General features: G+C 39.8%; 3 protein-coding genes, 1 long non-coding RNA gene and 1 pseudogene across 9 annotated transcripts; 3 read left to right on the top strand and 2 right to left on the bottom strand.

Moving 5' to 3' along the window:
• Positions 1-35782: 35782 nt before the first annotated feature.
• On the bottom strand, positions 35783-38394 carry RPP21 (ribonuclease P/MRP subunit p21). Its single transcript, XM_016120687.2, has 5 exons — positions 37341-38394; positions 37164-37264; positions 36994-37076; positions 36076-36201; positions 35783-35926 (listed from the first exon to the last, which is right to left on the bottom strand). Exons 1-5 carry the CDS (start codon positions 37395-37397, stop codon positions 35829-35831), a joined length of 465 nt encoding a protein of 154 aa, XP_015976173.1. The 5' UTR covers positions 37398-38394; the 3' UTR covers positions 35783-35828.
• Positions 38395-38532: 138 nt separating this feature from the next.
• On the bottom strand, positions 38533-51669 carry LOC107498078 (E3 ubiquitin-protein ligase TRIM39). 5 transcript variants are annotated; one of them, XM_036237758.1, is made up of 8 exons: positions 50554-50638; positions 48021-48480; positions 46960-47055; positions 43202-43432; positions 41990-42012; positions 41271-41386; positions 40265-40545; positions 38533-40062 (listed from the first exon to the last, which is right to left on the bottom strand). In XM_036237758.1, exons 2-8 carry the CDS (start codon positions 48471-48473, stop codon positions 40021-40023), a joined length of 1242 nt encoding a protein of 413 aa, XP_036093651.1. In that variant the 5' UTR covers positions 48474-48480; positions 50554-50638; the 3' UTR covers positions 38533-40020. The 5 variants fall into 5 exon arrangements, with proteins under 5 accessions (XP_036093651.1, XP_015976171.1, XP_015976168.1 ...); XM_016120685.2 differs by lacking the exon at positions 50554-50638 and adding an exon at positions 51354-51669 and having other exon boundaries at positions 38533-40545; XM_016120682.2 differs by lacking the exon at positions 50554-50638 and adding an exon at positions 50662-50770 and having other exon boundaries at positions 38533-40545.
• On the top strand, positions 50712-92213 carry LOC118613844. The gene is made up of 3 exons (XR_004955959.1): positions 50712-50842; positions 78464-78566; positions 84752-92213. It is a non-coding gene; the product is annotated as an uncharacterized LOC118613844 (long non-coding RNA).
• A 276-nt stretch (positions 92214-92489) lies between these two features.
• Positions 92490-92608, top strand: LOC118606703 (annotated as a pseudogene).
• Positions 92609-116373: 23765 nt separating this feature from the next.
• TRIM26 (tripartite motif containing 26) lies at positions 116374-143336 on the top strand. 2 transcript variants are annotated; one of them, XM_016120698.2, is made up of 9 exons: positions 116374-117034; positions 117210-117492; positions 129414-129908; positions 130093-130188; positions 131470-131700; positions 135979-136001; positions 136474-136589; positions 136826-136858; positions 137425-143336. In XM_016120698.2, the coding sequence occupies exons 3-9, from the start codon at positions 129471-129473 to the stop codon at positions 138105-138107; spliced, it is 1620 nt and encodes a 539-aa protein (XP_015976184.1). In that variant the 5' UTR covers positions 116374-117034; positions 117210-117492; positions 129414-129470; the 3' UTR covers positions 138108-143336. The 2 variants fall into 2 exon arrangements, with proteins under 2 accessions (XP_015976184.1, XP_015976183.1); XM_016120697.2 differs by lacking the exon at positions 116374-117034 and having other exon boundaries at positions 117155-117492.
• The last annotated feature ends 843 nt before the right edge of the window (positions 143337-144179 follow it).

Here is a 144179-nt window from a genome sequence, read left to right as displayed (position 1 = left end):
GGGCAGTGGGTACAAGGGATAAGTGGGGAAAGGTGAAGCTAGAGGAGTACTTAGGCCAGCTCTTATTGGGCCTTGTCAGCCATGTGAAAGATGTAGGCTTTACCCAGAGAAACAGTGAAGAACCTTAAGCCTAAGACAGAGAAGAGGTCCATGCCTTAGATCACTCATTGCAGTGTGGAGACTAGTTTGCAGCAACCCCAGAGAAGGAATAGAAACCAAAATTAAAGTAGCACCAAATAGAAAGAAAAAAATAGTTTTGTGAGGTACTTAAGAGGTACAGTTGACTAATCTTGGGAATTGTTTTGTTGTGTGTGTGGTAGGGAGAGGGAAGAGTCAACAGTGCACCCCACGTTTCTGATTTAGCAACTGGGTGTGTGGTGGGGCCATTTCCTGAGACAGGAAATGGAGCTTGAGGGAAGAGAGGTGGTGGCTGCAGAGATTTGTAGGTGGCAGGAGAGTAACAAGTTCTTCACAGAAAGCACAAGGAGAGAGTTGAGGAAGAAATGGGGAACAAAGAGGAGGGCAGGGAAAGAGGAACTAGCGGACAGGATAAAACATAGCGAAGTGTGCAATGAGAGCCAAGGGAAGAATGCTGCTGAGGAGTGATGACATAAAGGATGAAGAGTTCATTAGATTTGGCAACAATGAGCCTTCATGATCTTGGTGGGAGCTGTTCCATTGGACAAGTGAGATCAGAAACCCCAGATGTGAGGAAATTGAGGAATAATTTAGAGGAAGAAAGTGGAGGAAATGGAGGAAATGTTATAATCTTCAAGAAGTTTGGCTGTGTTTGCAACAAAAAAATAGAAGGGGCGGGATATATGGAATTGAACTTTTTTTTTTTTTTTGAGCATTTTAACAAACTCCCAACAACAACAACAACAAAAAGCTCAGGACCAGACAGATTCACAGGTGAATTCTACCTAATATTAAAGAATTAGTACCTATCCTCAAAGTATTCCAAATAATACTTTGAAGAGGAAGGAATGCTTCCAAATTCATTTAGTGAGGCCAGCACTATCCTTATACCAAAACTAGACAAAGAAACTACAAACAAAGAACTACAGGAAAACATCCCTGATGAGCATAGATGCCAAAATTCTCATCAAAATACTAGCAAAATGAATTCAACAGTACATTAAAATGATTATACACCATGATCAAGTGGGATTTATACCAGGGATCAAAGGTGGTTCAACATTTACAAAACAATGTGATTCATCACATCAACAAGACCAAGGGTAAAATTGTGATTATCTCAATAGATAGAGAAAGAGCATTTTACAAAATTCAATATCCATGTCTGGTAAAAACTCTAAACAAAGTGGGTTTAGGAGGAACTTACCTCAACTTGACAAAGGCTATATATAATAAGCCCACAGCTAATGTACTCAATGGTGAAAAGGTGAAAGCTTTTCCTCTAAGATTGAGAACAAGGCAAGGATGCCCATTCTTATTGCTATGATTCAATATAGCACTGGAATCCTACCCACAGCAATCAGACAAGAAAAAGAAAAGGCATCTGAATTGGAAAAGAAGAAGTAAAACTTACTACTTGCGGATGACATGATAATATATATGGAAGACACTAAAGAATACACCAAAAAATTAATAGAATTAGTAGAATAATTTAGTCAAGTAACAGGATACAAAATTAATATTCAAAAATCAGTTGCAGTTTTATACACCAACAATGAAGTATCAGAAAGAGAAAATCCCATTTACAATTGCATCAAGAATAATAAAATACCTAGGAATAAATTTAACCGAGTTAAAAGAGCTGCACTATGAAAACTATAAGACTTTGAAAAAAAATTGAAGAGAATACAAATAAATGGAAGGATATACTATATTCATGGATTGGAAGGATTAATATTGTTAAAATGACCACACTACTCAAAGCAATCTATAGATTCAATGCAATTTTCATCAAAATAACAATGTCATTTTTCTTAAACAAGAACAAATAATTTTAAAATTTATATGGAAGCACAAAAAACCTCAAATAGCCAAAGCATTATTGAGAAGGAAGAAAGTTATGCTACCTGAACTCAAAACTATACTACAAGGCTATGGTAATCAAAACAGGGTGGTAATGACACAAAAACAGACACATAGCTCACTGGAACAAAATAGCCCGGAAACAAATCCTTGCTTATATGGCCAACTAATTTATGACAAAGTAGGTAAAAATATACAATAGATATGCAATCTCATTAAATGGCGTTGGGAAAACTGGACACTCTCTTACACCATATACAAAAAGAAACTCAAAATGGACTAAAGACTTAAATGTAAGGCCTGAAACAAGACTTCTAGAAGGAAACATAAGAAGTAAACTATTTGACATCAGTCCGAGTAGTATTTTTTTGGATATGTCTACCCGAGCAAGGGGAACAAACAAAAATAAACAAATGGACTTTGTGAAAAGAAAAAGCTTCTGTACAGTGAAGGAAACCTTTGACAAAATGAAAAGACAACCTACTGAATGGGAGACTATATTCACAAGTGATATATCTGATAAAGGATCGATATCCAAAAAGTGTAATAAATTCATACAACTCAATAACAAAAAAATAAGCAATCCGATAAAAATATGGGCAAAGGAGATGAAAAGACATTTCTCTAAAGAAGCCATACAAATGACCAACAGATATATGAAAACCAAAACCATAATGAGATACCACCTCACTCTATTCATAATGGGTATTATCAAAAATCAACAAATGACATGTGTTGGTGAGGATATGGATAAAAGGGAATCCTTTTCTAGTGCAGCCCCTATGGAAAACAGTATGGAAATTCCTTTAAAAATAAAAAATATACCATACAACTCAGAAATTCCACTTCTGGGTATTTATCTGAAGAAAATAAAAACACTAATATGAAAAGATATATGCACTCCTATTTCATTGCATCACTATTTACAAGGGCCAAGATATAGAAGCAACCTAAGCATCCATTGATAGAAAATGAAAAGTATGTGATATTGGTGTATACATACACACACACATATACATATACGTATGTATATACACATATACATACATAATGGAATATTACACAATGATAAAAAAGAATGAGGCTGAACAGAGAATCATGGCAGAGTGAGAGATGTCCCCATCTCACTGCTTAAAACAATAAGCCAACATCTAAAATTCAACAAACAACACCCAACTTGCACACAAGCACATCTGAGCAAGGGATCTGTGAATAAGAGCTACTATACATAAGAACCACGAATATCTGGTGGTAGACTGGGAGAAACAAAGAAGCTGCCTCTCACAGCTGAAGCTCCCCACAGGAGGAAAGGGAGGGGAGAAGGTATAACAGGTTACCTGAACAGCCCTGCCTGAGAGAGCTTTGAGCTCCATGCAGTGGCAGTGCCCAGGGATCAGGGCAGAAAGCAGAGAAGCAACAGTTGATTATTACCAGCCATGGCTAAAAAATGCAAGGCTGAGCTGTATTCCCCATCCACCAACCCAGAAGGCACCTCATCCCATACCCTCCAAGACTGAACATCACAGACCCCCAGGGGAATCTGAACAAATGCTACCAAAACTGTCACTAACACTGACAGGACTGAGACTGAGGGTAGCGAGAGTGATTAAATATTTATAAGGGGAAAAGAAGGCATTATTAAGACTTTATATAAAGGAATGATCCAAGAGGCTTAGACACCACCTACTAGAAAACCAAAAGAAAATGTCTTCTTAGCAATAGGCTAAAGAGACCTTTATGTAATAAATCTTTCTGGGGAAAAATGCAGAATACACCTCTATTAATGCCAGGCAGAGATATAGTCCATTAAGCACCATGAACAACCAAAGTGACAAGGCAACTCAGAAAGAAAGAGAAAAATCTCCAGAAAATAAGCTTAAATGACAGAATTCAGGATGGTACTTCTGCAAAAACTCAATGAGATGGAAAACAAATCATATCGACAATTACAGGAATTGAAAAAACAACCAAATGAGCAGAATGAGTTTTTAGCAAGGAGATTGAAACCCTTAAAAAGAATCAAATAGAACTTCTGAAGATGAAGAACACACTAAAAGGTTGAAGAATGAAATAGCAAGCTTGCGACATACAGTTAATCAAATGGAGGAAATGATCAGTGAGATCAAAACTAGAAATTTAGAGATAAATTAGAAGAAGAGAAAAACCAAAGAATGAAAAATGAAAGAGAAATACAAGAACTAGCTGATACCATTAAGAAAGGGAACATAAGAATAATGGGTGTTCTCAAAGGGGAGGAAAAGGAGCAGGAATTAGAAAGCATTTTCAGACAAATAGTCGATGAGAATTTCCCAAATCTAAGGAATGAACTGGAGCTTGGAATTCAAGAAATTAACAGCACACCCAATTATCTCAACCCGAAAGGCCTTCTCCAAGACACATATTAAAATTATCAAAAATCAATAACAAAGACAGAATTCTCAAGGCAGCCAGGGAAAAGAAGACAGTAACTATAAAGGAAAAACCATTAGGTTTTTGTTGGACTTCTCAGCACAAATCTTACAATCAAGAAAGGAGCAGAATCAAATATTCAAACTATTAAGTGAAAGGAAATACCAGCCTAGAATAATGTATCCAGCAAAGCTGTCCCTTAGATATTAAGAAGAAATAAAGACCTTTCCAAACATATAAAACTTCTCCACTATGAGGCCTGCATTACGGGAAATACTGAAAGGGGTCAGCTCACCTAAAACAAAATGACAAAGAAATGCATAACTATGAGTAAGGCAACTAGCAGGCAGATATAAGCAGAGCAGTGCAACCTTTATTAAGAACAGGGCATTATAAGATAATAATGAATGTTCAGCATACATAGGGGCAAATTGAGATAACAATAACAGAAAAGGGGGATTAAAAGATCCAAATTTGCAAAGAGTAATGAGATAAGGCACACATAGAAGAAAATGGATTACTATATATATTTATAACTATCCTCTACATATTTGTAATGGTAACCACATGCCAAAGATTCAGAACTGAAATATGTAACATAAAACAAGAAGGAACAGAGGGAGAATCCACAAAACCCACTCCCTCCCCCCAAAAAAAAACACCCAAAAAACAGAAACACAGGACAAGGAAGCAACAGAAACACCAAACTACCAGAAAGCAAAAGATAAAGTGGCTATAAGGCCTCATATTTCAATAATCACCCTAAATGTAAATGAACTAAATCACCATTAAAAAGGCAAAGAATTTCAGATTGTTTCAAAAAACAAAACCCAACCATATGCTGCCTCCAGGAGACACATCTCAGCTCCAAAGACAAGTACAGACTCAAAGTGTAAGGAAAAATGATATTTCAAGCAAATGGCATCCCTCTGGTGACAAAATCAAAGTTGTGATGGAAACAAGGATCAGTAGCAAGGGAAAATTGCCTGGGATCTAGATGAACAAGCCATACAACTATGGAGAAATCTAAGAAAGCATCCTGCAATGGCAGAAGGTAGGACGGGGCGAGGACGTGGGACTGCCCGATCCTGAACGGTTGAGTGAGACGGAGGCTGCGGTAGTGGCAGCGGCAGACACCTCTTAAAGGGGCCATGTCCATGAGTGGATTTTTGTGGTGATGGACCTGCTCACTCTGAGCACCAGTGCTGATTTGGCTGCATGCAGGGGGCACCAGGTACTGACAGGGAGACACTGTCAGAGTGAGGGCCGAGGCGAGACTCACTCTGTACAGACGTGCTCATGCTATCCATGGTTCCCTGTTGAGCCCTTTCTGCTACAGTGCACTGGACCCAGTGTCACCATAGCTGTGATGTCATCAAACTGGATAACAGAGGTCGGTCTGCCCAGAGGATTTCCTGAAGCCCCACCTCCCCCAACTTGCGGCCCCATCCAAGCCACAACCAGGTGTATCCTCAGCGGACCAGATGCTCCTTGCTGAGACTCACACTGGTGGAGGCAGCTAGCCTCAGTTTTTAGCGTGGCCTTTTGAGGCAACTATAAGCACAGCAGCTGTGGACTGCTTGCTGAATCATAACAGGTGGCCCCAGAGGGGTAGAGGCTTGGGCTAAATTTGGCCTGCAGTTGAATTCCTCTTAGGATTGTGCCCCTGGACACCTACTTCACAAATCTGCACTCATAAGACCAGGAGACTTAGGAGCTTTGCCTAGTATATAGAAACGGACACGGAAAGGCAGCTAAAATGGGAAGACAAAGAAGCAGAAACCATATGAGAGAACAGAAAAGAGATCCAGATATAATGGAATCCAGTAATCTAACAGATGCGGAGTTCACAACACTAGTTGTAAAGATGCTCAATGAACTTTTGGGAAGTGTAGAGAACTCCAACAAAGAGATAAAAATGGAAATGGAAATTATAAAAGGGAACCAGTCCGAAATGGGGAATACATTATCTGAGATAAGAAGTACATTAAATGGAATAAATGAAGTGAATAAAGAAGAGGATCACATGCCCTATCTAGAGGGCAGGAAAGCCAATCAAGACACTCGATCAGAATGGCAAGAAAAAAGAAGCCAAGACTATAAAAATAATTTAAGGAGCATATGGAGCACTATTAAGGGCCCAAATATTTGTCTGATCAATGTAACTGAAGAAAATCAAGATGCTGAACAGCTGTTTAAAGAAATAATATTGGAAAATTTCTGTCACCTGATGAAGGAAATGGACATAAAACCCCAGGAAGCTCAGAGAATTCAAAAAATCAGGGATCCAAAGAGGCCCACACCAAGACACATCATAATTAAAATGCCAAAGTTTAAATACAAAAAAAAATATTAAAAGCAGCAAGAGAAATAAGAATAATTACACATAAGGGAACACACATACGAATGAAAGCTCATTTCTCAAAAGAAACTATGCAGAACAGAAGGGCTTGGAAAAAAAATATTTGACAGGATGAAGACTCAGGATCTACAACCAGAATACTTTATCCAGCAAAGCTATCATTTAGAATTGAAGGACAGATAAAGAGCCTTCCAGACAAAAATAAACTAAAGGAATTTATCACCACCAAGCCCATATTATAGGAAATGTTGGAGGGACTTCTATAAGAAGAAAAAAGATGTATGAAAAACAGGAATAAAGAATGGTAACAACTACATTCCTATCAATAAGTACCTCAAATGGAAAAGAATTAAGTGCCCCAAACAAAAGACAAAGTGTCTGAAAGGATAAGAAAACAAGACCCCTACATATGAAAAGGAAGGGAATGGAAAAAGATATTGCTGTGATGACCCTAGAAGGTATTTAAGTCAGACAGAAAAAGATAAAGTATATGATATCACTTATATGCAGAATTTAAGGAATAAAAAAGAACAAACTAATTAAAAACAGACTCACAAATATAGTGGACAACTTGGTGATAGACAGAGAGGATGGGTGTTTGGGGGGCTGGGAGAATGGAGTGAAGGGTTAAAGAAGTACAAATTAGAAGCTGATGTATGGACACAGAGATGGGAAGCATAGCATAGGGAATGCAATTAGCATTAATACATTGGCTAGGTGGAGGGTCATGGGAGGGAGGGAGCAATTGGAATCATTTTACTAACTATATATATGTGTAACCAATGTACTGTATACTTGACACCAATTAAAATTTAAAAAATAAAAATAAATGAAAAATAAAAGAACTTTTGGGATATGGCAAAAGCACTCATAAGAGGAAAGTTCATATTATTACAGGCCTATCTCAAAAAACAAGAACAATCTCAAATAAACAACTTAATGCTTGTTGTGAGAAACGCCTGCAGTCCTGGCAAGATGCCTTGTGCTTGGGGCAACAAGGTCATCAGAAGCAGATGTGGACTTGCACACAAGGACACGTTGCAGGGAGGGTGCACTTGCCTGACTTATTCTGGGACTTCTTGCTCTAGGGATGAGGATGGGGAAAAGATACCTGAGAAGAAATAGCTGAAAACACAGGGGTGGCCTTGAGGGTGAGTCTGGGAATTGGCCGTACTTTATAACTGCTAACCTGATAGTATCTAATAATAAATTACAAGGCAAGCTTTGTGAGAGAGAATAAAAAGCCATGGAAACAGGGATAGGGGGTGCTATCATTGCCATTCCTTGCCATTCCGCCTCTCCCTTATCCATGTTAGTAAAAGCATTTCCAGACTCCGACTCTTCTTCCTAATTGTCTCCACAACAATGCTTCATCTTAAAAAACTAGAAAAGGAAGAATAAATGAGGCCTGAAATCAGAAGAAGGAAAGAAATAATCAAGATTAGAGTAGAGTTAAATGAAATTGAAAACAAAAAACAATTTGAGTTGAAAAAGTAAATACAATAAAGAGCTGCTTCTTTATGAAGTTTAATAAAATTGGCAACCCCCTGGCTAGACTCACTTAAGAAAAAAAAAAAAAGGACACAAATAAACAAAATCAGGAATGAAGGAGGAGAAATTATGACAGACACTGCAGAAATATAAAGGATCATTCAAGAATATTATGAAAAAGCATATAACACCAAATATAATAACCTAGATGAAATGGACAAGTACTTAGAAAGACCTTCTTAGATTGAATCAAGGAGAACTGGAAAATCTAAATAGAACAATCAGCAGTATGGAAATTTAAACAATCATCAAAAACCTACCAAAAATTAAAAGTCCAGGACCAAATGGCTTCACCAGAGAATTCTACCAGTCAAAGATTTAATATCTCTTCTTTGCAAACTCTACCAAAAAAATTGATGGGAAGGCAATACTTCCTAATTCATTTTATGATGCCAATTTTATGATGCCAATATTACCCTGTTATCAAAACCTGGCAGAGAAAACACAAAAAAAGAAGACTACAGACCAATATCTCTCATAAACACAAATGCAAAAATCCTAAATAAGATACTAGTGAACCAAATACAGCAATATTTTTAAAAGATTATACACTATGATCTCGTGGGCTTCATCCCAGGGGTACAGGGATGCATCAACATATGCAAATCAATTAATGTGATACAGTACATAAACAAATTGAAAAATAAGAGTCATGTGATCATATCAATGAAAAAGCCTTTGGCAAGATACAGTACCCATTTAGGATCAAAACGCTTAACAAAATCGGTTTAGAAGAAAAGTACCTTAACATAATGAAGGCCACATACAACCAATCCTCCGTCAACATCATACTTAATGGTGAAAAACTAAAATCCTTCCCTCTAAGATCAGGAACAAGGCAAGGCTGTCCACTATTGCCACCATTATTTAATATAACATTGGAGGTCCTAGTGAGTGCAAACAGGCAAGAGAAAGATATAAAAGGCATCCAAATAGGAAATGAAGAAGTCAAATTGTCACTATTTTTGGATGACATGATTCTCTATAGAAAATCCTAAAGACTCCACAAGAACACTACTAGAAACAATAAGCAAATACAGTAAAGTTTCTGGATACAAAATCAATGTTCAAAAATCCATAGCTTTCCTTTACTCTAATAATGAAGTGTCAGAAAAAGAAGTGGAAAATATAATTCCTTTTGCAATTGCAACAAAAGGAATAAAATAGTTAGAAATAAATCTACAAAATGTGAAGGACCTATATAATGAAAACTATAAGACCCTATTAAAAGAAATTGAAGTAGATACAAAGAAATGGAAAGATATTCTGTGTTCTTGGATTGGAAAATCAACATAGTTAAAATGACCACTCTGCTACCTAAAGCAGTATGTAGATTTAATGCAATCTCCATCAAAATCCCAATGGCATTTTTAAAATAAATATAACAAAAAAATCATCAGATTTGTATGGAAGCCTGAAATATCCCGAATTTCCAAAGCCATCCTGAGAAAAAAAGAACAAGACTGGAGGCATCACTGCCTGACTTCAAATTATACTGCAAAGTGACAATAATCAAAACAGCATAGTGTTGGCAGAGAAACAGACACAAAGACCAGTGGAACAGAATCTAGGGTGCAGAAGTAAACCTATGTTTATATGGGCAAATAATTTTTGACAAAAGAGCCAAAAACATACAATGAAGAAAGAAAAGTTTCTTCACTAAATGGCACTGGAAAACTGGAAAGACACCTGCAAAAGAATGAAACTAGACTGTTATCTATCACCGCACACTAAAATTAACTCAAAATGGATTAAAGACCTGAAAATAAGACCTGAAACAATGAATCGTATAGAAGAAAACATAAGAACTAAACTCAGAGACCTTGGACTTAAAGAGGATTTTATGAATTTGACCTCAAAGGCAAGAGAAGTAAAAGCTAAAATCAATGAATGGGACTACATCAAACTAAAAAAGTTTCTGTACAGCAAAAGAAACTGTCAACTAAGTAAAGATACAACTATCTGAATGGGAGAATATATTTGCAAGCAACATGTCCAATAAGGGCCTAATATCCAAAATATATAAATAATTCATACCACTCAATAATAATAAAAATACAAAGAATCCCATTGAAAAATGGGCAAAGGATCTGAACAGACACTTCTCCCAAGACATACAATTGGCCAACAGATATATGAAAAGATGCTCAATATTGCTAGCTATTAGGGAAATGCAAATCAAAACCACAATGAGATACCATCTCACACCTGATGGAATAACTGTTATTAACGGGACAAGTAATAACAAATGTTGTAGAGGATGCGGAGGAAAAGGAACCCTCATACTGCTGGTGGGACTGCAAATTGGTACAGCTGTTATGGAAAACAGTATGGAGTTTCCTCAAAAAACTAAGAATTGATCTACCATATGATCCAGCAATTCCTCTACTGGGTATTTACTGCAAAGACTTGAAAACTCATATCCTTAAAGATATTTGCACACTGATGTTAATAGCAGCATTATTCATGGTGGCCAGGACATGGAAGCAACTGAAGTGTCCTATGATAGGTGATTGGCTAAAGCAGCTGTGGTACATATGTACGATGGAATATTACTCAGCCGTAAGAAGAGATTAAATACTGCCATTTGCAACAACATGGATAGACCTCAAGATAATCATGCTAAGTGAAATCAGCCAGCAGAAAAAGTTGAAAACCACATGCTATCACTTATATGTGGGATATAAACCTAAAAGCAACAAACAATACAAAGAAACAGAGACTCATGGACATGGACGATAGACTAGTGGTTACCAGAGAATGGGGAGGAGAGGTGAGGGAGCAGTTAGATGGGGTTGAAGGGGTTGAATATGAGATGATAGAAAAAAATCAAACTATGGGCGGTGAACACACAGAGCATTACTGTTGAGTGATACACCTGAAACTTACTGGATTTCATTAACTAATGTCACCTTAAAAAAAAAAAGAGAATGAAATCTTGCTATTTGCAACAACATGGATGGATCTAGAGGGTACTATGCTAAATAAAATAAGTCAGGCAGAGAAAGACAAATATCATATGGTTTCACTTGTACGTGGAATCTGAAAAAAAAAAAAGAAAGAAAGAAATGAACAAAGAAAACGAAAAAGGACTCATAGAAACAGTTACTAAAGGGATGGCTACCAGATGGGAGGAGGTGGGGGATGGCTGAAAAGGGGAAGGGAATGTAGTCAATAATAGTGTGATAAGTTTGCATTGTGACAGAACTAGTGGGATAATCACATTGTAAGACACAAAAATGTTGAATCACTATACACCTCAAATATTGAATATCAAGTATATTTACAGAAAAATATTTTAAAATAATGGATAATGTGTGAGTCAAATTGAACAAAGATTATGGACAAAAACAAATATTTAGTGAGGTTAAAAAAGGTAGTATATAAATTGGGAGGGGATGGAGTTAATTGAAATGTAGATTCTTTCTTTCCTCCACTGTAATGCTGTATTTCTTTATATTGTAATAAAAAATTTGAAAATAAACTTATTTATTTTCTATTTTTGTTCTGTACATTACAGTATAGGGCATATATTTTGTGGGTCTTTCTAATGTCATCTTTCTGACTTATTATTGGATTGTTCAGTAACTCAGATACACTAAACTTATAAATATTGAATGTAAAAATTCAACTGTAGAGTTTTTATTAGTGAGCAGTTTTCCACAATAAGAATGCCATTCACAAAGTTAGTGGAAACCTGCCAGTTTTAATCTTTCAGAACCATGGACAGATCTACACATCCTTGTTTATAGGGAGCAGGCGTTCTCTTTCAGGTGGGTACAATGGGATGCCAGAGAAGAGAGTTTAAGATAAACCCCAATAGTCATGAAATTGTGACTTTAAATGCAGTCATTAATCACAGTCTCAAGTATTGCATCTACCCACTTCCAATACTACATTAGTCATAATGTCACTATAATAGAAGGGTCTTGTCAGGCAGAAGAGAAAGTGAATCACAGAGGCAAGAAGTCAGCTGAGCCTCTCTTCTGCCAGCCTACCTCAATGTAATAGCATTCAGGCCAAGGTAAGAAGGAGGACTGTACCCTGGAAAAACCTCTAGAGAGGTTGAGGGAAATGAAGATGGGAAAGTCCTTTAAATTTGAAACTGGAGGTCATTGCTGACCCTAGTTGAGAATGAGCAGAGGTGCAGAAACAGAGAGAATTATGGCATGAGTAGGAGAAATGAGGAGACTGGACTGGCAAGTGGGAGACAGTTTGGATTTGCAGATTGTGAGGAGCCCAGAAATTTAAGTAATCACTTAAATCTTTAAGTAGGACCAATGTATGAAAAAATGTTATGATGATATACACAAATATGTTTTCAGTCCAGTTTGAATGAGCTATGGGAATATTCGATAACTAGATGTGAAGTAAATGGAGATAAATTCATTACTTAACCTTCTCTAGGTTACATAGCAAGTGGTACAACTAGGACTAGAGGACAAACTAGCCCATTTCTTGGACTGAGTGGAGTACAAGGGTGGTTTCAGGGACAGAGAAGTTTAGAGGCAAATAGGGAATCTCTGAGACTGGGAAAGATTAAGCGTGGCCGGGCCTGGAAAGTCTGAGTTCCAAATGTAGTTATTGTTTTTAAATTATATATAGCAGAAATGGGATTATAGTCAGTTAGTCAGTCCATCCAGCTTAGTCATTCATACCATCAGTTCAATACCATGGTCTAGTGTTATGTGAAATCAGAAGATTTTGGGATGGCTGTGTAAAAATATATATACAGGGCATTCACTATAGTTATAAATAAAGGAAATCATCTAAATATCATTAGGGAAGTAGTAGCATACATAATGCTAAAAAGTAGTATTTAAAACATGATGAGTTAAAGCTTGCTTATCTTGTGAAACTGTCATAAAACAGCAAATAACTAGACAGTTTGAACAGAATAATTTCACTTTTGAAAAGCTACATTGAGCACAAAAATGAAATAAAAACTATCCATATTTGAAAGAAGTAATATTATATGTGAAGGTGATATGATCTTATACATAGAAATCATAGAAATACACTTAATTCAGACAATTAGCAGGATACAAGATCAACTTATAAAACTCTATTGTATTTCTATGTAGTATCAGTGAATAAACCAGAAATGATATTAAGAAAACAATTTGATTTATAATAGCACCAAAAAGAATTAAATAGTAATATAATTGAGAGTCCAAAAATAACTCTCACACTTATGATCAACGGATCTTTGAAGAGGGTGCTAAGACTCTCCTCCAAAGGACTCTCTGCTCTAGGTATAGGGCTTGGTCTCTCCCCGACTCAGGGAAATTTGCCTTGTCCTGCATCAGTTTCAGAAGTCTGTTTCAGTAATTAATTTGGACACTCTGAAACATAATCTTTTAAATTGATTAAGACTATTTTTATGTTCTTTACTAAAACCACCTTAATTGTCACAAGGAAGTGTACCCATGTGTAAAACATGTGACTGCCCATTTTTCCTAAATAATATGCATTAAAATAATAACTCTGTCAGGTGTTTGCTGTTTAATGCAGTATCAAGGTATTTGTTTTGTTGGTGATTGTTTTGATTGTCTGAATCCTTTGTTTTGAATCAGAATTCATTGCCCCAGAGTTGTAATTGTTTGTGTGTGTTTTCCATTTCTTTCCCTGAGAGAACTGAAGGTATTTCTGTGATAAGCTCAACAATGAATGGCTTTTTTTTTGTCATTCAATTTCCCTAATTTTTTTAGTAATTTTAAAAATGTATTTTAATTAATTTCAAGTATACAGAACATTGGTTAGACATCTATATAGTTTGTAAAATGATCCTCCCCCCAGTTGCTCCCTCCCTCCCCTGACCATCCACTTAGCCAGTATGTAAGCTGACAAGGTCCTTACAGTCTGTGAGGGAAACCAAGGGTTACCTCGCCTCAGCAAATTCATTCTGAGAAAAAGAAAGTACAAATGTACCCACTGGCAGGCAAACAAGCTGAAGGTCATGATAAGATATGGTTTGGGAAAAGTAGAAGAAACAGTGTTGTTATGCCTAAGAGAAACTGCTTATGCCAATTAGTATGTTCTTGTATAAAAGCAGCTTGCAAAAATAAAACTGTTCCATTGTCCACCATCAGTGGGCAGTGGACCTCCTGATCCCAGCTTTCTGTCTTCTTTCTTTTCTCAATCTCTCACCTTTCCCATTCTGGTATATTTTCCAGGGCCACGCTGGATGTGGCAGGATTTACCATTTACTGGATGGTGTACCAATGAATTCATTCTAACTGCATTCCTTATGCTGCGCTCCCTATCCCTGTCCATCCATCAGCTACTAATTTGTACTTCTTTAACCCTTCACCTCATTCTCCCAGCCTCCTAAAATCCCCCCCTGACCATCGCCAAATTGTCCCCTATATCTGTGAGTCTGTTTTTGATTAGTTTGTTCTTTTTATTCTTTATATTTCGCATATAAGTGAAATCATATAGTTTACCTTTGTCTGACTTAAATACCTTCTGGGTTCATGAAAGCAATATGTTTTTCCACCCCCTTCCTTTCAGTCTGTGTCTTTTAATCTGAAGTGAGTCTCTTATAGGAAACATGTAGGGGTCTTGTTTTTCCTTTCTATTTATCCACTCTTTTGGTTGGAGCACCTAATTCTTTTCCATTTGAGGTACTTATTGATAGGAATGTAGTTGTTACCATTCTTTATTCCTGTTCATATATCTTTTTTCTTCTTAAAGAAGTTCCTCCAACATTTCCTGTAATATGGGCTTGGTGGTAAATTCCTTCAGCTTATTTTTGTCTGGAAAGCTCTTTATCTGTCCTTCAACTCTAAATGATAGCTTTGCTGGATAAATTATTCTTGGTTGTAGATCCTGGGTCTTCATCCTGTCAAATATTTTTTTTCTAAGCCCTTCTGTTCTGCATAGTTTCTTTTGAGAAATGAGCTTTCATTCGTATGTGTGTTCCCTTATGTGTAATTATTCTTATTTCTCTTGCTGCTTTTAATGTTTTTTTTTTTTTTGTATTTAAACTTTGGGACTTTAATTATGATGTGTCTTGATGTGGAGCTCTTTGGAGCCCTGACTTTTTGAATTCTCTGAGCTTCCTGGGGTGTTATGTCCATTTCCTTCATTGGGTGAGGGAAGTTTTCCATCATTATTTCTTCAAACAGCTGTTCAACATCTTGATTTTCTTCAGTTACGCCAATCAGACGAATATTTGGACCTTAATAGTGTCCCATATGCTCCTTAAATTATTTTTATAGTCTTGGCATCTTTTTCTTGCCATTCTGATTGAGTGTCCTTGGCTTTCCCATCCTCTAGATAGGGCATTTGATCCTTTTCTTTATTCGCTCTGTTTATTACATTGAATATACTTCTCATCTCAGATAATGTATTCTCCATTTCAGATTGGTTCCTTCTTATAATCTTCATCTCCATTTTTATCTCTTTGTTGGAGTTCTCTACATTTCCCAAAAGTTTATTGAGCATCTTTATAACCAGTGTTTTGCACTCTGCATCTGTTAGATTACTTGATTCCATTACTTCTGGATCTCTTTTCTGTTCTCTCATATGGTTTCTGCTTCTTTATCTTCCCATTTTGGCTGCCTTTCCGTGTCTGTTTCTGTGTATTAAGCAAAGCTCCTAAGTCTCCTGGTCTTATGAGTGTGGATTTGTGAAGTAAGTGTCCAGTGGCACAGTCCTGAAAGGCGCTTAGCTACAGGCCAAATTTAGCTCAAGCCTCTGCCCCTCTAGGACTACTTGTTAAGATTCCTCAAGCAATCCACAGCTGCTATGCTTATAGTTGTCTCAAAAGGTCACACCACAAACTGAGGCCAGCTGCCTCCAGTGTGAGTCTTAGCAAGAAGCACCTGACTCACTGAGGATAAACCTGTATATGGCTTGGATGGAGCCACGAGTTTGGCTTGGGGGAGGCAGAGTTTCAGGAAATCCTCTGGGTGGAGCGACCTCTGTTACCCAGTCTGATGACCTTACGCCAGTGGCAGTGGCGGCGCGTGTCTGTGCACCGGGAGGGGGGAGTGCTCAACTGAACAATGCATACTGCTGGTACTTCTGTACTGCCTCAGCCTTCACTCAGACAATATCTTCCTGTAAGTCCCTGGTGCCCCCTGCGCGCTACCTAATGGGCACTTGTGCTCAGAGTGAGCAGGTCTGTCACTGCGAAAATCCACTTATGGATGTTGGACTTTTAAGAGGCTTCTGCTGCTGCTGCTGCTGCTGCTGCTGTTGCAGCCTCCATCTCACTCGGCAGCTCGGGACCGGGCAGTCCTGCATTCTCTACCTGTCCTACCTTCTGCCATTGCATGGTGCTCTCTTGGATTTATCCCTAGTTGTATGGCTTGTTCATCAAGATCCCAGGTGATTTTTCCTTGCTGCTTGCTGCTCGTTTCCGTCATGACTTTGATTTGTTCGCCAGAGGGATGAGCAGAACCTCTATCATCTACGCCATTTTGGTTGCCCCTTGAATGACTTTAATATAAAAATCAGATAAACTAACCATCTGATAACTGTTACTTTGGGCTTTTTAAAAATATAGTATTGTGTGAGAAGAGTTCTCTGTAAATTCTACTACCTCCAAAAGTATGGAGTGTTTATAGAAGGTCTTGCAGTTATGTTCTAACAGTTGAGTCTAGTTTTAAAGATTCATTTTCAGATACTCAAATGCTTGAGCATTAAAATTGTATTCCATATCTCTGAAGACTGCCAGAGTCACAGTAACAGGGGAAGTGTGGCTAGAGACATGCTCTAAAAAAACAAAGAAGAAAGCCCAGAAATAAAAGAAAGAAAGAAAAATAAATAAATCAAAAAGAAAAAAAAAGACAAAAGAAAAAGATTTTAAAAAGAAGAAAAAGCAAAACAAAATAAAAGAAAGCAAAAAGACAATCCACAGAAATATATATATATATTGCAAATCTTACATCTGGTAAGGGAGGGACTTGTATCCAAATTATATAAGAAACTGTTATAACTCAATAACAAAAAGACAACCCAATTAAAAATGGTCAAAAGAGCTGCATTTATAGTTCTTTAAAGAAAACATATGAGAGAATGGGAGAGATTGGATTAAACATGGCGGCATTAGAGATGTCTCCAGATCTCTCCCCTTGAAACAACACTAAGCTGAACACCTAAAGCTCAATGAAAAACACCCAAACTGCACACCAGCATGCATGAGCATGGAATCTGTGCATAAGAGCTCCCACAGGTCAGAATCCTGGGTATGTGGTGGTGGACTGGGAAAAACAAAGAAGCTGCCTCTGGCAGCTGGAGCTCCCTGTAGGAGGAGGGGGAAGGGAGAGGGTGCAGAAAGTTCCCTGAACAGCCCTGCCTTAGCGTGCTGTGAGCTCCACACAGCCAGTGGCAGTGCCCAATCATCAGGGCAGAAGGCAAAGAAACAGGGTCGTCAGAAAAGCGGGAATAGCAGAGAAACAACAGTTAATTTTTACCAGAGGCAGCCTCCAACTCCCAATTTAGAGGGCCCTTCCCTCCATACTCTGCGAGACAGACTGCCACGGAGTCCCAGGGGGAATTTGAGGAAACACTATTGAAAGTGTCACTAACACTGACAGGAACTGAGATTGAGGGTAGTGAGCATGATTAAACATCTATAAGGAAAAAAAATTTAACATTTTATAAAAAGCGGAGATCCAAGAGGCTTACACGCCACCTACTGGAAACCAAAAGAAAAACACCTTATTTGCAATAGTCTAGAGACCATTAAATAATAAATTTTCCTCGGTGTGGGGGGCGGTGCAGGGACGGGGCAGCGCAGGGGTTGCGGGGGGGGGGGGGGGGGGGGGGGGGGGGGGGGGGGGGGGGGGGGGGGGGGGGGGGGGGGGGGGCGTGCCCGCGGGCGGAAACGGAACACACTTCCGTTAATGCCCAGGCGGAGAAACAGTTCATTAAACACCATGAACAACCAAGGCGACAAGGCAGCTCAGAAAGAAAGAGAAAAATCTCCAGAAAATAAGCTTACAGACACAGAAATATGCGACTTAAATGACAGAGAATTTAGGATTGTACTTCTGAAAAAATTCAATGAGATCCAAAACAAAGCATATCAACAATTTCAGGAATTAAAAAAAAAAAAAAAAACTAGATGAGCAGAACAAGGAGATTGAAACCCTTAAAAAGAACCAAATAGAATTTCTGGAGATGAAGAATACATTGCAAATGTTCAAAAATGAAATAGCAAGCTTGGGAAATAGCTTCTGACCAAATAGAAGAAAGGATCAGTGATATCAAAGACAGAAATCTAGAAATAAATCAAAAGGAAGAAGAGAGAAACTGAAGAATGAAAAAATAATAAAAGAGAAATTCAAGAACTAGCTGATACCATCAGGAGAGGAAATATAATAATAATGGGCATTATCAAAGGCAAGGAAAAGGAACAGGGATTAGAGAGTATTTTTAGACAAATAGTTGATGAGAATTTCCTAAAGCTAAGGAATGAGCTGTAGCTTGGAATTAAAGAAGTCAACAGAACACCCAATAGTCTCAACCCGAAAAGGCCTTCACCAAGACACATTATATTAAAGTTATCAAAAATCAACAACAAAGACAGAATTCTCAAGGCAGCCAGGGAGAAAAAAAACGGCAACATTAGATTAGATTATCCTTGGACTTCTCAGCGCAAACCTTACAAGCCAGAAAGGAATGGAATCAAATATTTAAACTATTAAATGAAAGGAGCTACCAGCCTAGAATAATGTATCCAGCTAATCTCTCCTTTAGATATGAAGGAGAAATTAAGACTTTTCCAGACATACAAAAATCGAGGGAATTCTCCACTATGAGGGCTGCATTATAGGAAATACTGAAAGGGTCAGCTCACCTAAAACAAAATAACAACAAAAATTACATAATTAAGAGTAAGGTGACTACAGGCAAATAGAAGCAGAGGAGTACAACCCTTACTAAGGACAGGGCATTATAAGCTTAAATAATAAAGAGAATTGTTATAACTGAGACAACAATGACTGAAAAGGGAGGGACTCAAAGATCCAGATTCGCAAAGGGGAATGGAGAAAAGACATGTGCAGAAGAGAATGGACGACTGTATATATAACTGTTCTTTACATATTCATAATGGTAACCACATACCAAAGATTCTGAACCATTGAATATAACATAAAACAGGAAGGACCAACAAAAGCCAACCAAAATAAAGAAAACAGAAACACAAGGACAAGGAGACCTCATATTTCAATAATCACCCTAAATGTAAATGGATCGAATTCACCAATAAAAAGGCACAGAGTTTCAGAATGGATCAAAAAACAAAACCCAACCATATGCTGCTTCCAGGAAACATATCTCAGCTCCAAACACAAATATAGATTCAGAGTGAAAAGGTGGAAAATGATATTTTAAGCAAATGGCATTCAGAGAAAAGCAGGAGTAGTGGTACTAATATCAGACGAAATAGACTTCGAAATAAAAAAAGTACAGAAACATACTGAGGGACACTTCGTAATGATAAAGGGAATCATACACCAAGAGGACATAACACTTATTAATATCTATGCTCCCAATGAGGGAGCCCCAAAATATGTAAAACAATTACTAATAGAACTAAAGGGAGAAACATACCAAAATACTATTGTAGTAGGGGTCTAAATACTCCACTGTCAGATATGGACAGATCATCCAAACAGAAAATCAATAAGGAGATAACATCCTTAAATGGCACATGAGACCAACTGGACATAATTCACATTTACAGAGCCTTCCATCCAAAAATAGCTGCTTATACATTCTTCTCTAGTGCACATGGAATATTCTCAAGGATTGACCACATACTGGGACACAGAGATAGCCTCAACAAATATAAGAGAGTTAAAATCATACCAACCATATTCTCTGATCATAATGCTTTCAAACTAGTGATCAACTGCAGAAAGAAATCAGGAAGAAACACAAATAAATGGAGATTTAACAACATGCTACTGAAGAATAACTGGGTCAGAGAAGAAATCAAAAGAGGATCAAGAGATACAGAGGAATGAATGATAATGAAAGTACAACATATCAAAACTTTTGGGACATGGAAAAAGTGGTCATAAGAGGAAAGTTCATATCATTACAGGCCTACCTCCAAAAAGAAGAACAAGTCCAAATAAACTACCTAACGCTTCATCTTTAAAAACTACAAAAGGAGCAACAAATGAACCCTAAAGTCAGCAGAAGGAAAGAAATCATCAAAATTAAAGCAGAAATAAATGAAATTGAAAACAAAAAAATGATAGAAAAAATAAATGCAACAAGGAGCTGGTTCTTTGAGAAGGTTAATAAAATTGACAAAACCATGGCTAGACTCACTAAAGAAAAAAGAGAAAGGACACAAATAAATGTAATCAGGGATGAAAGAGGGGAAATTATGACTGATATCACAGAAATACAAATGATCATGCAAGAACATTATGAAAAAGTATGTAACACTAAATTGAATAACCTGGAAGAAATGGACCAGTACTGATAAAAATACAGTCTTCCTAGACTGAATCAAGAAAAACTGGAAAATCTAAATAGACCAATCAGCAGTATGGACATTGAAAGAATCATCAAAACCTACCCTGACCAGATGAATTCACCAATGAATTCTGCCAAACATTCAAAGAATATTTAATATCTATTCTCCTCAAACTCTTCCCAAACATCGAAGAGGAGGCAATACTTCCCAACTCATTTTATGAGGCCAATATTACTTTGATACCAAAACCTGGTAAAGGTTTTGGTAAAGATAACACACAAAAAAGAAAACTACAGACCATTATCTCTCATGAACACAGATGCAAAAATCCTGACTAAGGTACTAGCGAACCAAATACAGCAACATATTTAAAAAATGATCAAATGGGCTTCATTCCAGAGGCACAGGGATGGGTCAACATATGCAAATCGATTAATGTGATATACAACATAAACAAATTAAAAAGTAAGAATCATATGATCATATCAATAGATGCAGTAAAACCCTTCGACAAGATACAGCACCCACTTATGATCAAAACACTTAACAAAATCGGTATAGAAGGAAAGTGCCTTAACATAATAAAGGCCATCTATGACAAGCCCTCAGCCAGCATTATACTTAATGGTGAAAAACTAAAAACCTTCCCTCTAAGATCAGGAACAAGGCGAGGCTGTCCACTATCGCCACTGTTATTCAATATAACATTGGAGGTCCTAGTGAGTGCAATCAGGCAAGAGAAAGAAATAAAAGGCGTCCAAATAGGAAATGAAGAAGTCAAACTGTCCCTATTTGCAGATGACATGATTCTCTATATAGAAAACCCTAAAGATTCCACAAGAACCCTACTAGAAACAATAAGCAAATACAGTAAAGTCTCTGGTTACAAAGTTGATGTTCAAAAATCCATAGTTTTCCTATACTCTAATAATGAAGTGTCAGAAAAAGAAGTGGAAGATATAATTCCTTTTGCGATTGCAACAACAACAGCAAAAATGCCTAGGAATAAATTTAATGAAACAAGTGAAGGACCTATATAATGAAAACTACAAGATCCTATTAAGAGAAATTGAAGAAGATACAAAGAAATGGAAAGATGTTCTGTGTTCCTGGATTGGAAGAATCAATATAGTTAAAATGACCTTATTACCTAGAGTATTATACAGATTTAATGTAATCCCCATCAAAATCCTAATAGCATTTTTTAAATAAATAGAACAAAAAATCATCAGATTTGTATGGAAGCACAAAAGACCCTGAATTGCCAAAGCCATTCTGAGAAAAAAGAATGAGGCTGGAGGCATCATGCTGCCTGACTTCAAATTATACTACAAAGCGACAGTAATCAAAATGTCATGGTACTGGTAGCAAAACAGATACATGGACCAGTGGAACAGAATTTAGAGTCCAGAAGTAAACCCATATTTATATGGGCAAATAATTTTCAACAAAAGAACCCAAAACATATAGTGGACAGCTTGCCTCTTCAATAAATGGTAGCAGGAGAACTGGAAAGCTGCCTGCAAAAGAATGAAACTAGGCTGTTGTCTATCACCACACACCAAAATCAACTCAAAATGGATTAAGGACCTAAATAGAAGACTTGAAACAATAAAATGCATAGAAGAAAACACAGGAACTAAACTTAAGGACCTTGGACTTAAAGGGGATTTTATGAATTTGACCTCAAATTCAAAAATAAATGAATGGGACTATGTAGAACTAAAAAGCTTCTGCTCAGCAAAAGAAATTATCAACAAGGTAAAGAGACAACCATTCTAATGGGAAAATACATTTGCAAGCAGCATGTCTGATAAGGGCCTAATATACAAAATATACAAAGAACTCATACAACTCAGTAACAACAAAAAAACAAATGATCCAAACAAAAAATGGGCCGAGGTCCTGAACACACACTTCTCTCTAGAGGGCATACAAATGGACACAAATATTTGAAAAGATGCTCAACATTGCTAGCTATTAGGGAAATGCAAATCAAAACCACAATTAGATACCATCTCACACCTTTAGAACAGCTGTAATCAATAAGACAAGTAATAACAAATGCTGGAGAGGATGTGGGGAAAAAGCAACCCTTATATACTGCTTTTGGGACTGCAAATTGGTACGGCCACTATGGAAAACAGTATGGAGTTTCCTTAAAAAACTAAGAATTGATCTACCATATGATCCAGACTTGAAAACTCATAACTTTAAAGATATTTGCACATCAGTGTTCATAGCAGCATTATTCACAGTGACCAGCAAATAGAAGCAACCAAAGTGTCCTACAATAGATGATTGGCTAAAGCAGCTGTGGTACATATACACAATGGAATGTTACTCAGCCATAAGAAGAGATGAAATATTGCCATTTGTGACAACATGGATAGACCTTCAGAATATCATGCTAAATGAAATAAGCCAGACAGAAAAAGTTGAAAATCACATGATATCACTTATATTTGGGATATAAACGTAAAAGCAACAAATAAGCAGGACAAACAAAGAGAGACTCACGGACTTGGACTACAGACTAGTGGTTACTAGAGGGGTGGGGAAGGAGGGGGGAGGTAGATGGGGCAAAGGGGGCCAAATATAGTGTTTAGGGGGAGGGTGAAGTGGGTAAAGGGGATCAAATATATGGTAACTGAGGGAAACTGGACTTTGGATGTTAAACACAATAGAATATACAGATGTCAAATGATAATATACATCTGAAAATTATACAATTGTATTAACCAATGTTACCCTAATAAACTTAATTAAAAAATTTTTTTTAAAAAAGAATTACATTCATTAAAAATTACTATCAAACTCATCAGATAAATTTGTAAGTACTTTGAAACTGTTGAGCTCACTGCTGCAGTATGGTAGGCAGAATAATGCCTTCCACCCTCCCTGCCCCCAGGGATGTCCATATCCTAATTCCTGGAAATTGTATGCTACCTTACATGGCAAAAGGATCTTTGCATTGTAATTAAGGTAAAGATGAAGTTATACCGGATTATCTGGTGGGCCCAATGTAATCTCAAGTGTCCTCATGAGAGAGAGAGAGGGAGAGAGGGAGAGAGGGAGAGAGGAAGCAAGGGAGAGGGAGCCAGGGAGCAAGCGGGCTGGCTTTGAAGATGGAGTAAGGGAGCTCAGGCCAGGGAATATAGGTGATCTTTAGAATTTGGAGAAGGTAAGGAAATGGATTCTCCCCTAGAATCTCCAAAATAAATGCAGCCCCACTGACACCTTGATTTTAGCCCAGTAAGACCCATCTTGGCATTCAGACCTCCAGAACTATAAGATAACATATTTGTATTGTTTTGAGCTACTAAGTTTGTGGCATTTATTAGAGTAGCAATAAGAAACTAACATGGGCAATCACAACTTTTTAAAATTATAATTTTCCTGTAAAAGCTTAAATTTTATCAGTGGCAATGAACACTTGCCGGTTGTTTTCTCTGAAGAGACAGGCTCACTTCATTCATTATTTCAGTAAATGTAGGCCCAAAATCAAGCCAGAATAACCATAGTTTATAGTTGTTTTGGCCATTCTTTCAAGTACATAGAGTATTCCATGAAAAAAGCCACTAGTTCAGCGTACAACTCAAACAGTTGCATAAGTGCTCCTCCTGGAGACAATACTTTCCCCACATTATACTTGAGCATGCTGCACAGGTGCTTTATGCACACTTCCAGATGTGTCACGCAGAATGTCAAAATGCTCGGGGGTCAAGTCTTAACACAATTCAGAATTTTTACTGCTTTATAGAGGACATTCTTAAGTGGAACTGGCTCTCCAACCCATGCCCTGTGTGTGACAGTGAAAAATACAGATTGGTGCCACTGCCATGATTCATCATAAGACTGAGGAGCAGATTACCCACCATGGCTTTTGCACTGTCAGTGCGCATGCCAACAGAGGGAAAAAGGCAACAAGAAAAACCTTGGTATAATTACGAAAATAAGATTTGCTGGACTTTAGAATTTCAGGACTATACAAAAACTGCTGGTATATGATATATGACAGGCTTTGTAGCTGCCCAATATCTACATGATTAGTCTTTTTATTTTGGGGGAATTTTCCATATTATGAATCTTATCTCCCCTTCCTTCAGCAGAAGCCAGAACTTACTTTTCAAACTTTCCTGACACTAGAGGTCAGACATAGGACCTGGGGTCTGCCCATCAGTCACACTTGTGCTAGGCCTAGAATCAGAAAGCAATGCTGTGAGGCAGAGATCTGCTGGAACTCTTCATTTGGCAAAGGAGTCAGTGGCAGTGCTCAGCTTCTCTAGGCCACTGCTAGTGGAGCTGCAGACGCACCGTGCCCAGCATCAGTGGTGTGGTCTGTTATGTCTGGGTGCATAGTGATGGCTGTGGAGGTGCTCTTTGGGACAGTACAACAGTGTGGTTTGGTCATTGCTCCTAGTGGCGTGGCCTCCACATTTGAATCTTTGGCTGTCCTAGGCCTCTCTGAGGTACCTAATGTGTGTATATATCATTTCTCTGTTTCAAGTCCCTATCATGAGCCTTGCTGTTTTCACTGAGGAGCTTGGGTACTACCAGTGCCTGTGGATCATGTTGGGCAGAAGATTTTGATGCTCTGGTTGCATGGGCCTGGATCACTTACCCACTTCTAGAATCAGGTTTGGAGTAAGTCCAAGTGAAAGACACTGATTGCAAGTGAGGGAAAAGAAAAATGAAGATAATATTACCAATAGGTAGTATATGCTAGGGAGAGGAAAACAATAAATTTTACTATAGGGTATTTGCTCTGAAACTAGGCAATCAGAAAACACTGGATTATGTTGTCTTCTTTTAAAGAAAATTTTCTTCTGGCAGGTAGTTACTCCCTGGTAGCTGAACTTGACCCTGTTGAACCTTGATTTTCAGTTCTTACTCTAGGACATGTTCCTTACTCAAAGGTGGAGAATCTCTGGTGTCTTAGCTGAAAGGCTGGGGTTTTTTAGCAAGGAGTTCACTTTGCTTGGCTGGAGCTCCAGGGTCTCCCACCAGTGTGACCCCTGATAACTGTCGCTTGCAGTCCAGGAGCAGCACTCTCTGCTGAGCCCTGGGCCACTGCTGCCCAGTGCTTGGTCTAGGATCCAGGGGTAACTCCTACACAGCCTTCTGCCATCCCTGCACCTGCACCGCTCTTTTCTCTGTATCCTGAAAGTTCCAGCCACTTCAGCAGCCTTGAATTCTGGTTTCTGCCTTCTCAGCTCAGCAGAACTAGCATATATACTGTTCTCCCACCCTGCACCATGGGTAGGAAATTGTCCTAAGGCAGAGGGCTGGAGCACAAGTGAGGCCCATCTCATGCATTCTTTCTCTTAAGGATTGTAGTCCCTAGCAGTCTGTTGTTCAAAGTCTGATAACAACTGCCTCAGACATTTTGCCCAGTTTCACATTTTGCCCAATTTCATAATTATTTAAGGTGCAAAGATCATAAATGTAGGTCTTTTTATAAAGCTTATGACTGCAGCTTGATGGGGGTCACTGGTGTGCTGTCTGATCTTTCAGCTCTGCAAGGGTATCAGGTATCTGGGGGTCATCAGACTCTGGAAAATTCAATCACATCACCTAGACTCTCACGAAGTTAAACATGTACCTGTAACTGACTAGCAAAAATGAGTTGCTGGTGCCATAGCCAGCAACAATGGGAGAGTTTGAAATCGTGTGTCTAAAAAGACTATATTAGGAAAATGTCCATCAGATAAATGAATGCACATTACCCTGTTCAGTTACTATGATTGATATATAAGAGTTGTTTATATCTCTGAATAAAGCCACAGTGCATACTGTCTGTGGTAGACCACTGGTCAGCCCTCTTGTGAAAAGCCCCAGTGATATAAAGAAATTCCAGGTATCACTGCATGGGGGTTGGGAGTGTCAGAGATTGGCAGTGCTGGCACCTCAAGAAAGTTAAGGCACAGAGCCTGCACAGTAGACCAAGGTAGCCCTGCCGGTGGGGTAACAGATTATTCCCTCATGTGGCTATGAGCTGTTTTGCGTCTTTGACTTTAGTAAAGGCAGTAAGGTTGCCCACAATTCCAAGTCCCTCTGAACTTGTGGTCATCTCACCAATGAGGCTGGGGCTCCCATCTTTGCTTCTTTATCTCAGGGATAGCCTTTGCAATGTTTGTTTGCTGCTTCAGAAGAGAGAGTAAAAGCTACCCTAAATCTTTATTATGGGCTCTTCTCAAACCAGGAACAGAGTCTTTGGTCTGGCCTAGCTTGTGCCACTGCTGGAAATGGCTGAAACATCAGAGCAGTGGCGTTAGGCTGACTCATTGAAAAGCCAAGGTGGGGCTGCTGTGCTGAGTGGATAAGATGCAGAAAAACCTCTCATCCAGAAAGCCAGAAACTGTGGGGTAGTCTGTAGCAGTGGGAAGTCTGTCCCTTATGGCCAGATGGGATAACTGTCTTGAAAATATCTCCTTGATCCTGAGTAGACAGCTTGGGACCCAGGCAGATCAGTAAGATAGCATGTTTCCTGAGAAGAGGCAGGAAGCTGATGGTGGCCAAGAATCTGCAAGCACCAACTCACCAGTAGAGTTAAACTTGAGTAAACTGCTGCCTTCCTAAGAACTACTAAGAATATTGCTCTATACTCTTTCACGTTTGTTACAGTTCAATTGTGCTCTTCTCTCCTCTCACCCCAAACCCATTATGTTGAAGTCCTAACCCCAAATACCTCAGAATATGAACTTATTTGGAGATGGGTTCTTTATAAAGGTAATCAAGTTAAAAGGAGCTCATTAGGTTGGGCCCTAATCCGATAGCACTGATATCCTTATAAAAAAGGGGAATTTGGACACAGACACATACAGAGAGATGACAATGTGAAGTTACAGGGATAACAGTTATCTATAAGCCAAGGAGAAAGACCTGGAATAGATCCTTCATTCATTGTCCTCAGAAGGAACTGACCAAACTGACACCTCGATTATGGACTTCTAGCCTCCAGACTATGAGACAATAAATTTCTGTTGTTTAAGTCACCCAAATTATGGTATTTGGTTACAGTAGCTCTAGCAACTAATACAGCACTTAATTCTTAATTTCTTTGTAAGCTAGAATAGCATCTCCCAATTCAGTTTATTAATTTGTGAGGTCTGAGCCTAATCTGCCAGGGTTCCACCTTCCTGGGAATAGGACCACTGAATAGAACAAATAATAGATAAGATATCCTGGTTAACATGAAGAAATCTATAAACTAGGTTGTTTTATTTATTAGTTTTGAAATTAGCAAAGAGGATCTTACCTCTTTTCAGCCAATGTGAACATGGAAAGAATATTTCTTAGAGTAAGAAAGCTTGGGTTCTGCAAAAGACCCCAAATACCCAAAGCAATCCTGAAAAAAAAAAGGAACAAAAAAGAATATTATAATATTAAATGACAATAATCAAAACAACATGATATTGGCAGAAAAACAGACACACAGACCTGTGGAAAAGCATTCAGAACCCAGAAATAAACCCACATATATATGGGCAAATAATTTTCAACAAAGGAGCCAAAAACATACAATGGACAAAAGAAAGTCTCTATAATAAATGGTGCTGAGAAAATTGGAAAGCCATATGTGAAAGAAAGAAATTAGACTATAATTTGTCACTATCCACAAAAATTAACTCAAAATGGATCAAAGACTTGAATATAAGACCTAAAACAATAAAATGTATAGAAGAAAACATAAAGACCTTGGTCTTAGAAAGGATTTTATGAATTTAATATCAAAAGCAAGGCAAGTAAAAGCAAAAATAAATGAATGGAACTAAAACGTTTCTGAATAGCAAAAGAAAATATTAACAAAGCAAAGAGACAACCAACTGAATGGGAGAAGATGTTTGCAAACAACACCTCTGATAAGGGGCTAATATTCAAAATATATAAAGAACTCATATAACTCAACAATAAAAAAAAAAAAACCAAACAATCCAATTAAAAACTGGGCAGAGGACCTGAACAGACACTTCTGAGAAGACATACAAATGACCAACAGACATATTGGAGAGGTTGTGGGGAAAAAGGAACCCTTATACATTGCTGGTGGGAATGTAAATTGGTATATCAGCTATAGAAAACAGTATAGAGCTTCTTTAAAAAATTAAGAATAGAATTACCATATGATCCAGCAAATCTTCTTCTGGGTATCTACCTCCAAAATTTGAAAACATGTAGTTGTAAAGATATATGTATCCCTATGTTCACTGCAGCATTATTCATGGTGTCCAAGACCTGGAAACAACCAAAGTGTCCTTTGATAGGTGATTGACTAAAGATGTTGCACATATATACAATGGAATATTACTCAGCCATAAGAAAAGATAAAATACTGTCATTTGCAACAACATGGATAGATCTTGAGAATATCATGCTAATATATGTAGCACATGCATGAGAGAGAGAGAGAGAGAGAGAGAGAGAGAGAGAGAGAGAGAGAGGATAGGATACATGAGGAACCCTTATGGAATTAACATTATAGACAGAAAGTTTCACAGAGAGTTACAGAAGTTACAGAATGTCTATTCAGCCTAAATAATCCTACAGTATGCTTTCCATAAGCCCTGGGAATGACTGGATTGAACATAAAACCCAACTTTCACCCTGGACTGAGTTGAACAGTGTCCCTCAAAACTCATGTCTACTCAGAATCTGTGAATGTGACCTTATTTGAAAATAGAGTTTTTGTAGCTGCAATTGTTAAAATGAGGTCATACTGGAGCAGAGTGGGCTGTATTCAATGACTGATGTCCTTATAAAAGATAAATTTGGACAGAGACAGAGACATACAGGGAGAATGCCATATGATGATGGTGGCAGAGACTGGAGTGATGTGTTGACAAACCAAGGATTGCTGGCAGCCACCAGAAGCTAGGTAGAGGGAAGGAAGGGTCCTCCCTTAAAGCTTTCAGAAGAAGCATGGCTCTGCTAATGGCTTGATTTCTAGCCTCCAGAGCTGAGAGAGAGTACATTTCTATTGTTTTGAGCCATCCATTTTGTGGTACTTTGTTATGGCAACCCTAGGAAACTAACAACCACTTCCTTCGCACATTGAGGCTGAAGATACGCTGAACTCTCTATATTCCGATTGAACAGAAATTTAAAAAACGTCCTTTAAAAAGGATATTTTCAAAGTACAGATCAATATCTTGTTCTGAATAGGAGACCCTTTAAGCTTTAGTTGTGAAATTGTTTATCCTTTTTTCCCTCATATCACACTGCTAGTATATCAGGAAATTTATGGACTCAAACTAAAAACTAAGACTAAAACCTGAACACTTCTCTCAATCTTTACTGCTAACATCCTGGTTCAAGCAACTATCATCTCTCACAGGGGCAACTGCCACAGCCTCCTGTTTTCTCTTCTTTCAATCTTACTCTTCTAGTCTACTGTTAAAAGAATAGATTTGATAAAACCTGACATCCATTTATGATAAAAGCTTAGCAAAGTGGGAATAGAGGGAACATACCTCAACATAATAAAGGCTATATATGACAAACCCATAGCTAACCTCATATTTAATGATGAAGCTAAAAGCATTTTCTTTAAGATCCGTACCAAGGATTTCTTTAACATGGTATTGGAAGTCTTAGCTATTGTAATCAAACAAGAAAAAGAAATAAAAGACATCCAAATTGGAAAAAAAACCCCAAAACTGTCATTATTTGCAGATGACATGATATTATATACAGAGAACCCTAAAGATTCCACCAAAAAACTATTAGAACTATAAATAAATTCAGCAAACAGAAGACTTGAATAGACATTTCTCTAAAGAGGACATACAGATGGTCAATAGACATATGAAAAGATGCTCAGCATCACTGTCATCAGAGAAATGCAAATTAAAATCACAAGGAGATTATCACTTCATATCTGTCAGAATGGCTATCATCAATAAATCATAAAACAAGTATTGGAGAGGATGTGGAGGAAAGGGAACCCTCGTGCACTATTGGTGGGATTGCAAATTGGTACAGCCACAGGGAAAATAGTATGAAGGTTTTTCGAAAAATTAAAAATAGAACTTATGACTCAGGATTGCACTTCTGGATATTTAGCCAAAGAAATCCAAAACACTAATTCAAAAAGATATACACACCCCTATGTTCACTGCAGCGCTATTTAGATAGTCAAAATATGAAAGCAACCTAGGTGGCCATCAATGAATGACTAGATAAAGATGTTGTGGTATATATACATAGACAATGGTATATCACTCAGCTGTAAAAAGGAACGAAATCTTACACTTTGTGACAACATGGATGGCCCTAAAGGGTATTATGCTAAGTGAAATAAATCAGACAGAGAAAAACAAATACCATATGATTTCACTTATATATGGACTATAAAGAAAAAAGAAATGAACAAAACCAAAATAGACTCATAGATGCAGAGAGCAAGATGATGGTTGCCAAATGGGGGGCTGGGTGAAAACGTGAAGGGATTAAGAAGTACAATTGGCAGTTACAAAATAGTCATAAGGATGTTAAGTGTAGCATAGGGAATATAGTCAATAATATTATCATAACAACGTATGCTAACAGATGGGTACTAGTCTTATTGAAGGAATTGCTTTGTAAATTATGTAAACGCCTAACCGCTATGTTGTTACCTAAACCTAATAAATAATATAAACTGTTATGAACTAATAAAATCTCAATTGTAATTGAAAAAATATTTTAAAAAAAAGAATAGGGTGATCCTTCAAAAATGTTAAGCCATCATTTATTGCTAAAAATTTCCAGTAGCTTCTCAATGAACAATTTTCTTACAATGGCCTAAAGATCCTTGGCCTCCATTACTTCTTTGGCCACAGTGAACTACTCTGCACCTTGTTCACTCTGTTCCACTCACCCTGGCCTCCTTTCTGACCCTGGAATCCCCTGGGCAGGCTCCTACTTCAGGACCTTTGCTCTTGCTGTTCGCTCTGCCCAGAAGTTTCTCCTTGATCTACGTGGCCAGATCCTTTACCTCCTTCAAGTCTTTTTTCAAATGTCCCTCTGTTTGTTTTCCTTAAAGCAAACTCAGAGACAAGGACTTGGGTGCAGGTAGTTTACCTGGAAGATCATCCCAGGAATTATGGTATGAGTGGGGAGCGAAACAAGGGAGGAAGGGAAATGCATAAAGGGCATGTCTAAGCACACTGTTGTCACCAGGGCTCAATCCAGCTGGAGACTCTAGGGGGTTATGAAGAATATTTATCCACCCATTCTTTACTGTTTGGATTCACTCCCAGGGACATTATTCCTTGGCACATTTGTCCCATCCTGCCTGGCTCCTGCTTCCAGATAACATCCTTGGGTAGAGAGATAGAAGCTATTGTCATGTATGGGAAGTATCTGAAGGAAGTAACCTTTTTTGGGGTTGTCTGAAGAAGAAGCACCTCAGAGTCTGCCGTGGTCACCTTCTCCATGCCGCTTACCTAGACTGTTCTAAAACTGGAAACTGTTACACACAGCTTTCTTACCTTGCTGGTTTTTCCCATTGCACATTATTCCCTTATGATTTATAATTCATCGAATATTGTTTTTTGCTCATTTTCCTTCCAACTCTATTGCTCACTGATGTATATCCCAAGTCCTGAGCAATGCCCTCCCACAGAGTAGGCCCTCAGTAAATAATAAATGCTTGATAAATCTAGAAGAAACCCTGGCTTTTTGATAAGTAGTGGGAAAATTGGATAACTTCATGTTAGTCTCCTAAGTTAGAAGGAACTATAGGAAAAAAAATTGTCAGACTGTCTCATTTTACAAATACGTATTGTGGGGATAATAACTCAGGTTCCTTGATGTCCAGGACCTGTCTTTTCTAGTATATTTGCTACTTATTATTTCCAAAGTATTATGATTACTATTTACACTTTATTAAAATGCCTTATAATACCTAGATTTCAAGGTGCCTCCATGTACATGATCTCTATTGATAGTTACAGTAACTATGTGATGTAGACAAAAAAGGATTGTTTGTTGAAAATCTATTTTTTTTTTTACGTTTATTAGCATTTATTTGATGCTGAATTTACTCCCAGGCCATAAGTTTTTGTTTCTTCAGTTTCTTCTTAAGTGTATTTTTCTTCTGTGCAACCTCCTCTCTGGTTTAGGAACAGTCTGCTCCTTTGCAGGAAGGATCATCTCACTGCGGCAGGGAGAGCTCAGGAAGGGCATAACCCGCCCACGAGCTCTGTAAGCTCTGTGCTGCATCCTGGGACCAGAGAGTCCACATCTAAACCCTTAAGCTCAGCATCATCTCTGCATTTTTAAGCATGTGCAGCAAAAAGCACTCTTTTTGGGCCACCGGCCATGCATCCAGCCCCACTCTTTGGCCTGGGTACACATACCAACTCTACCATTGTAATGACAGAATGGCACACATTGCTTCTGTGAAGTGACATCCTTCTGATACTTGGTGGCTTTTTGGATATGCATACCCTTGATGGCCTGGGCAGTTTCATAAACGTTCTTAAAGTGAACGAGAAGATTTGAGCCTCTTGATTTTGCGGGGTTTTCTGGGTCAAGTGAATAGTAAACCATTTTCAGAGATCTCTTCAGGCTGCTTCAGGAAGAGCAGTAATTTTTAAATTCCCTTCTGAATTCAGAAAGATGGTCTCTCAACCCATTTTTCTCTTGTCCATTCCCTGACAATAATGATATTCATTTTTACCAGTTTTAAAAAGTGCTGAATGTACCTAAGGTTTGGGGAATAATTAAGTCTTGGTTTCTATGGCTATTCGAAGACCACTCTTTCTTGATTCAATTGGAATGACCTAAGTTTCTTCTCTGTCTTGTTTAATTTTATTTAAAAAGAGTCCCCAAAAGGCACAAATTTTGAATTACTAAATTGTTTAGAAACATTAAAGAAAGGTGAGCATTGCACAGTAGAGATTTAATTTCCTGTTATAGAAAATCCCATTTTGCATATATTGCCAACTATTATGTCATAAGTAAACATGAAAAAAGGCAGAACTTTTCTTATTATTTATGCCTACAGCACGTGGTCTTCTTAGGTGGTCTCCCATCCAAGTACTAATCAGGCCCGACCCTGCTTAGCTTCCGAGATAAGACATCTGGCTTGTTTAAGGTGGCATGGCCATAGATAATGGACTGTGGCTCCACTGAGGCATGAACCCAGGACCTTCTGCGTGCAAAGCAGACATGCTAACTGCTACACTATGGAACTACGTCCAAAAAAAAAGAGTTTTGAAAGGAGGAAGAGGGCTATGATTTCTAGAGGAATGTATACTGATATAAACATTAAACAAATCAACAAGCCATGAAGACTCATAAGTGAACCATATTCCACATTGTTTCATCTCCCGCCCAACTCGGACCTACCTCCTATGGTCTCCCACACACATCACTTAATGACTCAGCCATGAAATCGAAACTGAGTTCCCCTACTGCTATCCTACTGTGGGCATGTTCAGTCACGTGCAATCAAAATCACAATCAAAACAAACTTGTCCAAGAATCAGATTTAGTGTGCCAAGAGCCAATGAGCTCAGAAATGAGAGCAGGTAGGTGCAGCTAGGGAAGGTAAGCTGAAGATGAAAAGGGTCCAGGTCTGCACAGGACGTACTTGTAGGCTACACGTTTCTGTTGGTTGTTGCAGTTGGCCCAAGTAGATATAATCTCCAGAAATAAACTGTCAAAGGATAACTCAGAAACATTGTTACTTGTACACAGTTTTTGTATTTTCCATGTGAAAATTTATGGACATGGAGTAAGTGGAGACACTGGGTCAGTGACGAAAGCAAAACAAGGACATGGTAGATTACTATATTGGTGGTCTCCAGAGAACCGACAAACCTCCCAATATTCACATCCCAGTGTAGGCCCTTTCACGTTGAATCTGGGCTTGGCCATGTGACTTGCTTTGGTCAAGGGGACAATAGAGTAGCACTTGTACTTTGGAGCTTGTCCTCTTGGAAAGAAGTCCAATCACCCTGAGATAGTCATGTTGTGAGGATCTAAAAGCCAGCTGTATAGCATGGCCATGTGGAAAAGCAATGAAGTACCATACACACACAATGAAATTTCTTGGGTCTTCCAGACCAGGTAACAGCCACCAGCTAATTGCAGCGGAGTATCTCCAGGTGGTGCTCCTTGGAACAAAACACCTAGCCAAGCCCTCAGAAAGCCTAGCCCACAGAATCAGGGAAAATAATAAATCGTGAAGTGATTTTTATGAAGTGATTTTTTTGCAGCAATAAGTAAGTGCAATGCAGGATTTATTTTGCAATAACAGAAAAGGAAAAGAGGAAACTGCATTCTGGGAATAGTAAATCGTGTTTGTATACTTTTGGGGCAAATCGATTAGGTGGCACCTAGCAAAGAAGTCAGACTGAAATTCTGTCCTTGAATAAGTTCTCTAAGAATATCGAAAAATAACTTGTTTACTCATTCTCAAGACAACCTTGAGGATTTACCTATGGAACATACTTGTACAATGTCTGCCAGTGTCCTTTTGATAACCCCCTTTGCCTTTGTTAGCTCAGGTTTGTTCAATTTCCCTTTATTAGAATTTTATAGAAGAAAACCCAGAGATTGGAAAAGACCAGCTCTGGACTAGGCCTAGAGGATCTAAAGGTTCTCCTCCTCCACTCCAACTTTTTTTCTCATTTCAAAACAGCACCTGTGGCATCAGCAGTCTGCCTAGCCCTTTAGCCAACAGTCAGGGCTACCTAAATATGGAATGCCCAAGGAAGGCTCAGGTCATTGCAGACAACCCTAGAGCCTGAGTTCCAAATGTGGCATTCAGGAATGAAGGGCCACTAGAGTCAGGGTCCTGGATATGGGAGCTGCTTAGTGAGGCCAAGTGGTCTATGAAAAATGAATCACCCTGAATGATGGGAGTAGGAGGATAATAAAGACAAAGGAGAGGTTAGCCAGTAACCAAAAAAAAAAAAAAAAAAAAAAAAACAGGAAAAAAAATATATATAGAGAGAGAAAGAAACAGGAAAATGAAATTAAGAGCTGAAATACTCACAAAACAGAACCACCACCAAAGTGAAACACAGTTAACTTTATTTGGAAGATAGGGTGAATCCGTCACTGGTGACTGGAGCTCAGAGGCTGCATTTTTTCCTCAGGAAGGTGGGCTGGAATGGGTTGGGCTTTGTCTGACAGGGGCTGTGGTGGTTTCGGATCTGGATGGATGAGCAGAGTTAGAGTTTTCTAAGATTGTTGTACCTCTCACACCAGTTCAGAACTCACCTAATATGTCCTCTTCAGCTCTATGTTTCCCATCATCCCTATCCCCCTGGGATATCCCACATTTTTGTCCACCACCTCTCACCTGCTTGGATCCTTAGCAGGGCCTCAGGCCGGTCTCCCCAGAGCACATGCTCAGGATCATTGAGGAACCGTTGGCTGCGCTGGCATGTTAGGCAGGTCTGTACTGTCCAGCGCTGTCCCTTGCAGCCTGAAGTGAAAGTGGGAAAAAGGAAGAGAATGCCTCAGGTTAGGGCAAAAAAAGGTCTTCTGCACCATTTTATATTCACTTTTTTCTAGTAGGAATTCCAACCTCTCATCACTTTGAATTCAAGTTTTGATAAATGTCAGGCCTCTGCATAAACTATGAATTTCTTGGTACTCTTTAAGATAAAGGCCAAACTCCTTAACTCTTCAACATCTGCCATTTCCTTCACTAGCTACATGTCTTGTGCACCTCAAACTCCAGCGCCGAAACTCTCATTTTCTTGATAGCATCACAGCTCTCATCTGAGTCAACACATATCCCTAAATTTCCATCTCCCACTCCCTTTTCTTATCATGAATCTCACCACCACCGGCATAAGTAACTTAGCATTCTACTCCCCTAATTATTTTTTTCTACACTATTTTAATTGTTTCTTCGTCTGTCCCATCAGACTATAATTTCAACGAGAATAATGAATCTAGCACAATACTCGTCACGTCTTAATTAATATTTGCTGTATAACTGAACAAATGGTGATGGGAACCATGTCTTCCATGATGCCAAATAACATCTATTATTACGCATGGGCGAGACTGCCTCTTAAGGCAACATTTCTCTACTGAGCAGATCTTAGTTTGACCAAATGCAGTTAACACCATAACTCAGAGCTAGAGAAAGCCGGCTCCTGCAAATCCCACGCCCAACCTACTCCTGTAAAGGGAGGACGCGGTCACTTGCTCTCCCCCTCCCCCCACCAATGCGCCTCAATTATCCCACCTCCACAGGAACACTCACGTCTCTGGCGCTGTGTGCAGGTCAGGCCTGGAATGAGGAGGGAAGAGCAGCCACGACAGAGGGTTCTCTTCACCGAGGGGTCCCTGGGGGTAGAGGGAGAAGGTGGTCCGAGTGCCCGCTTTTATTTTCCTGTTCTTCCCGCCCTCCGCCAGGCTTTGTGCCAGTCTCACCGCCGCAAGACGAGCCGCTTTGCAATGGTTCTCTCCGTGTGGCAGTAGAACCTCGCTAGCGCCTGGTTCTCGGGGTCCTGCGCAAGGACGCAATGGGCGGCCTAGGGAGGGGGGGGCGGTCACTCCGGGCCCGGCAACAGCCAAACCCCTCTCCGTGCTCCCTCTACGCAGACTTACCTGGTACAGGAAGCTGAGCCTCTGGAAAGCCTCACGGTCCTTCACCTGCCCCGCCATCTAGTCTTGGGAGATCCCCAAACACGTGGACCCTCAGACTCCGCCCCTCACACAGCCCCGCCCCGGCATCAGGACAAGGCCTCCTGGGAAGTGTAGTTTCTGGGCCCGTAAGGCGTTCCCCCGTGGCCTTTACTTTGGCGCCTCGCTGTAGCCTCACAGACACGTTTGTACACCCATCCCCCAACCCCTGCTGCAATTCAAGCCCAGGGTTCCTTTATGAGTTTTGGCTTCCTTCTAGTCTTCCTCAAGCCCATGATCATGTATATTAGGTCGAGACTGGAGAGGCTAGTGGAACAGGAGAGGACCTTAAACTGCTGAACATTATCAGGACAGAAAACTGGTCTCTTTATGCCGATAGGTTGGGGAGATGGTTCTGTGCAATTTATTTCCAGTTAGGCTGTCTGCCCTACTCTCCTGAAGCCAAATGCGGATACCTGGAAGATTTACAGATAAGAGGAGAGGTTATACATTCAAAAAAAGTACTGGTGCCAGTGGGAATGAATTGGAAAGGATCATGAGGCTGGTAGAGGGAAGGGCTCTCAGAAAGCATGGCTCTTTTCCACTTAAAGAAGCACATTTCCTGTTATGTAGTGGTAAACATAGAGTAGGTGATCCTCACTAATTCCTAGTCTTAGGTACTGGAGTACAGAAACCTGTCAACAGCATCTTCTGCCTCTGAAGCAACCCTCCTCCCCCAACGCAGACATATAGATCACAATCCCTCCCCCTGACCTTTCATTTGTTCTGTTTGGCATCCTGTGTTTACCTCGGCCTCACAGTTAATGACCACCAGTTCCTAAGGTCAGAAGTAGAGAGATGTGAGCTGGAGGGGGAAGACCATGAATGAACCCTGGGACAGGGAGAGGGAAGCCTAAGTGAGGAGAGGATGAGGCCTCTCTCCCCTCTCAAACCTTGCCAGACTAGACAGGGAACCAGGCTTCCAGCTCAGAAGAAGTGGCTGAAACCTCTTCCAGGATGAGTTTCACAAGTGTCCCCAGACTCAAATTAAAGGTATATGCTTAAACTGTAGATGCTCAGGCCCACCACAGACCTTGATCAATCACTAAGGGCAAGCCCTGGAAACATACTTATACGTCAACGCAGGCCGCTGTCAAATTAACACACAATGCAGAGATCACTTTAGTGGATCCTTTGTTCCATACTGTTTTACCAACCAAAGCATCTTGCCACAAAGAACCACAGTCAAGGCACAAAGGTAAGAGGAGAGTCTGGACAAAGTCCTGTTGAGGTGGTAGGAGGTACTGAAATGCCCTCAATAAACTGCAGTTTCTTGTCCCGATCTTTTGTAAACCCGATTATCCAAGCGGCAGATAGTCCAAGTCATTTTAGTGTGGTTTGGCATGCATTGCTTTACCTTTTTTGACAACATATATACTCTACAAGTTGTATATTTTGGCCTAACATTAAATGATTTACATTCTCTGATAGGGGAAACGAACGGCAAATGGTGAAGGATGGAAGCAAACAAGCAAAAGACTGGCGCTTGAGAACACCAGTTTCAGGCCAGGTATACACAGGCAAAAGGAAGTTGCCTATCTGGCCCTTCCCTTTACATACCACCCTCTTCTACCCTGTCCTCAGATTGAAGACAATTCCATTTCCTTTCTCCCTTTCTGGCTTAGAAACCTTAGCCAGAGAACAAGGATGACAATTTGGGAATAACTACTTAGTAACATTCTTTAAGGCCAGAGCTTTGGATAGAAATACTTTTCTCTTTCTGTTAATACCTGACTCTCCTTTCCAAGTTCCTTTGGGAAAGTAGTGAAAGGGTAGAGTGTCTTGAAGTGTCCCTGGCACCTTGCCTCAGAAGAGCAAGGAAACTGACTTGGATACAATCAACTATAAGGAGGCAGGCAATAAGCTAGCTCTGCTGAAGGCTGAGACAGGGACCTGGGTTCTCCTCTTCCTTCCTTCTCACGCTTCTCCTCCCCACATTCCTACCTCTGGCCAATCCCACTCTGGCAACCTTATTCTTGAAATAGACCAAAGAAACCCCTCTCCATTAGTATCTAGGAGTCTGTTCCTTAGCCCCCTTCGCTGACCTTCTAATTTTCCTGATGCCCAATCTCCGCCCTCAGAAAAACTTCTCAACTTCTAGACCCATGAGAGCAACTGTCATTCACTTTTATTTCAGTCTAGAGGTACACATACCCCTGTGCTCTTCGTCAAGAAACAAGACTATTCTGGGTCAAAGAACCCCCTAAAAGGATGTACTGGGGTTTCTGTTTCCTCCTCTGGTTTGAGCACGTCAGACCCTCCCAGACTTTGTTTCTGGAAAAGCCTCTCCTTCCTTCCCAACCCAAGCTTGTACAGTAGAAAACCTGATGGACTTCAGGGGAGATAATCCCCTGGGAACCAGCTTCCCACTCTGACAGTTAGGAGGGAGACATAGCTGTGTTCTCATCCCAGCCCAGTCCCACCAACTCAGCCACATAAACCATTCTAGAAACCAAAGTGTTTCTCCCAGATGGTTCAGGACTGGAACCAGGCAGACATGAAGATGTTCCAGCAGGTCACAGGAAGGAAGGCCCATAGCTCTTGACCCTGCCTCGTCCCAATTATTTCCACATCCCTACCTGTCATTCCCAATCTGTTGGGGGCCTTATGGTAAGTGGTGCAGCATTCTTCCGACCAGCCCGGATGCCTGGGTAGAAGAGGGGCCAAAGTTTCTCAGTAAACGTATCAGTGAAGGTGTAGATATGAGAGCGGTCTGTGACGTTGTAAAAAGACAGTGTGCCGGCCTCATAGTCTAGGAATATGCCCACCCGCTTGGGTTTCACCTTGATGTGCAAAGGAGTAAAAGGCGTGGTTGTGGCTGCGTATTTGTCCCCATTCCATAGCCGTACCCGCCAGTAGCCAGTCTCAGGTAATGGAGTCAGCTCGCCCTTTCGGCTCACAGAGTCCCGGCACACACCCACTGCCCAGTGGGTCTTGTCGCCCACCTCCACTTCCCAGTAGTGTCGACCTGAGGTGAAACCCTCAGTAGCCAGGACGCAAGGGTAAAAGGTGAACCGCCGTGGTGTATCAGGGAGATCCCGGAGTCTCGTCTCCACGAACTTGACACTCTTACGATCTTCTGACAGGACTAGGTTAGGATGAGCGGTCTCAGGGTCCAGGGTCACATCCGCTGGCGGGAGAAGCCACAGTGGGGAGCTAGATGAGGATGGGAATAGCTAAATGCCCTGCCTCACTCTTCCAGCCTGTATTACAGAGCCTGTTCCCTTAAAGTTCCCCAGAACATCATGGTTTGGTTAATTTTCTCAATCCATGGTGTCACCTAAGGGAGGGGAGGGAACACTGGCTTCACTTCTCACCTAGCCCTAAAGGCAGATAATGCTCTCTTGACTTTGCAAGGGTTGGTGGTTTAGGCTCCTGCCTGGTCCTTCCTCCATAGCCCCAGACATCGTTATGTATCTCACTGTGTAGAGAAGCATCAGGCACAGCCCAAGGGCCAGAAAGAACAGAAAATGTTAAGATGGATACCAAGAGGACATCATCGGAATCTATGGATTGCCTGACCAGGTTTCTGTTTTCCTGGAACAGTTCTGGGTTATGATTATTTTCTCTGAGTAAATAATAATGACATTCTCTTTCACTCTCAAAAGGGGATAGGTTTAGGCAAATTACTTAGCTTTTTTGGGTCCTTATTCAGAAAAGTTAGGGCCTAAGAGTAGATGACACCTTCAAGGGGCTTCTCACTTTGAGTTCTATGACTCAGAATGATCGAAAGCCATGTAAAGGGGTAGGTGTGGGTATGGGCCTGGAAAGTGACAGATGGGATAACTGAAGCCCAATAAAGTAGGACTTAAAGCCTTTTTTCTCTCTGCTACTTTCCTTTTGGGAATAACTCACCAATTAGCTGTTTAAGGATTTTCCTTAGGGCAAAGTACTGTCGGGGGAAATTGCTGAAGTTCTTTTCCAGCTCTATGGATACTGAAGTCACCTCCATGGTCTTCACTTTTTCACATCTAGGAGGGATAGGGAGATACGGGAAGAAAGGGCAGGGTCAGGGGAAGCTCAAGCTGAGTGTGTATTTAGATGCTGTCATCTTTAGGGAGAAACTATAATTCTCCATCCTCCCGCTTTCTCCCTCTACCTTGAGGATAAATACTTGTGTACTGCTTTTTTTTTTTCTTTTGCCAATTATGGAGTGCCATATGGTCCCCCTGACAGATCCTTAAGAATGAGTCCCAGAACTTTTTGGAAATATTGTTATATTTCATGCAAATGGGTAATCATCCTTCCCCCTCTTTCAACCCCTTCTTCCTCCATCTCATTTGGATACAAGTCCACATACTGGGACAAGTAGAATCTGGTCCTACGTTATCTTGGTATCTTCCTCAACAAGGAAGTCCTGATGCTCAGAGGGAAATTGGATTTAGAGGAGCAGAAAAGGATGGTTAGTCCTGATGATTTACTGTCTAACTGGCTTCGTGGATACAATGAACCTTCTCCCATATCCTATCCAGAAGCTGTATGACTTTTGCATCCTTACTCCCCAAACTCCTGCTGTATCCCTAAGTCTCTAAGCCAAGACCTAACTCACTCAAAGAGATGCAAGAATCACTTACTTTTCCAGGGTACTTTTGACATCCTAGAGGGAAGGAGAAAAGAAAGCAATATTGGTCCTGGTAGTCAAGGGTCCTGCAGGCAAAAGGTTCCCCCTCCTCCCAAAAATCCTAGATCTCTAAAATAGAAATAGGGCAAATTGACTGAGGGTCATGATGCAAGAGGAAGAGTTCTAGAGGGATCTGAGTACATTTCTCCCAACTTCATCCCCACTTTCAACTTCTGGTCATCATGAAGTTTGGTAATTTATATCACTTCCAAATGGTTTCTTGTGTGTTTGTCTTTGTTCCTCAAGCACACTGGGAGCTCAAAGCAAGGTACAGGGATTGTGTCTGCTCTTTACTCTGTCCCCCAAGTACCAACCACACACCTGTCTTCTTGAGGATCAGTACAGATAGTTCCAGACTGGTGGCATTGGAACGAATCACACTTTCCTGTTACCGTTTGGTATCCCCCGTCTGGTATTGGTTAGTAAACATTAATAACTGTGTGCCAATCCTGATTTGCGAATACTTGGGGTCCAGAAGACAAAGAAGACAAATCTCTGCCCCCCAAGGATTTCCCAGTTTAATGTGGAAGGCAGAACACACATACATGAAAGGACATAAGAATAAATACCAAGGAATACATTAACATGCAGGTAAATGTACAGCGAAGCCTCACTGATTCAAATGCTGGCAATTTGATCTCTAATGTAAGAAATATGTTTCCTACAATCTTGCTAACACCATTCATCTGCTTAAGAGAACAAATTATTTCAAACATTTTAGAGGCACCATTTACATATCAAAAACAATATATTATTTATACATAATTTCAATTGTCCTTCAAACTAAGTTTCTGTTCTTTTCTTAGCACTAGGTAAATCAAGTTCCAGGACTTAAAAGTAATAGTAACTGCATTTACACAATTTTTAATGCATAGGTTTTTTTCACGAATTCAGACTACACTTCACTGCTTTCAAAAGAGTGGATTTTTTCTTTGGTACAAATTAAGCACATAATTGTTGACAAGACATAAGAACATAGAAATGATTAGAAGGGGATGGGAGAAATCAGAGAAGCCTTTTGGTAGATAGATTCTTTGAGTATGTCTAGAAGAAAGAATTGGATTTAGAGGAGCAGAGCAGAGTGAGTATTCTGGGCTGACAGAACAGCCTGTGCAAAGCTATACTGCGCTCGACCTGAGGGGCTATGCAGGGGCAAAGGTCGAACCTTAAGCATCTCGAAGCCTGACTGTAAGCACTTGCCCTCCACCTCGGCAGCTAAGTGGGCCAGGTCCCGGCGCTTGTCTCCAAGGTGAGCAGCATTTTCTCGGAGGCGCTGCAGAATGTCCTGTTCCTCTTCCTCCAGTCGTGAAAGCAACATCTGCTGTTCTTCATCCAGCCGCCTATGAAGTTCTTCAAATTCCTTTAAGATCTGCTGTCGGCGACTCTCCACCAGTCTCTGAGAAAAGAGGGAGGGTGTTATGTTTAGCAGGGCCAGTGCCTCTCCATACCCGCTATGTGTATTAATTAACAAAGATTCCAGTGCCATTGGAAATAGTTTAACAGGACACTCATGTTTCTCTCAATTGCAGTTTCCTTCTGTAAAAATTGGCTCCATTCTCATTGTTACCCCACTAATGTTTAAAAAAGTTTTAATTTTCTTTAATTATGTTAACTGCTAAAGAAGCTGTACTTTCATGGATTAGTAAAAAAAAAAATGTATATATATATATATACACACACACACACATACACACACACACACACACACACATATAAAGAACTCAATAATGACAAACTATTTCAGATATCAAAAATATCTGACATATCTGATGATAAACTTCTGGCTAATACAATTCGTCAAGAAAAGGAAAGTACAAAATACCAGAAAGTTAAGATATGATTGTCATCATTTGTATATTGTAAGACATCTACCTGATAAAAACATCTACCAGATAGAACCAACTGGAAAAGCATCAGTCAGTAAGATTTTGGTAAGGGGCTTTTGCAAAACATACATGTGAACTTTAGGGTTGAACCTGTTAAGCAGTTTCAAGTCACTTCAGGGAATTGACAGTTGCCATCCCAGGAACAGGTTTCTTAGTAAGTTTCTTGAAATTTGAAACATGCTTTTTCTCAGCCAGCAAATAGACTTGAATCTAACTTTTCTGAAATTTGATAATATAGGACTCAAACACCAGCCTTAACCCTTTCTGAGGTTATCAGCAAGCACATCCTCCTTCTGTATTTCTAATGCAAAAAGAATTGATCTCCTCAAAGAAAGATTCTCTGAGTGTCATGTGGCTGATAGGGAAGAATCAACCCAAGAAGGGAGCACAGTGAGCAGCAGAGATTCTGGAAAGAGTAAGTAGATAGGGACTGAAAGGTAGGGCTGAGGGTTAATAGAGAGTGGGGCCCCAAAGCCAGAGCGTGTCTTACAAGCCTGGTGTTTCCAGATTTTAAGCTAGTTGCCAGGAGAGGTTGATCAGTTCCAGTTCTAGAGCTGCTATTGCTTCCCATTCCACTCACTGCTGTCCTCTTAGGCCCACTTTAGAACAAAATATATTCCCACAACATTTTACCCTGAAGTAAAGCATAGTGTACGTGTGTTTAGGGGTGATGAATGGTGGAATTTAGGATTCCTAATTGTGGTAAATAGGAAGCAAAAGGGCTCTCCCTCACATAATCCCATAATTCATTCTTTTTTTTTTTTCACTTTATATTTGTAGGGCATATTTTGGAAATGTGGACCATTTTTATTTATTTTTTGCCATGATTGGGGGTACTCCTGTAAAGTATGCTAGCACTCCTCCAATGTGTGAGACAAATGTGCAAGATAAACTGTCCAGCACCATTTTCTCATGTTCTGCTGGATATTCAAAAATACAGGCCTGAACTTGAGTATCATTTTATATATAAACACAGAGTAATTCTTATACAGTTGAACTATACCTAATTTTTTTTCAGAAATGAGTGAATAAGACTATATTTTGTTTTTCTTAGAATTTTACCAAAAGTTATTTATCATTTTGAAAAATCACATCACCAACAGCAAAGCTGCTTGTGGTATTTCAGTCAACATTACTACACAATTTCTTCTGTCTGAATTTGTATTTGTTGCATTGTTGATAATGTCACATGACGGTGCAAGGATAAAACTACACTGTAGTGTTTTTCACAGTAGTCACGTCCAAATATTACACAGATTTATTATAAATTACTTTTTAATGTTATATTATACTATATTTGGGCATGACATTATCTTTTTAAAATTATGTAGATACTTTTATCAATAATTTTCATTTTAGCATGGTTAATTACAAATTATTTTTAAAAGGGTCTGATTCTGGAGGTGGAGATGAGGGAGAAGAATTCAAATGGTCACAAAAAGGTTGGTGGTAGTTTCTAGGACCACTAAAATGACAACTTATATTTTTAAAAACACCGCCATTCTTTTTAAGTATTTAGGCGTCTAAAAAAATTTTATTCCCCTCTATCCTTTACCTTTTAGAGGTGATCAACAGGAAGAAGAAAGTTAATGAATGAGAAAAAGCTTTGTTTTCACATATTCTAAGTTTCTCAGGAGCCCTCCGAAAGATAAAAAATTTTTATTTAAAGTTCACTTTTGCAATCAAAATTAGTTCAGATTTTAAAAAATCCAAATGCTTGCTTTGTTAAAATGTATAAAGAACTAAGTTAATAATACTTGCTTTCTGTTGAAATATCATTGTTAAAAAATTAGTGTTTCTACTATTTTCATATCTATGTTTAATTTCTGGTGATCTCTAAATCTTAACACCAAAAGCTCATTAATTCTTCTGGAATTCTTTAATGAGGTCAAATTTCTATGTTGTCTTCTTATGAACTTGCAATTGTTTTTTGTTCCATGTCATTACTTATTTTTTCTACTTGTCTGTAAGCCCAAGGAGGGTAGGGACTGTGTTTTTCCTCATTATGCTCCCCAGTGTTGAATAGAGGTTTGGCTTACACTGGAAGGTTAATAAATTTTATTGGTTCATGCAGAATGAGTATCCCTGGTTTTACCACAAACTGGCTATATGATCTTGGACTAGACTTGGACTATCCAAATTCTGTTTCCTCCTGTATAAACTAGAGGTAATAACACCTACCTTACAAGGTTTCTAAGTTCACCCTTGACAAAGATGACCTCCAGAACACTCTTCCCTTTGTCTTGTAGCTTCTCTGTGTCCCTCTTGTACCAAGTTTAGCCTGAACTCAGAAGTCCAACCTGGGCAGAACCCTAAGACCTAATATAATGCTGTAAATTTGGAATGCCAATGGACATCCAAAGAATTAAGTGCACAGAATTCAATAAATACTATTTATTATTACTGTTACTTTTAATGCTTGTTCACTGTCCCAATAGCAAAAATAAGGCCAATACCAGAATGCCATGCTACAAATATGGTAATGTTATGAAAGAGATGCAAAACTGAATGATAATTAAGAAAGCTAATTTCTGAAAGGTCAGGAAAAGCTGCAAGGAAGTGGCTTTTACCCTGCCTGAAGAATAGGATGAGGAGGGGAAGAACATTCTAGGAACATCATCTGGCATGTCTTATGTTATTGGGCAGTTCTTCTGGGAGCTCTTGGTCATCTCCTCCCTTCCTTCCCAGTGAACCTGCCCAATTCTCCTTTCCTCAGTCTCTCTAAGAAACTCCTATTTCTGCATTCTCAGTAGCCTCCTTCCCTGCTATACAAAGAAAAGGAGACCAATGGGCATGAACTCCCCTAACTTGCCAGGTGTAAAACTTTGTCTGTCCTTCACCTCTTATATCCCTCTCCTCAATACTTAATTCATGACAAGTAATTTAAGTATAATGTTTAGTGACAATCAAGCCTAAGAAAATGTCATTTTTGAGAGAATAGTATTTTTCTAATAAGTTAAAACAGGATTAAATAATGTGTGGTTATTGTTTGGTTAACTGCCTGCAGTGCAGGCCAAATGGGATCACCTGCCTTTACCTTCAGCTCTCCAGGCTTCTTCTCCTCAGAGGACTTACAACGAGTGATCTCCTGCAGCTTCTGCTCCAGGGGCTCCAGGCACTTCTGCAGTTTTTCCTGAAGGGTGGGAAGTGGGAGAGGTGGCATTTGGGGTTGGCTGACATATTCTACATTCAGAGGTGATTTGTTATAAACCAGTTGTTTGCACCCTATCCACCTCACCACCTCTTGATCCAACTCCCTTCCTTGCTTGTCATTTGGGGGTGTAAACTTCTTACAGATCCCTCCTCCTGCCACCAGCCTTTCCTCTCACTGAATCTCAGTGGTACAGCTGTCACCAATCCTATCCATTTTCTATGTTAAGTAACTGCCTATTACTGTCAGTGACCTTCTATACCCTGATATTCTTCCTTACACTTGTCCTCCCATCCAACTCCGACCACTCAAAAATAAAATCTTAATTACTTATAAACTACCTTAAATCTTGTTTCCAAGATTTTATTAACATAATTAAGCAAAGTACTTGATAAAGTGCTGAGAGATTAAAATCTCTAGTTTCTGTTACTCATTTATCGTGTCTCAGCAATAAGTTAAACCAGATGTCATGTTATCCATTATCTGGGGAAGAAGCAAACAACAGGCTGGTTCAGCTTCTGGTGGCAATCAGTCTAATGTGATGTTCCCCTATTCTCAATACCAATAGGAAGAAAAGGCACGTTCTGAGCAGGGGGACAGGATGAGGAAACCAGACCACTTTTCAGTTTTTCCGAAGTTTGATCTTCTTCATGTGGTTTCATTCATTTATGAAAAATATGATATGTTTCAAGACCACACATACTCAAATATGTTAGAAAAGTCAGAGAGAAGTTTTGGGGTACTCCTTACTACTGCTCTTCTTCATGCTTGAGGATAACTGATCGGATGTACTATGTGTATACTCTGTGTATACAGCTCTGAGACTACAGAGTGAGGACCAGATACAGTCTTGCCCTCAGGAGTTTATGATCCTCTACCTGGGGAGCCCCCCTCTTCTGTGTTCCTCCCTTTTGCCCCAAGTTGACATCATGTATCTAGTTCCCCACCTTGTACTCTTGTGTGGCATCGTCCAGTGGCGCGACGTTGTGGGCCCGGTGGGTGTGGGAAATTGCACATATCAAACATACAGCCTCCTGGTCCTCATAGCAGAAGAGGCTGAGGGCCTCATGATGCTGGGGGCAGAGGCTCTCATCCCTGATCTTCCGCTTCACAGCCTGGAGCTGCTTGGCAATTTCCACCATACTGCCTAGTTGACGATTAGGCCGGAGACTGCGGTAGCGGGATGTCTTTCGACAGACAGGACAAGGGAAGTCCCTCTCTAGGTCTTCCCACCAACGGGTGATACAAGCTTTGCAGAAGTTGTGTCCGCACTCAATGATGACAGGCTCCTTCAGATACTCCAGGCACACAGAGCAACTTGCCTCTACCTGTAAGTTCTCCAGAGCTGCAGCTGTGGAGGCTGCAGAGGCTCCAGCCTCCAAGAGACTTGTTTCTGCCATTATTTAACTTGGGGATAAAAAGAGGGCAGAGAAAAATGTTAGTTGGAGGTTTATTTTTTTTGCATTCCTGCCCTGACATTTACCCCCCTGTAAAGTCCTATGCAGATTTAGCCCTATCTTGGTATTTTACATCTTCTCTTCCACTAGATTCAATCTCTCTGTTGTTTCTGCATTTCTAAAACTTGCGACTCCCAGCCACCAATCTAATTTTCTTTCCTCTTCATAAAACTGACACACAACCCTCAATCTCTTCTGTCTTTATTTCTGCTTTCTCTTATTAGAAACAGAAGCTTCCTTCAAGTCCAGCCCAACATACTTCTCCTGACCCAGGCTTACCCCGTCTGTATCTTAAAACCAACAGTTTCAGACCAATGTATCCCCAGTTTGACATATTTTTCTAATAGATGAGAAAGGAGTTTAGGAAACTGAAAAATGCCATAAAAGTCAAAATATTAAGATTTCTTAAAGTATGTATATTTTAAAACTTAATGTTACAGAAGAGTTTTATTTCAATAGTCCATTGGAGCCTAAGCTTAATTCTCTGCCACTGTTCTCTCATTCTTTCAAATGGTAATAAATGAAATTAGGCAAGGGTAAAACCTATTCTTTTCAGGAAAGTTTGAAATTATTCTTCCTTTTGTTGGACTAGCTTAGAAGAAGTGTGCCTTCTTCTTGGAATAAAATGATTCACACAACATTTCATTTCTATTTGTGTGTATTTGGACATTTGGAACTGCTAAAAAGTGATAAATTCATGACAACTATACTGAAGAGTGTATTACTGAGCCCAGGCTAATAATTTCTTGAAAATAAGGCTAAAAAAAAAAATCCATTTAAAATATTTAGCAGGAACTAGAGTCTCAAAAAATAGTTATCAACAATCAATTCCTTGGATGTACTGTGCCTCCAACTAATAGGTTTTGGAGTGGTTGTGAATTAAAAGGAAGGCAATCAAAATCTCCCTCAAGTGAAGCCTGAAAAGAATTGGAAATGCATCAAAGAGATTTATAAAGCAGAAAGTTGGTCCTATACTCCATCCTTAAAATGTCACCACTTTATCCATGAAATGGTTTATTTCTCTATCTCCATAACACCGCCTGTTTCTCCTCCCTTCCCTCTAAGGAACCCAACAGAAAGGAAGAAATTTAGTAGGTCTATATGCTGAGAGAGAAGTAGCCATATAATCAGTTGGGTTAACATTGATTATTCCTGTATACACTGATGACACATATGAAAAGTGTTTAATTTGTAGTAGTAACTTATTTGGACCTCAATTTCTTCCCTCATCCAGGACAGATTGTTCAGTTAGATGATTTTTCTCCACTTATGGGACTCCAACTTTTAGTGATCCCGCTCTTTCCCCAATCTTCTAGAAATCAGGTGGCCCCCTCACCTGGGGTGAGTTGAATTGTATGCAGAGTTAGGGACCAACGGGGATCTAGACTGGCCAAGAAGTAGTGAGAAAGAAATGGGGAAAAGGTTAGGGAAGTATGGAGAGGACTTGGAGCTACAGCCATAGTGAGGCCTTGGGCGCCTCTGGGTTGGTCATTTCTTCCCCTTTATTTCTCGTGTCTCTGTAGAAGGGCCAACTTCAGGCACGTCCTCATTTTGTTTCTACCACTGTCTGGGTTCCCACCTTGAGACCCTCTCCAGAGCGTGGTCCATAACTCGGTCCCACCCCCATCTCCATCTTCTCCCATCAGATCTGGCGCAGGGGAATTGGAGAGGAGGGAGGTTGGGAGGGAGGGAGGGATGCGTGTCCAGGTAAGGAAGGCTGTGACGTGAAGGTAGGATGCCCGTTGCTATGACGCAGCCGAGACCCGCGGTGACGGCGTCAGAGTTTCACCGGGGGAGGCGAGTGGCAGCGGGACGGGGGAACGGCGGGGTAGCCAAGCAACGCCGGACGCGCTGACGTCGCCCGGGCGGCAAAACGTCCGCCCGGGCCCGAGGCGGGCGGAGGCAGCTGTGGTTACGTGCTGGGGGCTGGTGACGCAGTCGCGGGGCGCTGGGACGCGGCGTGCGGAGCCGGCCGGCGGGGGCAGACCCCGGAGCTAGGGCACGGCGGCGGGACAGCACCTACCTTCCCGGCTTCGGGTCCGGTAGTGCGGGGCGCGGAGCCGCCGGAGCGCTGCCTCCCTCCTTCCTCCTCCCCCCGCCCCCGCCCCACAGCGCGACACACAATACTCGCCGGAAGCGGAAGCCACGCCGTGAGGCTTGTATCAGTGGAAGCCGGGGAGTCGGCGGGTGGCTGCGGGAGGGCCTATCGGTGCCTGCTGAAGAAGGCGGGCAGCCGGAGGCGAGAACCTGCATGAAGAATCAAGGACGAGAAGGGACCTGGAGGGGCAGGTGGCTGAAACGTGGTCGTCCAGGTGACTTGAGGAATCCCCTGGAGAAAGAGGGCGGCGCATGCGCGTGACTGATTGCTGAAGCCCATTGCCGGCAGGGTGCAGACGGGAGCGGGCAGACTGGAGCGGGCAGGCGAGGCTGTTTTGTCCCGGCTGCGGCTCGGGTTCTGCCTAGGCTCGGCTTGTTCCGGTGGCGCTGGGAGCCGCCGGGGGCGGGAAGGGGCGGGAAGGGGCGGTTGGCGGACTTTGAGCTACACTTATCCTCTGCAGGCCAGTTTGAGAAGGTGGATCGCTGAGGCGGCCGTCAGTTACGTGGAGGACCTGCAAGGTCTCACTTGCCACGTCACTTCCGACTAGTTTAGAGTTAGCCTTTTACCGTTCAAGGATTAAGTAAGTTATCTCAGCGTGGGCTTCAAATGCTCCTTGCCCTACCCCTGCTATGAGGGCCTTAATGAAATGCTCTACCGGCTCCCCTTCCCCCGCGCGGTGGACTAGGAACCCCCGAGAGAGCTGGTACTGCAATTCTGCTGCTCACCTTTGCCATCCTCAGCTCCTTGCTCGGGCCCGACCGCAGGCGTGCCCTAAACGCCCATTAACTGGGTGCGAGCCAAGGCTCATTCTTCCCATTTTGGGCCTGTGACTTGAGTTTCTCCGCAAGAGCAGATGGTGCTTGTATGGGGACTCCAGGTTTTTGCAATACAGCCTCCCTGCTTTTCTGCTGTTGGAAGCTTCACAGCCTGTGACTTTGGAGGAAGAGGGTGAAGAGAGGAGGCTGGGGAAGCATCTGCGGAAAAGAGATACGATGAGACTGGGGAGGAGCTAGTGCTGAGTAGAGGGGGGATGGGGTAGGGGAGGAGTAGGTGCTGGGGTAGAGGTGTGAAGGGGGTGGAGAGAAGTTAGTGCTAGGATTGTATGACACTGCTGGTAGAGAAGGCAGCTTGCCCCGCCTTCTCTCCCTCAGTGCTTGGCATGCAGAATGCTGACTGAAAGAGATGAGCAAATTTAGGTGTACCGCCCCTCCCTCCCCCCCCCCCCCAAAGTAAATGGCCAGTGGCCTAACTCGTTCCTGTGTAAGTTGTGATGCTGGTTACATTGTGCAGTGTTTAACCTCTTATCATGGGAGCCAGAAACTACTTACTTGCAGAAAGTATTCAGATGTGCGAATTATAAAGGTTTTTGATCACACTAAATATAATTAGTCTACTTATTTATTTATTTTTTTACTGTTTGCTTTTTGTTCACTTTTCATTTTTCGGTAGCCAATGGCTAAGGGGATTAAAATTGAGAAAATTACACTTAACTTTTTTTCCTCATTGCTGTTTGGCCATTAGGAATTTTAGCAGCGGTACTTGTTACTAGTTCACAAAACGTCTCAATTCTAAGGTAGGGTAGTTTGAAAGCCCCTAGCCTCTTAAGCCTTGCATTGTCAGGAGAGTGATGAGTTTTGTAATGTTGCTTTATACCATGGGATTTCCAGCACAGGAATATGCAAAATGAATTGTAATGATGAGATGAATATTTATAAATACACATTTGTAGTATCACTTTTATATTAGAAATGGAGAACAGAAGATAGCTTAAAATTACTGAGTCATGTAGAGGAAATGGCTCTATTTGCAGTGCACGTAAAAAACCGAGGTTATGTATGGTAGGTGGGAATGGAGAGGGTTCAACTGTTCATTCATACTTCTGAGATTCTTAGAAAAAGGCAAAGCATCTAATTCCCCCCCCTTTTTTTTCATTTTTTAAATTGTGAAAAACTTCAAACATAGTCTTCAGTTTGCTTTTTATACTTTATACCGACTATCTTATGTTTTTAGTTCAGTAACATAGCTACGTCATTCTTTTTCAAGTCTGTTATTCATTGTGTAGACACATAATTTATTAAGCTGTTTTATTTAGAGTACATGTTTAAATTCTAAATTTTATTAAAAGCTGTAGTGATCATCTTTGCACATTTATATTTTTCCCCCAATTTTATTGAGCTATAATTGACATACAACATTGTGTTAGTTAAGGTGGGCAACATGATATATCGGCACATGTAATGCCATATGTTATTGGGACAGATGCCTGGAAGTTGGGCTGTTGGGCCAAAAGGCATGGAAATTTAAATGCCTAATTAAGTCTTTAGTATCCTTCCCATAAGGTTGTACCTTATTATACCCACACCAACATATTATGAGATAGTCTATTTCCCTGCAGTGAAGCCAGTACTGATATTTTCAAATATAAAAAACTTCTGTAACATTTTTCGTTTAACATTTTTAATGATTGCATACAGGTCTTGTTCTGCACCTTCTATACATTTTTCAGCAGATGGGTATTTACTTAGTTTCTAGTTGTTGTTGCTACTGCATAAACAGTGTTACAATAAAGTTTCTCTAAGCATATGTCCTTATGAGAAAGGTTCCTGGGTTGAAGGGTATTGTGTAGTTCTAATCTTAATGGATATTGCCATATCGATTTTTCAGAAGCCTGTTATTCTTTGCATTTTCCTAGGCAGCAGTGCATGAGCTTGTCCCTTTCTCAAATCCCCATTCAGAGATATCTATTATTTATGTTTTTATTTTTTTCCAGCCTGTAAGGAGATGTCTTAGTTACCCAAATTGCATTTTTCTCTTCCTTAGCAATTTAGAGTATCTTTTTGTTGCTATTTGTTTGTCATGGGGATTTGTTTTTCTATTTTCAATTCTGTTCTTTGCCTGTTTTCCCTGTTGGGTTGTCTGTCTTATATTCTACATACATACATGGGTACATGCAATACATTGTTTTCCTTAAATCCATCCTGACCCTCAGGTTTAATTTACTTTCCTAGGTTTTCTTACAGTATTAACAATATTTTTAATTTGTCTATATCTTTATTTTTAAAGAGATGTAAAAGGAAGATCTATTTTTTCTCTAGAGCAGTCCTTTTCACTAGAAATATAATGCAAATTACTTATGCAATTTTAAGTTTTCTAGTCATGGCTGCATTAAAAAAAGTAAAAAATTGAAATTTAATTTTACTAACAACTCACGTCAAAAATATTTATAAATGTAACCAATTTTAAACAATTATTAATGAGATGTTTTATATGCTTTTGTTCATACTAAGTCTTTGAAATCTGATATATATTTTACTTACATCATATTTCAATTCAGACTAGCCATATTTTAGGTGCTGAGTGGCCACACGTGGCTAGTTGTTACTGTATCGAACAGTGTGCATTAGATGGGTAAGATGAATGGATAGTTGTGCTAACTCCATTTATTAGATACACTTTTTTCATTGAATTGAACTACCACAATTGCCATGTGAAATTCTTTCATAGTGAAATCTATTTCTGGAGTTTTGATTTTGTATTCTAATCCTTTCATCTAGTTATCTCTTCTTACAGCAATGCTGCAGATTTTATTTCATTTACTTTTTAGTATTTTCTGAAATCTAGAGAGGCAAGTCTTTCCTTACTGTAATTTTTATACTTTTTCTTAGATGGTCTTGGGTGTATAAGCTCTGAAATATTTTTCCATTCTTTTTCAAAGAAAAAGAAAAACATGATTCTAAATGGAAAAGCATTAACTATATAACTTAATTTGGGTAGAGTTAGCATTTTTTAATATTGTCTTCCCAATCCAAGAATGTGGTTTGCTTTACATTTGTTCAGGTCTTGTTTGCTTTTCTGTTTAAATATTCAGGTCTTGTTTTATTCAATGAGATTCTGCAATTGTCTTTGTATAGATTCTTTTATCTTATTGTTATTACAAATGGAGATTCCACCCCCTTCCCCATTTCTGATAAGCAAATCAGGTGCTTCATTGCTTATTGAATTAAGAATAAATAATTGATATTTGACTATCTCATATCTCAACCCCATCATAATCTCTTATTAATTATAGTAATTTTTTTTTAAACTATAGAATTTATTGAAGTGTTGCTGACACTCCATGGTTTCAATAAGTTTCCCCAGATAATTTTTATATATTTGGCCAGAGAATCACATTTGAGATCCACTAATCTGTATGCTGAAGATTCTCAAAATTTATTTCCAGCTTATATCTCTGTCCTGAAACTTGGACATCTGCAGCTCAACATGTGCAAAATTGAACACGTTATCTTCTTACAGAACAAAAGAGATTACTTTTGTTTTCGTATTCTGGCAGAGTTCTGGTCTACTCAGCCTCAAAGGACAAAACCTGGGATTTTTCCTGCTAACCTCTCACAACTAATTTGTTACTGAATTCTAAGAATTCTTTCAACTGCTCTTTTCTCTCTGACCCTTTTTTTACTTTCCAGTTCAAGTTCAGATGTACTTTTTTAAATTGTAAAATTAACACAATCAGAAAAGTCATAAAACTAAAAGAGTGTGGGATGAAATTTCTGTTTTCTTCCTCCGGTGAACGTAGGTCTTTAGTACCTTAGCATTGCCCATATAGCACAGTATACACAATTTGGTCCCTCCACTCACTTCCGCATATCACATATACCTACCATTCTGAGCTCTACATAGTTCCCCAGTGTTTTAGTTCTTATCTCTTAAAACTTTACACGGGTGTCATTTCTCTAATTTCTAGCTGGTTATCTAAACTTCTCTTCTGGCTCTCATAGCACCCATACATGCATCCCCTCCCCTAACTTTGTTTTTCTTTATTTGTCTCTTTAGGCTGAGCACATGAAGGATACAAATGGTCTTTTATCCTATCCCTAGTAACCTAATACATTTTATGACACATGTATTTAATAAATACGGAATAAATTCCCCAAGTTCATGATCCCTCTTTCCCATAGTAATTAGCAATAAAATGTTTAAAATGAGAAGCACGGTGCTTGCTTTCAGGAGTGGTAAGGCGTTGGAGAAGGAATTTTCTTTTGACCTTAGTTTCTTGGCTAGGAAACCCTGAGGAATACAGGTGTTACAGCTCTTTTGGGTAAAGCAGACCATCTCAGCTAGCAAGGCCTGTGGTTTTCCTGCTGAGCATTACATTGCTTTTCTTTGTATGGATTTTTTGGCTTCATTCCAGAACTTCTGCCTTTATATTATACTTTTAAGCATGGGATTTTAGTACCTTGTAATATTTTGAATTATTCCTTTGCCTCCCCACTCCCTCATCTACTACAATTCTTTACTTAACTCATTAAGATTGTAAATTACTAACTTAAAAAAAAATCTTCATAGTATTTATGATTCTGAATATAGATAATATAGATCTTCATTGCACATTTTGCTGCTTTATGATTAAGAGTTGAATTCTAGTTTATGTAGGAGATTATTCCATGCTTGTCAGTGGTAGTGAAAGGAAAATAGTGAATTTTTATGCTAGAAAAAATCATTTGTTCTTTTTTGTGATTTTAGGGCTACAGTAAATAACATCTTTTCTCCCTGCCAGTTTTAAAACAAGAGGGAGAGACTAAAATACCACCTTTATTAGTTTATATGAAACTCCAGTTGGAGGGATAGTTCAGAAATAGCTAGTTCATCTGCTTACCCTCCCTTGAATTGAACTTGCCTCCCAGCATTTGGGGTCTACTCTCCCCAACTGCTTCTCTTCCTCACACCCACCATGAGAACTTAAAGCTAGCTAAGATTCTCTGTGGCTAGGAGCAGATGAGAATCATCCCCTCTGTGGAAGGTTTGAAGAGGAAAAGGGCAAGGAGTTGGGCCAGGCATGCTCAGCTCCTCCAAACCCCACTGGTTAGGTCAGTCCTCACAAGGCCAGGGGGTGAGGATGGAGGGCAGTTTGGGAGAATTCTCAAGGAAACTATGAGAATGAAGAATAATTGTTACTCCTAATAACTTTAAAACTAGGTAGATGGGTAGGTAGATATAGATGTACTTTTTTAAATTGTAAAATACACACAATCAGAAAAGTCATAAAACTAAAGAGTGTGGCATGATATTTCTATTTAAAAAAATCACTGTGTAGCTACCACCTAGCTCAAATAGAACATTGCTGGACCTTCAGAATCCTCCTCCCACAAGCCAGCTAGCTCTTCATCACAATCCCTCCTGATAGGACTGCCCTACCCCTCTGGTTATTTATGTCCATGCTTTTCTTTATAGCTTTATTTCCACCTAAGTATTTGTCCCTGAATGCTACGTAATAGTTTAGTTTTGCCTGATCTATCTTTATGTAAAAAAAGAATCACATTTTGCATTCCTTTGTATGTCATGCTTCTTTTGCTGATTTTATGTTTCTTATTTTCCTGTTGTTGCTTGTAGCTGTAATTCATTTGTTTTCACTGCTGTGCAGTATTCCATTTTATGAATATGCCAAATTTATTCATGCTATTGTTGATAGATTCTGGGGTTCTTTGCCAGTTTTTGGCCGCTGTGAATAGTCATGTATGTATTTTACATGTGCATGCTTACAATGTGAATAATTCTAGGAGGAGAATTGGTAGATAACTGGTTAAGCATATATTCAGCTTTAGTAGATAATTCTGCACCATTTCTCAGAGAGGTTTATTAGTTCACAGCAGCCCTACCATTAGTGTAGAGTCCCTATTTGTTTCACATTCTCATCAACACTTAATATTTTCAGACTTTGGAATTTTAACCATTTTTACTGAGTATTGTTATGGTGTCACTTTAAAATCGTTTATTTTCCATAATTGCACATGATATTGAATACTTTTTTCTGTGTTTGTAGACCATTTTATATTCTCTGTTTTTGAAATGTCTGTGCTGTCCATTTTTTTCTCTTGAGTTATTGGCCTTTTTCTTATGGAGTTCTTTCCCCCCACCCCTCTGGTTTTATTGAGATACATTGATGTACAACACTGTATAAGTTCAAGGTGTACAGCATAATGACTTACATATATTGTAAAGTGATCATCACAGTAAGTTTAGTTGACATCCATCTCCTGTAGGTTCAAAAAAAAAAAAAAAAAAGAAAAGATTTTTTTTGTGTGTGATTAAAACTCTTAGTATTTACTCTGTTAACAGCTTTGAATCATACCACACATAATATTAGCTATAGTCCTCAGGTTGTACATTATATCCCCAGTACTTAGTTATAATTTGAAGTTTGTACCTGAGGCCACCTTTATCTAGTTCCCATAGCCCTGGCCCCTGTGTCTGGTAACCACAATCTGATATATTTTCTATGAGTTTGTGTGTTTTTTTTAAGGTTCCATATATAAGTGATATCATGCAGTATTTGTCTTCCTCATTTTTGACTTATTTCACTTAGTTTAATGCCCTCAGATTTCATCCATGTTGTTGTAGATGGCAAGATTTCCTCTTCTATGGCTGAATTAATAGTCTGTTGTATTATGTACCATATCATCTTTATCCATTTGTCTGTAACTGAACACTTAGGTTGTTTCCATTATCTTGACTTTTGTAAATAATGGTGCTATGAACATGGGGGTGCAGATTTCTCTTCAACTTAATGTTTTTCTTTGCATATATTCCCAGAAGTGGAATTGCTGGATCAGTTCTAATTTTAATTTTTTTGTTTTTTGATGAACCCTTTCACTCTTTTCCTTAGTGGCTGGACCAATTTACATCCCTACCAACAATGTATAAAGGTTCATTTTTCTCCATATCGTCATCAATACTTGTTATTTCTCGTCTTTTTGATAATAGCCATTCTCACAAGGATGAGGTGATATCTGTTGAGGTTTTGATTTGCATTTTCCCAAAGGTTAGTGATTTCAGGCACCTTTTCATGTACCTGGTGACCATTTATGTGCCTTCTTTGGAAATATGTCCATTCAGGTCCTTTGCCCCTTTTTTAATTGGTTTATTATTATTATTATTATTATTATTATTATTTATTATTGCTGTTATATGAGTTCTTTATATATTTTTTGATATTAACCCTTTATCAGATATATGGTTTGCAAATGTTCTTCCCCATTCCATAGGTTGTCATTTCTTTTACTGTGCAGAAGCTTTTTAGTTTGATGTAGTCCCACATGTATATTTTTTATTTTGTTGCTTGAGCCTTAGGTGTCATATCCAAAAAAATACTGCCCTAACCAATGTCAAGGAGCTTTTCTCCTGTGTTTTCTTCTGGGGTTTTATGGTTTTCGGACTTACATTTAAGTCTTTAATTATTTTCAAGTTAATTTTTGTTAATGATGTAAGATAGGGGTCTAGTTTTATTTTTTTACATGTGACTATCCAATTTTCCCAGCACTGTTTATTGAAGAGATTTTTTCTCCATTGAGTATTCTCAGCTTCCTTGTCAAATATTAGTTGACTAAAGATGCGTGGATTTATTTCTGGCTCATCATTTGGTTTTATTGGTTTATGTGTCTCTTTTTATGCCAGTACCACACTGTTTTGATTACCATAGCTTTATAAGATAGTTTGAAATCAGGAAATGTGATGCTTTCTGCTTTGTTCTTTCTCCCAGCTACTCTGTGGCATCATAATTGTCAACAATCACTTATCTATATTTCCCTGCATCTGCTTTTGTGCCAATACCACACTGTCTTGATAACTGTAACCATACTGTAATTCTTGATAGCTAATAAGAAAAAGTCTTTCCACCTTCTTCTTCAGGGATTACTGTGCGCTCTTGGAATATGTTATAAAGGAGCAGTGCATATTAAGAAGAGAGCGTGGTGTTAACTTTGTAGAGAAAAGGCAGTATTAGTCTTCATTGGAGAGAGAGAGAGAGAGCCTTTTCATGTGATGGTGAACATGGAGCTTGGATGTTGCTACCTTCTTTTGGCCAGTAGAACAGTTCATTCCCCTAACACATTACTCAGGTGAAAACCCAGGAATTTTCTAGGGTAGACAATCTGATATGTGTTTCATCAAGCTTGGATCTTCCACCCTCCGAGGATGATTTGTTAAATCTCTGGCTCCATATATATGTTGATGGAAGATATCTGACAAAGTCAGAGAAGCCTGTTACAAGTTCTGTCTTCAAATCCAAGGATTGGCAAATCCAGATTGGACTGTTTATGTTTGAAAAAAAAGAAGGAGAGGAAGTTGGGGAAGAGATTGCTGGTAATCTCCTAATATCTGTCATCTTTTTGTCTTAAAAGTACTTTTAAATGAACACATGGCTGACTGAAATAAAAATGACCTTTTCAGCATCTCCTGCAACCAGGTATGACCATGTGATTGGTCAGTGAGATATGAGCAGAAATGATGAGTACAGTTTCTGGTTCAAGCCCCCTTCTTTCCCACTGTTCAGAATGCATGTGTGTGATAAGCCATCTTGGAGCATGTGGATGCGAACAATTCCTTAGAGCAATAATTCTAAAACTTTGCTGCACATTAGAATCACCTAGGGAGCTTTTAAAAATCCCAATGCCCGGGTTATACCATGGGCCAATCAAATAAGAATGTCTGGGGGTGGGAGCCAGACATCATTGTTTTTAAAAATCAAGTGGTTCCCATGTGCAGCAGAGTTTGGGAACTGCTGCCTTAGAGATTCCGGAGCAGAATGGTGAAGGAGCCTATGTTGCTGACTACCTCCAACAGAACCTTCACATGTCATAGAACTGGACATCTAGCTTATATAAAAACCTCTTATTTGGAGTCTCAGTAATAGCCACAGAAGTTACATACTAACAAATAAAGATGGGTCACTTATTAAAACTGATTGACTGTATTTCACAGAATAATCTTGTTTGCATTTTGTTCTGCTTATTTCACATAGGGAAACATTGTTTTTTGAGACCCCCATGCAATATCTACTTAGCATAATGCATTTGAAGTTCATCAACATTGTGCATGTATAATTAGTTTATTCCTTTTTAGTGCTGAGTGATATTCCATTGTACGATTTTACCACAATGTTTATCTATTCACCAGTCGAAGGACGTTATTTCCAGTTTGGGGCTATTATGAATAAAGTCATTATTAGCATTGGGTTACAGGTTTTGGGGTGAATATAAGTTTTTAGTTCTCTTGGGTAAATGCCTAGGGGTGGGATTGCTGGGTTATAGGATAAGTGTATACTTAGTTTTTTTTTTAGGCGAGGTAACCCTTGGTTGACCTCACAGATTGCAAGGACCTTGCCAGTTTACAATCCCTTATTTTTTTTACGCCTACAGCACCTGGTCTTCGTAGGTGGTCTCCCATCCAAGTATTAACCAGGCCCGACTCTGCTTATTAGATTGGGCTTGTTCAGGGAGGCATGGCTGTAGACTATACTTAGCTTTTTAAGAAACTGCTAAACTTACAAAGTGTCTATAACATTTTGCATTCCTACCCATAATGTGTCACAGTTCTAGTTGTTTTATATCTTCGCCAGTACTTGGTGTTGTCAGTTTTCTTATTTTTTGTTATTTTGTTTCATTTTATTGGTGTGTAGTGTGCTTATTTACGATTCATATGTCTTCTTTGATGAAATGTCAGTTCAGATCTTTTGACTTATTTTTTTTTAATGAGAGTTTTCTTTATTGAGTTTTCAGAGTGTTCTGGTATGAGTCCTTCAATCAGATAAGTATTTTGCAAGTATTTTCTCCCAGGCAGCAACTTATCCTTTTATTCTTTTGATGGTATCTTATGAAGAGCAGAAGGTTTTAATTTTTTAAAAATTTACTTAAATTAGTTTCAAATATACAGTACATTGGTTAGACATCTATATAGTTCATAAAATGACCCCCCCAATTGCTCCCTCCCCCTCTACTTAGCTGTCATATTAATGCTAACTGCATTCCCTCTGCTGTGCTCTTCATCCTTGTGACCAGCTATCAACTACTGATTTGTTCTTCTTTAACCCTCACCCCATTCTCTCAGCCCTACATCCCTCCACCCCTCTGTCCATCACCAAATTGTCCACTCTATTTGTGAGTCTGTTTTTGATTGGTTTGTTCTTTTTGTTCCTTAGATTCCGCATGTAAGTGAAATCATTTGGTATTTATTTTTCTCTGACTTACTTCACTCAACATATTACTTCGAGATCCATCCATGTCATTGCAAATGGTATGATTTCATTTTTTTTAATGACCGAGTAATATTCTATTGTATATATGAACCATAATTTCTTTATCCAATTGTCTGTTGATGGGCATTTAGGTTGCTTCCATATCTTGGCTATTGTAAATTGTGCTGACATGAATATTGGAGTGCATAGATCTTTACAAATTATTGTTTTGATTTTCTTTGGGTAAATACCCAGAAGTGCAATTGCTGGGTCAAAAGGTATATTCGTTTTTAATTTTTTGAGAAACCTCCATACTGTTTTCTATAGTGGCTGTACCAGTTTGCAATGCCACCAACACTTGTTGTTTTTTGATTTATCGATGATAGCCATTCTGACAGGTGTCAGGTGATATCTCATTGTTGTTTTAATTTGCATTTCTTGAGCATCTTTTCATATGTCTGTTAGCCATCTGTATTTCCTCTTTGGAGAAGTATCTGTTCAGATCTTCTACCCATTTTTTAATTGGATTGTTTGTTTTTTTGTTGTTGTTGAGTTGTATAAGTTCTTTATATATTGGATATTAACCCCTTATCAGATGTATCTTTAGCAAATACCTTCTCCCAAGCAGTCGGTTGTCCTTTTGTTTTCTTAATGGTTCCCTTTGCTGTACAAAAACTTTTTAGTTTGATGTAGTCCCAGTTGTTTATTTTTTCTTTTGTTTCCCTTGCCCAAGGAGATATATCTGAAAAGAAATTCCTGTTAGTAATATCAGAGAGTTTACTGCCTATGTTTTCTTCTAGAAGTTTTATGGTTTCAGGTCTTATGTTTAAGTCTTTAATCCATTTTGAGTCTATTCTTGTATACGGTGTAAGAAGATGGTCCAGTTTCTTTCTTCTGCATCTATCTGTCCAGTTTTCACAATACCATTTATTGAAGAGACTGTCTTTACCCCATTGTATAGTCTTGCCTCCTTTGTCATATATTATGTGAGCGTATAGGCGTGGATTTATTTCTGGGCTCTATTCTGTTCCATTGATCAATGTATCTGTTTTTATGCCAGTACCATGCTGTTTCAATTACTGTAGCCTTGTAGTATAGTTTGATATCAGGTAGTGTGATACCTCCAACTTTATTCTTCTTTCTCAAGATTGCTGGGGCTATTCAGGGTTTTTTATGGCTCCATATAAATTTTAGGATTATTTGTTCTAGCTCTCTGAAAAATGCCATTGTTATTTTGATAGGGATTGCTTTGAATCTATAGATTGCTTTGGGAGAAGGTTTTAATTTGATGAAATACAATTTGTAATTTTTTTTTTCTTTTATGGATAATGCTTTAGATATAGTACCTAAGAAATCTTTATACAATCTTCAATTATGAAGATTTTCTTCTCTCTTTTTTTCTAGAAGTTTCATAAGTTTAGTTTTACATTTTAGTCTGTATTGTTTAAGTTGTGAAGTATTGAGGGTTTTTTGTTTTTGTTTTTGTTTTTTGCATATGTATAATTGTTTCAGCACCATGTGTTCAAAAGACATCCTTTCTCCTTAATCATTTGCCTGTATATGCTTGGGTAATTTTTGGAATCTTTGTTCTTTTCCATTGATATCTATGTGTCATTTTGCCAGTAGCACACTATCTGGATTATTGTAACTTCATAGTAAATTTTGAAATTAGGTAGTGTGAATTCTTTTTTTTTTTCCAAAATTGTTTTACCTATCCTAATTCCACTGCCTTTCCATATAAACTTTAGAATCAGTTTTTTTATTTCTGAAAAATCGTGCTGGGAATCTATGGGTCAATTTGGAGAGAAGTGATAGCTAATATTAAGCCTTCCAATCTATGAACATAGTATATCTTGCCATTTATTTAGGCTTTCTTTGATTTCTTCATCATATTTTGATAGTTTTACTCTACAGATCCGGCACATATTTTGTTAACTTTTTCATGAGTATTCATGTTTTCAGTGCTATTATAAAAAGTATTTAAAAAATGTTTTCTGACTGTTTAGTGTGAGGATATAGAAAGGCAGTTGAGTTTTGTACATTAGGACTTTAGTGCTGCAGCCTTGGTAAACTCACTCACTAGTATTAGTAGAGTTTTTAGTAGATTTTTTTGAGATTTTTCTATGATGAATTATGCTCTTTGCAAATAGAGACAAGTCTTCTATATTCTTTCCCAATCTAGATGCCTTTAGTTTCTTTTTTTCATCCCTTTTTTCTCTGGCTAGTTCTTCAATACAGAGTTAAATAGAGGTAATGAGAGCAGACATCCTTGCCTTGTTCCAGTTATTGGGGGAGAAGCTTAGACTTTCACTGTTATATAAGATGTAGATTTTTTTTTTTTTTTTTTTGTAGAAGCCTTTATCAGATTTAGAAAGTTCTCTTCTGTTTCTATTTTGGTGAGAGTTTTTTATCATGAATGAATGATGATTTTTTTCAGATGCTTTTTAACGTATCATTTAATATGAACATTTTTTCTTTTGTAGGCTATTAATTTTGAATTGTATTGTTTGATTTTTGAATATTGAACCACCTCTGCTTTTGGAGGATAAACCCCACTTGTAATTGCTAGGCCCTACTTGGCAGGTTTTTTTTTTTTTTTTTTTTTTTTTTAATGAACTAAAGTCCATACTTTATTCAGATTTGTTTAATTTTTTAAAAAACATAATAGACAATTAGTTGCTTGTATTTACATTGTGCAAGTCAATTTTTTTTTAAAAAAATTATAGTTGGCATACAATAATATACCAGTTTCAGTTGTATAGCATACTGATCAGAAATCCACATAATTCACAAAGTAATCATCTCACTAAATCTAGTGAGATGTACTTCTCTTCCCCCTTACATATTTATTACATCATTATTAAACATCTTCCCCATGCTACACTCTACATCTCCATGTCTGTTCTACAACTATCTATCTGTACCTCTTAATCTCTTTGCCTTTTTTTTGTCCCCCCCCAACCTCCTTCCCATCTAGTGGCCCTTAAAATATTCTTTATATCTATGAATTTATTTCTGCTTTTGTTGTTGATTTTGTTCTTTAGATTCCACATGTACATGAAATCATGCGATATTTGTCTTTCTCTATCAGACCCATTTCATCAGTGCAGTACACTATAGGTCCGTCAAAGCAATATCTTTTTCCATCCCCTACCCTTTAGTTTGTGTGTGTCTTTTAATCTGAAGTGAATTTCTTGTAGGTAGCATATGTAGAGTCTTGTTTTCTTACCCATTCAGCCACCATGTCTTTTGGTGGGAGCACTTAATCCTTTTCCATTTGAGGTACTTGTTGATAGGAATGTAGATATTACCATTTTTATTTCTGTTTTTGATACATGTTTTTTTCTTCTTCTTAAAGAAGTCCCTCCAACATTTTCTGTAATAATGGCTTGGTGTTGATAAATTCCCTTAGCTTGTTTTTGTCTGGGAAGCTCTTTATCTGTCCGTCAACTCTAAATGATAACTTTGCTGGATAAAGTATTCTTGGTTGTAGATCCTAGGTTTTTATCCTGTTGAATATTTTGTGCCAAGCCCTTCTGTCCTGCATAGCTTCTTTTGAGAAATCAGCTGCCAGCCTTAGGAGTGCGCCCTTGTAGGTAACCATCTGGTTTTCTCCTGCTGCTTTTAAGATTCTCTCTTTGTATTTAACCTTTGGCATTTTTATTATGATGTGTCTTGGTATGGCTCTCTTTGGGTTCCTGGTTTTTGGGACTCAGAGCTTCTTGGGGTTTTATGTCTATTTTCTTCACCAGGTTAGGGAAATTTTCCATCATTATTTCTTCAAATAGCTCTTCAATGTCTAGTTCTTTGTTTTGTTTTTTTTTTTTTCCTGGTACCCCTATGAGATAGATATTTTCACATTTGCTAGTATCCCATAGGCTCCTTAAATCATTATTATAGTCTTGGCTTCTTTTTTCTTGTTATTCTGATTGCGTATCCTTGACTTTCTCATCCTCTGTATTGGTGGTTTGATCCTCTTCTTCAGCCACTCTGTTAATTTCCTCTAATATACTCTTCACCTCAGATAATATATTCTTCATTTCTGACTGGTTCCCTTTTATAATTTCCTTTTCCATTTTAACATTTTTTTATTTCTTTGTTAAAGTTCTCACTGAATTCATCTTCACTTCCCCTAAGTTCATTGAGCATTTTTATAACCAGTGTTTCGAACTCTGTATCTGTTAGATTGTTTGACCCCATTATCCCTGGATCTCTGTTCTGTTCTCTCATATGGTTTCTCTTTCCTTGTCTTCTCATTTTGGCTGCCTTTCTGTGCCTGTACTAAACAAAGCTCCTAAGTCTCCCGGTCTTATTAATAAGACTTTGTGTAGTATGTGTCCAGCAGCACAATCCTGAGAGGGGCCCAGCTGCAGGCCAAATTTAGTGCCAGCCTGTGCCCCTCTGGGGCCACTCTCAATATTCAGCAAGCAATCCACAGATGCTGTACTTAAAGTTGCCTCAAAAAGCCACACTATAAACTGAGGCCAGCTGCCACTAGTGTGAGTCTTTGCACTGCTCAGCAAGGAGCACCTGACTCGTGGAGAACACCTGGATGTGGCTTGCATGGGGCTGCAAGTTGGGGGAGTTGAGGAAGTTTCGAGAGGTGTTGTTTCAGGGAATCCTCTGGGCAGAGCGATGTCTGTTTTCCAGTTTGATGATGTCTCAAATATGGCAGTGCTGCTTCTGCACACTGGGAGTGGGGCGGGTTCAACAGAGGAACAATGGATACCACCAATACTTCTGTCCAAGAGAGAGCCTTGCTTCTGGCCCTCACTCTAACACCTCATTATTCCCCTGTAAGTTCCTGGTGCCCCTAATGCAGCTTATCTGGTGTTGGTGCTTAGAGCGAGCCAGTCTGTTATCACAAAACTCCACTTGTGGTCATGGCCACTTTAAAAAGCATCTGCAGCTGCCAGCTTCCTCTGCGGTAGCCTCTGTCCCACTCAACTGCTCCAACCAGGCAGCCTCATGTCTTTGCCCCCTCCTGCCTCCTACTATTGCAGGTTGCTTAATTATTTCTCTCCCTAGTGTAGTACTTCTGTTCATCTAGATCCCAAGTGACTTTCCTTGCCGTTTGCTCCATGTTTCTGTCACAACTTTGATTTAATTGCAAGAGGGATGAACAAAGCCTCTATTATCTATGCCATTTTTTCCTTTCTCCCATGCTGTTTTGATTAGTGACACTTTGTAATATAAATTGATGTCAGGCAGAGTCATACCTTCAGCCTTGTTCTTTTTCCTCAGGATCGCTTTGGCTATTTGGGGGCTTTTGTTCTTCCCTACAATTTGATTTTTTTTGTTTTATTTTTTTAAAAAATGCCATTGGGATTTCGATGGGAGATTGCATTAAATCTGTATAATGCTTAGGTAATAAGGTCAGTTTCACTGTGTTGATTCTTCCTTTCCGTGGACATGGAATATCTTTCCATTTATTTGTGTCTTCTTTAATTTATAATGTCTCATAGTTTTCAAGTATAGGTCCTTCATATGCTTCATTAGGTTTACTACGAGGTATTTTATTATTTTTGTTGCAAAAGGAATTTCTTTTCTTTTTCTGAAAATTCATTGTTAGTATATAGGAACACTTTGGATTTTTGTGCATTGATTTTGTATCCTGAAACTTTACTGTATTTGTTTATTAATTTCTAATAGTTTTTTGGTAGAGTCTTTAGGTTTTTCTATATAGGCAATCATGTCGTCTGTAAAAAGTGACAGACAATTTGACTTCTTCATTCCCTATTTGGATGCCTTTTATTTCTTTTTCTTCCCTGATTGCTCTAGCTAGGACTTCCAATACTATATTGAATAACAGTGGTGATAGAGCGGACAGCCTTATCTTGTTTCTGATTTTAGAGAGAAGGCTTTTAGTTTTTTACTACGAAGTAAAATGTTAACTGAGGGTTTGTTGTATATAGCCTTTACCATGTTGTGGTACTTTCTTTGTGTATCCATTTTATTAAGTGTTTTAATCATAAATGGATACTATATGTTCTCACATGCCTTTTTCTGCATCTATTGATATGATCATATGATTTTTTATCCTTTATTTTATTTATGTGGTGTATCACATTAATCGATTTGCATATATTAAACCATCCCTGTGTCCCTGGGATGAAGTTCACTTGTTCATGGTGTATAATCTTTATAATGTGTTGTTGTATTTGATTTGCTAGTAACTTATTTAGGATTTCGCATCTGTGTTCATGAGAGGTATTGGTCTATAGTTTCCTTTTTTTTTTTTTTTTTTTCCCATTATCTTACCAGGTTTTGTTTCCAGAGTAGTGTTGGCCTCATAAAATGAGTTCAGAGGTATTGTCTCTTCTTACATTTTTTCAGAAAAGTTTGAGAAAAATGGATATTAAATTTTCTTTGAATGTTTGGTAGAATTCACTGGTGAAGCCATGTGGTCCTGGACTTTTAGGGAGGTTTTTATCGATGTTTTAATTTCCATACTCTTGAACCATCTATTTAAAATTTCCAATTCTTCATGATTCAGTCTAGGAACGTTGTATGTTTCTTAGAACTTGTCCATTCCTTCTAAGTTATTAAATTTGTTGGTACATAATTTTTCATACTATTCTTGTATGATACTTTGTATTTCAGTGGTATCATCAGACCATATCCTCTTTCATTTTTTATTTTGTTTATTTATGTCCTTCCTCATTTTTCCTTAGTGAGTCTAGCCAAAGGGTTATCAATTTTATTAAATTTCAAAGAACCAGCTCTTTGTTGCATTTTCACTATTGACTTTTTAAAAATTTTTTAATTTAATTTAATTTTTTTATGGTGACAGTGGTTAACGAAATCAAATAAGTTTCAGCTGTACCCTTTAACAATAAGGCATATATATATATATATACACACTGTGTGTTCACCTCCCATAGTTAGATTTCTTTCTTTCACCACATATTTGACCCCCTTTACCCTGTCTACCTCCCCCCTCCCTCTACACGCTACCTTCTGGTAACTACTAGTCTATAGTCCATGCCCATGACTGTTTGTCCTGTTTATTTGTTGCTCTTAGGTTTATATCCCACATATAAGTGATACCGTATGAATTTTGACTTTTTCTGTCTGGGTTATTTTGCTTAGCATTTTTATCTCAAGGTCCATCCTTGTCACAAATAGCAGTATTTCATCTCTTCTTATGGCTGAGTAATATTCCATTGTATATATGTACCACAGCTTCTTCATCTAATCATCTATCGTAGGACACTTTGGTTGCTTCCATGTCCTGACCACTGTGAATAATGCTGCTTTGAATATCAGTGTGCAAATATCTTTAAGGATATAAGTTTTCAAGTCTTTTCAGTAAATACCCAGTAGAGGGATTGCTGGATCAATTCTTAGTTTTTTGAGGAACCTCTGTACTGTTTTTCATAGTGGCTGTACCAGTTTGCAGTCCCACCAGCAGTGCATGAGGGTTCCTTTTTCTCCACTTCCTTTCCAACATTCGTTATTACTTGTCCTGTTGATTACAGCTATTCTAACAGGTATGAGATGATATCTCGTTGTGGTTTTGATTTGCATTTCCCTAATAGCTGGCGATGTTGAGCATCTTTTCAAATATTTGTTGGCCATTTGTATGTCCTCTAGGGAGATATGTCTGTTCAGGACCTCTGCCTGTTTTTTGATTGCATTGTTTGGTTTTTTGTTGTTGTTATTGAGTTGTGTGAGTTCTTTGTATATTTTGGATATTAGGCCCTTATCAGATATGTTGCTTGCAAATATATTTTCCTATTCAGATGGTTGTCTCTTTACCTTGATGGCGATTTCTTTTGCTGAGCAGAAGCTTTTTAGTTTGATGTAGTCCTATTCATTTATTTTAGCTTTTACTTCCCTTGCCTAATGAAATCTTCCTTAGGTCCAAGGTCCTTCAGTTTAGTTCCTATGTTTTCTTCTATTCATTTTATTGTTTCGGGTCTTCTATTCAGGTCCTTAATCCATTTTGAGTTAATATTGGTGTGTGATGATCATCAGTAGTCTAGTTTCATTCTTTTGCAGGTGGCTTTCCAGTTTTCTCCGCACCATTTATTGAAGAGACTTTCCTTTCTCCACTGTATGTTTTTGGGTTTTTTTGTTGTTGTTGAAAATTATTTGCCCATGTAAATATGGGTTTATTTCTGGACTCTGGATTCTGTTCCACTGCTCTGTGTGTCTGTTTTTCTGCCAATACCATGCTGTTTTGATTACTGTCACTTTGTAGTATAATTTGAAGTCGGGCAGAGTGATGCCTCCAGCCTCTTTCTTTCTTTCAGGATGGCTTTGGCGATTCAGGGTCTTCTGTGTTTCCATACAAATCTCATGACTTTTTGTTCTATTTCTTTAAAAAATGCCATGGGGATTTTGATGGGGATTGCATTAAATCTGTATAATGCTTTAGGTAATATGGTCATTTTAACTATATTGATTCTTCCAATCAAAAACTTGGAATATCTTTTTATTTCGTTGTATCTTCTTTGATTTCTTTTGCAAGGATCTATAGTTTTTATTATATAGGTCCTTCACATGTTTCGTTAGATTTCGTCCTAGTTATTTTATTCTTTTTGTTGCAGTTGCAAAAGGAATTATATTTTCCACTTCTTTTTCTCACGCTTCAATATTAGAGTATAGGAACACACTATGGATTTTTGAACATTGATTTTGTATCCAGAAAGTTTACTGTATTTGCTTATTGTTTCTAGTAGTGTTCTTGTAGAGTCTTTAGGGTTTTCTATGTTGAGGATTATGTCATCCGCAAATAGGAATGACTGTTTAGATGACTTTTATATCTTTCCTGTTTAGATGACTTTTATATCTTTCTCTTGCCTGATTGCACTCGCTAGGAACTCCAATGTTATATTGAATGTCACTGGCAATGGTGGACAGCCTTGTCTTGTTCCTGATCTTAGAGGAAGGCTTTTAGTCTTTCACCATTAAGTGTAATGTTGCCTGGGGGTTTGTCATATATGGCCTTTATTGTGTTAATGTACTTTCCTTCTATACCAATTTTATTAAGTGTTTTGATCATAAAAGGATGCTGTATCTTGTCAAAGGCCTTTTCTGCATTTATTGATATCATATAATTCTTATTTCTTAATTTGTTTATGTGATGTATCACATTAATTGATTTGCATATGTAGAACCATCCTTGTGCCCCTGGGGTGAAGCCTACTTGATCATGGTGTATAATTTTTTAATATTTGCTATATTCCATTCACTAGTACCTTATTTAGGATTTTTGCATCTGTGTTCATAAGATACATTGGTCTGCAGTTTTCTTTTTTTGTGTTATCTTTACCAGGTTTTGGTATCAGAGTAATATTGGCCTCATAAAATGAGTTGGGAAGTATTGCCTCCTTTTCGATTTTTTTTGAAAAAGTTTGAGGAGAATAGGTGTTAAATCTTCTTTGAATGTTTGGTAGAATTCACTGGTGAAACCATCTGGTCCTGGACTTTTACTTTTTGGTAGGTTTTTGATGATTGTTTCAATTTCCATACTGCTAATCGGTCTATTTAGATTTTCCAGTTCTTCCTGATTCAGTCTAGGAAGGTTATATTTTTCTAAGTACTAGTCCATTTCTTCTAGGTTATTAAATTTGGTGTTATGTTCTTTTTCATAGTATCCTTGCATGATCCTTTATATTTCTGTGGTGTCTGTCATGATTTTCCCTCTTTCATCCCTTATTTTTTATTTATTTGTGTCCTTTTTTTTTTCTTCAGTGAGCCTAGCCAGGGGTTTGTTTATTTTATTAACTTCTCAAAGAATCAGCCGTTTGTTGCATTTTTTCTATTTTTTATTTTCAATTTCATTTATTTCTGCTCTAATTTTGATTATGTCTTTCCTTCTGCTGACTTTAGGCTTCATTTGTTCTTTTCTAGTTTTTTCAGATGAAGCATTAGAATGTTTATTTGGGCTCGTTCTTGTTTTTGGAGATAGGCCTGTAATGATATGAACTCTCCTCTTACAACCGCGTTTGCCATGTCCCAAAAGTTTCGATATGTTGTACTATCATTCTCATTCGTTCCTATGTATCTCTTGAGCTCTCTTTTTATTTTATCCCTGACCCAGTTATTCTTCAGTAGCATGTTGTTTAATCTTCATGTATTTGTGTTTCTTCCTGCTTTCCTTTTGCAGTTGCTCTCTAGTTTGAAAGCATTATGATCAGAGAATATGGTTGGTATGATTTTAACTCTCTTATATTTGTTGAGGCTATCTCTGTGTCCCAGTATGTGGTCAATCCTTGAGAATGTTCCATTTGCACTAGAAAAGAATGTATAAGCAGCTGTTTTGGGGATGGAAGGCTCTGTAAACATCAATTATCTCCAGTTGGTCTAATGTGTCATTTAAGGACGTTATTTCCTTATTGATTTTCTGTTCGGATGATCTGTCCATATCCGACAGTGTGGTATTTAGGTCCCTTACCATGATAGTTTTTGGTCTGTTTCTCCCTTTAATTCTCTTAGTAATTGCTTTACATATTTCGGGGCTTGGAAACATAGATATTAATAAGTGTTATGTCTTCTTGGTGTATGATTCCCTTTATCATTACGAAGTGTCCCTCAGTATGTTTCTGTACTTTTTTTATTTTAAAGTCTATTTCATCTGATATTAGTACTGCTACTCCTGCTTTTCTCTGAATGTCATTTGTTTGAAATATCATTTTCCACCCTTTCACTTTTAGTTTATATTTGTCTTTGGAACTGAGATGTGTCTCCTGGAGGAAGCATATAGTTGGGTTTTGTTTTTTGATCTCTTCTGCAACTCTGTGCCTTTTTTCAGTGAGTTCAGTTCATTTACATTTAGGGTGATTATTGAAAATATGAGGTCTTCTTATAGCCATTTTATCTTTTACTTTCTGATAACTCCGTGTTTCCATTACTTCCTCGTCTTTGTGTTTCTGTTGTCTTTATTTTGTTTGGCTTCTGTGGCTTTTCCCTCTGGTTCTTCTTGTTTTATGTTATATACTTCAGTTCTGAATCTTTGGTGTGTGGTTAACATTACGAATATGTAAAGCATAGTTGTATATATACAGTTTCTTATTTTCTTCTGCATGTGCCTTATCTCTATTTTCCTTTGCGAATTTGGATCTTTGAATCCTCCTCCTTTCAGTCATTGTTGTCTCAATTTGTTCCTATGTATGCTGAACATTCATTACTATCTTGCTATAACAAATCTCTTATTATTATTTAAGCTTATAATGCCCTGTTCTTAGTAAGAGTTGCACTCCTCTGCTTTTATTTGCATAATTGTTACCTTACTCCTAATATATGTGTGCATGTGTGTATATGTATTTATGTGTGTGTGTATGTGTGTGTGTATTTTATTTTTTTTAGGTGAGCTGACCCCTTTCAGTATTTCCTGTAGTGCAGGCCTCGTAGTGGAGAATTCCCTCAATTTTTGTATGTCTGGAAAGGTCTTTATTTCTCCTTCATATCTAAAGAAGAGCTTAGCTGGATACATTATTCTAGGCTGGTAGTTCCTTTCACTTAATAGTTTGAATATTTGATTCCACTCTTTGCTTGCTTGTAAGGTTTGTGCTGAGAAGTCTGATGATAATCTAATGAGTTTTCCTTTATGAGTTACTATTTTTATTCTCTGGCTGCCCTGAGAATTCTGTCTTTGTCGTTGATTTTTGATTATTTTAATACAGTGTGTCTTGGCGAAGGCCTTTTTGGGTTGAGATAATTGGGTATTTTGATGACTTCTTGAATTCCAAGCTCCAGCTCATTCTTTAGATTTGGGAAATTCTCATCAACTATTTGCCTGAAAATGATTTCTAGTCCCTGCTCTTTTTCCTTGCCTTCCATAATGTTTATTATTCTTATGTTTCCTCTCCAGATGGTATCAGCTAGTTCTTGTATTTCTCTTTTAAATATTTTTCATTCTTTGGTTTCTCTCTTCTTCCTTCTGATTTATTTCTAGATTTCTGTCTTTGATATCACTGATCCTTTCCTCCATTTGGTTGGAAGCTGTTTCCCAAGCTTGATATTTCATTTTTCAACTCTTGTAGTGTTTTTTGTTTGTTTGTTTGTTTGTTTGTTTTGTTTTGTTTTAATCCCCAACAAATCTATTCGGTTCTTTTTGAGGATTTCAATCTCCTTGCTAAAGAACTCATTCTGCTCATCTAGTTGTGTTTTTAATTCCTGAAATTATTGATATGACTTGATTTGGAACTCACTGATTTTTTTCAGAAGTACCATCCTGAATTCTCTGTCATTTAAGTTGCATATTTCTATGTCTGTTAGCTTATTTTCTGGAGATGTTTCTCTTTCTTTCTGAGCTGCCTCGTCACCTTGGTTGTTCATGGTGTTTAATGGACTATTTCTCCACCTGGGCATTAATGGAAGTGTATTCTGCTCTTTTTCCAGAAATAAGATTTATTATATAAAGGTGTCTTTTTAGTCTGTTGCAAAGAAGGTGCTTTTTTTGGTTTCCAGTAGGTGGTGTCTAAGTCTCTTGGATCCCTGCTTTATATAAAGCCTTAAAATGGGCTTCATTTGTTCTTCTTTTTCTAGTTTTTAAAGATGTAACGTTAAGTTGTTTGTTTGGGATCTTTCTTGTTTCTTGAGATATGCCTGTAATGATATGAACTTGAACTTTTCTCTTCCTACTTTTGCTATGTCCCAAAAGTTTGATATGTTGTATTTCATTCTCATTTGTTTCTATATATATCTCTTGATCTCTCCTTTTATTTTTTTCTACGACCCATTCATTCTTCACAGCATGTCGTTTGTGGGTCTTCCTGTTTTCTTTTTGCAGTTGATCACTAATTTCAAAGCATTGTGTTGGATAATATGCTCAGTGTGATTTCAAACTTCTTAAATTTTGTGTCCCAACATATCGTCTATCCTTGAGTATATTCCATGTGCACTAGAGAAGAATGTATAATCAGTTGTTTTGGGAATAAAGGCCCTATAAATGTTTGTGTCCAATTGGTCTCCATTGTTTCTTTGCCTTTGTCTATTTTAGTTTGGTGGTATTCTAAGAGTTTTCCCTCTGTTCCCTCTTTTGTATTATGTGTCTCAGTTCTGGATTTTTGTTTATGCTTACCATTAAGTTTATGTAAAAGATTCATATATACAGCAGTCTGTTTTCTTCTGCATACATCTTAACTCTGTTCCTTTTTGCAAATTCAGACCTTTACCCCCTCTTCTTTTCGGTTTTTGTTGTCTCAAATTATCTCTTTATGCTGTGAGTTCATTCTGAGTTGCAGTAACTATTGTCTTCTCTTTTCAAAATATTTTTACCTCCTTTACACATTATGTAATATTTAAGTGTATAACATCCTATTCTGAATAAGGGTTGCAGCTTTCTGTCTGTTAGTCATCTTATTCATAGTTTTGTATCTTTTTGTCTTTTTGTTTCAGATAAACACAAACAAACACCCTTCAGTATTTCTTGTAATACATGCCTTGTGGTGGAAAATTTCCCCATCTTCTGTATGTCAGAAAGGTCTTTCTGTCTCCTTAAAGGGTAACTTTGCTGGATATATTATTCTTGGCTGGTAATTTCTCTCTTTCAATAGTTTGAATATTTGAATCCACTGTCTCCTAGCTTGTAGAGTTTCTGCTCAAAAATTCAATGATAATTTAATGAGATCTCTTTTATAGATTACCATCATCTTTTCCCTGGTTGTCTAGAGAATTCGTTCTTTGTCATTCATTTTTCAGTTTTAATGTAATGTGCTTGGAGAAGGCCTTTTTGTTCTTTATACATTTTTTATTTTATTAAATTTATTGAGGTGACATTGGTTAATACAATTATATAGGTTTCAAGTGTACAATTCAGCAATACTTTATATATATTGTGTTGTGTGTTCACCACCCAAAGTTAAATTTTCTTCTGTCACCTTATTTTTGATCCCCAGCTCCCTCCTACCCTCTTTCTCTTTGGTAGACCACTAAACTGTTGTTTAAGTCTCTATTTGTCTTGTTCATTTGTTGCTTTCAGTTTTATACCTCATATAAGTGAATTCATATGGTTCTCAACTTATTCTGTCTTACTTATTTTACTTAGCATGGCAAGAGAAGGTCTTTTTTGGGTTGAGATAATTAGGTGTTCTGTTTGTTTCTTAGATTCGGGAATCCAGTCTTTCCATAGGTGTGGAAAATTCTCATTAGCTATTTGTTTGAATAGGCTCTCTGTTCACTTCTCCCTCTTTTCTTTTGGTATTCCTATTCTTATATTGCTCTGTTTGATGGAGTCAGATAGTTCTTGTAGACTTTTTTCATTTTTTTTTTTTCCACTCTCAAGTCTGTCTCATCTTCCATCTGCATCATTTCCAGATTTCTGTCTTTGATATCGCTAATTCTTTCTTCCATCTGGTCTGCTCTATTTCCTGAGCTTACTGTTTCATGCCTTATCTCTCTTATTGAGTTCTTCAGCTCCAGAAGTTATAATTGGTTCTTTTTTAAAGTTTCAATCTCTTTAGTAAAGTATCCCTTTTGTTCACTGATTTTATTTCTGAGTTCATTAAACTCCCTATCTGAGTTGTCTTGCATATTGTTGTTTTTCAGAGCTGCAATCTTGAGTTCTCTGTCATTTAAATCACATATTTCTATAGCTTTTTTTTTTTCCTGGAGATTTTTTGAGCTGCCTTGTTACCTTGGTTGTTCATGGTATTTGACAAATTATTTCTCTGCGTTTATTGGAATGAACCCTGCTTATAAAAAAAAAAAATTATTGTTAAGAATGATCCCTCTCTAACAGGTTCATAAGAAGAGGTTTTTCTCTTTCTTCCAGTAGGTGGCGCACATGCTTCCTTCACGGCCCAGGCCTCCCAGGTCTCCCAAGTCCGCATCAGATGCTTTGATGCTCAGATCTCTCAGAAGTGTTTGTGTGTTAGGGTAGGAATTATCCACCGAATTATAGCTGTTCACCTTGTAATCTCAAGGGGAGAGATCAGGGGTACCCTTCACACTGCCAATGCTTCTGATGTCACTTCTTTTTTGTTGTTTTTCTCATTTTTTGATATGAAAAATCTTTTTACTAACTCTAGGACCTATTGATTATGAGTTCTCTTAGTGTAGGTAACATTCTGAGGCTGTCATGTGGTTTGAGGGAACTTAGGTTCCCTCACCAATGCCCCTGCATGGTGCGGATGACCTGCACAAGAGCAAGGAACTCTGAGAAGCCAAGGCCTGAATCCAAAGAAACATTATAGAAAAAGAAAGATTTTCTAGGCTCATAACTCCTTCCTTCACCCATTCTTTCCCATTGAATCCCTTAGAAGGTCTTTGAAACATACTGCAAATATTTCAGCTTCTAAAGAAATTACTTGAGAATATACTTCAGATAAATGAAATTTTAAATTTAAATTTAAATTTTTAATTTAAAATTAAGATAGTGCTGGGCAGAGATATATAAGTTAAATACGAAATGAAAGAAATCTTCGGTCTTGATCTTATTATCAAAGAGGATTGAATTCAAGGCAGAAAATTATTAAATAAATGAACAAAGACTATTTTATGTTACTAAGAAGTTTATAATTCACAGCTAAGATAGAATTCTCCTTAAAGTCATACAGAAAAAAAAAATCAAAATATAAAAAGCAACAACTATAAGAATACAAGAATAATCAAAAACTCATTATTAGTGGGAATCTTTGACCTCTCTTAGTCCATGACATATCACGAAGTCAAAAAATAAATATTAGTACAAAATACATAAGTAACAAGATTACTAAGGAAAGCTTTATGGTGACGTACCAAATGTTGTTCTAGGAACACAGAGAATATACTTTCTTTTAAAATTTTGGGCACTGTCACAAAAATTTACAACAAATGACATGGAAAACCTCAAAGTTCAAAAGGTAGAAAGAGCAACAACTTTATCTGATCACAAGGTTAAGAAACCATGAAACAAAAATTATCTTTTGGAAAGTTAAAAAGAAAATACCAGTGGCAAATATTTCCTTTTTAAAACAAATCTATGTTAAATAGCAGATCAAGTTTGAAATTTCAAAAATTTAGAAAACAATAAAAATACCATATTTCAGAAATTATAGTATACAACAGAAGAAGAGCTCATAGACAAAAATCAGAAAAAATGCAGGCAAGTAGAGAGAGTGAAAGTAGAAATACACAAAATAAATGAAAATATTCAGATATAAAAGAAAAACGACATTATTTGACCAACTATGCAAATAATTTTGCAAATATTAAATGAAATGGTGATTTTTCCAGGAAATATAAATGTTAAGTATTTCAATTAAAATTTGTCAAATGGATTTATTAAATAAAAGAAAATTTACATTGCTTTTTAGAAACACATAAACATCTACAGCCATGCCACCCAGAACAAGCATGATTTCATCTGATCTTGGAAGCTAAGTAGGGTCAGGCCTGGTTAGTACTTGGAAGGGAGACCACTGAGGAAGACCAGGTCCTTAATTACTGTAGACGTAAAAAATAAAAAAATAAAAAAGGATTGTAAGCTAACAAGGTCCTTGCAACCTGTGAGGTCAACCAAATGTTGCCTTGTGAGAGTGAGAGAGAGAGAAAGAGAGAGAGAGAGAGAGATAAAATAACAATGTCAGACAGTATTTCAGGGCAAGGAGTAATTGTTCATCTCTAATATGTCTGTCTATTTTCCCTAGCCAGGATCTGATAACCTATCTCATTACCTTCCTTTCTACCCAGTGTTGAATGCACAGTAAATGCTCAGTATATGCCAATAGTCCTGGATGTCTCTGGGGATAAACTGCCTTTTTTTCTCTGTTCAAAGCTTCTTTGTATCATGTGGGTATAATTTTGAAAACTGTCAATGTTAAATGTCTAATACCCATTCATAGAAATCATTATCCCTAAGATCCATATAAATGTCTTCTTCTTATGGTTGGGCAGAACAGAAAACCATCACTAACAAGCATGGAGGACAATATGATGATGAAATGTGCTCTGCAAAATATGGGGGAAACTGTGACCAGGAGTAGCAGCTGGGAACCAGGTAAGAATAGGAATAATGAAAGGAGATGAGGTTTCAGAAACAAACGTGGATTCTAAATTTTCTTTTATATACTCTCCCATATCAACTTTTCATTTCTTTCTCCACCCACTGCCATCCTAACAAGTTCCATGACAACAGTTTCTCTAGAACTCCCCCATTCCATGGAATGTCTTCAACTTACCCTACTAAAAGAACCTCTCTTTTCTCCAAATAATCCCTTTCCTGCCCTTGTTAAATTTCAGTTAGTTAAGATGAGAGAAAAACAATGGGATACATAAATGGTTTTAAAAAAGGCATCACTTACTCGCTTATTATATCACTTGGGCCCAGGAAAGGAAGAGAACACAGACTGTCATGAAAATAAGATTCCCAAGGGCTAACACTGTGGGCTCGTTGGGGAATGAGTATACAACAGGACTGTACAGAGAATTATTCTGATAGGCCTGGACCTGTTCTGTTCTCCAGTATAGTATCAGTTTATAGGAATGCATGCTTCCCCTCCTTTCCCCTATTTGAGTTCTAGACTGTCTCCTTCAGGGAACCTTCTTTGATTTACAGATAGATAATAGTCTATTAAGAATTCCATTGTTTGTCAGGTTAAGACTGAAACCTCAGCCTGCCTTGGAAGGCCTCTACTCAGTTGCCCTCTTCATACCTATCTCATCTTCCTTTTAACTTCTTCCTCACTTTTAACTCCTCTAGAAAGGTAGCTTTCTTCACTCTATGTATCCTTTCTATCTTCCTATCTTCCTATTCCTATCTTCCTTCTACCTAGATCCATCTTCTATTATCACCTTTATTAAGTTTATTATCACATGGCTTTAATTCTAACCAGTGCACTCCCACCAAATGGAATGTTCAGCTTCTCCTTTTTGGTAATCCAAATCTGTACATTTTTTTTTTAAGGCCAACATTAAGAGCCTCTTCTTCCATGAAGCCTTCCCTGCCTAAACTCTAGCTTTTTGCAGAATTCCCGTGGCTTCTAATCTGACCACAGAATTAACACTGAATTATTTGTCATAATTATAAATGTACAGATCTTACTATCTCATTGTATGGTCTGTGCTTAGTACAGTACCCTGCTCATTGCAATTTGGGACCTAAAAGCTATTGATTGGCTGATTAACTTATCAAGGAACTTAGCAATAAAAATAAAACTTTGGCTCCCCTGACTCCTGGTCCAAATCTCATGCTAATGGAAGGGCCGCAATGCAGCTTGGAGTAGGAGGGCCCAAATATAGTTTAGTTGGTTGTTCCCTCTCCTGCAAAAGTTCAAATGCTGGCTGCTGAGCTTTATTCTCATTTCAGAAATCAGAGTCCCAAGGCAATGACCTAATGACCTCCTCAAAGCCCTTGGTAACATGGCTGTTCCTCCATTCAGTGAGCCCTTGCTCTTTCCCCTCCAGCCACTCTAACAGGTACTGCTCTCTTGCTCTCAGGAAATGGTGGCTCTGTTCAAACACTGGTACAAGGTCTTGCCCACAGTTCTGGAATTTTGTCTATAGTTAAGGCAGAAAGAGAAAGATTTCTTCTGAGAGGCTAGGAAACACTAGAACATTTGTGAGATCTTGGGATTAGTCCAGAATGAGAGTCTCTCCAGCCATCCTTCCATCCCTCGGTGCCCGCCCCCAACACACTCCCACCCCTCCCACATGTATGCAGAGGATTCACTTGATACTTCTATTACTAGCAGAGCCTGAATCTCATCTTCTTGCATAGACTGAAAATTCTGAATCCTATCCTGGTCTCCCTTTAGAATCTTCAGATGATTTGGAATTTTAGCCTGCGGAAATAAAAATGAATAATCTCAAGTTCAAGATGAAAATGCCCTCAGTATAAAATGAGCAATGCAAAGTGATTCTGGAGTGAAATCAGATAGTGTTAGATATTATTTAGTATAAAAATAGTCATGTAGAATAGTTTCCATTTTAGTTAATGAAGAAACAAAGAGAGTGCTATGTAGCTTAGAAAAGTTTCTTAGAAGTGAGATAATAGTTTATTATCACAACTACTAAGACTTACGGTGTAGTTTATATTAACAGCCTCTTTCCACCAAAAATACAGATAATTTATATTAAATTTAATAAGGAAATAAAAAAGATGAAGGAAAGTATATATACTAACTCTAAATTATTGAGAGAACAATTAAATTGGTTCTAAGATTTCTGTTAGCCAAGGAGAAAAGAGAAACAATGAATTGCATAATTCTTTAGCAAACAGGAGGAAGCATAGTAGTACCTCAGAGGAAATAATAGTTTTTATTTCAAATTCTGAAATAAAATTTATATAGGAGATTTTATTGAAAGATATATATGCTCAAAAATATTTTATATCAATTAGGTGCTGAGAACACGCAAATCGAAGCTATATACTAAGAGCTATCAAGAGTGATGATATTCTAGAATGCTGGTCGAGACCCCATCCAAATGCCAAAACATCAAAGCAATGGGATACACCTATTATTATAAAAGATAGGAAATCAAACCATTTTTATTATCCAAATTCAAAGGGTAATACTTCATCAAGAACGTTTATACTAAAGAATTTGGGCCTTCACCTCATACCTGTTAGAATAGTTGTTATTTAAAAAAAAAAAAAAAAAAAAACAGCAACAAAAAGATAAACATTTGCGAAGATATGAAGAAAAAAGAACCCTGGTACACTGCTACTGGGAATGTAAACCAGTATAGCCATTATGAAAAACATTATGAATTTCCCTCAGAAATTTAAAATTGGAGCTATATGATCCAGCAATCCACTTCTAGATATACATCTAAAGATGTTGAAACCAGGATCTCAACGAGATATCTGCACTCTCATGTTTTTTGAAGCATTATTCACAATTGCCAAGATATGGAAACAACCTAAATGTCTATCAGTGAATAAATGGATAAGGAAAATGTACTATATACATACAATGAAATATCATTAGTTTTTAAAAAGAAGGAAATCCTGCCATTTGTGATAAAATGGATGGACCTAGAGGACATTATGCTCAGTGAAATGAGCCAGATACAGAAAAACAAATAATGTATAATCTCACTTATATGTAGAACCTAAAATACTCAAACTCATAAAAACGGTTGAATGGTGGTTGCCAGCAGCTTGGGGGTGAAGAAAAAGAGACAGAGGAATGGGGAGATGATAGTAAACGAGAACAAAGTTTCAGTTATGCAAGATAAATAAGTCTTGCAGATCTACTATATAGCATAGTGCCCCTAGCTAAGAATACTGTATTATTTACTAAGAGGGTAGATGTTAAGTGTCCCTGTTACACACACACACACACACACACACACACACAATAATAATAAAGGCGGTGAGAAGAAACTCAGGGAGTTGTATACACTAAATATGTACAGCTTTTTACATGTGAATAATACCTCGATAAAAATTTAAAAAAATAATAATTTGTATCCTGAAGGTACAGTATAACATTTTGGTGACAAGAACAGACTGGAGTTCGGCAGGATCCTTACCCAATAAGACTGGGCAGCCTTCTCCAAGAGAACAGCAGAATGGTGCCTGTGCTCTTGGGACTCCCAACACATAACATTCAATAACATCTCCTGATCATTCTTGCAGTAGTAATGGAGCTTTTCAAAATGTCACTCATATAGTTTCTCTGCGCATTGCCCACGAGGTCTTCTTTGGGTTGTCTAATCAACCTTCATACACCAGATGTTCTCCACTAGGCTGGCCATCTCACACATGATGGATATTCTTTCTTAAAGACTGACCTGCAGAGAGAACAATATAATGACTTTGTAGTAGCCTCACAGACCTTAGTGATGCATTAGACATGACTGCAGTTAGTGGGTCTCAAGCAGTCAAGACAGCACCTCATCCTCCAGGTTTCTTAGAAGGGAGATAGCACCATGATAGCTGCTGTGTGCCAAAGCCCTACAGGGAGTTCCTTCCCAAAGAGAAGAATTACTTGCTAAGAAGGCATGAAAGAAAAAAAAGGAAATTGTGAGTTTGATTAACAAGATGGAACCTGTGAGAAAAGTGTTTTTTATGCCCATACTGTTCCTAACCTTTTTCCTCCAAATCCAAAGTTCTTTCCAGGGTACTAGTCAGAACAGTTTCTACCCTGGTGTTAATTTCAAGTAGCTAGCTCTGCTATAGGTATTTCAAAGGGAGCTAATATATGTATTTAAGAGATATTCTAGATTATCAGAACATAAATCCCCAATAGTCTGAGGAATTTGCCTGCCTTAAAGACTGACTTTCAGAGAAAACAATATGATGGCTGCCTGGTAGACTCAGGCATTAATGATGCGGTGGTAGATCAACACAGTAAAAAAAGTATTTGTTATAAATAATTCAATAGTAGAGAATAAAAATTATAAAAACTTAGGTCTGTATTTTAAAACTCATCTGAGAATATAACAGACTATTTGAAATCATTAGGTTCAATCATAGGTCTGTTATTCATATTCTGCATGAGAAAGCTCATCATCATGATTTTCAAACATTTTGTTTTCCTGGCTTTACTGAAGTATAATAGACAATTAGTTTCTCGTATTTACATTGTACAATTCAATGAATTGTTTTTTCACTTATAGTTGGCATACAATAATATATATTTTCAGTTGTACAGCATAGTGATTAGAGAGGTATATAATTTACAAAGTGATCACCCCACTAAATCTAGTACCCTTCCTTCCCTTTACATATTTGTTATATTACTAATTATTTTCCTTATGCTACACTTTATATCTCCATGCCTCTTTTGTAACCATCCATTTGTATTTCTTAATCCCTTTGCCCTTTTTTGTCGTCAGCCCCAACCCCCCTTCACCCCAACCGTCCTCCCATCTGGTAGCCCTCAAAATATTCTCTATGAGTTTATTTCCATATTTTTGTTGTTTATTTTGTTTTTTAGATTCCACATATATATACAATCATGTGATATTTGTCTTTATCTGACTTATTTCATTCAGTGCAATACCCTCTAGGTCCATAAAGGCAATGTATTTTTCCATCTCCTTCCTTTTAGTCTGTGTGTGTGTGTCTTTTAATCTGAAGTGAGTCTCTTGTAGGCAGCATATGTAGGGGTCTTGTTTCCTTATCCATTCAGCCACCTTATCTTTTGGTTGAAGCACTTAATTCTTGTCCATATTAAGGTACTTGTTGATAGAAATGTAGTTATTACCATTCTTTATTCCTGTTTTTGATACATGTTTTTTCTTCTTAAAGCAGTCCCTCCAACATATCGTGTAATACTGGCTTGGTGGTGATAAATTCCTTGAGCTTTTTGTCTGGGAAGTTCTTTATCGGTCCTTTGAATCTAAATAATAGCTTTGCTGGATAAAGTATTCTTGGTTGTAGATTCTGGGTCTTCATCATGTTGACTATTTTGTGCCAAACCCTTTTGTTCTGCTTAGTATGAGACTTAGGGAGGGCTCAGCAAGGAGCACAGGACTAGCTGAGAACATAACTGGATGTGGCTTGTGTGGGACCACAGGTTGGGAGAGGTGGAGTTTCAGGGAATCCTCTGGGCAGAGTAACTTGTTATCCAGTTTGATGACATCTCAGCTATGGCAGTGCTGGGACTGCACACTGGAATGGGGGAGGGCTCAACAAAGAAAAATGGATACTGTCAGCACTTCTGCCCAGGAGAGAACCTTGCCTCTGGCCCTCTCTGACAGCTCAGTGTTTCCCTGTAAGTCCCTCATGTCCCTGGAGCAGCCAGTCCAGCACCAGTGCTTAGAGCAAGCAGGTCCATCATCACAGAAGTCCACTCATGGACACAGCCCCTTTAAGAGGTGTCTGTCGCTGCTGCTGTAGCCTCTATCCCACTTAGCCACTTGAGACCCGGCGGCCTTGCGTCTTTGCCCTCTCTTACCATCTCCTGTTGCAGGGTGATTTCTTGTTTCTCTTTCTAGTTATAGTGCTTTTATTCATCTAGATCCCAGGTGAAATTACTTGCTGTTTGTTCCTTGTTTTTGTCACAACTTTGATTTGGTCGCAAAGGGATGAACAGAGCCTCTATCACCTACGTCATTTTTTCCCATCCTAGTTTTCAAGCATATTTTGAAACATCACAGTAAGAAATGTATTGATATCCCAGTCTAATATACATGCATGCACACACACATGCACACACCCACTTACTCTTTATTATATGTAAAATATTCTGATTTTTTAAATTACAGTTTTTTTTTCCCTCCATTCCTCAGGAACTGTACCAACAACCACCAGAGGGGAAAGAAGGTGAGGAGGATGCAGAGGGTCAAAGGAGTCAAATATATGGTGACAGAGGGAGACTAGACGTTGGGTGGTAAACACACAATGCAATATACAGATGATGTATTACAGAATTGTACATTTGAAAATTATACGATGTTATTAACCAATGTCACCCTAATAAATTTACTTTAAAAAACTCAGAAAAAAATATAGGTAGAGATCTCTATGTCCTTGGGTTAAGCAAAGATAGAATACCAAAACCACAATCCTTACAATAAAAAAATTGATAAATCGGACTTGATCAAAATTAAGAACTTTTGCTCTTTGAAAAATTGTTAAGATATTAAAATTCAAGCCACAGATTCAGAGAAAATGTTTGTAAATCATTTATTCAATAAAGGACTTTTGTCCAGAATATTTAACAGCCCAATAAAAATATGGTCAACAGTTTGAATAGAAAAATTCGCCAAAGAATGTATACCCGTGTGTTAAATAGATGGCAAGTAAGCACATGAAAATATGCTCAACACATTAGTCATTAGGGAAATATGAAACAGAACCACAATGATGTCACTCACTACATCTATTAAAACCGCTAAAATAAAAAACCTGACAAAATCAAGGAGTGATGAGATTGTAGAACAACTAGGACTCATGCATTGCAGATGAGAATCCAAAATGGCACGGCCACTTTGGAAAACAGTTCTTATAAGGGTAAACATGCTCTTATTACTTGAACCAGCAATCCCAGTATAGGTGTTTATCCAGGGAAATGAATACTTATGTTTACACAAATGTTTCTAGTAATTGTATCTCTTCTACTGAGGAATGGGTAAACAAAATATGGTATATCCATTCAATGGAATACTAGTTAGCAATATAGAAAAGAAATCACTGATGTACCCTCTACAACATGAATGAGTCCAAGTACATTATGCTAAATAAAATAAACCATAGTCAAAATTATATGATTCCAATTATATGACAAAATGGTAAGGAGGGAAACAGGGCAATTGTTGCCCCGTACTGTAGTGAACACTACAAAGAAACACATGGGAATTTGGGGGGATGATGGATCAGTTCTATATCTTTATTATAGTGGTAGTTAAATGACTGTATACATCTGTTACAATTTACAGTACATTACAAGAATGAACTTATTGTATGTAAATTATGTTAACAAAAAATGGGGGCAAAGCAGAAATAAAACTCAGCATTATACTATGCTCTCACAGCACCACCTATAACTCTATCATATTAAAACTACCTATTTACATGTCCCAGATGAGACTCTTAAAAATGGGAATATTATCTTACTTTTTCCCTATACCTAGACCCTAGTTGTTTGTAAAACTGCCCAGAATAACTTTGAAAAAGTATACCAAGTTCATCTGTGAGATGAAAAAAAATTTAAATCTTTGTGAGTAAATATCCTTTGCATACTGTCATCCTCCCATCATCTCCAAAAGACATGAATCATCTCCATTTAGTACAAGGAACCAAGTCAGATTGTAGAATTGTGGAAATTCAGTCACAAAGGGTAGAAGTTGGTATCTGATCTCAGGACATTTTGCACAATTTACCTCCCAGCTGTGAGTTAACCACTAAACAAAATAAGCACAGGTTTAGGACACCAATGGGAAGGGCATTTCCCCAGTCTTGTTCCCCTACCTCTTTCACTGCCACATTCAACTTTAGTTAGTTTTTATCTGGCATGGTGAGTGACTAAAAGTTCGGTTTGAAGTGTCATCAGATACTACATACGCTTCTGTCTCCTGGAGTGAGATAGAACTGGCTAGTATTTAATTCATCAGCCGATTCGTGTAATGGACTCTTCTGCTCTTTATGTTAAGCTTTGGAAAGGCTGAGGGAGAATCATTATAGAGCAGCTCTTAGGGCATCATGCCTTAATCCAGCCCTGATGCTCCTACCACCACTATGACCCCCATTAAAGGGGGATAATAATAATCACCATAACTCAGAGGACTGCAGAAAGGATAAAAGAAGATCAGGTAAATAAATAAAAATTATTTTGCGAAGCAAATTGCCCTATAGAATGTTGGTTATTATTTCCACACCAAGAAATCAGAGCAAATATTTCATTTTCGGGTGTCACCCTGAGACTTACAGGGACCCTCTTATTTCTCGCTCCTGTGTCAATAGACCAGTTGACTCAGTGCCTGGCCCACCTCAGGCCCAGTCTGCATTTACTTGGGCCTTCTGTGGAATCTACCTGCAGGTCACCACAAATGAGGCCTCTGTCATTTGGCTCTGCTGCCGCTGCTGAGGCCACTCCAGAGCCCTCTGGGGTTACCTAACTCTACCCACACATCTAGGGCCCCCAGCCCCTCAGTCCCATCTCAAGACCCTCCGGAAAGTCCTTCACCAGGCTGAAGCTCATTGCTCGGTATCTGCACATCCACCTTCTGGCCCATCATGCCCACATCACTGTGGGAAAGGAAAGGCCTGGTGGCACCAGGATGATTAGCGGGCTACGAATGCTTTTAAAATAATTTCTGTTTGCACAATGTTGTGATGCTCAACAACCCTGAGTCAGTCAAGGGTGAGGAAGACAATGCAGACAAGACCAATTGGCCAAGATGGAGGCCCTCACCTTGACCCAGTAAGTTCTGTGGGCTCTCTGGGCCTTGCCGTATAGTTTCCCCTCAACGTGCGGCACCAGTGCTGCTGGGCAAGGTAGGTGTGTGTGTGGGGGGGGGGGGGCGGGGGTCTGGTTCCCAGAACCTGAAGGTAGAGGTTTTACCCACTGCATTCAGAGGTTCACCCATCCAGAATCAGGTGCTTCCAACATTTTCAACCATTCATTTGCTTCTGCCCTTTTGAAAGTCCCAAGTGCTTCACCCCTGACTCCCCACAGCCTTTTGGAGAGGTTTTAGACTGTTGGAGTCAACCTCTAGATTGGTGAAACTACACAGATTTAACTTACGTCCAGGATGAGAGGGCCTAGAGGAAAATGCAGTGAGCATAGTTGAAAAACTAGAACCTATGGTCCAGCTTCTCATATAATATTGAGAGGAGGTATCTGGGGCCTGATCTTGTTTTCTAGTAGAAATAAAGAAGAGAGCCTGGTGACCTAATTGTGACACATAAGCATAACTATGTGTTAAGGTTGGCTCAAAGACAGCTATATTCATTGTTATCCCAGAATTCTTCAGTTTTTGCCTAGAGGATTGTGTAAGGCCTTAGCAACCACTTCATTTGATGCCAGGCACCCCATTTTTGTTTACCTCAAACTAGGAGAGCATGTTGGCAAAGTGTAGTGTCACATATTAGCAACCAATCAATGAGAACAAATCTGAAGCTTCCCAACATTGAATAATGGGCCAAAAGGTGGAAAATAATCATTGTAATTATGAAAGACACTTTGGTGTGGAACTTATACCTCTACTGCTTCTAGGCCACGTAGGTTATTAGGCTCATTATCTTTGGGCCCACAGAAACCTCTAATGTAGTGTTTGAATACCTGGGACAATCCCATCCACCCTCTCCCAACCCTCTCCTTCAACATCTAACAATGTCTAGAGACAATTTTGGTTGTCATACTGGAAGAGAGTGATTTTGGCATCTAGTGGATAGAAATTATGGATGTTGCTGAACATCCTACAATGCACAGGGTTATCCCTACACAATAAAATATCAGTAGTGCTGAGACTGAGAAATCCTGCTCTAATTGTTATGGAGGATACAGTCCTAAGTAGCTTCAATAGTTATTCTTTCATCTATATATTCATTTAGTATATAGTGTGTGTGTGTGTGTGTGTGTGTGTGTGTGTGTGTGTGTGTGTGAATTATAAGAAATTGGCTCACATGATTATGGAGACTGACACGTCCCAAGGTCAGCAGGGTGAATTAGCAAGTTGGGAGAGAGCCAGTAGCATAGTTCCAGTCCTAAGCTCTGCAGGCTCAAGACCCAGGAAGAACTGTTGTTTCAATTTGAGTGTGAAGCTGGAAAACGCCAATATCCCAGCTCAAAAACAGGCAGAAATAGTTCTCTTATTTGGACATGAGTCATCTTTTGTGTTCACAATTCCATTGCTAAGTACATATCCAAAAGAACTGAAAGCAGGGCTCAACTTTTATATCAGCATTATTCACAGAAGGCAAAAAGTTGTCATAGCCCAAGTGTTCATTAATGAATGAACTAAACAAAATTTTGCCTATACATACTTTTCAGCCATAAAAAGAAATAAAATTTTGATACATGCTTCAACATGATGGATCGTGAAAACACTATGCTTAGTGAGATAAACCAAAACAAAAGGACAAATACTGTGCGATTCCACTTATATGAGGGATCTAGCTACAATAGGCATATTCCTAGAATCAGAATGTATAATAGGTTACCAGGGTCTGGGAATGGGGGAAGGGAGAGTTGTTGTAAAAAGAATTTATGTCAGGAAAGATGAAAATGTTTTGGATATAGTGACAGTGATCACACAGCATTGTGAATGTATTTAATTCCATGGAATTGTACATTTAAATGTGGTTAAAATGACAAATATGTGTTTCACCAGAATAAAAATGTTTTTAAAAAGTGTATGTGTTGAGTCACTATGTCACAACTTATTATAAACTAAGAGATAAAGCAATTGTTAAAATATAACCAATAGTATATTTGGCTCCATGTAAGTTACAAGCCCCAGAAAGCCTAAGGCACTCCTCAGCAGTATCCCTATTGGCGGGCCCTCCGGAGGACATTAGTGGCCTTATGCAGTATATCCACTCCAATATGTCCACTTCTCTGAGTTTTTGATCCCTTCTTTCTGACCTGCTGCAGCAATTCTGGCATTGCTACATCACTTAGTGTAGGTAATTGCATTCTCCAAGCTTCTCAGAACTACCCTAGCAGCATGTTCATATGGTTTCCCAGGTTCCTTTGCAAGGGTGTTAAATCCTGATCCCCAGGAGAATTCTCCCATATCAATAAACAGTCTCTTTTCTAACTCTGTGTTCTGCTTCATCCTCTTCTTTCAGCACCCCCAGAATCCAGTTCCATGTAACTTTTGGCTTTTGCTGGTATGCCATGACTAGGTCCTTCAGCTCTATTTTGGATAAACATCTTTCCTCCCTTAGCAGGTCCACAGTTCTCCAGCTCAATATTTTTGACAACCCTAGTTATTTATCTAATGGGTGGGAGGAAAGGTTGGCCCTTGATCCTGAGGGGAGTACATGTTATGTGGCAAGGCATGGGCCACTGCATCATCTTTGAGCAAGGGGGTATGTAGTTTCCTGGGGTTGCTGTAACATTACTACATACTGGGTAGCTTAAAACAAAATTAAAATCTCTCACAGTTCTGGAGGCCAAAAGTCCAAAATCAAAGTGTTGGCAGAGCTATACTCTCTCCAGAGGCTCTAGGGGAAATTCTGTTTCTTGCCTATTCCAGCTTCCATTGACTCTAGGCATTCCTTAACTTGTGACTGTATTACTCTAAAGCTCTGCCTCTGTCTTCACAATGCTGCCTTCTTTTCTTGTGTGTTATTAGGGCTGAGCTCATCATGCCAGTTATGCTCAGTGCCAGCGCTGGCTGAGCTGATCGAGAAGGGAAAATTTGATGGTGAGGTGTCCAGTTGGAAGCATGCACAAGAAGCAGACAGAATGAAATGGCAGGCAACTTTATCGTGTGGAAGTGCAATTCTAGTTGGGGGAAGTACGGTATTGTGCTCCCCTTCTCTCCAGGGGACTGCATGGCTCCATGCAGATCAGAGTACAGTAATGGCCTTCAGCCACACATGTATGATACAATAAGCTGAGTTATGTTTACATAATACTCTAAATCTGGGGTCCAATTCTTCACTGTGGGCTTGGAGTCTGATCTAGGACCAGCCAGACCTTAGATTCAGCTCGGCCTGGAGCCCACATGTGTCTGTTATAAAAACACTTGTCATTGGATTTAGGGTCCATCCTGATATTCCAAGATGATCTCATCTCAAGATACTTAATCATATCTGCAAAGACCCTTTTCCCAAATAAGTTAATATTCACGTGTTCTGAAGATCAGAATGTGGACACATCTTTTGGGTGGCCACCATTCAACTATATCCTCACTGTGGTGGAGACCAGCTCATAACAGGAAGGAGTGGGTCACTTCTCTAAGTGTAGAGGGTGTAAAAAAATCTGGGGGGCCAAGATTTTTTAGTGTATTGACCCACATTTTCCCTATCCTATGCCTCAGGATTATATTCTTCCCAAGGGCCCCAACCTTGGCATGACAGACCTGGTAGTATTGAGAATTCAACCTTGTCTAGAGCTCTGCTTCCTTTATATTTAAGTGCTGGGCCTAGTCCTCAGCTTTTTCTACCTTCCTTCTGTAGGAGATGATTCTTCATATGTTGTAAGGAGGTCTTCTGACTTTCACACTTAACCTTTAACAACTCATTTATTACTCTCAGCTTTTCATTATCTTTCCCCAATGCAATGATTGCTCCAGATACTGCCATCTGATTCTATTTTTTTTCTAAAAGATTATATTTTCCCTGTATTTCTCAAATGACTCAAACATTGTATTCACCAGTGCATTGACTTCTACTGGTACTTCATCTCAGTTCACCAATGCTGGAAATTTTACAATTACACTCCTATCTATGCTGGAGGCTATTGATGTTCCACCTACCACCAGTAATGAGAACAGCCAGCAAGTCTTTAATACAGCTCCAAAGTCCCATTTTAGAGGCTACTTTCTCATATCTCACTTCTGCTAGATTCTGTCTTAGCTTGGGAGAGAACTTGTATTGTGGCCTCAGTATATGTAGAGATATATTTTACTTCAATTTATCTTTTGGGTATCTGTGAGATGAGATTCCCAGAATTCTTTACTCCAAAAGGGCAACCCTTAGGCAATGTCCCAAGAGTTTATAAAAAAGTGCAGGTGTGGCCGTTTGCTGGTCAGGCATCCAGTGCTAAGATGACTACCTGAAGTGTAACCAATTGTGCTGATCCTTGGGTCCCCTCCTTCATTAAGGACGTCTGGTTAAGAGATAAAAAGCGAAAACATTCTAATGAGCTTCATCATGCATTATGGTGATGATACCATCCATAAAGTGTATGAACTCCCATTGCTGTTCACTTGGTTGATCCTAGGGGGCTCCCTTGGTAGCCAAGGGGTTTGAGAGAGGGGACGTCCTCTGGTACCCTGAAATCTGGGAAGAGATCAAAGACAGGGGAGGCCACTCCCTCCTGCAGGTAAGATATGCCAGAGGGTCCAGGTTTGGTTCCATTCTGTAGCAAGGAGGTCTGGATAGCTATGCTGACCCAAACATAATAGGCAGCTGTGTACAGAGGGTTGCCAGAAGTGCACAGTATGCAGCCAGCAGTTGCCTCTCTAATGATGTATAGCATAGGACAAGGAGGGCAGTTTCTCATATCAGAAACCAGTGAACACTTTATGGCAAACATGGGTAGTCCAGAGGCTCCAGGAGGCATGAGAGGAGGTTGCTAAATTCTCTACAGTGAAGAAGTCTCAGAGGAGTAAATGTAAATGCTTTGTTGAGGGCAGCCAAATTCTTGCTGAGTTGATTTGAAAGTAACAACAAAAGTGAGACTAAATAAAATTTATAAATGAGGAATATGTTGTATATAGAATGCCCCCTCCAAAAGACCAAAATGTTGGTCTCGTACTAACATTGTGGGTGGTGAGAGGGTCAATAGCTATTTCAACATCAGGGATGGAGCAGCTTTTGATTCACTAAATAACTTTTAAGAATTTAACAGTCTACGGCCATGCTACCCTAAACAAGCTCGATTCCATCTGATCTCAGAAGCTAAGCGGGGTCAGGCCTGGTTAGTACTTGGATGGGAGACTACCTAGGAAGACCAGGTGCTGTAGGTGAAAAAAATAAAAATAAAAAAAAATAAGGGATTATAAGCTGACAACGTTCTTGCAAAAAATTTAACAGAGGTGGTGGGTGAGGTCTTGTACTATGTATGGGGCAATGCTCATCCTTTTTTGTGCACTTCTTTGTGTGCATGTATGTATTGAATGAGTTTGTCAAATTAATTTCCTCAGAGGAAGATGTCATCAATGTGATATCATACCTGTGCTCTTGGAGAAGGATGGGTGCAGTTAAGTTCTTGCCTGCAAAGGTTGTGTGCAATGGCAATGTACCCATTGCATGTTCTCCGGGGGCGCAAAGGGATTGTACTTGGTAACATAGTGAGCAACTAAGGACTGTGGGAGGCAAGACTGTCTATCAAGAGGCTGAGGTGGCCTTTAGTTCTTAAAGAAGGATGTGATTGGGTTTAAATAATTCTTCAGGCTGTGAGAGAACTGAAACTCACTACTAAGGGATAAACAGGAACTGTGCTTGATCCCTTTGATAGGGTTGTTTGGCTAGGGCTCCTTATCCACAGGAGCAGAACTGGGAGGGGAACTTGCATTTAGACTATTTGAGGCCCTCCCAATTTTACCAGATGTCAAAGCAGCACATAATATAGTAAGCTTATAATAACTTTATCATATTAAACACTAACTTTAGGCCTTAAATCATAGAATGCAAGACACTCTGGTCAGAACATTCTAAGAGCTCAATTTCTAGGAACTAACCAAAAGGTCATGAAAACAGGATCTTTTGTGGAATGTGCAGCAGTGTTTGAGTCACACAGGCTTGCTAAGTTAACATTTTCCAGCACAGATACTTACTCCTATATGGATTTGCCTTTCATGATTGGCACACTTCAATAAGCTTTATAATTGAATGCTTATAGAATGCTTTGTCCATCATCATGGTATTCCATACAGCATCACATATGACAAGGAACATATTTGCAGCAAAGGGAATGTGGAAATGGATTTATGCCCATGGAATTCACTGATCTTAATATGTCCCATCATCTAGAAGAAGCTGACTTCATAAAATGGTACAGTGGCCTACTGAGGGTCCATGTACAGCACTAAATGAAAGACAACCTCCCTTGAGGTTAGGGTATTAACCCACTGGAAGCAATAGCTACACTAAATTAGCGGCTAATTGTATTCATTTCCTACTGGTGCTGTAACAAATTATCACAAATCTTTATGGCTTAAAAAAACATAAATTGATGGCAGACTAGGTAAAAGCAGGGTTTGCCTCCCCCCAGGTCCATATTGAAATTACAACCAAATTATAAAATGTTCAAAGTGAAGAATCACCTGAAGTCCAGCTGATCGTAACACCTCTGTCTGATAATATAAAGGAGTGACATTGAAGCTGGTAGAAGGGGCAAAGTCTCGAATAGGGCTGGACCTGCACCCGTGGGTAGTGGAGGAACACCAGCAGGGAGAGCGAGGCTGCAGAGGCTCCCTAAAGAAGAGCGGGTCCTGGCCTCATTTGGGGGTTCCCCAGCCCAAGGTTCTAGCTCAGGGAAGAGGAGATTCTAGTAACTCTGACTGTATAAACCAGAAGGGATTCCAGCCATCTGAGTGAGATGGAAGGAGACTGAATCCCTAGACATCCCTTTGAAGGACCCACACTGGGCTTTCTGATCTGCGGACACTCACCTGGGACACTGGCGTCGGGTCAAAGGCTCACGTGGGATTCATACCAAGAAAGTTTGCATTATCTGGCACCAGAATGAGGGCTAAAACGGCAGCCACCACTGTGACTTAGTCTGGCCCCCTACCCTTACTGGGCAAACTACAGACCACTCCAGCTTGACTGTGCAGACTCCTCCCACAGGGCCATTAGGAAACTGCTGGCCTGAGGGGATCAGCCTGCCCCACCCAACCTGCAGATTGTCACTAGATGGCTGCTATGTCCAATGCTGATTCAGGGTCAAACATTAGCAGCTGGCAGCCATCCCTGTGAGCTTGCATTTCCAAGCTAGTTCCAGGCAGATCACTGCTGCCCACCTGAATTTGGGCAGATCTTGGGGATCCATGGGCAAGTCTCAGACAGCAGCTGATCTTGCTGTGATCTGATACTTCTGCGGGAACACAAATGGTTACTAAAGTTTCAGCAAGACTGAGTCTGTATTGATCTGTTTGCCACTGTCTACCTGAGACCTCTCTCCACCCTGCCCACAAATTGCCCGAGGTGGCCCATTGACAGTGAACCGTCACTGCCATGCTGCAGCCCCTCCCGATCCATACAGACAACAAACTTTGGCTAGCACAGTGCTGGCACTACACGGAAATCAGTCACAGGCAGACCTCTGCTGCCTGTAAGAGTTGCAATATTGCGTTGGGGTTGCTCAGCCTGAAGAAGCAACAGACTTTGGCTAGTGCAGTGAGCGCATTTCGGGGACAGCAGTTGTGGGCAGACCACTGCTGCCTGTATGAGCTTCGATATCTCTTGAGGAGATTGAAAGAGTCTGTTTTGGCCTGATGGCCTTTGACCCCCTGAGCTCCGACCCCACCCAATACACAGAGTGACCGCCCTACATTGATAGGTAGCTGACCTTGCCCTAGGGTGGTATATTCAGGTCCAAGGTGGGCATCAGCTGAACTTGCTACTATTGGAAACTTGTACAGAGAGCCACAGAGATAGCGCTGGCATATAAACTGACACTGCAGTGGCAGGGGGAAATTCACTCAATAGACCCAGGAGACTCTCAGATTCCCTGTGCCATCCAACATGCATAACACCCAGAGGCTTTTTGTTTCAGAGACTTATGGGCAACTGACAGGCAGTGTGAGGCCTGGAGGAGCACTGGTCCCTCTGCTAAACTGCCCTCGGTCAGTGATGGGGGATAACCAGACCACTGCCCACAGCGTTGTCTCTTCCACTTATCTATAGATCCAGTATAGATGACAATCATCTGTGTTGCAGGATACTCACACAGAGACAGGACACCGAGACAGTAAGCAGGAAGCAGCATTTCTTGGTGCTGGCACTGGTTCGGTGGATTCACATCCGAAGGCTGAGCCCCGATCACAGTAGGGCTTTCCCTTTTATACACACCCTATACTTTCTCATAGTAAAGTGTATTTTGATGGGTAAGCAGGCTGTAAAGGGAGTGACTGACCAGGGCCGGTGGTCTGTGCCATATCAGCTGTGACACAGAAAAGTCCCTTACCTATTATGAGAAGGGAAGTGAACAACCTTCAACCGTTATAGCAAACAGTTAGCTCAGCCTCTGATACCATGTATGCGGATAGCTTTGTAGTTCCCACTGGATAGCCCTGAGCAATCAAAAGCAGTGACTGACTTTGGCCTTTAGGGGAGCCCCTCTCAATGGGCCACAAAACCAAGCATCTAGAGGCTGGCTCCAGACCACAAGAGAGCAATTCCTGACTAGCCCCATTAGTGGTACACACAAAGGGTGGTTGCAACAAGTACACAAGCCTGCTAGGGCAAATCCTGCTCAGTGGGATCAGCCCCCACACAGCAACTCTTATCCTGTGGGTACAGCCAAATCCCACAATTAGTCAGCCTGAGTGTTAATCCCATCCACTGATGTACTAACAACAATAAAGGCTTGGTGGCAACAGAAGATTGCTTGCAACCCACACAAAGATCATGTCCAGAGCCCCCAGCATAGGGGATCAGGGAGAATGCACCATCTGGCCAAGGTTAAGAGATGAAACAAATATTCGTGACACATAGAAATGAACACAGAGAGGCTAATGAAATGAGAAAACAAAGAAACATGCCACAAATGAAACAACAGGAGAAAACTCCAGAAAATAAGCTAAATGAAATGGAGGCAAGCAACCTACCAGAGATAGAGTTCAAAATAATGGTTATAAGAATGCTCAATGAACTTAGGGGGAGAATGGATGAACACAATGAGAACCTCAACAGAGAGACAGTAAGCGTCAAAAAGGAACCATAAAAAGAACCAGACAGAAATGAAGAATACAATAACTGAAATGAAGAATACACTGGAAGGATTCAACAGTAGACTGGATAAAGCAGAATATTGAATCAGCAAACTGGAAGACAAGGTAGCAGAATACACCCAATCAGAACAACAAGAAGAAAAAGGAATTAAAAAACAAAAGGATAATTTAAGAAACCTCTGGGACAACATGAAGCATAGCAATATCCAGGTCATAGGAGTACCTGAGGGAGAAGAGAGATAGCAAAGAATAGAGAATCTATTTGATGAAATAACAGAAAACTTCCCTAACCTGGCAAAGGGATTAGACATACAAGTTCAGGAAGCACAAAGAGTTCCAAACAAGAGGAATTCAAACAGACCCACACCAAGACACATCATCATTAAAATGCCAAAGATCAAAGACAAAGAGAGAATCTTAAAAGCAGCAAGAGAAAGGCAGCTAGTTACTTACAAGGGTACTCCCATCAGAATGCCTGCTTATTTTTCAGTGAAACTTTGTAGGCTAAAAGGGACTGGCAAGAAATAGTCAAAGTCATGAAAAATAAGAATCTACAATCACAAATGCTCTACCCAGCAATGGAGGGTGAGATAAAGAGCTTCCCAGACAGGAAAAAGTTTAAGGAATTCATCATTAACAAACCAGTATTACAAGAAATGTTAAAAGGACTTCTGTAAAAAGAGAAGAGATAAAAAAGAAAATTTAAATAACAAATATGAATAATAAAATTATAGTAACATGTACCTAGCAGTAATCACTTTAAGTGTAAATGGACTAAATGCGCTAATCAAAAGATATAGGGTAGCCAAATGGATAATAAGACCCATGCATATGCTGTCTACAAGAGACCCACTTCAGATCAAATGACACAGACTGAAAGTAAAGGGATGGAAAAAGATATTCCTCGCAAAGGGAAATGAAAAAAAAAAATGCCAGGATAGAGATACTTAGATAAAATAGACTTTAAAACAAAGGCTATAATAAGAGACAAAGAAAGGCATTACATAATGATAAAGGGATTGATAAATCAAGAGGACATAACCCTAGTAATGTATACGTACCCGACATAGGAGCACCTACCATGCATAAAGCAATTATTGACTGACACAGAAGGAGAGGTCAGCAGTGATAAACTCATAGTAGGAGATTTTAACACCCCATTGACACCAATGGACACATCTTCCAGGCAAAGAATCAACAAGGAAACAATGGGCCTAAAAGGCACACTAAACTAGATGGATTTAATAGATATTTTCAGAGCATTTTACTCCAAAGCAGCAAAATATACATTCTTCTCAAGTGCACATGGAACATTTTCTAGGATAGACCACATGTTAGGACATAAAACAAGTCTCAATAAATTTAAGAAGATTGAAATCATATCAACCATCTTCTCCAATCACAATGGTATGAAATTAGAAATCAACTACAAGAAAAAAATTGGAAAATACACTAACATGTGGAGGCTAAATAACATGCTATTAAACAATTAATGGGTTATCAATGAGATCAAGGAAGAAATTAAAAGATACCTAGAAACAAATGAAAATGAAAACACAATGACTCAAAATCAATGGGACACAGCGAAAGCAATCCTAAGAGAGAAATTCATAGCAATACAGGCCTACCTCAAGAAACAAGAAAAAGATGAAATAAACAATCTAACTTGACACTTAAAAGAACTAGAAAAAGAACAGCCAACAAAGCCCAAAGTGAAAAGACAGAAAGAAATAATAAAGATCAGAGCAGAAATAAATGAAATAGAAAACAATACAAAATATTAATGAAGCCAAGAGCTGGTTCTTTAAAAGGATAAACAAAATTGACAGACCCTTAACCAGGCTCATCAAGGAGGAAAGAGAGAGGACTCAAATAAATAAAATCAGAAATGAAAGAGGAGAAATAACCACAGACTCCACAGAAATACAATGGATTATAAGAAAATACTATGAGCAATTATACGCCAACAAATTGGACAATCTGGAAGAAATGGACACATTCCTAGAAACAAGCAATCTCCCAAGACTAAGTCAAGAAGAAACAGAAAATCTAAATTACCACCAATGAAATAGATTCAGTAATCAAAAGCTCCCAAAAAACAAAAGTCCTGGACCAGATGGCTTCATAGGCAAATTTTACTAAATATTCAAAGACAAATTAACACTTTTTCTTCTCAAACTAGTCCAAAAAATTCAAGAATAGGGAGGGCTCCCTAACTCCTTTTATGAGGACACCATTACCTTGATTTCAAAACCAGACAAAGACATGACAAAAAAAAAAAACTATAGGCCGAAATGTCTTATGAACATTGATGCCAAAATCCTCAACAAAATATTAGCAAACCGAATTTAGTAATACATTAAAAACATCATACACCATGATCAAGATGGATGTATTCTTGGGATGCAATGTCGTCACAATATCCACAACTCAATTAATGTGATACACGGCATTAACAGATCGAAAGAAAAAAACTACATGATCATTTCAATAGATGCAGAAAAAGCATTTGACAAAATTCATGAATTATCAATGAATTCAGTAAAACAGCAGGTTACAAAGTAAATATTCAGAAGTCAGTGGCATTTTTATACACCAATGATGAACTTTTGAAAATAGAAATTAAGAAAACAGTCCCATTTACAATTGCATCGAAAACTATAAAATACCTGGGAATCGAGTTAGTCAAGGAGGTAAAATACCTGTTCTCAGAAAATTATGTTATTGAAAAAAGAAATTGAAGAAGCTACAAATAAATGGAAGCACATGCCATGCTCATGAGTAGGAAGAATCAACATCATTAAAATGGCCATGCAACCCAAAGCAATCTATATATTCAACGTAATCTCTTTCAAAATACCAATGGCGTTTTTCAGAGAGCTAGAACAAATAATCTTAGAATTTATGAAACCATAAAAGACCCCGGTTAGCCATGGCAATCTTGAGAAAGAAGAAAAAAGTTGGAGGTATCACATTACCTGATATCAAACTATACTACAAGGCTACAGTGATTGAAACAGCATGGTACTGGCATAAAAACAGATACATTGATCAATGGAACAGCATAGAGCCCAGAAATAAATCCATGCCTATATGCTCACTTAATATATGACAAAGGAGGCAAGACAATACAATGGGGTAAAGACCGTCTCTTCAATAAATGGTGTGAAAATTGGACAGATAGATGCAGAAGAAAGAAACTGGACCATCTTCTTACACCGTATACAAGAATAGACTCAAAATGGATCAAAGACTTAAATGTAAGACCTGAAACCATAAAACTTCTAGAAGAAAACGTAGGCAGAATAAACTCTCTGATATTATTAACAAGAATTTCTTTTCGGATATATCTCTTTCTGCACTCTACTTAACCATCCTGTGAGGCCCTCAAGATATATCAAGTACCTCCTTGCCATGTCCAGCAAGTGGTAAATCATGCCATATCCAGCGCGGCCCTAGAAAATAAACCTGAGTGGGAATGGTGGAAGACTGAGAAAAGAAAGAAGACAGAAAGTGGGGATCAGGAGGTCCACTGTCCACTGGTGATGAACAATGGCCCAGTTTTATTTTTGCAAGCTGCTTTTACACAAGAACATACTTGCTGGCATAAGCAGTTTCCCTTATACATAACAACAGCTTCTTCTGCTTTTCCCAAGCTGTGTCTTCTCATGGCCTTCTGCTTGTTTGCCTGCCTGTGGCTATGTTTATACTTTCTTGTTTTCAGGAGTTTGCTGAGGCAAGGTAACCCAAAGTGTAATGGATGAATATCACCTTGGGTGATTGTAATTAAGAGAAAGTGTGCCTTCTTCATGGTCTCTCTTCATATATCAGCTGGACAGATGCAGAGGAGCCAGAGGAGGACTCTGCAGCCCTATGGTATGAGCAGAGCCATGCATTCAAGGCGCCTGCATACTTTAGCATGAAGCAGGGCTACCTGACCTTCATTGACTTGTGACCTTTGTGAGAAACAGATCTTTATGGTATTAAACCACAGAAAGTTTACATTGTTTGTTACCATAGTCAGCCTATTTTGACTAATATAAGTAGAGAAATTTAGGACTAAACTGCCATTTTGACATACTTGAACCCAGAATTAAGTGCTCTGAAAGTATGGAGAGATAAGCAGTTGGTCTTGGCTATAAGGACTTCTTTCCCTTGTCTCTTGTTATAGTCTGACACTGAAGTGGACTTAACTGGTCCATGGAAGAACAGCAAGGCCTCTGGATGATGTCAGCCACCTTGGGAAACAGTTGACCAAACCACACTCGGAGCGGAAGAATTCACCCACCCTGGGCACAGAGGATGTCCATTTGGCCCAGTTGGGCTGGTCAGTGACTAGATGGTAGTGGGAATCATCTCTGGAATCACTAGAGAGGCTCCTCTGGGAAGGTGGCTAAGGTAAAGAACCTAAAACTTAGTTCCCTGATGTCTTCTTTCAAGGCAGAAGTCTTTCTAAGCCCCAAGGAGGAGAAGATAGGGAAATGAGGAGAAATAATACCAGCTGTCCCAGGAAGGAAGGCGAAATAGGTCTCCTTTGAGCCTTTGTTTGAGCAGATAGAGGGAATCATTTCCTCTAGTTATAAAACCAGTCTTATTGCTTTGAATAAGAGATGAATGCCAGACTCTACTTTACTATCTTATTATTAATATTTTAAAACATATACATGCATTATATATACTCCTCTTGAACATGCGATATATTTCACAGTTTTTAAGAGAGGGAGGAAAGAAAATGGAGAGAAGCAAGTACAGACAAAATTTTTAATTTCTGGGAAGCAGAGAAATGAGAGGAAGGGTTGGATAAGCAAAAATCTTTGAAAAACTTAGGTATCAAGCAGGTTTTTTTTTTTTTTTTAAATGGAATATATTATGTTTGTATGCTCAGGAGAAGATAAAAAATGTTTAAGCTGAAGATGAGACATTTATAGATATTTATAGTTGTCTTTGAGAAAGCAGAGTAGATATTAGTGAAAGTGCCACCATGGCTCACAGGATGGTAAGGAAGTCAAGATGATTTTGCTGCAGTAGGGCTTGCGAGAAATCGGCCCATTGGAATTTCCCAGAAATCCACCTTCCTGGGTGTGGAAGAAAGCTGTTCACACCAGGCTCCAATATAAAACCTCCCCCTGGGGATGCCTAGGAAGCTGCTGGCCACTGTTTATTGCTGACCACTGTGCAGTGCAGAAGCTGGATGCTAGGGAAGCCTCTGGTGCTTCAGAAGTGGTGCTGGAAAAGGCAGGCGCTAGCTGCAGGAGCTGGGCAAGGAACGCACCAGGACAAGAAAGCAAAAAAAATTTTTTCCTGCAATGATTCTTTAGTGTCCTCTACTGACACAGATTAGTGCCTTCTGGAAAAAGAAAAATAAAGGGCTCACATTAATTTTTGGAGCTGAGACGCAATAAATCAATCCATAACCAACACAATGGGGAACGATGAGATCAGGTCGACAACACCTAAACCTACCATCAAACTTCCTATTACTAAAAGTGGGGACAGAGATCATGTACCTCTTCGACACTGTACATAGTTATAATATTATTGACTATATTCCTTGCTATACTTTATATCCCCATAACTATTTTGTAACTACTCATTCGTACTTCTTAATCCCTTCTCCTTTTTTACCCACTCTCCCAACCCCCTCCCATCTGGCAACCATCAAAATATTCTCTGTATCTATGAGTTTGTTTTTGTTTTGTTTCTTTTGTTCTTTAGATTCCATATGTAAGTGATATTATACGGCATTTGTCTTTCTCTGCCTGACTTAGTCTACTCAGCACAACATCTAGGATCATCTATGTTGTTTCATTCTTTTTCTTGGGCTTTATAATATTGCACTGTATGTGTGCACCAACTTCTTTATCCATTCATCCATTGATGGACACACAAGATTCCTTCATATCTTGGTTGCTATAAATAATGCTACAACGAACATATGGATTCATATGTCCCTTGGAAGTAGTATTTTGGGTTTCATAGGATAAATATCCAGAAGTGGGATTACTGGGTCCTTCTTTGTTTTTTGTTATAGACTCTGTTTTACAGTCTATTTTGTTTGGTATAAGGATTGCTACCTCAGCCTTTTCGTTTTGAAACATCATTAGCCATCCCTTTAGCTTCAGTCTGTTGTGTCTGAATCTGAAGTGAGTCTCTTGTAGGCAGTATATGTAAGGGTCTTGTTTTTTTATCTATTCAATCACCCTATCTTTTGATTAGATCATTTAATCCATTTATATTAAAAAGAATTATTGATAAATATGTAGGTATTGCTATTTAATTATTCATATATTTAATCCTTTTTTTTTCCTTCAAGAAGTCCTCCGACATTTCCTGTAATACTAGCTTGATAGTGATGAATTTCTTTAGCTTTTCTTGTCCAGGAAGCTCATTGTCCTTAGATTCTAAATGATAGCTTTGCTGGGTAGAGTAATCTTGATTGTAGGTCCTTGCTTTTCATCACTTTACTTTGACTATTTCCTGCCAGTCCCTTTTGACCTGCAAAATATCTGCTGAAAAAGCAATTGACAATCATGTGGGAGCTCCCTTGTAGGTAACCAGATGTTTTTCTCTTGACGCTTTAAAGATTCTCTTTGTCTTTAACCTTTGGCATTTTAACTAAGATATATCTTGGTGTGGGCCTCTTTGGGTTCATCTTGGTTGAGACTCTGTGCTTCCTGGGTTTGTATGCCTATTTCCTTTGCCAGGTTAGGAAAGTTTCCAGTTTTATTTCTTCGAATAGGTTTTTAATTCCTTGCTCTCTTTTCTCCTTCTGCTATCCCTACAATACAAATGTTAATACACTTGATGTTGTCCCGGAGTCACCTTAAACTATCATTTTTTAAAATTCGTTTTTCTTATTGCTGTTCTGATTGGGTGTTTTCTGCTACTTTATCTTCTAAGTTACTGATTTGATCCTCTGCTTAGTCTAATCTACTGTCAATTCTTCATAAGGTTTTTTTTTTTTTCAGTTATTGTATGCTTCATTTCTGACTGGTTCTTTTTAATGTTTTCTATCTCTTTGCTAAAGTTCTCATTGAGTTCATCTACTCTTCCTCTAAGTTCATTGAGCATCCTTATAATCAGTGTTTTGAACTCTGCATCTGGTAAATTGCTTGTCTCCATTTTATTGAGTTATTTTCCTGGACCTTTGTTCTTTGTTCTTTGTTCTTTCATTTGGGACATGTTTGTCTCCCCATTTTGGCTGCCTCCCTGTGTTTTATTTCTATGTATGAGGTAGAGGAGCTAGGTCTCCTAGTCTTAGGAGAGTGGCCTTATGTAGTAGATGTCCTGTAGGACCCAGTGGCATAGTCTACTTGGTCACCTGCACTGGGTACCCCAGGTGTATCCCTTGTGTGGGTTGTGTATGCCCTATCCTTATAGTTGATCTTTGGTTGTCATTTGTACATCAGTGGGAGGGATTGACTTGGGCTGATTGGTTGTGACGACTGGCCATGATTATAGTAGAGAAGCTGTTGTACAGGGGTTGACCCTATGGAGCTGGATTCACTCTAGCAGGGCTTTGGTGCCTTCCCAGTCTGCCTTTTGGGTGTATCATCCTTGGATGTGGCCCTGGGTGGTACTCTGACTCAGACCAAAACCAGCCACTGGGTGTGCAGGCCGGGGCCTCCTGGTAGGGGCCCTGCCATAGGCCATGTTCAGTCACAGTTTATGCCCTGCCCAGGGCCACCTGGCATGAGCCATCAAGCAATCTGCAGATGGCTGCCACCCACTCTGGGCTTGGATATGCCTCGAGAGGCCAAGCTGCAAACCAAGGCCAGCTGTCGTTAGTGCTGGGCTTGGGTCTGCTCAGCATGAGGTATAGGGCACACTGAGGCCAGATGCTACTTGTTTAGGTTTTGTGAACCTTTGAGAGATTTTAGGAAGGTCCACAACATGAGCCACGACAGGCCATTTATATAGAAAATCCACTGAAAATGGCTTTGGTGGAAAGGTAAGTTGGGTGGGGTGGGCTCTCAGGGAATCATTTGGGCAGAGTGACTGGTGTTAGCCTGCTTGATGGAGTCTCAGATATGATGACTGCCTACATTTGCTTGCTGGGTGGGAGGAGGACTCAACAATGGAACAGTAGCTTCTGCCAGCCCTTCAGTCTGGGAGAAAGCTGCCCCTCCTAGAAGCAAAATCTCAAAGGATTGAAAAAATGCTCCAAGGAATAGCAGTTTTGCAGTTTATTTTTTTACATTAGAATAAAATGAGAAGACATAAAGGAGGTTACATGAAATCCATTGGTGGCAGATTAAGGAGGCAAGAGAAAGTAAATCAGGGAAATATCTAGGATTGGATAACAAGAAAAATATAGAGAGATACATATTTCTTTTACATTGGTGGGTGTAGGGTAGTTAACATTTAACACACATAATTTACAAAGACATGTGGATAAAAGATAATAGTGAGAAATGTTGGAGTTGTCTCCCGCAATACCAGGGTGTTTATCTCTGGAGGGCTGATGAGATCATTCTGACATTTTAAGTATGTTATCCTAGATTCACAAAAACAATGCACAGGTCTTGCTCAAGGTAAAGACTAATCTATCATATAGGCCTTAGGACATAACTTCTCATTATAGCCCTCTCAGGAATTTTTATGATCAGAACATTATATGTGGTTATTTTCAGTTATTTTGTTAGCCCTGCCAAATTCATAGTTTCCCCTTTCGGTCATAAATCAATTTGAAGGATGCATTGGGGACAACCTTTTGGTTACATAATGTGGTCCCACAGTGCTAGGAAGGCTTATACTTAGGAAACCTTAGTATGAGCATTCTCTTGTTGAAATGACAGACCACTGGAGATGGGGCAAAACCATGGAATGTGAATAAAGGCCAAATTTTCCCAAAAGGAGAAAAGGCAGGTAAATAGGAGGTAGTCAGTTCTGATAGGCCATCATTATGAAAAACACTTTGGATCATTTCTAATCCGTGGGCTGTTATAATCCAAGTTTTATTTACTTTATCCTTTATCTTTCTGTATCTACTATAATATTTATATAACAAGAACAAGAATAATAATAGTGATCTAATAACAAGTATTAAAAACAGCCGAAGAATACTTAACATGTGTCATTGTAATATATATATATTTTATCAAACTAATAATGTTTTTTTTCATCTTTGTTTACTACAATCTGTACTTTGTGATAGGTTTGGCCCAATGAATGAAGAATTTTAGCTATTTTATCTAAAAGTTCTAATTTTTTTTTTTCCGGGCAACCAGTTTTCACAGAAATAACTTTATGGGGAGGATTGAGTTCAATCTCTCAGTACATTTGATTTTCAGTGTTAATGTTACCATGAATCTTTGCCTATAACCTCAGTATTACACTATATTTATGGATCATTTAATGTAAATTTAGTGTTATTACAGCAGAAGTTACTTATAATAACAGAAGATTTCTCTAAACCTGCCTGACAAAAATGTGTAAGTCCCATAGGCCAGGTTTGTGAGTTCAGAATTTCACGTAGCTTGAGGGCACTATCATTTATCTCTTTGTTTTTATGATCTGATAATGAGATGGGTTCCCGCTTATCATCATTTTTAAAAAAAGATGATCCATCTATTTCCCATTGGAAGTACTCAAATGTTATTAAGAATGGTTTCTATACTATTCAGTTGAACTATTACGAATTTGTTTCGGATTTAGCTGGGGTAGCTGAGCTGTTAAAACACAGCATTGTAAGTTAAAATTTTCACCTGAAAAGCCTAGGGGGACCATGAAAGTCGTATAGGTGTTTAGCCTGAGCTTCTACACTCATTATAGTCAGCTGTTGTTTTATAACCATTTTAGATTCCAATTGTAGTAACATGGATAACAGACTTGTTAAGGTACCGGATTAATTAGTAAATTGGACAATTCAATTCATAAAAGGTAATCAGACTAATGTGCCTACTTAGTCTATGTCTGCTTGATACAAATTAATATATAAGGAATTTGTGTTAGCAGAAAAAGAATTCGAATCATTCTGAATTAAAATGAGGTAGTGCTTGATGGATTATTTCTATTCTTTGTGCCATTATAATTTTAGTATGAGCAACTGATTTTCAAGTAGTGGGAAAGACAGTAGACTATGAGTTTCAATATTACCAAAAGGATCAGAAAACATATTAATATCATAACATTCTGTAACAGAGATCAAAACAATGTCTGTAATCCAGAAGGTAGCCAGCTAAACAAGTCATATAGTGGGTCATCTTTTCTTATCTCTTGTAGCCATTTAGCTTGTCAAGTGACATTTTTAAGTCCAGTCTCTACTTCTCCTGAGATGTTTATATATGTGTAACAGGTAGTGTGAGCGACAGTACGAACTCCACCTCATTTGGCCAGCAAATAGTCATGGGCTATGTGATTGTCAATGACCACTCCAGCAAGAGAATCTAGAGACCTTTGTTAGGTTACAAAATCTTTGTCATCTCTTTTGCTATTTGTCTGATGGTGGTGGATGAATTTCTAATTACATCCTTATTGACATGTTCCATGGCATTCAGGATAAGTATGCTGAGTATACTTTAATACTGTCATAACTAGTCAGTATTTTCATTTTGGGCTCTTTGATCTGCACTTAATTTGGTTGAAACAACTCTTTGTTAAAATAATTTGTCTTATGGAAAGTTGGGGAGTTCTTATGAATAGATAAATGAGTGACAAGCTGCCCCAGTGAGCCAGGTCCTTTCATTTGCCAACTGTCTAAATATCAACGAGCCCATCCTTTAGTCAGGGGTCTTCTCCTAGACCTCGAATAAAAATGAATCTGGGTGGTGCACAAACCACTCCTACAGGAATATTTTTGTTTACGAATTCATTCATAGCTATGACTTAGAGAATCCTTTCAACCAGGGGTGAAATCATTTACATGTTTTTCACAATCCATCAGGATGGTACTTGATATTAGGAACAAGTTTACATAATTTGGTTATATTTTTCTTTTCAATTTTGTCCTGTAGATATTTAGAGATCAAGTAAAGCAGAGATGGAGGGATAGGGTTAAATTCAAATTTGGTGGAGATGGCAGGAGATAGTCACAAGTAGGGGATAGATGTCTCTGGTTCTTGAGTAATGTGGACCTGAAAGGTGAAGTTGGATTGGTCTGAAAGACAGTGCCATTGGAAATGGTATCAAAGTCAGTAACGGGAGCAACTAGTGCTAAGTGTTGGTCTCTTACTGATTTAGGAAGTTGATGACATATCCAACAATTGGTTACATTCTTCCTTTAGCACCACTTTCGGAGAGTTTTACCAAAATAATATCTTTACAAGCATTAGAGAAAGTAATGAGAGAGCAAGGAAAAGGGGAAGAATTTGATTTCTTATCATGTTGACAATCTTCCCTCCAGTATAGGGTAGTCTTACAAACAAAGATCAGCAAGAAATAAAGCCACGAAATTTAAGAGTCTCTGTAAAGCCTGGTGTGATTCAGGCCTGGTCTAGTTTTTTATGAACAGTTGTTTACTTTAGTTGCTACTGGCTCCTCATATTTGAGGAGTTTTGATGATCATCATAGGCAGAGGTGAGTGTCAGAGATTGGGGTAGATGTTCATTTGGGGTCAGGTGCCTGTTCTAAATGAGAAATATGAAGCCATGAGTTTAGCTGCACACAGATTAGTTAGTAATACTTGATAGGGTTCCTTCCAACAAGGTTTAAGTTCCCTTTTTTTAATTGAATGTCTCTTCCAATAAATGAAATTTCCTGATTGTAAGCCATGGTTTTTGAAGTCTCATAGAAGTGCACAGTTATTAATTTATCATTTTTTAAAGTTGGTTAGTGAATCCTTGATAATAATGTAGAATAGCCATTCCTTTTAGTAAGGCTAGTTGATATGCCTCATCATCCAGATGTATAGGGAAGTTAGTAACTATTTTATGAGAAGAAAAGCTATGTTTACCAAAAGGGGTAGATCTTAGATTGAGAAGCACTATAGGGAGAGCTTTTGGCCAAGGAAGATTAAAAGCTTCTGAAATTTTAGCTAGTTGAGTTTTGATCGTACTGTTGGTACATTAGACCAATTCAGAGGACTGGGGGTAATAAGCACAATTAAAATTCTGTGGAATTGGCCAAATGTTACAAATGAATTGCATTATTTGTCCAGTGAAATGAATCCCTTGGTCATTATGTAATTCAGAGGGAATCACCCAATTGGGAATTTTTTTTTCTCCAATAATTTACCCATCTTTAAGGTTAATGCTCTCTTGCATGGGAATGCCTCAGCCCAGAAAACATATAAATCATATTTAATACATATTTATATCTTTGAGATGGTGACATTTGGATAAAATCCAATTGCCATACCTCAAATGGACAAAAAGGGAGTGGGAAATGTCCTTGGGCCCCGTGGAGTGGTTTTCCAGGGTTTTATTTTGGACAAATAGAAAATATGCTATACACTTTATGAGCTACAGTGGGAGGTTTCCAGTACTATTGTTTACTCTGTGAATTCATCTTTTCAGGATCCTAATGTGTTACTTCATGTACATGTTGACATATAGGCAGTTGAGCCCCTATAGGTAAGATTGGTTTCCCATGGGGTCCAAGCCATATCTGTTTGTCTGGGTTGAAGTTTCCCCCTTTCTGTTGTCATGTCTTCTTTTCTTCTTCTGTAGCTGTCCTTTAAAACTGTAAAAGAGAGTCTTTTATTGATTTAATAAGGAGCAAGGAACATTCCTGAGTTTGGATAATTTTATTGTTTAGTGTTGCCTGTTTAGCTGCAGCATCAGCTAATTGATTCCTGTTTGCTTCCATGGTGGCAGTGTTAGAATGTCCTAGAACTTTGATAATTGCCAATTGTCTTCATTGCTGTATAACATCTAATAATTCTGTAACCTGTTTTCTATTCTTTATAGGCTGCCTGAGAAAGTTAAGAGGACTCATTGTTTCCATAAAATTCTAGTCATAAGCTACACCAAAGGCATAGTGACTATTGACTATTTGATCTTTGGCCAATTAACAAACTCTAGTTAGAGTAATTAATTAACATTGTTGGGAAGGTCTTATTTCAGGTAAATGAGAACTTTCCATTATATCCACCATGAAAGTTATTGCATATTCAGCTAGGTAATGTCTCTTTTAACCTTCTCAGATAAGATCCATCTGCGAACCAAATTAAGTCAGCATTATCAATAGGAGTTTCCTGTAAGTCATTCCTAGGAGCAAGAGGTGATCAGTAAGTAAAATGCAATCACAGATTTCTTTATTCTGTAAAAAAAGTAGTAAAGTGGCTGAGTTAAAACTGTTACATCGAATTAAAGTAATATTAAATGCAGAAAGCCAGAGTACTTCATAAGAAGCCAGATGGCTGACAGAGAAATGCTGAGTGTGATGACAGTACAGTAAAGATTCAACAGAATGAGAAACATACATGGTTAAAGGAGAGCCCATAACTATCTTTTCTTGTTTGGTTGTTGGCACTAGATGGCCCTCATACGAGGGGGGTACCCTTTTGCTACTGAGTCAAATTGTTGGCTAAAATATTTTTAAAAATTTATTTATTTTAATTAGTTTCAAATATACAGTACATTGGTTAGACATCTATATAGTTCATAAAATGATCCCCCCAACTGCTCCCTCTCTTCCTCCCTTAACCCTCCACCTAGCCAACATATTAATGCTAACTGCATTCCCTATGCCATGCTCTCCATCTCCGTGACTATCCATCAGCTACCTATTTGTACTTCTTTAACCCTTCACCTCATTCTCCCAGCCTCCCCTCCCCTCCATCTGTCACCAAATTGTCCACTATATTTGTGAGTCTGTTTTTGATTAGTTTGTTCTTTTTATTCCTTAGATTCCACATGTAACTGAAATCATATAGTGTTTCTCTGTCTGACTTAAATAACTTCTAGGTCCATCAAAGCAATATGTTTTCCCATCCCCTTCCTTTTAGTCTATGTGTGTCTTTTAATCTAAAGTGAGTCTCTTGTAGGCAGCATATGTAGGGGTCTTGTTTTCTTATCCATTCAGCCACTCTATCTTTTGGTTGGAGCACTTAATTTTTTTTCCATTTGAGGTACTTATTGAAAGGAATGCATTTGTTACCATTCTTTTTATTCCTGTTTTTGATACATGTTTTTTCTTCTTAAAAAGTCCCGCCAACATTTCCTGTAATACTGGCTTGGCGTCGATAAATTCCTTTAGCTAAGTTTTGTCTGGAAAGCGCTTTATCTGTCCTTTGACTCTAAATGAGAACTTTGCTGGATAAAGTATCCTTGGTTGTAGATCCTGGGTGTTCATCATGTCGAATATTTTGTGCCAAGCCCTTCTGTCCTACATAGTTTCTTTTGAGAAATCAGCTGCCAGTCTTATGGGTATTCCCTTGCAGGTAACTACCTGGTTTTCTCTTGGTTTTTAATATTCTTTCTTTGTATTTAACCTTTGGTATTTTAATTTTGAAGTGTATTGGTGTAGGCCTCTTTGGATCCCTGGTTTTTGGGATTCTCTGAGCTTCCTGGATTTTATGTCTATTTCCTTCACCAGGTTAGGAAACTTTTCCATCATTATTTCTTCAAACAGTTGTTCAACATCTTGTTTTCCTTCAGGTACTCCAGTCAGAAGGACATTTTGACCTTTAATAGTGTCCCATATCCTCCTTAAATTATTTTTATAGTCTTGGCATCATTTTTCTTGCTATTCTGATTGAGTGTCCTTGGCTTTCCCATCCTCTAGATAGGTCATTTGATTCTCTTCTTCATTCACTTTTTTTTTGTTTATTACATTTAATATTCTTCTCATCTCAGATAATGCATATATCATTTCTGACTGGTACCGTTTTATAATTTCCATTTCCATTTTTATGTTTTTTTATCTCTTTGTTAAAGTTATCACAGAATTTATCTAAACTTCCCAAAAGTTCATTGAGCATCTTTATAACCAGTGTTTTGAACTTTGCATTTGTTAGATTCCTTGACTCTACTATTTCTGGATCTCTGTTCTGTTCTCTCATATGGTTTCTGCTTTTTTGTCTTCCCATTTTGGCTGCTTTCTGTGTCTGTTTCTATGTACTAAGCAAAGCTCCTAAGTCTCCCAGTCTTATTAGTGTGGATTTGTGAAGGCGGTATCTGTCTAGTGGTACAGTTCTGAGAGGGGTTCAGCTGTAGGCCAAATTTAGCCCAAGCTTCTCCCAATCCGGGGCCACCTGTTAAGACTCAGCAAGCTACAGATGCTGCGCTTACAGTTGCCTCAAAAGGCCACACCAGGAACCGAGGCCAGCTGCCTTCAGTGTGAGTCTAGGTGCAGCTCAGTGAGGAGCACCTGAGTTTCTGAGGATGTACCCGGATGTGGTTTGGGTGGAGCTGTGAGTTGGGGGATGTGGAGTTTCAGGGAATCCTCTGGGCTGAGTGACCTCTGTTATCCAGTTTGATGATCTCTCAGCTATGGCAGCGCTGTGTCTGTGCACTGGAAGGGAGGAGGGATCAACAGGCAACAATGGATACTGCTGGCACTTTTGTACAGAGCGAGTCTTGCCTTGGCCCTCACTCGGACAATGTCTCCCTGTAAGTCCCTGGTGCCCCCGGGGCACAGCCAAATCTACACTGGTGCTTAGAGTGAGCAGGTCCGTCACTGCAAAAATCCACTCACAGATGTGGCCCCTTTAAGAGGCCGCTGCTGCTGCAGCAGCCTCCATCTCAGCTGCTTGAGACCAGGCTGCCCCACATTCCTCCCCATCCTACCTTCTGCCCATTGCAGAGTGATTTCTCCCTAGTTGTATGGCTTGTTTATCTAGATTCCAGGCAATTTTTCCTCATTGCTTGCTCCTTGTTTCCATCATAATTTCAATTTGGTTGCCAGAGGGAATGAGCAGAGCCTCTATCATCTGTGCCATTTTTTTTTGCCTCCCTGTTGGCTAAAATATTTTATAGGTCTATAATGAGCTCTATGTTTCTGAGTTAAAACTCCTAAAGAATTTTCTTTACTTTCATGTATAAAATGAAAGAAGTTTATAATTAGGGTGACCCAAAGTGGGAACTCTAGATAAATCCTCCTTTAGAGCTTCCACAGCTTGTTTTTCTTTGGGGATTAGAGTGTATCAAGCTGATCTGATTATAATAAGACATAGAGAGGTTGAGCCATTAATGAGAAATTTGGGACCCAGTTGTGACAGTATCCAGTCTACCCTAGGACTCCCCTAAGCTGTTTCTTAGTTTTTGGAAGAGAAGAGGCTAGAATTCCTCTGAGTCTTTTAGGGTTAATTAGCACTCTATCTTTAGATATAAGATGATCAAGGTATTTTAGTTGGGGTAAACAGAATTGAAGCTTGTCTTTCAAGACTTTGTTTCCCTTTATGGCTAGCTATTGTAATAAATAAACTGAATCCTTTTAGGAGTCTAACAATGTCCTGGAACATAAAAGTAAATCATCCACATATTGCATCAGAGTGGAATGTCTGGGAAATTCAACATTATTTAAATCTGCCTTTGATAGTTGAGAGAAATATGTGAGATTCTCTGTATATGCCTGGAGTATTATGATTCAAGTGAATTGGTGACTTTCTCAGGTGAAAGTAAAAAGATATAGACTGTTCTTTTCTACAGGAATGCTAAAAAGGGCACTACATAAATCTATTACTGGAAAATATTGTCAATCTACAGGAATGGAAGATAACAGAGTATGTGGATTTAGAATAACAATTTTGCTTACACCTCTGAAATCTTGTAGAAATCTCCATCCTTTCCCATTGGGTTTCTTTACTGGAAGGCTAGGAGTATTACAGGGGCTTATGCATGGAATCATAATCTCTCTCTAAGTGATCTTGTATAATGAGCTTAATTCCAGCTAGTGCATCAAGTCTTAAGATGACAAATATTAGCAGCATTAGGTCTTAAAGGATATTGACAAATATTAGGCAGAGGCAAAGTATTGTCAATAGTTATTTGATAGGAGTAGCTAACTTAATTGTGCCAATATCTATACTGGAAAGAGCCCAGAGTTGTATAGGAACATTCTGTAGTAAACATTCAGTCTCAAGATTAGTGTCCTCATATTGAGGTTCCTTTAAAATCATTGTTTTCTCAATTGATTCAATGCCTGATTCATATAGTTCTAAATACATTTTGCCTTTTTGAGAAAAGGATATGTGAACATCATGGGTTTCAAAAAGTCTCATCCAATCAAGTGAATTGGGGCATATGTGGTTAGTAAAAATATAAGTTGCCCCATAACATTCCCTTGCTAGAAGGGAACAACTTCTGACTTAAAATGAGACATTGATTGCTTAGATATCCCTGTTATTTGTATAGAGGTTTTACTCAAGGGACAGGGTAATTTAATTGAGTTGGATTGAGACCAGATAAAGTAGCTCCAGTATTTATAAAGGCTTTGGTAGTTTCCCCCTTTATAATAATTTCAATTTCTCCTATTAACAAGGAAAAGGGGAAATGTCTTCTCATAATCTTCGGAGCAGATTGCTTCTTTGCTTCTTTTTCTAAATCCCATTTCATTTTCTGCAATCTTTCTTAAGGTGATCTGGCTTGTTACAGTAAAAGCAGACTCTCTTTTCCCTTTGTTGAAAAGGCCTTTGAGGAGGTCTGACCTGATTGCTTAATTGTTGGAGTTGTAAATTCATTGGAGCTTTTCTTTCTTTTGGATAGTTTTAGATAATTGATCAGTCAGAATTGCTAGCTTATAAGTATGTGTTAACCAGCTTAATTTATGCTGTTTCATCAGAGTTACAAGCTCTTCATTTAATCCTTCCAAAAATGCTAAATGGAACAACAGACCATTTTGATGATCATTAAAATTATCTGGAGATAGTCCTGAATGTTGTTTAAATTTTTACTCAGATTGGTAAACCAAATTAAGTATGGTTTCATCAACATACATTTATTAACAGCCGTGTATGGGGAAGACACATTTCTCCACTCTCATGGGGCTTACACTGGTGATGGGGGGTGGTGGAAAATAAACACATTGACAAAGAAAAGATGACAAATGAATGCAGAAAGTGAAACAGAATGATGCATTATGAGGAACTAATTTAGACTGGAGGATAGAGAAAAGCCTTTCTGAGATGCCAACTGAGCAGAGGTATGACTGTCAAGAGGGGAGCAGACATGCAAGAGGCTAAGGCATAAGGTTTCAAGATCAGAAAGGCTGAAGCACATGGACTAAGAGAGAGCTGGCAAGAGGGAAGTCAGAGAAATAAGCAAGGTGGTCGTGTTAGCCCCTCAGGCCCCACACAGGCTTTCTCCAGGGTAAAGGGACCTCCACTGCTGTAGGGTATACAGAGCCGTCTGTGGGTGGGGCAGGTACCTCCTATGGACTGGGAGAAAATCATTTAAGGAGCATTTTATTGTGTGTGTGTTGTTTTTTTTAATGGTTAGTACTTTAAAAAAATATTTTCAATTACAGTTGACATTTGCTATTATTTTATATTAGTTTCAGGTATATAGCATAGTGATTACACATTCACATAATTTATGAAGTAATCCTCTCCAATAAGTCTAGAATCCACCTGGTACTATACATAGTTATTACAGTATTATTCACTAAATTTCCTATGCTGTATTTTATATCCCTTTGACTATTTCATAACTACCAATTTGCACGTCTTAATCTATTCACATTTTTCACCTAGCCCCCAAATCCCCTCCAATTTGGTAACCATCAGTTTGTTCTCTGAATCTATGAGTCTGTTTTTGTTTTATTTTGTTCTTTAGATTCCACATATCAGATCACATGGTATTTGCTTTTCTCTGTTTGACTTATTTCACTTAGCATAATACCTTCCAGATCCATCCAAGTTGTTTCAAGTGGCAAGATTTCATGCTTTTTTTATGGCCAAGTAATATTCTGTTGTATATATGTGCCACCTTTTCTTTATCCAATTGTCTATTAATAGGCACTTAGGTTGCTTCCATACCTTGGCCATTGTAAATAAGGCTGCAATGAACATAGGGGTGCATATATCTTTTCAAATTAGTGTTTTGGATTTCTTTGGATAAATGCCCAGAAGTGGAGTTGTTGGATCATAAACTAGTTCTATTTTTAATTTTTTTGAGGAACCTCCATATCATTTTCCATAGTGGCTGCAGCAATTCGCAAGCCCAACAGTGCACAAGGGACAGAAAGTTCTCAGCAGACATTTCTCTGGAGGACATACAGATGGCCAATAGACGTAAGAAAAGATGGTCAATTTCACTAATCATCAGAGACATGTAAATTAAAACCACAATGAGATATTACTTCACACCTACCAGAATGACCATCATCACTATCTCAACGAATGTTGGTGAGGATGTGGAGAAAAGGGAACCATGTGCACTATTGGTGGGATTGAAAATTGGTGCAGCCACTATTAAGCAGCATTTTAAATACACTTTCTTCTTCGACATCAACTAAAAGCAGGTAGAGGGAAAGTCTAACAGGTGCTGAGCCCAGGCCCGCCAAAGTCCTGCCGGATAGGTCAGGTCCAAACCCTTCCTGCCCAGAGAAGAGGGGCTGTGAGTGAGTTACACCACTGGAAAAAAAGACTACAGGGCATGGAAAGAGAATTGGGTGTAAAATATGGGCATGGATTTCTTTTAAATACCCTACCCTCTGGCTAGCACACAGTAAGTAAACACTGAGTATTCACTTCAAATTCCTCCACCCTCCTGCGGGGGAGGGGCGGAGGCCCGGGAGATTTTAGAGTTTAGGACTCTGAGCACACCCGTTTTGAATACTCCAGAACACTTGCACCCTCCCTCATACCTTCCTCCCTGCTCCCTCCGCCCCCCGCCCCCCGCCCCCCCCCCCCCCCCCCCCCCCGGCAGGCGACCTGTGCCCCCACCTCGATCTCAAGTCCATCTTTAGGGACAAAACTAGCTGACCCAAAGAACTTTTACCATCCCTTTCCAGCGAGCCTCCAGCCCCAACTCCACGCAGGGGTTGAATACGGCGACAGCCCCGCTGGCCCAGGGAGACTGAGGGACTTTAATGCGATGGTGCCTGGGAAACAGCAATGGCTGCCGACGGGATAGTCCGCAACCGGACCGACCCGACCGTGTGCGGTAGCTGCAGGTAGAGTAGTAAGCGAATGCAGGTTGGGTAGCCAGGGATCATTCGCGGTGGTTAGTTTATCCGACCATGGGCGTCGGGGACGCGCAGAAGCCTCTAGGAAATCTCCCAACCTAGGACCCTAGAAACGCGAGTTCCGGCCAGCTTGATGGGCTCTGGTTTCTGAATCCAGCACCGAGGAAGGAAACTGGCCCAATGAGCCAGGTCCAGACTCCTAAGCTCTTCGAACCTGTTTTTCCTTCCGTTGAATGGGGACATTAGCGCCTTCCTGGTTTAAGGATCTTTTATGTAAAGCCCCTTACTCATGGTAGGTGCTTCAGAAATGATAGTTTTTGCAAATAGCTCAATGAGAATATTTGCTTGCGAAAATCGTGCCTGGTCCAGGAAGCAGATTTAGCCACATTGGGAGCAGGGAGCCCTATTTCGTGCAGATCCTGGTGTGCGCCACTTAGCCGCATAGCGCCTACGGACCCTGATCCAGCCCACGGCAGGAATACGGAGGTGAGGAATTGCGGCTGGAGGGGAGGAGGTTCTGGCATCCCCGAATTCTACAAAGGGGGCCTCAGAACTCCACTCTTCCACCAGGTAATTGGGAGCGCGCGCTACCGCCAAACTCAGGTTACAACTCCAACGCAACCTCAGCTCCGCCAGATTTCAGTTTCCTTTTCTCCACCAGACTTGCTGCCCTACCACCCCACCACCCTGCAGCGGCTCAGGGATTTGCCCCGTGATCAGTGACGTAAACGAAGCTAAGGTTCCCATTGGGAGACGGAGTTCGGCAGGGGCCAATCCAGGAGCTGGTCCGGGAGAAATCTCGGTGGAGGGCTCGCAAGAGCCCGCAGGTTTCTCAGTGGGGACGCGCTGTTACGCTGGGTGCTCGTGGGGGACGGCGACCCGGAACTGACCGTCTTGGAAGACGAGCGAAACCAGTCCGAGATTCGCGGCCCTGAGTAAGAGGGGTGAGTAGGGGGCATCCAATGAGAACTGCAGCAAAGCAGCCGTCGCACAAGCGCTCCACGGTCCGGGCGACCAAACGTGGCCGCTGAGCCGCGCGAGTAGAATGTGGCTGGGCCTTCGGGCGGGCTCGAGAGAAGGGTGAAGTTCGCTGCGTCCTCCCACCCGGCCTAATATTTCTGCTTGCTGGGGTCCCATCTACCCTTTTCTCGTGTGTCTTCCTCGCTTCCCTGTGTCCAGGTCAGGCACCGATCTATTCTTGTTTCCAGAGTCAGAAATAAGCGGGCCCAGAGGACTCGTTGCTTGGAGCCGAATAGATGGCCAATCTGGTTCCTTAACCAAAGTCCTGCTTTCTTCCACTTCCTTTTTTTTTTTTTTTTCTCTTGGTCAGAATAAACCAGTTTAGTCAGGTATACTTGGAGCTATGCATTCCCTCCATCCTTCAGCCCATTAGCACATTAGTATTTTTCCTGCTCATTTTCTTTCTGATTTTGGCCTTTGAAAAGAGTGTGTAAATGTATTTTTATGGATTAAATGGGAGGCATACAATTCCAAATTCGCAGCACATTCTAGTGTTTGACACCACAACAGTTTGTGTGTGCTTCAAACTGTGGGAGAGTGACAGTCGTTCATGCGTGCAACACATATCAGTGTCAGGGACATGCCTGAGCCTCCTGTTTAACTGTTAGCTAAAGTCATAATCCTGGAAATGATTTCCTCCCAAGTTTAAAAAAAAATCAGCTTTTTGAAAATTAGACTTTATTTTTTAGAACAGTTTTAGATTTATAGAAAAATTATGAGAGTACAGAGTTCCCATGTACTCCAAACCTTTTCCCCTTTTATTAACATCTTACATTAATATGACACCTTTATTACAATTAATAAACCAATATTGGTACGTCATTATTGGCCAGAGTCCCTAATATTCAGATTTCCTTAGTTTTTACCCAAGTACTTTTTCTGTGTCACGATCTCAACCAAGTTGCCACATGACATTTAGATTCCATGTCTCCTTATGCTCCCCTTGCCTGTGGCAGTTTCTCAGACTTAACTCTTTTGTTGACCTTGACAGTTTTGAGGAATACTGGTCATGTATATTGTAGAATTCTACTGGAATTTGTCCGTTGTTTTACTCCTAAAATGTTTGTTTTACTCCTTACCAGTTATTGAGAGAAAGACCACAACGATAGATGGCCATTTTTAGCACATCATATCAAGGGTACATGCCATCAATGTGATTTATGACTTGATGTTGATCTTGATCACCTCGCTGAGATAGATTTACCAGGTTTCTCTGTAAAGTTACTTGATCTCCCCCTTCCGTATTGTACTCTTTGTAAAATACTCCAACTGTACTCCACCTAGAGAGTGAGGTGTGTTTCCCTTCTTTAAGGGTGAGTACGATCATATATTATGTGGCATTCTTTTGCATGGGAGATTTGTTTCTCTATTCTGTCATATTTATAAACTTATTCGATCATTTATTTATGTCAGTATAGACTTATGGCTATTTATTTTATACTTTGGGCCAAAATTCAATACTATTTTGTTGCTCAGATTGTACAGCTTTGGCCATTGGGAGCCCTTTCAAGTTGGCTCTTATGCTCCTTCTTAGCATGTATTTTTATAGCACTTTCTGCTTTTTAAAAACAAAATACACTTTTACTTATGTGACCTTGCTTGAACTTTCAAACAGCTTAGTGAACTTGCCTAGACATTATTATTTTCCCTTTATTAAGAGGTAAGGAAACTAAGGCTCAGAAGTAGTAGTTGACTTCTTAGACGTCACTTTCCTGAAAAGGAATGACAGGCTTAACTCAGACTGGTCTGACTATCACAGAAGACACTGTGAACCACAGAAAAGAGCCCCTGGTCTGAATGGAGACTTCTTGGGGGTGACTTCAGACTTAGCCCCCTGGGATCAGAATAGAAAAGACATGGAGAATGGGAAGCAATTGTTTTTGGAAAACAGCCAAGTTAAACCTTGTCAGTTTGGTAGAAATAGAAAATAGAATGTTGCCCCCCCCCCAAAAAAAAAAGAAAAATAACCAACCAAACAAACAAAACTTTGTGTGTGGAGGGAGGTGGGGGAGATTTGGGTAATGTTTGTGGTCAAGAATGTCTAAAATGAGGAAAGCCCTTGTAGCCTTCTGCTGAAGTAAGATAGTAAAGTGGGAAGGGGGAGTTTGGTGAAGGGGGAGAATGAAGAAGATAATGGGGCTCTGGAATCATGGATAACGTTTAGTTTCACAAACATTTAGAGACCACCTACTTTGTGCCAGACACTAGAGATATAAAAGAGAAATAACCCTGTGTTCACGTTCTTGTTGGGTGGGGGAGATGGTTATTAAGTGGTGTGAAGGTGCTGTAATGGAAATGCAGTGTGAGCAGAGAGCTGCAGGGCCTAACTGAGGGAGGGAGTCATTCCTCTTGGACATGGGATGGGCACAGGAAGGACCTCACAGATCAGGGGCACATCTGATTTGGGCCTTCAAGGACAAACAGACTGAGAAAAGAGCATGTACAAGGGCCTTGAAGTAGGGGTTGTCCTCACTGTTCACCATATCTAGCAGGAAGGTGAGGCAGGTTTGCAGACTGGATGAGTAAGGGGAGGGGCCAGATTATAGGGGGTCTCTGTGCTCTGCTGTGCAATTTGATTCCAGAAAATTTGAAGTAGAAAAGTAATAGTATATTTGTGTATTTGAAAGATGACCCTGGCAGCACTTTGTAGGAGACATGCCATGTTTCACCAAATCTAAGATGCCATCGATTATTTATGTTCTGCATAGAAAAAAAATATTTTGCCAAATTATGACATGCTATTGATCATGTTGATTTCATCGATACTGAACGTGACAACATGGGTATCTGAAATTTGATGAAAAACTCCCTAGCTGGTCAGGCTTAGATCTTTTCTTCCTCCAGGGAATGAATGTTTAGAGTATCTCCATCTCACTAACCCATAAATGTTGAGTTCACTGACTCCATTTATGATCTTGAAAAAACTAAATTTGATAAACTGGCATTTTCCTGCCTGATAGCCAAATTGTTAAACATCAGCACAATAAAACCACATACCTGACCCAAAGATTCCGACTATTATTTTGTTTTGGTTGCTCTTAACAACAGCAGTGACTTTATGTTGCACATTAAATATGCTAGTGTACCTGTCAGGCCTTTATTTCACTTGGTCCTGTTGTAATAGAAAAAGTCAGTCCAACATTTACTTATGTTTCCCAGTTTAGTAAAGCAGTGATCCCCAACCTTTTTGGCACCAGGGACCAGTGCTCTTATGAGAATCTAATGCCTGATGATCTGAGGTGGAGCTGAGACAGTGATGCTAGTGCTGGAGAGCAGCTGCAAATACAGATGAAGCATCACTCGCTTGCCTGCCGCTCACCTCCTGCTGTGCAGCCCGGTTCCTAACAGTCCATGGACTGGTACTGGACTGGTACTGGTCTGCAGGCCAGAATTGGGGACCCCTTCATTAAAGGATATAGCCAGATGAAGAGATACATAGGGCAAGGTCTGGGAGGGTCCCAAGCACAGAAAGTTCTGTCCCCGTGTAGTTAGGGGTGTGTCACCCTCCCAGGGCAGATGTGTTCACCAACCTGGAAGCTTCCTGAACCCTCTACCATTGGGACTTTATGGAGGCTTCTTCACATAGGCATGATAAATTATAATTCCCATTTCTAGCACCTCTCCCCTCTCTTGACTATAGGAGATGGGGCTGAAAATTCCAAGTTTCTAATGATAGCTTGGCTTTTTCGGGTGACTAGTCCCCATCCAGGAGCCCACCTGCTGTCACTTCAATAGAACAATAGATGCTCCTTGTCCTCTTATCACTCAGGAAATTACAAGGGTTTTAGGAGCTCTGTGTCAGGAATGGGACAGAGACCAATATGTATTTTTCTATTACTTCACACGTCTGGCCTAGATATTCCTGTCTATTCCCATTTCTTCTTGGCAGTATTGTTACCCAGAAATGTCAAGAAATCTAGCCCCGGGCTACATAGCAGAGTAGCCCCGGGTAGATGAAAATCCAGATTTTGGGTCTAACCCAGGATTCTCTACTTTAGGCTTTGGTTAAAATGATAGCTGGGGTGGGGTGGAAGAAGATTCTGCCTGTGCTTCCTCAGAATTTCTAGGAGCTGTGGGGAGAGGCCCCGATGGAGGAGAGCAGGTTGGAGATCTGTCATGTCTTGGTAGGTAGTAGTCCTTTGGTGAGGGTCAGAGAAAGAACTGCCAATTAATGTCTACTTTTGTTACAAGACCTTTATCTAGATAATGATAGGCTCATTTTTCTACATAAGCTCTTTATATATTTCAGCCTAGTAACTTTCAGTAACACTCTGCTGTATTCGTCAAGATTGATTTTTTTTGCAGGTGACAGACGAGCCAAGTTGACTGGGCAAAATAGGCATTTATTGGTTCATGTGATAGAAAAGTTCAAGGGTAGGATAGCTTCAGGCACAGCTTGATACAGGGATTCACAAGATGGATCTAGTTTCTTTCATCTCTAGGTTGGCTTCATTTTCACACAGGCTAATCTGGTTAGCAGAATTTCTCTAGCAGCTCCAAACCATATGATATCAGCTCTTGCAAGTTCTTGAGAAACCACAAGAATCTTTTTTCCCTATATCTCAACTAGATGTACTTGTGACTGGCTGTAATGAGTTATGTTCTCATCCCTGAAGTAAGCACTGTGGCCGGGGCTTAAGACTAATTCTCTTGCTTCACTCTTAAGCAGAGGGAGAACCCCTCCATATGTGCATGATCCCCAGGAAGGAATTGGTTAAAGTTAGCTAAGTAATGGAAGCAGGATAGATGCCTCTTCCCAAAAGGTAAACATTTACCGCACTTGATTAGTTGGATCAAGGAACACCTCCTGTAGGATTCCGTGGCCTATTACTGGGCCTCTTGGGGTTTCTTTTCCTTTCTTTATTTTTAAAAAACTTTACACATACACACACAGACAGTGGGATTCTATTTCTTATCCATTAGATTGGCAAAAACTTAAAAGCTGACAATATCAAGTGTTAATGTAACTGTGGAGCAATGTGAGTGCTTCTGGCCTGCTGGTGGGAAGGTACATTGGTACAGTTGGAACAGTTTGGCCAGAGCTAGTCGAGATGAGGCTGCATCTGCTTGCCTATGTATCCTAGGACATATGTGTAGAAATGAGCAGTATTTGTAATTGTTCCAAACTAGAAACAACCTAGATGGCCATCAGAAGTAGAATTTCATAGTCATAAAGCAATGAAAATTAACAAAATCAGCTCACAGTCACATGAATGGACCTCACAAATATGATGTTGATACCCTTTCCTTCCAAAATGCAATATGATTCCACATTCCTCTGAAGATCAAAACCAGGAAAAGTGAGCTCTTTGCATATGTAGCTGTAAAAGTAAAGTACAGGGAAGGAGCAGTTATCACTATTATAGTATATTCCACACAACCACTTTCTTGGACACAACTTTTCTTTCTCTCCTGGTTGCTATATGTTCCTAGAGCCAAACCTTGGATTCCATGACTGGTGGTGTGCAGCCTGCTGGCCTTGCTGCTGTGGGGAGTATGAAGAAATCACCTCTCTCTAGTAATTTATCATCTTGCCAGAGAGAAAGGACACGTGGCAAAGATTGCCTGCACTGGTTCACAGACACTCAGGAAGCATTTCGTAGACATTGGATGCTCTGTGCCTGGACTTCATCCACTCCTTAGCCATTTGTTATTTCCTCTATGTCAGCACTGTGCTAGATTCTGGAGTAAGGTAGACAGTCTCATTTGGTGGAAAAAGCTGATATCAAATAAGTTAGGACTTAACGATTGCAGAGAAGCACACTGTGCAGTGTGGGGTGCTTTGGGACTGTATAAGGGAATGGCGTGTGTGGACTCACCTTGCCATTCAAGAAAGATTTGCCAGAGGAGGCAGCTTTCAGCTGAGTCTTTAAACTGGAAAAGAGGTTTGCTAAGTGGGAAAGGAATTGTGCTCTGTGCAGAGGGAATAGCACTTTTGAAGGGCTCTGGCAGGAAAAAGCATGGCATGTTTTGAGGCTTGGAAAGGGATTTGGTTTGTCTGTGGGATTGAATGGCAGGAAATGAGCTTGCGGACAAGGCCTGGGCCTAGATTATCTGGCCTCACAGAGCATGGGAAGGAATTTTGACTTTATTCCTGGAGTACTGGAAAGCCATTGAGGGATTTTAACCAGAGTAGTTATATGAGCATACTTGCATTTTGACACATGGCAGGGTCTGTTTGAGGGACTAAAGCCACAGTGGCTGGAGCACTAAGCAATGAGGAAAGGAGATAAAGTAAATTGGAAGAACCTTGAGGGTAGTATAATCTCCACAATTAGCTCTGGTTTCAGCTTCAAAAGAAAGAATCACTCAATTATGTCCCTAAATGTAAGCTTCGGGAGTACAGGGACTTTGCCATATTTGTTCCCTGCTGTCTCCTCAGTGCCTGGCAGGTAATAGATCCCCAGTACATACCTAGTAACTGTGGAATGAATTACGCCACCTTTCTACTTAAAACCCTCAGTGGCAATTTAAAACCTTGTCCCGTCCACCTCCGTGTTGACTGCTGCCTCCATGCCCCTCTTTAAGCCCTGTGGGGAATTGCCACTGGTCAGAGAAAGTCTTAGCTTGGTCCCAGTGGTTTGCATGGCCCTTACTATGCTTCAGAGCACCATTGATGTTCAGCTTTGTGGGGAAAAGTAACCCACATATGACTTCAGCAATGCACTGTCCATAGGACTAGCATCTCCTGAGACTGCCTGGTACTCAGCCCACAGCCACAGTCAGGGTGGTAAAGTCTCGGGAGTTCTGACCCTCGGTATCAACAGGGGCATGGCCACCCTCTAGTATTCAGATTCAGATCACTTCCTTTTTGCACTGAATTCTGTCCTTTCCAGCTTTGTTAGATGTGTCTCACAGACGTTTACTTCTAGGAGATGTGCTTATTTTAGAAGAAGAAACGGAGCTTAATTTGGGACCCCAAGAGCCCTTAAGTAGAGTTCTTACAGGGATGGAACCCTCAGTTAAGTGCTTTGGATTATAAGAAAGAAGGGGCTCTTGTCTGGGTCCCTGAGCATAGACTAGAGCGGCATAGAGGCTGGGACACAAATCCAGGCCCTGTACTCACTTCTCTGGGGCTTGGAGTCCATGTCTTGGAATCAGGACCTTCTAGGGTCCCTTTGGCATCTAGGAGCCCAAGGCAGCAGGAGACAGGAAGGAAAGCATTGGATGGCAGAAGCCATGGAAAGTTGAGGGAAAGTTTAGCATCCACTAGGACAGAAGTTGGCCACTGTTAAGCAAGGGGCCAGAATTTTGATGCTTTTTCTCTGGAACTGGGCCAGGGCAGGGGTAGGGTGGGGAGTGCAGGTGTCTGCTCACAAGATGTGGGCATTCATAGCAGTGCTTCCTTCATCCAGGTTTTGCAGCTCACAGTGATTCTCGCAGCCAAGTATTGTACATGGCGCCCACATCCTGAAATGTGCTGCTGGAAATTGCATAGTGTCACCTCAGCCATTCTGTTGACATATGTAGAGTAGGTATTTATGAGATCCAGCAAGTTGTGTGGGAAGGGTGGATTGAGGGGAGAGGGGAACTCAGAAAGGTAGGGAGCGTCTCCAGTTCTGCCTGATTCTGTAGAGTCGCAACTAACCTCTGGCTTATTGAAGGGACAGAAGACATGCCCGCCCTGGAATCAGGGGTGTATGCCCTCTGGTACAGGTAATTAATGAAAAGAATTCTCATCTGGGTAAAGGAGTGAGGTGGACTACATTCTATCTAAGGTTTTTTTCCAGCTCTGGCTTTCTGTGCTTTCTGTGAGAGTTAGGAATGGAGAGGAGGAGAATGGTTCTGCCCCTTATTGTGGAAACTCACAGAGATAATCAAAATATGCTGAAGGCATAAATGATTGAAAAGGCACATCATTGGAGAGTGTAGGAAGTTGGGGAAGAGTTTTTGGAGAGGGTCGGTTTTGCATTAGATCTGAAAGGATTGGGTGTGGGGTGGTGAGCAGTTATTCTGGTCTATCTGTGTCTCTTATACTTGAATCTAAGACTAGGTGCTTTTGGTGGTTGTCAGCAGTTATATGTGTCTCCTTACTCTTGTCAGCACTTTCCAGCTTACAAAGTGCTTCTATGTACATGACCTCATCTGAGCTTTCTAACAAAGGAGCTGGTATTAGACTCCATTTTATAGTTTGCCTGGGTAGAGAAGAGAATGCACTGGATTGGACTGAAGCATCGGGACTGGACACTTTTTCCTAGCCATGTGCCCTTGGGCAAGGGGTTACTCTTGCCGACTGGTACATAGTCTCCTTAGAAGCGTATCCTGAGCAGTACAAACATAAGATATATAAATGGCAGATCAGGTGGGTCCTAAATAAATGCTGTTGCCAAGAAGTTGTTAGTCACCTGGCTATTGGGTTACAGAGCCCAAACTTGAACCTGGCTTTTTCAACAGATTTACACCTAGATATGTATTCAGCTATGCCACTGTGACCCATGTTTCAGTATATACTATAATATGTTCAAGATGGAGTCTGTATAACTGAGCAATGGAATCGAATGTAGAAATGGTAATATATTTTGTTTCCCTTGTTTGGTTGTGGCAGACTCTCAAACAAATGGTTCTGTACAATTAGCATTGTCTTAAGTTCCTCTGAATCTATAGAACAAATGAATAGATTCAGAGGAAGTGAATACATACATATATATATATGTGTGTGTGTGTGTATATATATATATATATACATACGTGTGTATGTGTGTGTGTGTGTATAGAGAGAGAGAGAGAGAGAGAGTGAGTTTTTGCAAGGTGTCAAGCAGCATTATCTCTGTTAGTGATTTTTAATATCTTTGGTAGTTATAGATCCTTGTATAGACTCTTAAGAATAATAGAAAACTATAATCCCTCTTTTCATAAAATTTTTGACTTTTTTTATTGTTGTTGTTGAAGCATTTAAAAGTAAGTAGTAGTCATGCAGCCCTGAATACTGCAGCATGCATTGCCTAAAAATATGGACATTCACATTTAGAGTCTCAATAAAAGCCATTTTAAAAATTACCAATAATTTCTTAATATCCAATACCCAGTCCTTTGTCAAATTTCCTTTATTGTCCAAAAACGATTTTATAGGTTTTTTTTTTTTTTTTTTTTTTTTAAAGCAAGAGCCAATCAAGGTACCTGATTTGGTTGTTATTTAATTTTTTTATTTTTTTTAGTCTTTCTAAATCGTGAACAATCCTTTTTTATTTCTCATGACATTGACTTTTTAAAAGACCAGGCTAATTTTTTTGTGGAATGTCCTATATTTTGGTTTTATCTGATTGTTTCCTCATGATGTGGTTTAGCACATTCCTCTTGCCCTCATATTTTCTATAAACTTGAAGTTAGTTCTAAAAGGCTTGGTTTGATTCATTTAGGTCAAACATTTGTGGAAGGACAACTTCAAAGGTGATGTGTAATTCATATGACACCACATTGGGAAGCATATGCCAATTTGTCCCTTTATTAGCGATGCTGGATTTGGGCACTGGTTAAGGTGATCTCTCCCTTATCAGGGTACGTTAGGAAGTAACTCATTGGGTGGTACTTCGGTGCCGTGGGACTGTCCTGTATCCATTAAAGATTCTTAGGAGATTGCAAGATGGTGTTTTTCTAATGTGTTATCCCCCCTACACTTACTCACCAGCATTCTTCTGTAATCCCTAGACAGTTTTATTTATCTCCTACATATGCGATCATTTTCATTCAGTTTCAGATAAAGCCCAGCATGGATCCTGAGTTAAGAACTGCTGCTGTAAGTGATGAAGGCACCTGATTGTGTCAGGTTTTTTGTGGATGGGGAGGGGAGCTTTACTTGAGCTCTTCATAGTCCTTTTATTCTTCTAGGAAATTGCAACAGAGTGAAATTCCCAGCCCCAAAGATAGCACATAGAAGCACCCCAACAACAGCAAGGGAAACAACTTCAGCTTTCAAACTTCTAAGCTGCTTAACAAAGTGGCTTTGCAAAGGGCCCCAAAGCCCCCAGGAGTCCCCAGCACCAGACTCTTTCCTCTTTCCAACTCTATGCTGGGGCAGGCTTCTTCCTTCAATAGGCAAACCAGGGTCTAGACCAGGAAATTCCTAAGATTTTGACTAGCCTTAGTATCATTTCTAAAAACCTTACCCTCTTTGCCAGTCAAATTACTTAACCCCTTCATTAGAGCTTTGTATGTACATGTTTTTCACATTCATTACATCACTTAAAGTCATGCATATCCAGAATGCATTGGAGCTTCCAGTGGAATTTTTTGTTGGGAGCGTGACAATCTGTTACATTTGTACAGTACTTTCACTTTATGAAGCATTTTTTATGTATTACTTCATTAGGTCCTCAAGAAGTAGACATTATAGTCACATTTTGTTTTTCCTTTGGGTCTTAGATCCTGGGGGTTATTTCTAGCTTATTCCTGTCACTACAGTGAAAATGCAGAGGCCACTGAACTCTGTTGTGATGGACTTTCAGCAGACATACTCAGTAATAGTATTGCTTTCCTGTGGTTCCAAGTGTTTCGTTCCAGCCTTGAAGTTAACTGTGTGCCCTGTCTGCTGGCTGTCTTCCCAGCTACTTCTCTGGTTGCTTTTCATGATCTACAGCAGAGCAAATTCCCCACTTGCCCCTTGAAGATCTTGTTTCTTTAATTCTGCAGCATGTGTGTTGCTATGGCTGTGTTCTTCCTCACTTCCACCCTTGATGCCACATTACATTTTTGCTCTTATACTCTGTGCATTGAATACTCCCTGGATTTGGGAACCAAAGGTTCTGGGTACACTCCTAAATTTCTTTCTGTGTACTGTGCTTATGCACAGTACTTAAAACATAATGCTTTTGTTCAGCTCACTTAGGAAACCTTGAAGGTAAGTATCATTCTCCTCATTTTATGGATGAGTAAACTGAGGCTCAGAGTACTTGAATGAGTTCTGTAATGTCATACAGAGGCAGGGGCAGGAGGAAGCAGCTGTTGCATCAGGCATGCTGAGGCTCCTAATCTCAGACAGAAAGTGGGCCAGGGTGGCACAGGGAAATGGGACTCAAGTCTTCTCTGTGCTCAGCCTTTATCAGCACATTGCAGTCACAGCTAGCTGAGGGTTCTTCCACATGGGTTTCCTTAGTGAGCCCAGCTAGGACAGTCTACCCTTGTTAGTAGCAGAGCATCCCGGCCAGCTCCATGGGGGAGTCACAGCTGATAATGAGTCCAGTATGGCTAGGTTGTGCTCTGTTGGCAGGCTGGGTCTAAGTGGAGTCCAGCTGTCTAGGGGAAGTGAACAAACCAAAATCACAGCACAGCCCAGGGAAACATTTATGAAAGGAGACACTAGAATTTAGATTCTTATTGCTTCTTGAGTCTTTGGAAAGAATCTCAGTGCTCTTAGTTCTTTAAACATGAAACCTGGAGGAGCAAACAAAAGTAGTATCTTGATTGTCAGGGGTACCCATGAGTAGTTGTTCAGTTTGTGCATGACACAACTGAGAGCATTGTGTCTGTAGTAGACATTGCAGATTTGTATATTTCTTATGACAGTTTTTCAGCAGAGGGTTATCAGGTATCTTGTTCTATCATAACTGGTACATCAGAGCAGTTACCCAGCTGATGGAAGGAAAGAGTCTGAGGCAGGAGTGCCTCCCACCAGCATGGCATGGGCTTGTGCAGCTCTGCTCTTCACTTTACCAAACTATCCACTCTGGGCCTCAGTTTCCTCATCTATAAAATGAGAGAGTTGGACTAGATGATCAATAAGGTCCTTTTGCTCTGATATTATGTGAGCCTTGTAAGTGTCTATTGATTGCTCGAGCTGGCAGCCCTATGTGAGGCTGCTGTCTCTGCCCCTCTGCTGTGTCTGCTCTTGACTCCATGTCTGGTCTCCAAGGAGGAGAAGCCCCTGCCAGTGAACAGAGAGCCCTCTGAGCTAAGGACTGAGGACACCATGGCCACATCAGCACCACTGCGGAGCCTGGAGGAGGAGGTGACCTGCTCCATCTGCCTGGATTACCTGCGCGACCCTGTGACCATTGATTGTGGTCACGTCTTCTGCCGCAGCTGTACCACTGATGTCCGCCCTGTCTCGGGGGGCCGCCCCGTCTGCCCCCTCTGCAAGAAGCCTTTTAAAAAGGAGAACATCCGACCTGTGTGGCAGCTGGCCAGCTTGGTGGAGAACATCGAACGACTGAAGGTGGATAAGGGCAGACAGCCAGGAGAAGTTGCCCGGGAGCAGCAGGATGTGAAGTTGTGCGAGCGGCACCAGGAGAAGCTACACTACTACTGTGAGGACGACGGGAAGCTGCTGTGCGTGATGTGTAGGGAGTCCCGGGAGCACAGGCCCCACACGGCCGTCCTGGTGGAGAAGGCCGCCCAGCCCCACAGGGTAAGCCCTCCTCACCTTCAGAGGGTGCTTGTCCACTCAGGATGCTGCGCTCTGCACCTATCTGGAGGCGAGGCCTGGCCAAGACCCTGCTGAAGGTTTCTTGATGCCCTAGGACTCAGCCTGAGTCCACCTTTCTGCCCCAGCCCAGAGCATCCACCTGTCCCCACTGCTTGTATTTCTACAGGAAAAAATCTTGAACCACCTGAGTACCCTAAGGAGAGACAGAGACAAAATTCAGGGCTGTCAGGAGAAGGGAGAAGCTGATATCCTGGCTGCGCTGGTAAGTGAGGCTGTTAAGGGAAAGCCCTGAGGCATTTGGCCCTTTGGAGCAAGAGCTCCTGTGCTTGTAGAGATGCAGCTGGGAGGTTGTGAGGCTCACCAGGAGAGTGAGCACTGCATTGGCAGTGGGGGACCTGGATAGTAGCCCAAGCCTGTCAGTCTGAGCTCTGTGGCTTTGGACCGGTTTCCTAATCTGACAAGTGTGTGGGTTGCCAATTGTCAGCTAAAGTTCCTCCTCTGACTCACCTCAGCTTCAGGGCCACCTCTTGAAGCTGCTGCTGTTCTGCCAGGGAGAGCCAGCGTGTAGGGAACTGAGGAAGGCCTGGCTCCATCCTTCCTTTCAGAGAAGGGAAGGACATGATTCCTGAGTAAGGAGCCAGAGAGTTTGGAAGGTAGGCACAGGCTCCAGGATAAGAACTGAGCAGAGTGGGTTAAGGAAGGCCTGACTGGCTCTGATAATGCCATGTTTGGTGGTTCCTATACCCACGGTTGATGGTAGTTGGTAAACAGAGACAGCGTATTATGTGCTTCATTAGAAATGGTATCAGGAGGGGAAAAATGGTATCAGGTGGGTTCCAGTATTCTGGTGGAAATGGACATTGGAGGGATGTTAGGGCCAAGCCTGGCAGCGAGTGATTTGGCCCTGGAAAAGGGAGATAGTGAAGCAGGAGATGCTCAAGCTCAAGGAGTGCCTCCAGGCCCTCAGTGTGCATGGACACTGCCCAACATCAGTCAAAAGGGGGACCAAAGATGCTGACCACATCCCAGCTGGGACTTGGCAGTGAAATTTGGAGACAGGAAAGGTCGTGGTCCGTGAGCACAGACATTCTACAGTTTCATCATGGGAACTGGTTACAGTCCTACCTGGCTGGGATGGGGTACACACAGATATTTTATCCATAATAAGGGTTACTGAAGAGAGGATCGGTCAGGCTTGGATGAGATTAATCAAGGAAAGCTTCCTAGAACAGGTGACATACAGAGATGGTGTCCAGGAGGAAACACTGTGTTGGCTCAGAGTTCCTCAAAGGGCCCAGGTTTATACTGGTTTACCTAGAACAGATAATGGGCTGAGCAGTGAGGCAGAATGAGGGTTCTTGTCCCATGGCGGCTGAGAGAACTGTGTCTTCTTCGAGGAAAGGAGGTCGGCACATGAACACTCTAAACACTGTAGAATTTATGAATGGGGGTATCTAGGGGAGAAGAGCTGGCCTTGTGTGCCTCTAACACCAGATCCTGGAGGTGGAGGCATCACCCCCTTTTCTCCTTCCCCGCCCTGCAGAAGAAGCTCCAGGACCAGAGGCAGTGCATCGTGGCTGCGTTTGAGCAAGGCCACCAGTTCCTGAGGGAGCGGGAGCAGCACCTGCTGGACCAGCTGACAAAGCTGGAGCAGGAGCTCACAGAGGGCAGGGAGAAGCACAAGACCAGGGGCGTTGGGGAGCTTTCCCGCCTGGCGCTGGTCATCTCCGAACTGGAGGGCAAGGCTCAGCGGCCGGCTGCAGAGCTCATGCAGGTGAGAGACCTTTCCCAGGACAGGGAGCCTAGAGACCAGGACAGTAGGTCCTGACCGTGCCACTCACACTTGCATGACCTTGGGAGAGTCACGTCCTCTAGGGTCCTCAGTTTTGTCATCTGAAACGTGGGGATGATAACCCTCTTCTGCCCCAGTGATTTCACGAGTATAAAATGAGATGACTGGCATGGTGTCACTTCAAAAAGTAAATTTTGTACAAAATAAAAACTTTAAAATATTAAAAAGTGCTGTAGAAATGGAAGGGAAGGTTATTAGTATTTTCATTACTTTCTTCTGTCCTTATCACTACTGTCATGAGCCTGTCTGCTATCAAGTCACTGGCAGACACTTGTCCAGGGGAAGCTTTTTACGGTTCTGAAGATGAAAAGGCTGTAGTGGTTGGGAGTGGCTAAGGGAAGGCTGAACAGCGGCTTCTCTCAGGGACTCAGAGAGTCAATAGGAGATAGGCGCCTGGGGAAGGGGGACAGAGTAAGTGAGGTTTTCTCTGGGACTGTGGAATTACCCTCAGGGAAGAAGATGGAAAACAAGGTAATTGCTTCTGGAATGCTTTCTGGTAGAGACAATTTTGATGCTGAGAAAGACAAAGTTTTAGACTGGAGAAACAGGTTCCTAGAAGACTCATACCTTGCTGAACAGGGCCTAGCAGCCTTTTGAGGGAGCATGCTTTACTTTTCTGCCCTTGTGGGCCAGGAGAAGGCCTATGTGATGATCTCCTTCACTAAAATGGGTTGGAGTGGCTGGGCCTGTCAGTCAGCAGCTGAAAATGCTATCCCAGGCCAGTAGTAGGGCAAACTGATAGCTGGAGAGAGTTGACAAGGTAAGTTCTCAAGATATCTGTGTTAGCACAGGCCTCGTAAAGAGGTGGCCTCAGTTACCTCTTCATCATTGTGGATTCAGACTCACTACTCAGGACTCCAAGAGATTTTAGAATTGTGCCAGTCCAGCCCTGCACTGATGAAGTCATTGAGGGCCAGAGAGTGGAAGGCAGGTCAGGAATCGAGTCAAAGTTTCAGCCCAGGTCTCCTCACTCTCAGGCCTCTGTTCTCTTGTTCTTCTTTTTTCTCATTTTATCCAATATGTCTCTGGTTCTGTCCTTTCTTTCAGATGTTATTCTGTTCCTTCTGGATTTCTTGCCGATTCTGACTGGGTCACTTGCTTCCTCTCCCCTCCCCCCTCTTCCTCTTCTTCCCCTTCAGGGACAAGCATCCTTCTTTTTTCCATGGCCTTCACTAGGTGGATGTGCACTTGTGCATAGAACAGAGAGGGAAATGACAGGATACTGGTGGGGCCTGAAATGCAGTTATGTCCTCCCTGAGGAGAACCTCTCAACCAGTCTACCCAAAGGAGCTGCGTGGGCCAGCAGAGGCCCAGCTTCCAAGACTGCTCAGATTGAAGATGTCCTTGGGGAGGGATGGGAGGAGGGAAGGGAGGGAGAGTTGACTGTCTGCTTAAAACTAGTACATGAAATATTGATACCGGTGGGTTTTTTGTTTGTTTGAGTTTAATTTTGTTGCAAGGAAACTGGACAACTAAGTCCTTAATTGTCATTAATATTTTCCCAGAGATTACTATCAATGGTCAGTAAGAATGAGATCCTATTAAGATAGGGGCTCTGATCCAAAAGTCTTGCAGAGAAATAACAGGTGAAAGGGAGATGCGACATGACAAAAGATATAAAACAGACTGTTTGACAAGGGATACAAAAACAAAGAAAGTTCTCTGGACTGGGAATATGATGAAGACGTTAAAGGAGACAAAGAGATAGAAGCCAAAGAGATACTGACATCCTCCCTGGTTTAGCCCTGGATGGACCATGCAGGGTCGGGTGGCAGGCTACACCTCTGTCTCACCCAGTGTTGGTTGCCATTGTAACCTGTGAAGAGGCCCTTCATGAGTGCTCTTCATTAGTACCCAGGCAGGTCCTGTGCCGAGAGTGCCACGATTCGTTGCCCTAGCCTCTTTAATCTGATTGACTGTTTCATGACAGGCGCAGGAGTCTCTGGTTGGGCTGCTCCCTCTGGAGGCTTGTGTGTGGCTGCAGGTTACTTTGGGACTTCCTGGGTTCCTCCTTCTTTGTCCTTTGAGAGAAGTGTCCCCCCTCTCTGGGACGCTCACAATTTTTATCCCTTAGATGGCTCTCATTCTTTTTCTCCACCATTCTAGTAACTCCCATGTCACAGAATATGCCCTCTTGGCCCCCTAACTCCCACCCCACCCACCGTCCATTTATTTGCCCTTTTATGCCACAAATCTCAGTGGACTTATCGGCACACACTGCCTCAAGATTTGTCACTCACTCCTCAAACTGACTTGGATTTACTTATTTTGAGGGACAGATTAGAAGGATTTACCAAAAACTCAACTGTTTCTGAGCAGTTGCTTAAGAGTAAGGGCAGGGAATAGCTCTGACTTCTTATATATCCTTCTTGGAGCAGAGCCTGGCATTCTTCCTGAGACTTTCTGACACGATCATCAGCAGGCAGAATTTGGTGATTCTATTTGTTTCTCAAATCTCACTCTCAAAGAAGCCAGCCCCCACACAGTCCTTCTTAACTCTGTTCTTTTTTTTTTCCCTGTAATACTCCTCACATAATAACATGATATAATGTATTGTTTTATATCGATTGTTTGCTATCTACTTCTCTCTGCTAGAAGGTCAGCTCTAACAAGGATAGGGATTTATATCTCTCTTCCACTCCCCCTCCTTGGCCCCCAGGCTTCTAGAGCGGTGTCTGGCATGTAGGAAGCACTTAACTAATACTTGTATGTGAGTGCAAGGAAGGCAAAAATTAATATAAAGTACTATGGAGGCTGTAGGCTCACAAAAGGGAAATAACCAGCATCTCACAAGAACCCCCTTCACATTCCTCTCTGTCCCTGTCATATAGATAGCATCACCATTCTCCCTCAAACTCAAGCTATGGCCTGTCCTGATTATCTGTTACCACCTCTCCTAGTCAGTCTGTCTCAAGCATATCTGATTCTCTGTCTCTGCTGTGACTGCTGCTTCAGGCCATTTATCTCTTTTCTGGTCTACAGCAACAGCCTCCAGACTACCCCCCCTGCATGTTCACATTGCCTCCTTTAATCCATGCTCTAAAGCAGGAATCCCCAACCCCTTGGCTGCAGACTGCTACTGGTCCATGGCCTGTTAGGCACAACAGGAGGTAAGCGGCGGGAAAGCGAGCGAAGCTTCATCTGTATTTGCAGCTGCTCCCCAGCACTAGCATCACTGCCTCAGCTTCACCTCAGACAGGCATTAGATTCTTTTAGAAGCACTGGTCCCTGGTGCCAAAAAGGTTGGGGACCACTGTTCTAAATGATAGCCAAGTGATTGATCATTTAGGATTTTGGTTAGCTACTATATCAAACTCAAGTACAGGGATTCAAATAAAACAGATTATTTCTTTCTCAGTAACAGTTCAGAGTCAGCGGGTCTAAAGCTGTCAGGGTGGTTGTTTGTGAGGTTATCCAGAGAGCCAGGTTATTCCACTGGTGGTTCCATCTAGTTGTTCAACTAACTTCAAGGTATGTTGTCTTCAGTTGTGCAGTTGAAGTTAGGCTCACCACCACCATATCCAAATTTTAGCCAAGGAAAAAGAGGAAGTAGAAAGCAATTTCCTTTTTTTAAAGGACCTGACCCCAAAATTGTAGTCATTAATTCCTTTTACATCCCATTGGTTGGTGCTTTGTCTCATGACCAGACCTGGTTAGAATCTAATCTGGGAAATGTGGCAAAAAACCCAGCGATTACTCCAGGGGTTCTATTATTAAAAAGAAGAAGGAAAGAATGGATCCTGGAATATACTTAGTAGTCACAGCCACTGAAAGCAGATCACATATACCACTTCCTACTTGAAACCCTTTGGTGGTTTACTGCTGTACGTGGAACGAAATTTAAACTCTTTACTATGCTGATTCAGCCTCTGCCTTCCTTTGTCAAGCTCTTCCATTTGCCTTCTTCCCATTCTTCACCTGACTAGCACGTTCTCCTTCAAATCGCAGCACAAATGTCATAACCTCAGAGACGTCGGCCTGTTACCTCCTGCCTGTCTCCCAACCCCCATTTGCTCTGTCATTGATTACTTTGTTTTCTTATTGTTTTTATCCAGTGCAGCCACTAGAATGTCAGCTCTGTAAGGAAGGGACTGTGTTTCTTTTGTTCATGATGCGTCCCCGGTCTCTACTACAGTGTTGGTAAATATGGATGAAGTCTTCTTTGATTCAAATTGATACTTGTGCTTTCTTCCTTTCCAGGACACCAGAGACTTCTTAAACAGGTAAAAGAGCTTCCTTTCCACAGTTTACCTTATTTCCCTGTGCCTGTGTCCCCTCCCTTTTTCCTTGACCATGACCCATTTGAATTACTGGAAAGTAATATGGTGCCAGAGGTGCCCACATCCTGTGGTTCCTCTTGATGACCTTCTGTCTTGGGAAGCAAAAACACAGCCTTTAACTGGAGACTTACTGTGCACTGGAGCAAGTTCTCTGTGGAATCCCAGCACCTTAGCGTACTATCCTTGTATGAGATGAGACAGGTGGCAAGAGTAGAAAAGTGTCTTAGCTGACTAAAGTGTTCTGGATGTTGAGTCTGCCAATGGTTCCAAGTCCCGGCTCAGCCTGGAGTAGTTCGCCTAGTGTCTTTGGCCCCTGTTGACAGGAGTAATCGTACCTTACTATCCTCTTTCATAATTGTCATGAGGATTGAGAGAAATGTAAGAAGAACTAAGGTTATGTCTGTCATCTTCTCAGATATCCACGGAAGAAGTTCTGGATTGGGAAACCCATTGCTCGGGTGGTTAAAAAAAGGACAGGGGAATTCTCAGATAAACTTCTGTCTCTGCAGCGAGGCCTGAGAGAATTCCAAGGTAAGGGTTAGGGAAAGCCTTGGGAGGGGAGTCAGGAGGTAGGGTGGCACTTTGAGAGATGGTACCAGGCTCCTTGCTGTTAGATTCTCCTCCCTCAGTTCCCTGAGGGTATCCTGATTGCTTTCTTCTTGGGATCTCAGGGATGGAACCCTGTCATGAAATTGATACTTTCTGAGTAAGAAATGAGCCTGTAAATTTGCTGAGCTTGACAGTCATTGCTGTCCTTTTTTCTCCAGGGAAGCTGCTGAGAGATTTGGAATATAAGACGGGTGAGTATCCAAAAGGTTGTTCCCAGATTTAGCTCAAATAAGGAATATTATCCCCATGGAGACTGTGACCGCCCCCTAGTGCTCCTGGGGAGTTCCTTCTCACGCCACAGGGAGAATTTCCCAGATGCAAATCTCAAGCCCCCACCTTGTACTTTCTGACTAGTCTACTACTCTTCAGTTTGCAGTAGAGGTCTCCACATGATATTCTGGCCCTTCCATGCCCCGTGTTTAGTTATTCTGTCCTCATAGGTCCTGCTACCAAACCCCTTCCCATGACTGAGTTTCTTCTGTTTGCCTGGTCACATGTCTCCTGTATTCAGAGCCAACTGTGATGGCATCCTGAGGCCAGAGGCCATATCTGCTTCAGGCTGAACATCTGTGCTTCCCACCCTCCTCTACCTGTAAGGTTGTGCACTGCATACCCCTGAGGGACCCCAAAAATATGGACCGAGATGTGACTAGTGCCCCTTGGATTGTATAGTGTCACAGCCTTGCCATGGACACCATGGAGACTAATGGCCCCTCCTGGCCCAGTGGTGACACTGTTACTTCTTTTGTTCCCACAGTGAGTGTCACCCTGGACCCACAGTCAGCCAGCGGATACCTGCAGCTGTCCGAGGACTGGAAGTGTGTGACCTACAGTGGCCTGTACCACAGTGTTTACCTGCACCCCCAGCAGTTTGACTGTGAGCCAGGGGTGCTGGGCAATAAGGGCTTCACCTGGGGCAAGGTCTACTGGGAAGTGGAGGTGGAAAGGGAGGACTGGTTTGAGGATGAAGAGGAGGGGGATGAGGAGGAGGAGGGGGAAGAGGAGGAGGAAGAGGAGGAGGCTGGCTATGGGGGCTTTGAGTCCTGGGAGACAGACGAGGATGAGGAGTCATTGGGGGACGAAGAGGAAGAAGAGGAGGAGGAGGAGGAGGAGGAAGTTCTGGAAAGCTGCATGGTAGGGGTGGCCAGAGACTCTGTGAAGAGGAAGGGTGACCTCTCCCTGCGGCCGGAGGATGGGGTGTGGGCGCTGCGCCTCTCCTCCTCGGGCATCTGGGCCAACACCAACCCTGAGGCTGAGCTTTTCCCGGCGCTGCGGCCCCGGAGAGTGGGCATTGCCCTGGATTATGAGGGGGGCACCGTGACTTTCACCAACGCGGAGTCACAAGAACTTATCTACACCTTCACCACTACCTTCACCCGGCGCCTGGTCCCCTTCCTATGGCTCAAGTGGCCGGGAACACGCCTCCTGCTGAGACCCTGAGCCCCGCCTGATGCCTGCCTGCCCCCGCCCCCACGTCCCCTGATGCTTCACTTCTCTGGGAATCCAGGCCTGTTGAGGGGAAGGAGGCACCTGGTCAGAGCATTTGTAGCCGGGGAAAGGAGGGACACCATATCCACTACTCCTCCACAATGGCTACAGCCCTCTTGAGACCTCACTTAGTGCTATTGCTCTCTTCGTATTGCCGTGGTCGGGCTCTTCTGCCACCTCCAGGAGGTTCCTGTGCAAACTTCTGACCCTGGAGTCCATGAGGGCTCCTTCTTCCCTTCTGCCCACTGCCTTTGACCCAGCCCTGCACTCTCTTTGCTGAATAAGAGGCAAGGCAGCATTTACTTGCTCAGTGTGGCATCTCATGCCAGATCAGTTGACTTAACGCCCTAGGCCATTTTACCTTCCTCAAATCCCATAGCTTTCCCTTTGCCCAAATCTACTCTGCTGTCTACCTTCCCTGGCACTTTGAGCAGATCTGCTGCTACCCCAACTCAGAGTTAAACATACATGAAAATGCTGAAAGAACTGAATGAAAATCCACTGAAGCTTCCCTGGCCATTTAAGTAAGGCACCTGAAGTTCCAGTGGAAATCCTCTTGTGAGGTCCAGAGCAGAGTCTATGCTTTTCTGAGACCAGGGCTATGCATGAGGTTTCCACAACTAAGGAGATAGGATTCCCTGAAGCCATCTGTGGTCTTAGGGAAATGATCTAGATACCTGTGGCTTTGGGGAAACAATTGTGATCAGTAATCAATAAATTATCTCTGTGGCTTGGTCCTCGCGAGGAGAGTTTTTTTACTTTAAGAATATCCCGCTCTTATCAGTTCATTTAAAAACACCAGGGAAAATATCCAGTCACGCAAAACCTCTCCTGCCTTGAATGCTCTGATCAATTTTTCCAGCAGGGCATTAAGCTTCTGACACTGTCCCTATCAACATGCAGGTTTTATTTTCCTGGGAGAGGGACTGGGGAAGGCCAGACAGCTATGGGGAGAGGAAAGGAAGGCACCAGGAATCCACAACAAGCCCACCAGGTCTTTGTGTCAGGAGAGGAATTAAAGAGTATCCTCTGCCAACAGGCCCAACCCAAGTCCCAGCTTCTGTTTTCAGCACCCACCCCTCCTCAAGTGCCCATGGGATTACAGGAGCACTGGCCAGATTACCTCACAGCCTTCTTCCTTACCCATTCCAGGCATTCTGTCAGTCCTCTGTTCATCTAATTTTAACTCCTCCCCCTCTTCTAACAGACTGTTCTCAGTTGTACTCTGTATATGTTACATGTGGTCATAGTCACATGTACATTTGATTTCTGCCTCTAGTTTTGTAAGCTTCTTGAGGGCAGATACCAGATCTTATATTTCTCTTGTATTCCCCACGGCACCTAGTGCAGTTCTGGGCACAGAGTAGGTGCTCAGTAAAACCTTGTTGAATGGACAGCCTGGATTTATATATATTTTATTATAACTCAAATCTCAACAGACTGTCTCAGTCTGTGACTACAGAGAGGTTCCATTGATGGCAGTAGTCTAGGGTTTTCTTTTGGGTTCTTTAGAACTCTGCAACTTTGCTTTATATCCTCTGCACATATACTGTTATTTCTGAAAGTCTCTAAAGAGCTCCCCATGGGACACAGACCAGCCAGTGGCAAGGCTTCAGGTTTTCTTCCTCTCCTGCAGTGGCCCCTTACCTGAGATCCAGCATCTGTAGTGCATGCGATGGGGCTCCTGTGAGATGGGTGTCTAGATGACACCCTAACACAGCACACCTAAAATCCTTCCTTGGGAAATAAGCAGTGCCCCAAAGGAAGTAAAACTTAACAGAGATTCATTCACTGCCCCCCGACACCAACTGTTTGACCATTTCTTGTCTGTTGTCTGTGATTTATTTCTTTTCATTGCCATCTTAAAGATAAAGGGAGGGCTACACAAAGTACCTCTGAAATACTATGGCAAAGAGCATATTTCCTTCCTGTACTCATTTGTGACTCATTAATGTTTACCTTTTTATTTATGTTTTCTTTCCTAAAACATGTGCAAAATATGCCTCAACTATTAGAAATAAAACATGCATTATCAATTATAAGATCATTAATCCACATTTGAATCCTGACAAGACAATAATTACTAACATACTTCCAAAATAAACTAGATGAGAAAAGTTTCAGCATAAAAGACCCTTGCAAAATAATAATAAAAGTGTTTTCTGTATTAATATACTACCTTAGTATAGAAAGTTGCCAGTAATATTTATTCAACAAATCCTTTGAAACTTAATTTTTTATATTTATATTTTTAAAGTTGTTTTTAATGAATTACAGCTGCACAGTTGGTCAGATATCTCTATAAGGCCCAGTTCATCCTTTTAGCAGACTAGGTGTTTACTTTCATTTTCTAAATAATATGAGTTTGGGGCATTATCCTCCTATTTTCCACTGTAGAGAAGGAAGATTTAGCTTTCTTCCTATCCCTTACCATACATGCACACACACATACTCTTCCTACACATCCCCATCCCTTCAATGTAAGTCTTAACATCAGATAAGTGCTCAGGATATTCATTACCATGTTTGCGTGAAAACCGTTTACCCCTGGGCATGTGATAATCCATGAGTACTTTTCCTTCCTATACAACTTTTTGTCTACCCTCTTTTGCTTTGTCTCCTACATCCTTATTACTAATTAAACCCCAGACTCATCACCAGTTGTCAGATCTCTCAAGATGTGCAGTTATCAGGTACTCTTATCAATTTTATGTTTTTGTGTGTCTCTCCTGAAGTCTCCTGACCAGTCTCGAATAGTTGCTTCCTCACTTGTGCACAGCTACAGGGATCTCCCTTCACTATCACATTGGGAATCCTGGATTGGTTTTATTTCTTTATCATATGTTTTCTTTTTTCTTAATTTACTTCATTTTGGTGAAACATCATCCGGTAGCTTCCTAAGAAATGGTACGTGGAAGTTGAATTTTTGAAATCTTAAATATCTGGAAATTTTAGAAATCTTAAATATTTCCTACCTTCATGCTTACTTGATAGTTCACTGAGTATAGGATTCATGGTTGGAAATAATTTTCCTTCAGAAATTCAAAGGCATTGTTCCGCTGCCTTCTAGCTCCCATTGTTGCTGTTGAGAATTCTTGTGCCACCTGATGCCCAATTCTTTGTATGTGGCCTGTGTTTTCTTTCTGGAAGCTTATAGGGTCTCATCTGTCTCATCTGTGTCCTTATTCTTAAATTTCTTGATATGCCTTTGTATAAAGTTTTTGTCCATTGTGTCCTGTCATTCTAGAAATTCATACTCTCTCAGTTCTTGGAAACTATTGAATTATTTTCTCTGTTCTCTTAAACCTGTTATCTCTAGACTTTGTATAACTCCTAAATTCATTTATTGAGTATCTCTGATGTGCCAGAATGTTTAGGTTAAAGTCATGATGAGGTAAAGTTTTTGCACTCATGGCATTTATGTCCCAGTGAAGGGTAATAGGCAGTGAATTGAAATAAAAAATAAAATAGTAATTGCATATACAAAGGACTAAAATAGGACTGTGATAAATAATCACCAGTGTTTATAATGGTTGGTCAGAAAGGGTTTCTCTGAGAAGGTAGCATTAAAGCTGAACTCTGAAGGATGAAAAGGAAGGTGTGAGATCACATCAGCCAGAGTGAATGGCAAAGTCATAAGGCAAGGACAAGCTGTGTACAGAAAGGCAGTGTGTCTATAGTGCAGTTATGGAAGTGGAGGGAGAGTGGTAGATAAGCAGAGAAGAATCATGTTGGCCTGTGCACCATACTAAAGAGTTTGGATTTTTTTCTAAGTACACTAGGAAGCTACTGAAACATTATAAGCAGTGGAATAATGATTCAATTCAATAAGCAAATGTTGAATACCTATTATTTGCTGGGCACTGTTCATGGCGCTTGAGATGAATTGGCATTTTTTTTTTGTCCTTTCCTCAAGGAGCTTACATTCTAGAAGAGAAAGACAAGCACAGAAAATACAAAATATACAATGTATTAGAAAAAAAGTACAGTGGACAAAGAAATGTTACTTTTTTTTTTAAAAAAAAATCTCATTGTTTAGAGAAATGTTTGCAAGGGATAAAAGGAAGCAGGGATTTATAGAGAAGGCTTTTGTCATAAATCACATGAAGGATGACTGGTTTGGACTAGGGTGATAGGAGGGATGGAGAGAGAGGAACACATTTGGAATGGATAGAGTCAATAGGACTTGCTGATAAAACTGAATGGATTAGGGGTGGTTGGAAGAAGGGACATTACTGATAACTCCTGGATTTTCAGTTCAATTAAGGAGAGATGAAAATGAAGGATAATTGCGGAGTGTATTTGAAAGCCGAGGAGGTAGAAGTCAAGACTTTTACTTGTATTAAGAATGAGATGTACGCATATGGGACATCTAAATGGGGAAGTTAGGCAGGTAATGGGCTATAAAAATGATAGAATGGAGTGGAGAGATAGTTTGGAGCCGGTGCTTGGCTCAGGGATGGAGATGATGGGCTGGTGCCAACTGAGCTCATGGACTGGAATGAAGGTTTGAGGAGAATCACCCTGGAGGAGTCAGGAGCACTTTTGAAGAAAAGCAAATTGAATGATGAAATGATGACAGAAATTGTGATCGATGTGTTTCTTTCATCTCAGTATCTACACTCCTTGTTTCTCCTTAATGACCTAGGACCTCCAGTGCTGGGTGGAGTAGAATGATAGCATCTCTATTTTGTTCCGAATATTAAAGTACTGCTTCTGTTTTTTAATTAGAATTGTAAAATATGTTAAATTCAATGTTCGATATATGATTTTGTAGTATATGCTTTATAAGGTAAGAAAACTTAATCTCTAGTTTATTAAGCATTTTTATCAGGAATGGGTATTGAATTATATCAAATGCTTTTCTACTTCTGTTGAAGTGATTGTGTTTTTTCCCCCTCCTTTATTAATGAATGACATTGATGAATTTTTTATGTTAAACCAAATTTACATTCCAAGAGTAAAGTCTATCACTTAATTTTTTCCTTAATTCTGTTTATTTTTATATCTGTATTCGTAAAGATTTCTCTACATCTAGTTTTAGTGTTAAGTTTACATTAGGCTTATAAAGTGATTGGGAGTATTCCCTCTGTTTTCTGTAATAACTTATTGTGGGGGTTACTTTTTATCTGGAGGTTTGATGAAACTTTCCTATAAAATAAAAAATAAATACCAAATGGACCTAGTATTTATTTTTATTGGTGGGGGAGGTAGGAGGGCTTAAAATTATAATTTCTAATTTGATTTAATAAATGGTTATAGATCTAGTCAGTTTTTTCCTGTCACCATGAATCAATTTTGGTAAGTTTTATTTTATGTAAAATTGTCCATTATGTCTCTGTTTTCAAAGTTATTCACATAAAATTCTTCACAATTCTTCATTCTTGTCCTGTTTTCTGTTTCTAATATTACTTGTAATTTTTCTTTTTTCTTGATGAATCTTGCTGAAGATTTACTATTTTAGTAGTCTTTTCAAAGAATAGCTTTCAGTGTTACTGAACATTTTTTATTTCATTTCTATTTCATTGTTGCTCTTAATTCCTTTTTCTTTAGGCTTACTATTTTTTTAAAACTCATTGAGTCAGACAGTTTAGTTTCACTATTTTTTCTCTAATACGTGCATCTAAGAATATAAATTTCCATGTAAAGTAATACTGTGGTAGACTTAAAGTTATGTTCACAAAATTCTTTGATACTTTTCCCTTCAAGAGGTAATGCTTAATACCTCTCCCCTTGAGTATGGACTGGTCTTAGCGAGTCACTCTGAATAAAGAGAGCACTGTGGAAATGATGATGTGTGAACTTGCAGTTGAATGGTCCAGCTTCATATAACTACAGCTCCAGCTATGTCTTGAATGCACCCTCATGAGAGACCCCCTGAGCCAGAACCACCCAACTCAGGTGCTCCCAGATTCCCGACCCACGGAACCTGTGAGATAATGTTTGTTGTCATAAGCTGCTAAATTGGAGGGATAGTTTGTTAATATGTAGCGATAACTAACTAATACAACTGCTTTAGCTGCA

This window comes from Rousettus aegyptiacus, unplaced genomic scaffold, assembly GCF_014176215.1.
Source record: "Rousettus aegyptiacus isolate mRouAeg1 unplaced genomic scaffold, mRouAeg1.p scaffold_m13_p_1, whole genome shotgun sequence".
NCBI classification, from domain to species: domain Eukaryota; kingdom Metazoa; phylum Chordata; class Mammalia; order Chiroptera; family Pteropodidae; genus Rousettus; species Rousettus aegyptiacus.
The sequence above is the reverse complement of the archived record's forward strand: the minus strand, read 5'-3'. Positions and strand labels throughout refer to the sequence as shown.

What these genes read in the sequence shown, in the direction of transcription:
- RPP21 (XM_016120687.2), bottom strand. Translation starts at nt 37,397, where the DNA reads ATGGCGGGGCAGGTGAAGGACCGTGAGGCTTTCCAGAGGCTCAGCTTC. An exon ending in AAGCGGCTCGTCTTGCGGCG is followed by an intron (nt 37,077 to 37,163) that starts GTGAGACTGGCA and finishes CTCTACCCCCAG; the next exon opens with GGACCCCTCGGTGAAGAGAA. An exon ending in CCTGCTAAGGATCCAAGCAG is followed by an intron (nt 35,927 to 36,075) that starts GTGAGAGGTGGT and finishes TCATCCATCCAG; the next exon opens with ATCCGAAACCACCACAGCCC.
- LOC107498078 (XM_016120685.2), bottom strand. Translation starts at nt 48,473, where the DNA reads ATGGCAGAAACAAGTCTCTTGGAGGCTGGAGCCTCTGCAGCCTCCACA. An exon ending in ATGCCACACAAGAGTACAAG is followed by an intron (nt 47,056 to 48,020) that starts GTGGGGAACTAG and finishes CCCACCCTTCAG; the next exon opens with GAAAAACTGCAGAAGTGCCT. An exon ending in AGAAGCCTGGAGAGCTGAAG is followed by an intron (nt 43,433 to 46,959) that starts GTAAAGGCAGGT and finishes CTCTTTTCTCAG; the next exon opens with AGACTGGTGGAGAGTCGCCG.
- TRIM26 (XM_016120698.2), top strand. Translation starts at nt 129,471, where the DNA reads ATGGCCACATCAGCACCACTGCGGAGCCTGGAGGAGGAGGTGACCTGC. An exon ending in ACCAGAGACTTCTTAAACAG is followed by an intron (nt 136,002 to 136,473) that starts GTAAAAGAGCTT and finishes TCATCTTCTCAG; the next exon opens with ATATCCACGGAAGAAGTTCT. An exon ending in AGATTTGGAATATAAGACGG is followed by an intron (nt 136,859 to 137,424) that starts GTGAGTATCCAA and finishes TTGTTCCCACAG; the next exon opens with TGAGTGTCACCCTGGACCCA.